Source organism: Schistocerca gregaria, chromosome 5, assembly GCF_023897955.1.
Source record: "Schistocerca gregaria isolate iqSchGreg1 chromosome 5, iqSchGreg1.2, whole genome shotgun sequence".
NCBI lineage: Eukaryota > Metazoa > Arthropoda > Insecta > Orthoptera > Acrididae > Schistocerca > Schistocerca gregaria.
The window spans coordinates 261860684-262004862 of record NC_064924.1 but is presented as its reverse complement, the minus strand read 5'-3'; positions in this window follow the sequence as shown (position 1 = coordinate 262004862).

Genomic DNA, 144179 nt, shown 5'->3' with positions numbered 1-144179 from the left:
AAAATTCAATAAGTAGCACAGAATACTCTGTTCAAGAATCACGAGAGGAAGAGGTATTCTTGCAAAAGTCCGGGAGATACAGGAGGATTTCAGTAAAATTACGTCATGGTCAAAACGTACATTCTGAAATCAGATACTGGTGTGCCCAGGAGCTGATATAGACTTAGATCACTATTTAGTAGTGATAAAGAGTCGGCTCTGGTGTAAGAGATTAGTCAGGAAGTGTCAGTGCATAAATAAGTTGGACACGGAAGCACAAAGGATAAAAAGAAAAGCTTGAAGCTGTCGGAGGCCGTAAATACTGCAATAATCAATAGATAAGTAGGTAGTTCGGTTGAAGACGAATAATCTTTAAGCAGGGCAGCCACAGAAGTTTAAATGCAAAACAAAGGTTCAAAGAAGGTAACTGCGAAGAAACCAGGGGTAACAAAAGAAACGCTTCAGTTTATCGATGAAAGAAGGAAGTAGAAGAATATCTAGGGATATTCAGGAATACAGAAATACAAATCACTTAAGAATGAAAAATGTGAAGAAACGGAAAAAGAAATGAATATCGGAAGGGCGGACTCAGCATATAGAAAAATCAAAACATACTATGGTAAAATTAAAAACAAGGGGGGTAACATTAGAGTGCAGTGGGAATTCAATTGTTAAATACCGAGGAGAGAGAGGATAAGTGGAATGAGAACAATGAGGCCCTATATTATAGGAGGAACTTGTTTGTTGACATGGTAGAAGAAAATAACAGACGTCGATAGGGAAGAGATATTGGATCTAGTATTATAAATGGAATTTGGATGACTGAAAATCAAATAAGGCATAAGGTTTCCATCGAAAGTGGCAACAAAATGATTATTCACGTTGCTGTGTAAAATGTATGACACTGGCGATATACCATCTGACTTTTGGAAAAATTCATCCACACCATTCCCAAGATAGGAAGAAGCGATGGGTGCGAGAATTATCCCACCATCAGATAAACATCTCATGCATCCTAGCTGCTGACAAGAATAATATATAGAAGAAATTACAAGAAAACTGAGGATCTGTTAGATGACGATCAGTTTGGCTTTAGGAAAGATAAAGGCACCAGAGAGGTATTTGTTATGTTGCAGTTACTGATGCAAAGCTGAAGCAAAAATCAAGACTCATTGACAGGATCTGTCGACCTGGAAAAACGTTCGACAGTATAAAATAATAGAAGATGTTAGGAATTCTGAGAAATATAGGGGTCAGCTATAGGGAAAGTAATATAGAATCTGTACAAGACCCAAGAGGGAACAATAAGACTGTGAGATCGAGAACGCCGTGCTCGGGTGTGCTGTTCAGACTATACAGGAAAGAAACAGCAGCGGAAACAAAAGGTTCGAGAGTGGGATTAAAATTCAACGTGGAAGTATATCAATGATAAGATTCGCTGGTGACATTGCTATCCTAAGTCAAGTTGAAGAAGAATTACAGAACTGTTGAATAGAATGAATATGCTATGAGTACAGAACACCTACTGAGAGCAAATTGAACAAAGACGGAAGTAATCAGTAGAAAAAATGAGAACAGCGAGAAACCTAACATCTTCATTGGGGCTCACAAAGTAGATGAAGTTAAGAAATTCTGCTGTGTAAACAGAGAAATAACCAAAGATGGTGCGGCCAAGAGGGACATTAAAAGCAGACTAGCACTGGGGAAAAGTGCATTCCGGACCAAATTGTATAGTAGTGAAACATGGACTATGGGGGAACCGGAAAAAAAGAGAATCCAAGCATTTGAGGTATGTTGCTGCAGAAGAATGTTGACTATTAGGTGAACTGGTAAGCTAAGGAACGTTTCCTTGTCTCAAGTATCTGCTTACGCGGGTAATCATTAATAACGGTAACCATACTTCTTTTTATGTTAGTTTTCTTTGACCATACAATTTGAGCCTCTCTGAAATAACACCTCGAATGTTTGATAAATTATAAACATACATTACGACTGAACATACGACATCAGCATATTAACTGTAGTGTTTTTGTTGACACTCCAAAAGCAGGAGCATTACATGTTTCGAGACATTCGACAAAAGTTCTCTAAAAGAGATGTATTCGTATAACATTTTAATGTACTAAAGTAACCAAATTTTAAGCGCAATAGTTCCAATATCAATTTCAGTCAGGCGTTATATGAAGGATCTGATTCCTGTAGCAGTATCGAAATTATTAACTTCCAGTGAAAAGCATGTGCAGCAACTCACTAGAATTCTGCTATTTACGAGAGACAATTACACGTTATTCAGCCCATAAAGATGCTAGGAAGCAATTATCTTGTCTCCGGAACCCTCTACCCTAATGATTAACGCTTCCAATAACACACAAAATTGCAGAACTTTCCTCCATTTTTTACCTCTACTGCGCTTCAGCAATTTTTGGAGGAAAACTTGTACCGGACGCATTAAAAGTATGATGAAGTGTGAAGGAAATAAAGCTTACCGTACTTTTTACAAATTAGGGAACAAAAATATTTTATTGCTGCTTTTCTTTAAGGGGCACGCTATGGCAATTAAGGGCCTTTCTTTGCTTACACCTCGTATCTTGTAGGACATTACTGTTTCGCGGAATATTAATGTAAAATGCTGTTTCGCTGCATCTAACGCCATTTAACATCAGCTTTCGATCACTGACCAGACTTCATAGATATACCGTAAAAAGTCGGGATAGAGTCATAAACATTTACATCTTCCAGCTTTGTTCTTTACGGATATACGAGTTTTGTTATATTAACTGTGTAGCGTATAACGCTTTTATGAAGAGCGGAGCCGAGCTACCTTCCTATCACATAAACTAAGTTTTGGTTGAACGAGTCAATCCTAAAACACAGCTACGTGAGTAGTTCTTTCGTCGGGAAAGATTATTTCTCCCACTCACAGTCCCTAATGAAACAATGAGCGAACACGTGACTGCACATGACTGCAACTACGTTTATTTCATTAAGTAAGGCAAACTGTTAATTTGTTAATATTTTTTTTTAAATATAAAAGCATGCCAGGTGGTGCTAAAGAGATATATCACTGTTCTTTTCAACTCTCATTTGTTATCGGTAAAACAATGGCGGCTCTGAAGTTGGCAGAGTAGTTTTTTTCCATTGAGTGTACAAAGAAATAATGCTGTTAAAAATGGAAATTTCACGACGACTTTTTCGTTATATTTTCTTATGATTTTCGGAAATCGTGAATTTAATAACAATAGCTCGAAAGCTACTTTCAACTTCTGGTAACTAACCACCTTCAGAAAAACTGTTCCCAATTGGTCTGCAGTATATTGTTATGGTCGAGCTTCCGACAGCTATTATTTCTTGAAGAATGACCGAAATCTTGTTTTCTTTTTTTGTTTCCGATAAGACACAGATTCTGTGTGCACAGATCAGCACGTGACTTACCGCGTTACAGCGGCTTCCTTGAGACAAGTTTCCCCAAACTGTGTTCCCTGGGACGCGAATAGGTGCCCCGCGAAAAGTATTAACAACATGGTATTTTTTCGGCATTTTGACGATGCTAATTATTTTAATTTTTAAATTTTGTTTTGATTTATGCGTTATTACTTATGCTTTACGATTGAAGCAGTTACTAAATAAAACAAGTTTCTCCCATATTTTAACATTTTGTTACCTTTGGAAATAGAACATACGTCCGAGTACTACGATTCTCAAAATGTTTCGTCAGAGGAAAATCTTGGGGACCGCTGACTTAGGCATATCGAAGACTGCAGTAAATTATATTTTGCATTAGTTTTCAAAAAGATCTGCTCTTCGCGGGTTCCTCATGAATAACCGAAGCTCAAAAGCATGCTGCTGAAGTCACGAGCACTCGTTTGGAGAACGTATACAGAGATATGTCTCATAAACGCGAGAGACGGGGGACTGTCTCGGATTGGACATGTATCTTCTCTGCATGACAGTGGCAGAGCCGGGCCTTGGAGAAAACAAAAACTGAAGACATTGTGCAGGGGTTGCGCACGGTTCGGTAGGGAACTGCGTTTGAAACAACAGGCTTCTTCCTATTATTCGTGTTATTTGGCGTTACCTCCGAGGCATTTTCAACCTCTACAGGCCTCTTCCGTTCCAGTTATCTGATCACAGATTAACATCTTCCACAGCTTATATTACGGAGTGCAGTATCTCCACAGCAACAATATTACTGAATTAGCGTCTGAGCTCACAGTGAAATTCCAAAGTAACTCTGTAAACTACGTAACAGCAACTTCTTACTTTTATAACGATGAATCTCTCAGAAACAAAACAATGAGCGCAGCCAAAGAGTATTAAAAAGAGAACAGTACAATTTCTCCAATAACTAACTTGACAAACAGCCCTACATACTTTATAAACCAGAAAGTGACAGACCCGATTTTCCAAGTTCGTTGCTTTTGAAAATAAGTACACCATACAAAACACATATGAACACGTAGCATCTACACTCCTGGAAATTGAAATAAGAACACTGTGAATTCATTGTCTCAGGAAGGGGAAACTTTATTGACACATTCCTGGGGTCAGATACATCACATGATCACACTGACAGAACCACAGGCACATAGACACAGGCAACAGAACATGCACAACGTCGGCACTAGTACAGTGTATATCCACTTTTCGCAGCAATGCAGGCTGCTATTCTCCCATGCAGACGATCGTAGAGATGCTGGATGTAGTCCTGTGGAACGGCTTGCCATGCAATTTCCACCTGGCGCCTCAGTTGGACCAGTGTTCGTGCTGGACGTGCAGACCGCGTGAGACGACGCTTCATCCAGTCCCAAACATGCTCAATGGGGGACAGATCCGGAGATCTTGCTGGCCAGGGTAGAGCACGTTGGGTGGCACGGGATACATGTGGACGTGCATTGTCCTGTTGGAACAGCAAGTTCCCTTGCCGGTCAGGAATGGTAGAACGATGGGTTCCATGACGGTTTGGATGTACCGTGCACTATTCAGTGTCCCCTCGACGATCACCAGAGGTGTACAGCCAGTGTAGGAGATCGCTCCCCACACCATGATGCCGGGTGTTGGCCCTGTGTGCCACGGTCGTATGCAGTCCTGATTGTGGCGCTCACCTGCACGGCGCCAAACACGCATACGACCATCATTGGCACCAAGGCAGAAGCGACTCTCATCACTGAAGACGACACGTCTCCATTCGTCCCTCCATTCACGCCTGTCGCGACGCCACTGGAGGTGGGCTGCACGATGTTGGGGCTTGAGCGGAAGACGGCGTAACGGTGTGCGGGACCGTAGCCCAGCGTCATGGAGACGGTTGCGAATGGTCCTCGCCGATACCACAGGAGCAACAGTGTCCCTAATTTTCTGGGAAGTGGCGGTGCGGTCCCCTACGGCACTGCGTAGGATCCTACGGTCTTGGCGTGCATCCGTGCGTCGCTGCGGTCCGGTCCCAGGTCGACGGGCACGTGCACCTTCCGCCGACCACTGGCGACAACATCGATGTACTGTGGAGACCTCACGCCCCACGTGTTGAGCAATTCGGCGGTACGTCCACCCGGCCTCCCGCATGCTCACTATACGCCCTCGCTCAAAGTCCGTCAACTGCACATACGGTTCACGCCCACGCTGTCGCGGCATGCTACCAGTGTTAGAGACTGCGATGGAGCTCCGTATGCCACGGCAAACTGGCTGACACTGACGGCGGCGGTGCACAAATGCTGCGCAGCTAGTGCCATTCGACGGCCAACACCGTGGTTCCTGGTGTGTCCGCTGTGCCGTGCGTGTGATCATATCTTGTACAGCCCTCTCGCAGTGTCCGGAGTAAGTATGGTGGGTCTGACACACCGGTGTCAATGCGTTCTTTTTTCCATTTCCAGGAGTGTATTTAAGATTCCGCATTCCACCCACAGCTAAACTTGCGTCACTGGCCGTAGTCAACCTATGTACAAACACTTCTATTAAAGGGACTCTCAGTATTATAAGACCCAATCTGCCTACGTACGAGAAAATTAGTATTGCAGAGACCTGTATGCTCACAGAAATACTCACACTTATACTGCAGCACAATTCTTTTAACTTCAACAACAAGTTTTACTAACAACATTTGACAGGAGGCAGTAGCCTGGCTGTGATATCAGCTGACATTTACATTAAACATATAGAACAAAATTGCTTTTCAGCTAATCAAAAAACTACAAAAAACTAATATACTACAAAAGGTATGTTGATATAAAATCTTGCTTTTTTATGGTACAAACAATGAAATTGATGCAATGGCAGCAAACGACAGCAAAATGCATGAAAATATTAAACCCTGGACGACGGTTCAAACCTGCGGCCGGTCAACTTATTCCCTAAATTGCTTCTGCCAAATGCCGCATTGGTTCCTCTGGAATAGCGCGGCCGACTTCCTTCTCCATCCTTCCTCACTTCAATGAGACCGATGACCTCGCTGTTTGGTCCGCTTCCCCAAATCAGTCAACCAACCGAAGTATTAAACTCACAGTTGAGCATGAAACAAATAACAGAAAAAGTTTTCTTGATCTTAAAATTTGTAATAGTATCCATAAACATCATACATGATACCTAATACCATAGATTTCAGTACTGATAACTCATCATGCCTTCCGAGCCAACATAAAATTGCATATATCAGAATCGCGGCACACCGAATGCAAAAAACACCCACGAGTCGCACAAAGCAAAAAAGGAAATAAATTTAATTAAAATAGTTGCTCTTAATAATGGCTATGATCCTATAATAATAGATAAAGTCCATAACAAAGTAAAAAGAAATTCTACAGCTCTATAGAACAGCAATTTACACAACATTAAATCCAAAACAAATGAGCTTCCCACGGAAGCCAACCCTAGATTTTCTGTTGTCCCATGTGTAGTCTATCATACCATAGCAAATATATTGAAAGAGAAAACTATTTAAATCAGCTTCTCTACTAACAATAAGCAGCAAATATTGATCCATGGTATACAGCTTTCCAAGGATCCCTACAGTAAATCAGGAATATACAAGCTCCAGTGCGACCTGCGCCCTAATTTCTACTTTGCTCACATAGTCAGAAGTTTTATGGTTAGGTTCAAAAGAACACTTCGATGGTTTAAGGCTTGGCAACTCTGACAAATCTACGTTTGCAGTCTATATTGCTGAAGAAAAGCATTCAGTGAGAAACATTGACAGGACATGAAAATATTACATTTAGCAGAAATAGGAGCCACTGCGAATTGTTGGAAGAGACAGAAATACACACACACACACACACACACACACACACACACACACACACACAAACAGTTCCCCCGTTAATATCTTCAATAAGCAGACCGAGTGCCTAACACTCCTTTCCTGAAAATCTTCCATAAAGTAATTTCCACGATCCAATGTAAATAATGAAATAATGTTTCTACACCTATCTGCAGATGAAGTATAAAATCTTACAACAGTGTATGTTTCTATAATAGTCAGTACTATTTATGGCACTAAATATAAAAAATTTTAATGTACTATAAACATCACTGTTGAAATAGCACATAAGCATTTTTCATACGTTCTTATCCACACTTGTTTCTCTGTAGTTTATTAAAATACGTTTGCAACACTGTAATTAGCTATATGAGTTTATGCCCCACAGCTAACGTAAAACAACTTTTCAATTCAACTCAACACTAAAACACGCTTCGTTTTCGAAAACGCTGCGAGTCAAAGTACAAGGTGCGCATTGAAAATTCGTTTTGTCATCAAAAGAAAGTGTCTCATAATGCATATCGGCGTATGTGGTGGAGAAAATGTAAACATTGTAAATGTGATTTCTTCGAATAAAACAGTGAAAAGAAATGTTGCAGAAGGACATTCCACCTAAACTGCATTTCAACACACGCAACCATCTTTATTAGATGTTTGTAACTTTGAATTATTGTTTATTCTAGAGAAACTCACCTTTCAACTAATGCATCATATGTTTAGACGAAAGCATGAAAGCCGTCTGATGATGAACTGTATAAATTCGAAACCTGTAATGGTACATTTTTGTAAAGTAACCTAAAATCAGTTTCTGACTGGTCGTTGTATTCCATCAACAATTTATATAACAGAAAGGTTTCAAAGTAGTATTAAAATTCAGGTTGAAAGGATATCAGTGATGAGATTCGTTCATGACATTGCTGTCCTCAATGAAACTGAAGAAAAATTGCAAGACCTGTTGAACTGAAGACGCAGTCTAATGAGTACAGAAGATTGTTTGAGAATAAACCGGTAAAAAGTAATGAGCAGGTGCCGTAATGAGAATAGGGAGAAACCTGACATCAAAACTAGAGACCACAAAGTAGACGTAGTTAAGAAATTGTAATACATTGGAAGCAGAATAACATATGACGGTCGAAGCAAGCTCACTAGCACAAACAAAGAAGTCACTCCTGACCAAGAGAGATTTGAGAAAGAAATTCCTGATAAAGTACGTTTCGTGCACATACTTGTGTGTTAGTGAACCATGGACAGTGGGAAAGCCGTAGCAGTGGAAAATCGAAGCGACTGAGATGTGATGCCACAGAAGAATGACGAAAATTGGGTGCACTGATAAGATAAGGAATGGCAGGTTCTCCGAGGAAACGGCGAAGAAAGGGTATTTTGGAAAATACTGACAAGAAGTAGGGTCAGGATAATTTAACATTTGTTAATACAGCAGGGAATAATCTCCATGGTACTAGAGGGAGTTGCAGGGGGTAAAAAACTGTAGGGTGAGACAGAGATTGGAATACACAACAAATAATTGAGGAAGTAGGATGAAGACGTCGACGCAGGAGAGGAATTCGTGGTGGGCCGCATAAAATCAGCCAGAAGACATGACTCATAGAAACAAGGAAGTGAAAGGAAGGAAGGAACTTCAGATGTGACGTCCCGTCAAGAGCCTTGTCGTCAGAGGCGGAATAAAAACTCGGATTGTCTTGTGTTTAGGGAAGGAGGGAAGATAATCCACCATGCTCATTCAGAGGAACCATCCCAGTATTTGCCTGGAGCATTTTAGAGAAGTGAAGGAAAATCTAAATCAGAATGGTCACACGCAGATTTGAACTGCCGTCCTCCCGAATGCGAGTCCAGTTTGCTAACCAATCCGCCAACTGGCTCGGTGGTACTTAAGTGGAAATGCCAAGGCTAGATTTACCTCATGCGCTGATGGAATGGACCGTCGAGCATTGAGGAGGATGGTTCTAAAAAATCACATGAACTCATCTTCACTCGTGAGTTACAATGGGCTACCAGCGCGCCAGACAGGACAATGAGTTAAACAGAAAGGGGTAAAAGAGTAGAGCTGTTCTTCATAAGCAGTACGTTTCCGTAGTGAGAACTAAGCGACGTTTGAAGTGGTGTCAAGAGAGACATCAGTGGACATTGAATGACTGGAAACAAGTGATTTGGAGGGATGACTCACCCTGTACCACGTGGAAATTCGATGGAATGGTTTGGATTTGGCTAATTGCTGGTGAATCTTACGTATCACCATGTATAGTGTCAACAGTGAAACGTGGAGGAGGCAGTGCCACAGTATAGGTGTAGTTTTCATGAATTTCTGGATCGCTAACCATATTCCAATTGGCGTGCAAAGTATATGAGAGGTGAAACGCCGCGTGTGGTAGCAGCGCGGTCAGGGACGCCTTGTCACGGTCCGTGCGGCTCCCTCCGTCGGAGGTTCGAAAGGATACAATACAAGTATTTCTGGCTAGCTGAGTAGAGGGTAATATCAACAGCAGCAGAAAAAGGTATAACGGGAGAATGATTCGTTATGAATAGGAATGTAGGGCAGAGAGTGTGTTACTGTGAACATTTCAGTCTTACAGTTGTTATAAGAATTAACATCAAACCAACACCTACAACGATAGTTCAAGTATGCATGTCGATGTCACAAGCTGAAGATGAAAAGATAAAGAAAATCACATGGTACAGGTACGAGGGTCGGTCAAAAAGTAATGCCTCCCATTTTTTTTCTACTTAAAAAATTAAGTTAAGTGAAAAATTTGAATTTGGCGCCATTCCTCAAACCTTCTTCTGCAATCCACTGCAGTAGTAACTTTCTGTGTCAACAGGTGGCAGCACAGCAGAAGTTTGTAAGATGGCCGACATCGATGTTCGTTTGAGACAGCGTTGTGTGATTGAATTCTTGAATGCAGAAGGTGAAACGCCCATACGCATTCATGAAAGCCTGAAGAAGGTGTATGGTGTTGTGACAGTGGATGTCAGCACTGTTAGACGATGGGTTCGTCGTTGTAAGGAAGCTGAAGGGCAAACACCGTTGACTGACGAAAAGCGGAGCGGCAGGCCGGTGAGTGCAGTGACTCCACACAACATTCAGCAAGTTGATGATATCATTCGTGGTGACCGTCGGGTGACTGCAGATGAAGTGTGTCGCATTATTTCTCTTAGTAAAGGCAGTGTGATCACGATTATTAAACAATTGGGGTACTCAAAAGTTTGTGCACGGTGGGTTCCAAGAATGTTAACCGATCAGAATAAAGAGGCAAGGAAAACAATAGCCTCCCAACACTTGCAGCGCTTCCGTTTTTGGAGGGAGATGAGTTTCTGAAAAAAAATTGTGATCGGGGACGAAACATGGGTGCATTTTTTTGAACCCGAATCAAAGAGGCTGTCAATGGAGTGGCGTCACACAAGCTCGCCGAGGAAGAAAAAATTCAAAACTGTGCGATCGGCAGGGAAAGTTATGGCAACAGTTTTCTGGGATACAGAGGGTGTGATTCTGGTTGATTTTTTGGAGCAGGGATGCACAACAAATTCTGTTAAATACGTCACAACCCTCAAAAAACTTAAAGCACGTCTTCAGCGAGTTCGCCCAACAAAATCAATGGCACATGTTCTTCTTTTGCATGACAATGCAAGACCACACACCAGTCGTCACACCTCTGACGAGATTGTCAAAATTGGATGGGAAGTTTTGCCTCATCCCCCATACAGCCCTGACCTGGCACCATCAGACTTCCATCTGTTCGGGCCACTAAAAGAAGCTCATCGTGGGATTCATTTTGAAGATGAGGAGGCCGTCAAAACATCCGTGCGTCAATGGCTTAGGAAGCAGAGCTGTGATTTTTACCGTGCTGGGATACATGCCCTTGTTCAAAGATGGACCAAAACTGTAGAGATGGGCGGAGATTACATTGAAAAATGACAAAATGATCCTCAATGTTGTGGTTTTCAACCTGTGTAATTGCATTTAAATTTCCTGACAATTAAAGGTAGAAAAAAAAATAGGAGGCATTACTTTTTGACTGACCCTCGTAATTCTGTACATAAAGGGAGTTGAAAATCAAAACTGCTATGGGGTACTGGAGTTATGTTAATAACTCGTGGTTGCAGAACACTAATACTAATTCTTTACACAAGAATGGATAGCTTGACATTTGTAGAAGCTAATCTTGGAAAAGATCATTTTGGGTTCGGAGAGATGTAGAAACATGTGAGACAATGAAGACTCAATGATTTCTCTTAGGAGATAGGTTAAGGAAAGGGAAATCTATGTTTATAGAATCTGTAGATTTGGAGAAAGCTTCTGAATAACTTGGCTGGAATACTCTCTTTTAAATTCTAATGGTAGTAGAGGCAAAATATAGGGTGCGAAACGCTATTTACAACTTGTATAGAAACCACATGGCTCTTGTAAGAGTCAAGGGGCATGAAAGGGAAGGAATGGTTGAGAAGAGAGTAAGGCAGTATTGTAGCCTATCCTCGATGCTATTCAGTCTTTACACTGAGCACGTAGTAAAATAAACCAACAAAAAATTTTAAGTAGAAATTAAATTTCATAGAGAAGAAATATAAATCTTGAGTTTTGTCGATGACATGGTAATTCTGCGACAGACAGCAAAGGACTTGGATAAGTAGTTGAAGGGGATGGACAACTTCTAGACAGGAGGATGTAAGGTGAACATCAACAAAAGGAAAACACGGATAATAAAATGCAGTCAAATTATATCAAGCGATACTGATAGGGAAAAATGGCTCTAAGCACTATTGGACGTAACATCTGAGGTCATCAGTTCCCTAGGCTTAGAACTACTTAAACCTAACTAAGGACATGACACACACCCATGCCCGAGGCAGGATTCCAATCTGCGACCGTAGCAGCAGCGCGGTTCCGGAGTGTAGAGCCTAGAACCGCTCGGGCACAGCGGCCGGCATACTGAGAGAGTTAAATCACGAAACGAGATGGTAAAAGTAGTAGATGAGTTTTGCTGTTTGAGCAGTAAAATACTGATGATGGGTGAAGTAGAGACGATGTAAAATGTAGACTGACAATGGCAAGAACAGAAGGTTGCTGACATCAGATACAGATTTAATTGTTGGCAAGCCTTTCAAAATTATTATCTGGAATTCAGCAATTAGTGAAAGTGAAACATAGACTGTAAATCCTTTCAGACTAGAAGAAAATAGAGACATTTTTAAAGTGATGCTACAGAAGAATGCTGAAGATTAGGTGGACAGATCGCTTAACTAATGAGCAGGTACTGAATAAAATTAAGGAGACAAGAAATTTGTGGCGCAGCTTGGATAATAGCTCGGTTGATAAAACACATTCAGAGACATCAACGGATCATCTGTCTAGTCTTGGAGTGAAGTTGGTGGGCGGAGGGAGAGGGTAGGATAAAGATGAATGCTTAAGCAGATTCAGAAGGACATAGGTCGCAATAGTTAGCCGGTGATGAAAAGGCTTGCGCAGGATACACTAAAGAGAAGAGCTGCGTTAAACCAGCCTTCAGACTGAGGACGACAGCAACAACAATAACCAGAATTATTTGCCGTGCAGCGCTAGTGCAGCCGCCAGGAGTATACATCCCAATTTATTTTACTCATTTTATTTATGAGGGCCGTTTTTATGAGGAAGCAATATGGAATGTCTGTGGCAAATAAACCGCGGGCTTTGCAGAATGTAACGTTTTCCTCACCTAAACAAAATTATGTGTGGCACAAAAGATTAGTGTAACGCAAAGAGGATTATTGCAAGTGACGAAGGTAAGTATTTGTCTGTGGTGTTACTGAGTCAAAGAGTATTATTACGTATTTATGCTTTTATTGCACGTTCGCTGGCGACATATGTGTTAACAGATAAAATGGACGACAAAATATGTGAAGCAGTAACGAGTGCCTTCCCCGACGCGCGTTATTATTATTGATGAATGGTGAAATCATCACGAATCCGGTCACGAGGCGACAAGCAGTCACACAGTAAGTGGGAAGCAACGAACTCTTACAGGCGTCAACAGGATGTAGAAGCAGATATTTTGTAGATAACGGATAAATGTGTCCATTTCTTATTTTGACAACCTGCAGACAGCAACATATACTTTTCATTTGAGATAGATCTAAACTTCGCCTGTAAACGTTACGTAAAACTTTTTTGTTGTAAAATCGCAGTGCTGTCCGGTCCAGTGCTACTGTTATTAAAAACGAGCTCCTCGTCGAAGCTCTGCAGGTCCAAAGAACGTCTATCGGCGGCCGTGTCATCCTCCGCCTTATGGTGTTATGTGGATGTGATATGGAGGGGCGTTTAAGCGACTTCCATTTCCGTGAAGCCGCTGGTTCTCCTTCTAGTAGATCCGCGATTGACACCACGAGGCTGAGTGCACACCATACCGGTCCTCCTTGGCTGTACCGGGAAACGAACCCGGATGCTCCACACGGCAGCCATTTACACGGACGATTCAACTACGGAAGCGGACTATACTACTAATAGCCTATATAAATACTTATAAAAATCATTATATGAACTCCTGGAAGTTACACATCTCTTTCTAATGCAATATTTTCAACCATACTTGGTTGGGAGAAGGGGGGGGGGGGGGGGGACTCAATAGTTAATGCAACATTTTTTTCTCAAATCAGGTTGATTTATTCAAGATCCCAATACACCATATTATCCCCCACCGTCCGCCCATGGTAGATGGGTGGTCCCAGCACAGTAGCTTAGCGTGTTCGGTCAGAGGGTTTGCTGCTCTCTGTAATAAAAAAAAGAGTTACTTGGTGACTGATGAACTTGAACAATCATCATGGGACGTACGCCACGAACAAACAGAACGAATAGTACCGAACAAAATGAGACCAACCAAAAACAAATAGTGGTTAGCGCGATAGAAAGTCAATCCTAAAGGCCCGGGTTCGATTAACGTCTGGGTCGGAGATTTTCTCCACTCAGGAACTGGGTGTTGTGTTGTCCTAATCATCACCATTTCATCCCCGTCGACGTGCAAGTCGCTCAATTAGCGTCAAATCGAAAGACTTCCACCAGGTGAACGGTCAACCCGACGGGAGGCCCTAGTCACACGACATTTACATTTATTCCCCACCACTCGTATTTTGGTTACAAAATACTATTTTTAAACATAATTTCGCCGGCCTGAGTGGCCGAGCTGTTCTATGCGCTACGGTTCGAATCCTGCCTCGGGCATGGGTGTGTGTGATGTCCTTAGGTTAGTTAGGTTTACGTAGTTCTAAGTTCTAGGGGAGTGATGACCCCAGAAGCTAAGTCCCATAGTGCTCAGAGCTTAGACCATGGCGACGGTCTAAGGCCACCTTACTGGTAGGGTCTGTATGCCAGCATGGTACCACTCTAATGGACGACTTTTGAGGCAACATCTTGCTGCGTCCGTAATCCCGTAGAGTGCATCCTCCATGGGGCCAACAGGGCGGAAGTCGGAAGTGTGAGATACGGGATTTGAGATGGATGAGGAATAACAGTCGAATAAGTTTTGTGAGCTGCTCTCTAGTGCACAGACCTGGGTGAAGCCTTGAGTTTTCATGGAGAAGGAGAAATTCGTTTGGACTTTTGTGGCTACGAATAAGCCGATATCGCATCTTCGGTTTCCAGAGGGTACTCAATCAACTTCCAAGTTGATGGTTGCTTCATGTGGGAGGACATCAAACAGAATAACCCCTTCAGAGCCCAAGGAGATCGACGCCATGACTTTATCGGCTGAGGGTGCGGCTCTGAACTTCCTCTTTACGGGGAAAGGTGTTTCATCACCTGACAGTGTTCGACAACAAATTGTCACGATCAGGCTCCTAACGCACAAGAAACTCCACACAGATGGTCCGTTGCTCCTAATGGTTTTGTGTTAGAAGACAAGGAACCCAGCGAGCGTCTACCTTTGAGTACCCCAACTGGTGGACGAGTGTGGCAGCACTGCCAACGGAGACGTCCAGTTGAGCAGCTAGATGCTTAATTGTGATACGTCGATCACAGCGAATGAAATGTTCGTACGTTGCAACACCGCACATGTCACAGCTGTGTGCTACCGGCCGGCACGAGGGAGATCGGACAGCTTTGCGCAACGTCGTTGCGATATTGTTGACAGGAGCCTAGCGCAACGACTCATCGTGCTTTTTTCAATGTCAGGTCTCCGCAGACATTCTACAAGCGCCTATGAACATCTGCGACGCTCTGGTTTGCCACCGAAAGAAAGTCAGTGACAGCTCTCTGCTCGGAACACACCTCCGTTACAGACACCATTTTGAAGGCTACGTATGGCGCCCCACCTATCGGAAATCTAGGGCATGAAGCGATTATATTCCACGTTGTTTGACAAAACATTACTTATTTAACGCGGCCTAGTACATACGTCACTCAGTTGCTGCGTACCACCTACCTCCCACAAGGGTGGGGGTCAGAACGGGGTGGCACAGAAGCACAACTCAGAACGATCTAGAGAATTTTCAACAAAATTTCCTATATGAATTACTCATTACTTTGCTGGTAAGATATTCCTACCGCCTCCAAGGGTGGCGTGAGAAGATAAACACACAAAAACATTCCATAACAAGCGTTGTTAGTATCGAACCCATACTTTTTGGTATCACTAGCCACATTGGTGACAAAATTTTAGAATGCTTTCTGTAACTACAGCACAGCGATCGGTATAAAATGCTAAAAATCAACGATTTCAGTCCTTTCCTCAGTCTTCAGGCTTTTCACGGCTAATGTGGCTGCTGGTGGCGACAGCCGCAGCAACATCCTTAGAAGTAAGGTTGTCACAACTTTTCTTCTAAGCATTTCGTTCTACCTACCGCAACCGACAGCTACAATGGCAGTGAAAAGTTTGAAGATGGTTTGAGGAATGGTCCGAAGCCGGTTGCTAAGAAATAAAATACCTGAAAAACGAGATCGAGACTGCTTTTATTTGAATTTTAACGTTCGTGACAGTGAAGGCCGTGATATATCACCAAATCTCTGTAGCGCCGAAAACAATTTCTACGAAACTTGCCATATATATCAATCATTACCAGTAAAAGATTATTGCAACAGTAAGGCACCCCTAAAGCAACTACAGCCGTGGGAGCCGATAAAACGGGTGACATAACATCATAACTAAGGAACACGTGGAACAATTTTAGCCAAATTTGGTATATACACTGATAATTCTTTGTATAAAAATACTCAGAGGGTAAAATATTTCTACTACACTAATGGCCATTAAAATTGCTACACCAAGAAGAAATGCAGATGATAAACGGATATTCATTGGACAAATATATTATACTAGAACTGACATGTGATTACATTTTCGCGCAATTTTGGTGCATACATTCTGAGAAATCAGTACCCAGAACCACCACCTCAGCCATAATAACGGCCTTGATATGCCTGGGCATTGAGTCAAACAGAGCTTGGATAGCGTGTACAGGTACAGCTGCCCATGCAGCTTCAACACGATACCAAAGTTCGTCAAGAGTAGTGACTGGCGTATTGTGATGAACCAGTTACTCGGCCACCATTGACCGGACGTTTTCAGTTGGTGAGAGATACGGAGAATGTGCATGGCTAGGGCAGCAGTCGAACATTTTCTGTATCCAGAAAGGCCCATACAGGACCTGCAATATGAAGTCGTGCATTATCCTGCTGAAATTTAGGGTTTCGCAGGGATCGAATGAAGGGCAGAGACACGGGCCGTAACACATCTGAAATGTAACGTCTACTGTTAAAAGTGCAGTCAATGCGAACAAGAGGTGACCGAGACGTGTAACCGATGGCACCCCATGCCATTACGCCGGGTGATACGCCAGTATGACGATGACGAATACTCGCTTCCAATGTGCGTTCACCGCGATGTCGCCAAATACGGATGCGACCATCATGATGCTGTAAACAGAACCTGGGTCCATTCGAAAAAATGACATTTTGTCATTCGTGCACCCAGGTTCGTCGATGAGTACACCATCGCAGGCGCTCCTGTCTGTGATGCAGCTTCAAGGGTAACCGCAGCCATGGTCTCCGAGCTGATAGTCCATGCTGTTGCAAACGTCGTCTTCCATTAGAGCCATGCGGATAAGATGCCTGTCATCTCGACAGCTAGTGATACGAGGCCGTTTGGATCCAGCACAGCGTTCCGTATTACCCTCCTGAACCCGCCGATTCCATATTCTGCTAACAGTCATTGGATCTCGACCAAGGCGAGCAGCAATGTCGCGATACGATAAACCGCAATCGTGATAGGCTACAATTCGACCTTCATAAAAGTCGGTAACGTGATGGTGCACATTTCTCTGCTTACACGGGGCGTCATAACAACGTTTCACCAGGCAACGCCGGTCAACTGCTGTTTGTGTATGAGAAATCGGTTGGAAACTTTCCTCATGTCAGCAGATTGTAGGTGTCGCCACCGGCGCCAACCATGTGTGAATGCTCTGAAAAGCAATTTTAATGGCTAGTAGTGTACCTCTAGGGTTTTTGGTGGAGATGAGAAGGGGTGACAAATAAAATGTGATCAAAAGACCTGTTGGTATTTCTTTTCAATATTTAGTTGTTTTGCAATGCTTTCAAGACTTGAAGCGGAATCTGACTTGTATTTGTGTTGTTTTACGTATCACGAGAATGACTCGTGTGGAATGCTGTGCAACAAGCCGATAATTTTGTGAGCCAGTTTCCTGGTCAAATATCGTGTCACACATACATTTAACGTACTGTATGGAGTCGCTTCGTGAAAAACAGTGAGGAATCACACTGTTGTCAGCGGCAGTCCTTTCTCTCGAACCGAAAATCAGTTACTGTTGTCAATATGCCTCAGATGAAAAGTAAGTCGGTCAGATTCAATGCACAGGGAAAGAGCCCAAGATGTGGAAGAGACTATTAACGCCACCGTCGATTTCCGGCTACGGAAAACGTGCAACACAATGTGGTTGTTCAATCTGAAGACCAATTTGAACGTCGCGTACAAGCAAATACGTTATATACATATACGTGAGAAACATATGTGTAAACTATATGTGTAATGCATACGCGAGCAAGAAGCTAGTTATTACTAAATGGCAAGCTTGTCTTCAAATCCTGGGTTCACATGGCTGCCGCAACGCTGTACAGAAGTTCCCTGTTTGATGTGTCAGTATCTACCTGTACGTTGCTGAAGAATCGTCCAATGTATTTGACAGACTGCACTATATGTCAATTAAGAAACCCAATACGGGAGATGTGTAAAATCAGACTGTCAGTGCCAATCATCATACGTCTCACGGTGGTTTAATATTTTACTTGTGCTGTGAAGTTTCTTTTGGTACCACATCTTCGCATTTTTTACATAATTGTATGATCTTCTGAGGATGGCAGATTAATTTTTCGAAACTAGTCAAGAAGTTAATAACAATTTGCGCAGCTGACGGCTGATTATTTCTATTCTCAAAACGTGCTTCACAGCTGCTGATTGACAGCCATGAATAAAATTTTAAATTTAGTGTACTGCTTAACTTGACCGAGCAGCGACGCCATAGTAAGCCATTCATGTTCATCATCCTTATCTATCCTTTGAACACCAATATTTCATAAATATATGCGACAGCAAGGGCACATAAGTGCGAGAACTGTCGTGTAACTTTCTTATAGCTCATTAATAGAAGATGCTCACAAGAATAATATACAAAAAATCGAAAGGAAAATTAAGATTAGTCTGGCTTTCTGAAAGGTAAAGGTGCTAATGAGACAGTACTTATGTTGTGCTTAATAATGGAAGCAAGACTGAAGAAAAATCAGGACACGTTCATAGAATTTTTCGACCTAGAAGAAGAGTTCTACAGTGTAAAACGGTGCAAGACGTTAGAAATTCTGAGGAAAATAAGAGCTATAGAAAAGGACATATTTAACGAACCAAGATGGAACCGTAAGACTGGAAGATCAAGAGCGAAGTGCTAGTATTAGAAAAGGGTCTAAGACAGGGATAAAATATTTCGCCTCTAATGTTAAATCAATACATCGAAGAAGCAATGAAGAAAAGAGTAAAGATTCAGGAGTGGGGTTAATATTCAGGGTGAAAGGATATGAATGATTTGATTCACTGTAGACATTTTTGTTATAAGGGATTGTTTCTTTGGGGTCCAGACTGAACAGTAGGAAGAAAAGACTGCATACCTTTCTAACGCCTTTTTTAATCTGAGCTCTCCACTTGGTCTTCCATTCTTATTGTTCCCTCTTGGTTCATATGTTATAAGTTATCCGCGTTTTCTATGGATTATTCCTATTTCCTTCAGAATTTTAAAAATGTTGCACTATTTTGCACTCTCGCGTCATCAGATGCTTCCTCTCTCTCTTATAGGTCTTCATTTTAACATTTCCAACTATCCGCTCTTTCTTCGACGTTTAGCAGTCGAATTTGTTTTCTATTCTTAATTTTTAAGACATTGAGTTTAATTTCACTGAATGTTGTTTTGATGTTTCTATTCGCTGAACCAGCTCCTCCAACGATCACTTCTTTACGGGTTTCTTCATGTTTTTATCTCTATCCATTTCGCCTTCCTTTCCTGCATTTCCTTTTCAAGTGACTTGCACAGTGTATTCCTATTCCTGAACATTTTTGTACTTACTTTTTTCATCTACCAATTGATACAGTTCTTCAGTTACCTAAGATTTCTTCGCAGTTACCGTCCTTGTACCTATTTTTGTCTGACCACTTTATATCTTCACCTTTTTACAGGTGTCTATTCGTCTTCAACTTTAAACGCTCCTCATAATTTCTCAGTACTTCAGTATCTCACTTTCTCCCACATTCATTCTCCCAGACGATGCTCTTAAACATCAGACTACTCTTTCTTCACAGTTCTCTTCCTTTTTCCTATATTTGTCTGTTCAACTTTTTATAGATGTTCATTTTTCTCAAACTTCTAATGCACCTTATTATTCTTCAGTATTTCAGCAGTCTGCTTCTTTCATCATTAATTCTTTCGAACGATACCTTTAACCTTCAGTCTACCCTTCATCAATATTGAGTTGCAGACTGCGTATATATCTGCTCCTGGATATGTCTTGCAATGCATTGTCTGATTTCGGGGTCTTTCTTTCACCCTGAAGTAATGCAGCCCGATCTCCAGGCTTTTTCCAAGTGTACTTTCTCCTCTTGTGGTCCTTCAACAATGTTTTTGGTAGACGAAAATTATTAAGGAACTCAAGTAGCCTTTCTTTTCTCTCATTCCTGCTACTGAGCTCATATTCTTCCACAACTCTGACTTCTATTCCTTGCCTAGCTTTCCAGTTACCCACGATTATAAGATTTTCATCTCCGTTTAGGTGATTAGGTACCAGCTATTGGCTGATGTACTCCGTCTGAGTGACATCGGAATGCGGCACTAATTCCTTGTTGTTGGTGTTGATTTGCTGTCAGCATTGATGTCTTATCTTCAGATTTATAGCGAACCCTACTGGTGTCGTCATTCTCTACTTGTGTTGATACTACTCTATATTCATCTGAGCAGAAATCCGTATCTACTTGCAGTTTCCCTTCACTGATCTCGACCATATCTAGATTTAGCGCTTGTAATTTCCTTTTCAGATTTCCTAGATTTCTTACATCGTTACATCATTCAGACCTGTAATATCCCAGTCATGGAATGTTATCCTCTCGTTGGTTATTCAATCTTTTCTGATGGTCATATCCCCGTTGGTAGCCGACTCCTAGGTATTCTAATGGAGGACCAAGCCGAATATTTTGTCAGCTTGGAGATCATCGCCACATATTTCCAATGACAGGTCGTATTCCTGGTGGATTCTTCTCATGTGCCTTTAACTTTGTGGTTTCCATTACTTTCCGCATCCTCATGCCGATGACCATTGTTGATTCTTCCTTCTTATATTGGCAGGTTTCCAACTCAATGGCAAGAGGATGCCCTGAATCTCTGTCCTACACTTCGCCCTGTTTCAAGAGGTCTTTATCAGAGCGTACGTTATCGGTACGCATGCAATAGCATGCGCCTTGCGTACCTAATATGTTTCGAAAAGCTGTGCTTAAAAGCGGCGTTCGTTGGTGTCCATACCTTGGATTCTGTTGACGATAAAAAGAGTAGGGTTCAAATGTTTTAGATAGCCCTTTGGCTATCCAACAGAACGATCGTCATAGTGTCACTATTATATTGCACAGGGTCACAATATGAATATTGCACACTTACTCCTGTATAGGCAAATGGAACAAATCGGTTGATTCTTTTCGCATTTGATGCTGTCGACGGTGTGCTTGCTGAGACTTACGTAGGCACCGTTAGTTCATGAGCAGTTCCCCGAGAAACTCCAAAACGGTTCGCATGGCTCTGAGCACTATGGGACTTAACAGCTGTGGTCATCAGTCCCCTAGAACTTAGAACTACTTAAACCTAACTAACCTAAGGACATCACACACATCCATGCCCGATGCAGGATTCGAACCTGCGACCGTAGCAGTCGCGCGGTTCCGGACTGAGCGCCTTAACCGCGAGACCACCGCGGCCGGCCCGAGAAACTCCATAAAATTTTCGCCCAGCAGCGGAACAGAATCCAGTCGAGGATTCGCCCATAAAATGGCTAAAGTTTTTACGATATACGCCTAAGATCTCAATTTCGACCATCGTTGAAAATTTCCTCGATATTTGTGTCAATTTCCTAGATACAGAGGTACAAACTTACCCTACTTTAGTAGATATCAACAAAGACATGATATTTTCTTTCAACTGCAGGATTGTTATTTTCTCCAAAAGCACTGAAGGCTGAGATTAATGTTACATGGCTCGCGTTGTGCTCTAATCACAACGATACAAAGAATTCCTCCACAACGTAGATCTCACAAAAAAGTATACACTACGAAACCTTTTGCTGACTGAGGTACCTGCTTGCTGAACACGATCACGAATCAGAAACATGTAAAGCGACTGTCACCCTGCTACTCATTCTATAACATTACCTGAGCAACAAAATTATCCCAGTATATCTCGCCAGGTCGTAAAATAAAGAAACACATTACCTTGTGTTACACAATAGGCACATAGAAAGGAGCGGTATGAGGCGAAATATAAATAATAAATGACCGCAACAAATTTTTCAGATTTTAACGGTATATTGTCAAGGTGTTTATCTGGAAGATAAAACATCTTGTTCAGAAATCTTTATCCGTTATCGGGAAACACTATAAAAGCTAATTCTTTGGTTACCGAAACCCAGCGGCCGTTTTCGAGAAGGCTACGCACAGCAAATGGCTGTAATTTTTACTACGTATTTCTACGATCCCAATCTCGAACAACCTTGAAACTTTCTTTCATATCTTTATATGTTTCCGAGATACAGAGATCATTGGTAACCTATTTCTACACGTACAATACGCATGTAAAATCCGCTGTGGGGCGAAAACGTAATTTATAAAGTGAAATAGCACGGAGAAATATGCTATAAACTTTCCCAGTTATGATCTGAAAACCCCATATTTTAGTACTGAAGCATATGCAGAATTTGTTGAACAAAAAAATCCTGTCTGAGGCGTAAAATGGGTTTTGCGTTATTTGAGTTTCACGGAAGTAAACTATTTAAATCTTCCCAAAATGTCTCCGCAGTATCCTTTCTTTCAGGATACTGGCAGAAGTAAAGCTGTGAGGAGCGGCCGTGGGTCGTGCTTCGGTAAGCTCAGATGGATGCCGGCACGGTAATTCAGCGTGTTCGGTCAGGGGGTTCGTTGCCCTCTGTAATAAAAAACTGAGTAAATGGATTAGCGACGAACTGAAACGGGTGTCTTCCGACGTCCGCCCCGAGCAGATACAACGAAAATTAAAAAAAAAAAGGAAGATGGTAGAGAACTTGCACGCGAGAGGCATAGGTCCCGAGTTCGAGTCTCGGTAGGGGACACAGTTTTTATCTGCCAGGAAGTTTCTTATTTAAATCTTACTGTCCAATGCATTTGTTTTCATATGAGTTACACGCCCTACAGTAGCAGGAAAAAAAAGGGAACAGCGGAAAAATGCTTCTATCGTGGCACAAAAATTGCGGATATGTTTCTCTTTATTTAATTTTGTTTTGTGTTTTTGTATTTGTGTGTGTGTGTGTGTGTGTGTGTGTGTGTGTGTGTAAGGGGTAGAGCCCCTCCACACTCATACACGCATTATGGCCAACACAAAAGGTCTCCAGCCATCTCTGCATAAGGGTTAGTGTTCACTAAATAAGGTCTCGCAGAATGTGGGTAAGATTAATCATTAATACGCGCTCATCTGATCTGGAGACAGATTGGTAATTGAACGATGGGTTGCGGTTTGGACGGCAGAGAAAAAAGGCAAGAGCTAAGGGTAAAACCTCTGCGATATTAGGGTCGGATAGTAAGAGCAGTAGCTGATTTCTTGCTGCCTACGACAGTTGATGCAAGGCTAGGGTCTGTTAGTAGTGGGCACTGTGCCTCGATAGGGCAGTGCACTGCCTTGAACCCTCTGCTGCGCCGGTCGTTGGTGACCTGGCACAGCATCATCAGGCTGAAGGGCGGCAGCTGGTAGTTGGACGCCGTCTCCTGTACACTACATAGCGCGGATATCCCGTAGCTGCTCATCGAGCAGCACTGCTTGCTTTGCGAACTGCGCTGCTGATTAGTCGGAGAACTGTAGGCCGTTCTCTCGCACTTGGTCCATGAATGCTGCCTTCTTATACTCTTCTGCCGCCGCGCTGGTCACCCCCGTGGATTTCGGCGTCGCTGCCGTTGCTGTTTGGCGACGGATATCTTCCTGGCGCCCTTCTCCTGCGGCGCTGCTGGAGGGGTCACAGGTCACAGAGGCAGGCACACTTGCGCTCTTTTGCGTGGGTGCAGGAGCATTCGGTGGGGTTTGTACCTTTCCCCTGCAAGCAATTGCCTCAAGCCCTCCTCCTCCTCTGCAGCCAGGGCGGCTGCGAAGGCTGCCTCGCTGCCGCCATGACGCCTTTGAGAGCGGCTGCGGCTTCCTCAGGACGGTGCAAAGTCGAGGCAGCTGTACTTCTCATGGGCGCGAGCTGCATCCCGTTCGTCCGCCTCTGGGTGGTCGTCTCCGCGGCTGGCGAGGGAGCTGTCCCTCGGCTGAGCCGTCATGGTCTGTGCCCGTCGTCGTCGTCCTCGTCTTCTTTTCCGCTGCGTCGGTGCGGCAGCGGTCACCACACCGCGTTTGGCAATCCTGTAGCTTCAAACAGCGGAGCAGCTGCGGCAACTGCCGAAGTGCGGTCCGCCACAACGGGCGCAATCCGGAGGTTGCCGCCAGAGCGCTTGACGTATCGCGCTGCGTTGCGGCAATACTTGGCGATTTGGCCCTCGCTCTGGCACTTGAAGCACTGGTGCTGAGAGTCCATGCCGGACGGGGAGCTCCTGCCGTAACAGGAAAACCCAGCAGCTTCCGCAACGCCAAGGTGTCGCCAACGACACAACGGCCGTTTGCACGATAACGGCATACCGAAACTGGCTCGCAGTAGTGCTTCTCGGACCGCTATTCAGTCGCAGCACCGAGGCAGCCCCCGAAGGAGCGCCTTGGTCGTCTTTATTCTTCCGTGGAAAGAAGTCCTTTCACGCACCGGTGGCGCGTCGACGGTATGAGTGGCTTTTCACGCACCGGTGGCGCGTCGACGGTATGAGTGGCCACACCGCTCTTCATCGTTCTCTGGTCCGACATGTTCGCTGCCAGAACGTAGATCAGCGTGTCCGAATGCACAGACTCATAGACCAACTCGTTCTTGTCGCAGCTCCTCATTAACTGGAACAGGACTGTCCACCCCACTCTGCATTTGATGTACAAAGGGGAGACAGACTACGACTCCTCTGCTCAATTGTTCTCAGTGAGTCGTGCGATTGATGGCCCCCTAGTGGCAGCAGGCTTCTTCTAAGCAGTCTTCTCTCCCATGCTGTGGTTCGGAGAACAGGACAATCAGCTTGCGTTGTGAGAACAACTCACAACACTTTGCTCCACATCGCGGCCACAGCACAGAACTGCAATAAAGCGTCAAGGAACTGGTATAGGCATGCGTATTCTAATGTGGAGATATGTAAAAAGCAGAATACGGTGCTGCGGTCGGCAACGGATATATAAGACAAGTGTCTGGCGCAGTTGTTAGATCGGCTACTGAGGCTACAATGGGAGGTTATCAAGATTGAAGTGAGTTTGAACGTGGTCTTACAGTCGGCGACCGGGCGATGGGACACAACATCGCAGAGGTAGCAATTCAGTCGGGATTTTCCCATGCGACCATTTCACGAATGTACCAGGAATATTAGGAATCCGGCGAGACATCAAATTTTCAACATGACCGCAAAACATTCTGCAAGAACGGCTCCAACGAGGACTGAAGAGATTCGTTCAGCGTGGCAGAAGTGCCACCCTTCCGCAAACTGCTGGAGATTTCAATGCTGGACCATCAACTAGTGTCAGCGTGCGAACCATTCAGCGAAGCAAAACTGCACCACAAAAAGTTTTACACATCTCCTGGGCCCATCAACACCGACATAGGACTGTTGATGACTGGAAATATGTTGCCTGGTCGGACGAGTCTCGTTTCAAATCGTATCGACCAGATGCACGTGTACAGGTTTGGAGATAACCTCATGATTCCACGGACCCTGCATGTCAGCAGGGGACTGTTCAAGCCGGTCGAGAATCTGTAATGGTGTAAGGCATCTACAATTGGAGTGATATGGGACCCCTGATACATCTAGATACGACTCTGACTGGTGACACGTGCGTAAATATCCTGCCTGATCAACTGCATCCATTCATGTCCATAAGGCATTCCGAGGGACTTGGGCAATTCCAGCAGGAAAATGCGACATACCACATGTTCAGAATTGGTACAGAGTAGCTCCAGGAACACTCTTCCGACTTTAAAAACTTCAATTAGCCACCAAACTTCCCAGACATTAACATTATTCAGCATATCTTGGATGTCTTGCAACGTGCTGTTCGGAAGAGATCTCCTCCTCCTCGTACTCTTACGGGTTTATGGACAGCCCTGCAGGAGTTATGGTGTCAATTCCTTCCAGCTCTACAGTTCTACTCCAGACATTATTTATTACCCGTGGTCTAGCGGTGCGAAAAGGCTGCCCTCTTTCGGCGATATTGTACGCCGTCGTCTTGGAACCACTCCTCTGCGGCCTCCGACAACGCCTGACCGGGATGTCCCTTGGTGGACACACTTTCTGCTGCACTGCCTATGCAGATGATCTGGTACTCCTTCTTCGCAATAATGACGATGTTCGTGCAGCACTGGCATGGGTGGCGACCTACGGCGCGGCATCGGGGAGCCATCTCAATCTCCACAAATCACACGTTCTGTCTATAGGCAGAGGCCTACCCGGCGAGAGCGTCGCACCGCTGCGAATCAGTGACACAATCCGCTGTCTTGGCATTGATTTCACATCTGACATGAAACGTTCAACAGCCCTTAACTACAGGCGTTTATTGAATCAGATGAGAGCAGGAATAAGTGACCACCGTTTGAGACATCTAGACCTCCTGCAACGGACACGATATGCTAACGTCTATTTGGCGTCACGTATCCCCCATTTTGCACAGATACTCCCCACACCACCTACCCTGGCTCACCGCATGTTGGCTGTTTTGGGAGCCTTTGTTAATACGGGCATGTTATTTAAGATTCGTTAGGAGTCCCTAACCCTCCCGAGGAGCAGAGGAGGTTTAGGCCTTTGTCATGTCCAGAACAGAGCAAAGGCCTTGTTCGTTAGCTGTCACCTGCAACTGTGGCGACGAAGTCCGGCGTGCCTCACAAGTCTCTTACTGGAAGCCTTACGACCAATCTCACTCGCACCCGCTGTGATGATATCGGACATCCGTGCACCTTTCTTCTACATTAGCCAATTCTTCCTTGAATTAAGCTACATCCGCACTGCACTACTACCCACACGCTTGATGATGACGAGGGCGATATATGCTGCCATCCACATGAACATGACGCCGAATGTGATTGAAAGCAAACACCTCAATACAAAGTGGCGCGCTGTGTGGCAGGCAGTGAATGCCACCACCCTTGATACTGAGGTACAATCTGCATGGTACGTAACTGTTAATGGGAAACAGTTGTACCAGTCCCGCCTACATCGCATTCACCTCGCTGATTCCCCCTTGTGTGCCACATGCCACGTGATTGACACAGATGAACATCGTTTCGAATGCGGGTCGGCAAAGGACGTATGGTATTTGGTGCGTCAGATATTGGCTTTTCTCACACGCACGACTCCTGACAGGATAACTACCCGATCACTTCTTTCCCCCGATAAGATTTATTTCCCAAGAGCAAAAATGAACTCTGTGACGTGTATCAGCGGCCACGCTGTTCACTACCTCTTCGGTAATGGCGAAAAGACAATACCCGATTTTTGGTATTACCTCAACGAACGACATTGTGCGATCGTCAAGAACCCTAAATATAGGCAATATTTTTCTAATTACCTTTGGAGCGCATTCCATAATCCGCCTCGCAGCTGGATTATCGATGACATGAGATGATAACCATAGCACCTCTTCCCAGTTCCTTTTTTTTATGAGATATGAACAAACAGCGGAAACAACACAGCAACGAGAAGACAGTCATCGAAAAATTCGCAGCGGGCTATAGTGTGGAGCATCCTTTATCGTAACGGGACGACTTTCTATTATTCTGTTTATGTAGCCGAAGAGGAACGGCCTTCCTTTTATACATTTGTATAAAAATAAAATGAAATAAAAGTAAAACAAGCAGAAAAACAAACCTTCCAAAATCCTTTTTTTCTCATTTTTGTTAAAAAAGTGGCTAGGATAGCTGGCTATTAAAAAAATGCCTTAAAAAAAGGTTTTAGAGCACTTGCCCGCGAACGGCAAAGGTCCCGAGTTCGAGTCTCGGTCTGGCACATTTTCCAGGATGTTTCATATCAGAGTACAGTCCGCTGCAGGGTGAAAATCTCATTCTTGTCATATGTTGATACAAAAAACCTTTTAGTATCTGTATACAAATCATACAGCTAATTAAATACATAAATATAAACAAATCGTTAAAAAAAGGGGGTAGCGTCTTTGATTCATAATGAAAAATGTCTTCGGTCCCGGGTTCGATCCCCTCCACTGCCTAAATTTTGATAAATTATCAGCATTGGCAGCCGAAGACTTCCGTCATAAGAAGTCGGCCTCATTCTGCCAACGGCCTTGTCAAAGAGGGCGGAGGAGCGGATAGAGGTTCAGGACACTCTCCTGTCCTAGGGGTGGGCAATTGCCCCTAAAGGCGGAAGAATCAGCAATGATCAACGACATGAGGATGCAAAAGGCAATGGAAACCACTGCATTAAAGACACGTAACGTGTATCCACAGGACATGTGGCCTGTAGTTGAAGAAGTGTTATGATGATCTCTCCATTGGCAAAAGATTCCGAAATAGTCCCCCATTCGGATCTCCGGGAGGGGACTGCCAAGGGGAAGGTTACCATGAGAAAAAGATTGACTAATCAACGAAAGGATAATGTTCTACGAGTCGGGGCGTGTAATGTCAAGGCTCAATCTAGATATAGTAGGGGTCAGTGAAGTGAAATGGAAGGAAGACAAGGATTTCTGGTCAGATGAGTGTTGGGTAATATCAGCAGCAGCAGAAAATGATATAACAGGTGTAGGATTCCTTATGAATAGGAAGGTAGGACAGAGGGTGTGTTACTGTGAACAGTTCAGTGACCGGGTTGTTCTAATCAGAATCGACAGCAGACCAACACCGAAAACGATAGTTAAGGTATACATGCCGACGTCGCAAGCTGAAGATGAACAGACAGAGAAAGTGTATGAGGGTATTGAAAGGGTAATGCAGTATGTAAAGGGGGACGAAAATCTAATAGTCATGGGCGACTGGAATGCAGTTGTAGGGAAAGGAGTAGAAGAAAAGGTTACAGGAGAATATGGGCTTGGGACAAGGAATGAAAGAGGAAAAAGACTAATTGAGTTCTGTAACAAGTTTCAGCTAGTAATAGCGAATACCCAGTTCAAGAATCACAAGAGGAGGAGGTATACTTCTAAAAGGCCGGGAGATACGGGAAGATTTCAATTAGATTACATCTTGGTCAGACAGAGCTTACGAAATAAGATACTGGATTGTAAGGCGTACCCAGGAACAGATATAGACTCAGGTCACAATATAGTAGTGATGAAGAGTAGGCTGAAGTTCTAGACATTAGTCAGAAAGAATCAATACGCAAAGAAGTGGGATACGGAAGTTCTAAGGAATGACGAGATACGTTTGAAGTTCTCTAACGCTATAGATACAGTAATAAGGAATAGCGCAGTAGGCAGTACAGTTGTAGCGGAATGGACATCTCTAAAAAGGGCCATCACAGAAGTTGGGAAGGAAAACATAGGTACAAAGAAGGTAGCTGCGAAGGAACCATTGGTAACAGAAGAAATACTTCAGTTGATTGATGAAAGGAGGAAGTACATACATGTTCCGAGAAAATCAGGAATACAGAAATATAAGTCGCTGAGGAATGAAATAAATAGGAAGTACAGGGAAGCTAAGACGAAATGGCTGCAGGAAAAATGTGAAGACATCGAAAAAGATATGATTGTCGGAAGGACAGACTCAGCATACAGGAAAGTCAAAACAACGTTTGATGACATTAAAAGCAACGGTGGTAACATTAAGAGTGCAACTGGAATTTCACTGTTAAATGCAGAGGAGAGAGCAGATAGGTGGAAAGAATACATTGAAAGCCCCTATGAGGGTGAAGATTTGTCTGATGTAATAGAAGAAGAAACAGGAGTCGATTTACAAGAGATAGGGGATCCAGTATTAGAATCGGAATTTAAAAGAGCTTTGGAGGACTTACGGTCAAATAACGCAGAAGGGGTAGATAACATTCCATCAGAATTTCTAAAATTATTAGGAGAAGTGGCAACAAAACGACTATTCACGTTGGTGTGTAGAATATATGAGTCTGGCGACATACCATCTGACTTTCGGAAAAGTATCATCCACACAATACAGAACCGGCAAGAGCTGACAAGTGCGAGAAATATCACACAATCAGCTTGACAGCTCATGCATCGAAGCTGCTTACAAGAATAATATACAGAAGAATGGAAAAGAAAATTGAGAATGCGCTAGGAGACGATCAGTTTGGCCTTAGGAAAAGTAAAGGCACGAGAGAGGCAATTCTGACGTTACGGCTAATAATGGAAGCAAGGCTACAGAAAAATCAAGACACGTTCATAGGATCTGTCGACCTGGAAAAAGCGTTCGACAATATAAAATGGTGCAAGCTGTTCGAGATACTGAAAAATGTAGGGGTAAGCTATAGGGAGAGACGGGTCATATACAATATGTACAACAACCAAGAGGGAATAATAAGAGTGGACGATCAAGAACGAAGTGGCCGTATTAAGAAGGGAGTAAGACAAGGCTGTAGCCTTTCGCCCCAACTCTTCAATCTGTACATCGAGGAAGCAATGATGGAAATAAAAGAAAGGTTCAGGAGTGGAATTAAAATACAAGGTGATAGGATATCAATGATACGATTCCCTGATGGCATTGCTATCCTGAGTGAAAGTGAAGAAGAATTAAATGATCTGCTGAACGGACTGAACAGTCTAATGAGTAAATAGTATGGTTTGAGAGTAAATCGGAGAAAGACGAAGGTAATGAGAAGTAGTAGAAATGAGAACAGCGGGAAACTTAACATCAGGATTGATGGTCACGAAGTCAATGAAGTTAAGGAATTCTGCCACCTGGGCAGTAAAATAACCAATGACGGACGGAGCAAGGAGGACATCAAAAGCAGACTCGCTATGGCACAAAAGGCATTTCTGGCCAAGAGAAGTCTACTAATATCAAATACCGGCCTTAATTTGAGGAAGAAATTTCTGAGGATGTACGTCTGGAGTATAGCATTGTATGGTAGTGAAACATGGACTGTGGGAAAACCGGAACAGAAGAGAATCGAGGCATTTGAGATGTGGTGCTATAGACGAATGTTGAAAATTAGGTGGACTGATAAGGTAAGGAACGAGGAGGTTCTACGCAGAATCGGAGAGGAAAGGAATATGTGGAAAACACTGATAAGGAGAAGGGACAGGATGATAGGACATCTGCTAAGACATGAGGGACTGACTTCCATGGTAGTAGAGGGAGCTGTAGAGGGCAAAAACTGTAGAGGACGACAAAGATTGGAATACGTCAAGCAAATAATTGAGGACGTAGGTTGCAAGTGCTACTCTGAGATGAAGAGGTTAGCACAGGAAAGAAATTTGTGGCGGGCCGCATCAAACCAGTCAGTAGGCTGATGACCAAAGAAAAAAAAAAAAGAAAGTCGAGACCATGTCATGTTGTGTTGCGGCACTTCTGCGTGCTCGCGGGGGCTCTGCAAGATATTAGGCAATGTACCAGTTTCTTTGACTCTTCAGTGTACTTCCCATGCTCTCTTCGGCCCAGCAAGCGTACCGCGTAGCGGCAGCCATGCACACGCCTCTCTGGCTCGAACGGATCTCTCTTTATTTAAAGGACACTGAAATGTAAGGTACCAGCTCCACATACTGCCTTTCTAAGCGTCTTTAAAAATTTAGACATGGGAACACATTCGTGCTTTTTTATGCCGAGAGTGAAGAACACAGTGGCAGTAGTAGATAGATGGAAAATTAATGAGTAGTGGAAGATAGTAGGCATTGGTTGTTTTTAGAAAGAGTGAAGGAGACAATGGTAGGATGAGAGAAATTGGGAGTACAGTTGCAGTGCAACATGTTTGACAGTGACAGAACATTAGTAGAAGAAGGGTGAATGGGACAGTGCCAGGGCAGGGCTATGAGGAATAATTAGAAATAGGAGGTGGAAGTGGGTAATTTAGTATTAATCAAAGAGTATATTGTTGTGGCGTAAAGTAAGGCGCAGGCACGCCAGTCGGGAACGAGAGAGCAGAGTCCTTTGCTTGCGACACTTCTGTGGTATTGTCAGAATTAAGTATTGTCGTTGTTTATTTCGTAATAAAACTCACTAATACGATTTGTTTGAATGTCGTCTAGCGATTGAAGAAGGCAGGGTTCCTAGGCCCCACATATTTAATGACAAACTGATTTCTCCATATATTGCAATGTCAACGAAGAAGAGGGAGATAGTGATAGTGAGAAAAAACTGCAGCAGTAGGAATGAAAGAACGAGATATTAGCAGTAAGAGAGAAAAAGAGGGAGGCAATGACAGCGAGAGGAGCCTGCAGTAGTAATAGCAGTAGTCGCAAAGGCAGAAGGAAGCGGACTGTGATTGTGACACAGGAGACAATGACAGAGAGACACAAAGAGATAATGGCTATGAGTTGGGCTAAATTAGCTTGAAAGAGCAGTTGGGAGTGGACAGGTATGAGCGACTTACGGCGCTGGACTAGTGGGTGTGAGTGAGTTACAGTTAGGGGAGCTTGTGGGCGTTTAAGGTGAGTTGCACTTTAAGAAAATCGCGAAAATGCCCGCATAGCAAAACTGTTAGGAAAAATTTGAAAGATGCTGAGGGAGGTAGGGTGAAGCGGCTGGTATCCCACTTTCCAGTCAAAGTCTCTAAAATGAAGAGGGACAGATTCACATTTTGTTGTGCTCCCACAGTAGCATTTTTCCGCTTGTTCCTTATACCGGAAATCCTCTGGAGCCATTGCTAATGATTTCAAGCCGGGACCCAAGGCATTTTGTTAGTAGTCAAATCCTACTAATACTAAAGGATGTGAATGCTCTGGCGTAATTCGCACTTGCACCGCAATGAAATTCTATACTGGTTTATCGGCAGTGGCAGACAGACCGACTTCACGATAAAATCGTTGCCACAAAAAGATGAAGACGGATACCATAGGTATTGCCTCTATCCTTCCCTTACAATAACCTCGCGACTGACTTTTCCCCGAGTCGCGTGGTAGGCGGCAGCGACTAACTAATCGTAGTTCGTTCTCGAACGCACCGTGTGAAACAGGTCCACAATCGTCCATCTTCCAACACCCTGCTTTCATATATCTTCGTCTCGCAAACTATCTGTGTTATTTATACTCTGATCAGCCAGAACATTATGACCACCGACCTACTATCGATATAAACCTATCGAGGCAATAGCAACGTCACCTGGTGAGGAATGACTGATACAGTATCAGTGAGTACTCTCCGTGCGAAGAATGGGAAAGGCGCGATCTGACTGAGTTAGACCGAGGGCAGATTGTGATGGTCTGGAGGCTCAGCACGAGCATATCGGAAACTGCACGACGTATCGCGTTTTCGGGGAGTACCTTAGTGACTGTCTTCAACAAGTGGCGAAACCAAGTTGAAACCACGTCATGGAGTTGGAAGGCCACCCCTCACTACAGACTGGTGAAACAGGACAGGCGGAAAATTGTGGAGGAACTAATATCAAACCCTTATACTGGACAGGGCACGAGTACACCGAACATTCCTAAAGATGCGCCTCCGCACCCGACGACCCATGCATGTTACGACTGAAATGGGCACGTAACCATCGGAACAGAATGTTGGCGCAGTGACAGAGCGTTGCATGATCGGGTGAATCCCGATACCTTCTTCATCTCGCTGATGGCAGAGCGTGAAATCGTCTTCTTCCACGGGAACAGTTTCTTAACACCTGTATTTCAGGTCGGAGACAAGCTGGTGGTGGCTCCTTTACGCTCTGGGAAATATTCTAGTGGGCATCGATGGGCCCAGTAGCGCTCGTACAAGGCACCATGACGGCCAAGGTTATTGTACACTGGATGCAGGCTATGTACACAATTTAGTTTCTATCATGTTTCCCGACGACAGTGGCATTTTGCAACAATACAGTGCGCCGTATCACAAGGTCTGGAGTGTTATGGAGTGGTTCGAGGAGCACAGTGGCGAGTTCCAGTTGATGTGTTGACCCCAACACGCCAGATCTGAAGCACATCTAACACACCTCGGATGTAACTGAAAGTGGCGTCAGAGATCATCTCCCCCCTCCCTGGAATTTGCGGGAATTAGGTGACTTCTGTTCGCAGATGTGGTGCCAATTCCCTCCAGCGACCCATCGAGGGCTCGTTACTTGCATGCCACGGCGGTAGTCGCTGTCATACAGGGTGTTACAAAAAGGTACGGCCAAACTTCCAGCAAACATTGCTCACACACAAAGAAAGAAAATATGTTATGTGGACATGGGTCCGGAAACGCTTACTTTCCATGTTAGAGCTCATTTCATTACTTCTCTTCAAATCACATTAATCATGGAATGGAAACACACAGCAACAGAACGTACCAGCGAGTCTTAAAACACTTTGTTACAGGAAATGTTCAAAATGTCCTCCTTTAGCGAGGATACATGCAACCACGCTCCGTCGCATGGAATCCCTGATGCGCTCATGCAGCCCTGGAGAATGGCCTATTGTATCACAGCCGTCCACAATATGAGCACGAAGAGTCTCTACATTTGGTACCGCGGTTGCTAGACAAGAGCTTTCAAATGCCCCCTACAATGAAAGTCAAGCGGCTTGAGGTCAGGAGAGAGTGGATGCCATGGAATTGGTCCGCTTCTACCAAACCATCGGTCACTGAATCTGTTGTTGAGAAGCCTACGAACACTTCGACTGAAATGTGCAGGAGCTCCACCGTACATGAACCACATGTTGTGTCGTACTTGTAAAGGGACGTGTTCTAGCAACACAGGTAGAGTATCCCGTCTGATTTCATGGTAACGTGCTCCATCGAGCGTAGGTGGAAGACATCACCAACAATGCTTGCCCAAACGTTCGCAGAAAGTCGGTGTTGATGACGTGATTGCACAATTGCGTGCGGATTGTTGTCAGCCCACACATGTTGATTGTGAAAATTTACAATTTGACCATGTTGGAATGAAACCTCATCCGTAAAGAGAACATTTGCATTGAAATGAGCATTGACACATTGTTGGTGAACTATTCGCAGAAGTGTACCCGTGGAGGCCGATCAGCTGCTGATAGTGCCTGCACACGCTGTACATGGTACGGAAACAACTTCCCGTAGCACTCTCCATACAGTGACGTGGTCAACGTTACCTTGTACAGCAGCAACCTCTCTGGCGCTGACATTAGGGTTATCGTCAACTGCACGAAGAATTGCCTCGTCCATTGCAGGTGTCCTCGTCGTTCTAGGTCTTCCCCAGTCGCGAGTTACAGGCTGGAATGCTCCGTGCTCCCTAAGACGCCGATCAATTGCTTCGAACGTCTTCCTGTCGGGGCACTTCGTTCTGGAAATCTGTCTCGATACAAACGTACCGCGCGACGGCTATTGCCCCGTGATAATCCATACATAAAATGGGCATCTGCCAACTCCGCATTTGTAAACATTGCACTGACTGCAAAACCACGTTAGTGATGAACACTAACCTGTTGATGCTAGTACTGTTGAGCAATGAGTCGCATGTCAACACAAGCATCGAAGTCAACATTACTTTCCTTGACTTGGGCCAACAGGCGGTGAATCGAGGAAGTACAGTACATACTGACGAAACTAGAATGAGCTGTAACATGGAAATTAAGCGTTTCGGGACACATGTCCACATAACATCTTTTCTTTATTTGTATGTGGGGAATGTTTCCTGAAAGTTTGGCCGTACCTTTTTGTAACACCCTGCAGAAGCCATCGGTGGACATACCGGCTATTAGGTGGGTGGTCATAATGTTCTGGCTGTGTATCTGTCGCACATTATTAGACTCCCACATATTTTCAGCTACTCCCGCTCCTCGTGTTTCTCTGCCTGTGGTCCTTGAGGCTAGTGTGGCTTTCGCAACACCCCGTGAGGGTGTGTTTGTCACACATAGCTTGCCGGTTTGGAGGAAAAATAAAGCATTCTTCCTCCGTCTATTCCGTTGGGTAGCTCTGGAGTGAATGTGTGTGACATGGTGTGCTAACGAGCGTGGACGCATTAATATACGGAGTATACTGAGAGAAAGAGAGGAAGATGTGCATGTCTATGAGCTATGGCACCAGACGAGCGATGCGAGTGCCTTTGCTAAGCCCACGACATCACCTGCAATGCCTCGCCTGGGCTCTTGGACATATCGGTTGAAATTTATATGACTGGACCCCGAGCAGAGGCGCTCTGCATCGCGATGTAGCTTGCTGTCGAGGTTTCGAGAGGGTGCGTTTCTGGATGAGGTATCGAATATATTGCTTCCCCCTACTTATACCTCCCGAGGAAATCACGAATGTAAAATTACAGAGAGGCTTTCCGGCAGTCGTTCTTCCCCCGAACAATACGAGACTGGAACAAGAAAGGCGGCTAATGACAGTGGCACGTAACGTGCCCTCCGGCACACCCCGTTGGGTGGCTTGCGCAGATGTAGATGTAGATGTAGAAAGCAGCAGAAGAGATGTACTGAAGTGACTATAACGAACGAATACAGCTCATTTCTAGGTGCAATTCAGTAACACAAGGTAATTACTACCTGGCGAGATATTTGGAACAGCGTGTTTGCTTAGGCAAGTTTATCGAATGAGAATTAGAGCGATAGCCGCAGTTACGGTAAATGTGAGGTATGTCCCATGTTTAGCAAGAAAACATTCAACAAAAGAATGTACGTTCTTTTATCCAGTATGTCTTTGTATGGCTGTGCTGAGAGCACAATGTGAGCCATGTAACATTTTATCTGATTGTTCTGCGCTTTTGGGCATCCTGAAGTTAAGAAGAAATCTCTTGTCTTTGTTGTTATCTAGTTCTTTCGTCTTTTTAATTAAATGTAGCATTAGTTTTGCGACGTAGTAACACTGAATAGTCACCAGACTTTGCATTAATGCCTTATGTAGAGTTAATTACGGAAGCTGTCACGCGTTTTGATTGGATCGATAGTGCTTTTTGGGGCTACTTCTGTTATGAGAAATTTATTCAAATATCAAGTATTTCTTAGCAGCAATAAATTATCAGATCATGGAAGGTCAGTTTTCCTCGAGAGTTTCAAGGCAACAGTTGTTTCGTCGTATTGTTGTTATGTCTGTGACAATGTTGCATCGCGAGGTCACCATAAACGACAGTGGACTAAAATGAGGTGGTAACGTGATGGAATAGTGAAATGCACATATACAAATGGCGGTAGTATCGCGTACACACGGTATAAATGGGCAGTGCATTGGCGGCGCTGTCATTTGTACTCAGGTGATTCAATTGAAACCGTTTCTGACATAATTTTGACCGTAAGACGGGAATTAACGGACTTTGAACGCCGAATGGTGGGAGAGATAGAATCATGGTACATTCCATTCCGGAAATCTAGGGAATTCAGGGTCAACAGTGTGCATTATCTCTCACCACTGACACAGTAGTGGCCGACAGTCTTCACTTGACGACCGAGCGCAGAGGCATTTGCGTAAAGTTGTCACACTGATTTCTGAATCAATGCTAAGCGTACGACGAACGTGTTCAGTGCATCTAAATTTCGTTTTAGTGGGGCTATAACAGCAGACGACCGATGCGAGTGCCTTTGCTAACAGCACGACATCTCCTGCAGCGCCTCTCCTCGGCTCGTGAACGCATTGGTTGGACCCTATATGACTGGACCCCGCGCAGACCCCGCGAATCCATGTACCCAGGCTGTCAACAAGGTAATATGCAACCTCTTGGTGTGCTGTGTTTGTATGGCATTGACTGGGTCCTCTGGTCCAACTGAACCGATCATTGACTGAAAATAGGTTATGTTCGGCTACTTGGAGCCCATTTGCAGCCATTTATTGGCTTCACGTTCCAAAACAAAGATGGAATTTTTATAGATGACAATGCGCCATTTCACTGGGCCACAATCAAAAATGGTTCAAATGGCTCAGAGCACTATGGGACTTAACATCTGTGGTCATCAGTCCCCTAGGACTTAGAACTCCTTAAACCTAACCTAAGGACATCACACACATCCATGCCCGAGGCAGGATTCGAACCTGCGACCGTAGTGGTCACACGGTTACAGACTGAAGCGCCTAGAACCGCACGGCCACAACGGCCGGCGTGGGCCACAATCCATCGCGATTGATTTGAAGAACGTTCTGAACAATTAGGGCGAATGATTTGGCCACCGAGATCTCCCAATATGAATCCCATTGAACATTTATGGGACTTAATCCAAAGGTCAGCTGGTGCACAAAATCCTGCACCGCCAACATTTTAGTAATTACGGGTGGCAGAATGGAGGCTCCCAACCACTGGTTGAATGCATGCCACGTCGAGTTGGTGCTCTATGCCGAGAAAGAGAGGGCAGGCACTATATTAGGAGGTATGTCACGACTTTTATCAACGCAGTGTATTCCAGTCAAGTGGCAAGAGACTTTTCCATTGAGATACGTATGCGTGTCTGTGATGAATTATTCTTTACGAGATTCGTACAGCGCATCAGTATTATTTTCTGTGGGTTCTATTCATTTGTAAAAAAGGTATTGCTAGTCAGAGCAATTTCAAGTTGAACTTTAATGTCCTCTGGTACTAACGAAGTCACATCGAGTTTAACAGACACCATACAGGTGGTCTCTACGTTGCCTTTCTACAGGGACATGCAGAACCCTGTCACGAGTGCGTTATTAGACGCCGATAAAACTGCCCCTCGTCACCGCAATCCATTAATCAAGGAGTTTCCAAGGTCTACAGGAGAGCTTCTGTTAAGTTTGGAAGGTAGGAGACAAGGTACTTGCAGAAGTAAAGCTGTGAGGACGGGGCGTGAGTCGTGCTTGGGTAGCTCAGTTGGTGGAGCACTTGCCCGCGAAAGGCAAAGGTCCTGTGTTCGAGTCTCGGTCCAGTACACAGTTTAAATGTGCCAGGAAGTTTCAATCAAGGAGTTCATTGATCCGAACTGTAACTTACGTTGGCTACTGTTTGCTGGAGTCTTCCACACACGAGTACCATGGTGATCTTCAGTACATGTCTTATTTTTATGAGACAGTTACAGGTTTGTATCGTGATTAATAATCGTCTAGCAGCATATATGGCGCCACCTAAACGGGATGACGTACTTCAGAACGTGCGCGAGAGACTCTCAATGGTGTCGCAGCTTGAGCAAAGCGCGGACAGAGTTAACACTTAAGCCTGTCTAGTAAACCTTGCGGACAACACATGGCGCACACGAGCGAGCAGGCGTAGATGGCAGTTTGCGCGACGCTGTTGTCACGGTACACAGGCGCCGCAGCCAATGGCGCGCCGGACCCGGTGTCCACACGGCGGCGCTTTGACGCTGGCAGGTGTCGCTGTTTGGTCAGCCGCGGCTTTGCCGCCAAACACACGCCCGCCAGCTCTGGGGTGGGGCGCGGGTCGTCAGTCAATGCTGCCGCTGGCGCGTCTCTGGCCGGTCTCGCGTGCTCCATAACGTGATCTCTCTGCAGTTAATTTTCTAACAGGACCTGCGTACACGAAGAAACCATTTCCGAGAGTTGCTAAAATTCGTGTACACTGTGGTATATTTAAATTTTTAGCCTGGTGCTTAAGTTCCTACCGCTTTTGATTTGAAAGTTGGTATACCGGTTGCTATGGTTGTGTGATGACGATCTTTAAATGCATTACTCCACAATGATTCACATCAGTGCAGTCGAGAACTGGCAAATGAGATGAATTGTGATCATCCTACCATCGTACGATATCTGCTTGCAATGGCGAATGTTCAAAAATCACCGATATTGGTACTGCATGCTTCTCACTCAGAACTCTCATTTGAGTGTTGGATCGTTTTGTGAAGATGATGTTATGCCTCGTGTAAGAAGAACAAACATTTACTATAACTTATCGGAAACGACAGGAGCAGGGCCTACCAAGGCTGTGCTTTATCGTTGGCAATGGCTTGGAGGATGGCAAGATTGATTGGTTTAGAATGGGACTGCGGCCACCAAACTAGCAGCAAAGAATGAAAGATAAATTAATCACATAAAAAAGTATAGCTGTGGAACGCCTATTTACAAAACAGATGTTAATGTTGAACCGATGAATTTAGGGCCGCTACACTCAATGTTATGCAGAATCTGAACGGCCCCCACGAAACTAGTGCCGGAGAGGGTATTGTTTCCCCGGTCATGAAGGAATTCACAGACATGTCATTCTGTACCGGCAATATTTTCGCAATTATGGACTGCTACAGAGGCAGCATGGATCAGTATTTCTGCAGGGGTCTCACGACTTGTTTAGTCGATGAGCTGTCGAGCAACTCTACTGCGGTGGGCAAAAGGAGGTCCGACACGTTATTAGGAGGTATCTCACGACTTTTGTCATTCCAGTCTATGTAAGATGTCTCGAATGAATAACAGTCCACAGTTGCACTAAGTTATGTTCATTTTAATCCTTGACCATGGTTTCAGTTATAATAATATAGCCTGCTTCAGAAGTCCTAAATATGATCAAAATAACATCTAGACCAGTGATACAATCTACACATAAACTTCAAAATTAGGTATTACTTACATACGCAAACTAATAAATGAAAAATGTCTAAGCACAGTGGCTGCGTCAAGACCAAGAAAAGAACTTCACCAGACATAAGCCTGTTTCGAACACGTACACGTGGCACGGTACGTCCTCCACCACTACCTGGGCGCACGATTGTCACATGTACTGCACCCCGCGCACCATAGGTGGCGTTCTACACAGTGAGCTACGTCGCACCGTTTATCAGACAATTAGTGTGTGTTCGACAATAAATTGATAACAAGCGTACATGTGCAAATGAAGGACTATATACTATTAATAAGAATGCCCAACAGATGAAATACTGTAGCATAATATCATAAGAATGGTAGAACATTAACAATTTCATATAACAAAGTTTCTCGTATCACTATTTGACACATGATTCAGAAATGAGTCTATCATATGCAAATATAATTTCAGCTTACATTATACTCTCTAATAGCTTATAGGCCTAATTCTACCAGCCGACCGTAGTCGTTGTACATAGCCACACTATCAATGACTGACATTATTTCTACTACTAGCACCCTAGTGCATGTGTGCGGCAACATGGTACATGATGACAAAGGGCACATTAACATATCTGTCTCAACCTAAACCACCGTTTACATAAAAGCAACTTATGACTATGAGAAATTCCTACTGGAACTTTGTACTAAAACATTGGTTTATCTGCCGGCCGCGGTGGCCGAGTGGTTGTAGGCGCTACAGTCTGGAACCGCGCGACCACTACGATCGCAGGTTCGAATCCTGCTTCGGGCATGGATGTGTGTGATGTCCTTAGGTTAGTTAGGTTTAAGTAGTTCTAAGTTCTAGGGGACTGATGACCTCAGATGTTAAGTCCCATAGTGTTCAGAGCCATTTGAACCATGAGTTTATCTCAAAAGATAATCATACAATCATATGGCACAATCGAGTAAGAACTAGCGCCTATTTTCTACTCCTAATACGGGCTGAAAACCTTCAAGGACGCTGTAACTTTTCAAGCGACACTGATTACTCAGTAAATTCCTACTGTCAAACTTTTTGTGCTTATATATCTGCACCTCCTCCAATGAATCTAATTTCATACCCTTTGCTTCTTAACACAATAGTTTATGTGTACATTGTATCACTGGCCTAGATGTTATTTTGATCGTTTTGGGACTTCTGAAGAAGGTTATATTATTGTAGCAGACACCATGGTCATGGTTTAAAATAAACATAATTTACTGTTTTTCATTCGAGACATATCACATCCACTCGAATGAAAGAAGTCGTGGGATACTTCCTAGTAACGTGTTGGACCTCCTCTTGCCCGCCGCAGCAGTGTTGCTCGATGGGGCATGGACGCATCAAGTCGTGAGTCCCCTGCAGAAATACTGATCCATACTGCCTCTGTAGCAGTCCATAATTGCGAAAATATTGTCGGTGCAGGATTTTTTGCACGAACTGACCTGCCGATTATGTCCCATAAATGTTCCATGGGTTTTCTTGTCTGGCGATCTGGGTGGCCAAACCATTCGCTCAAATTGTCCAGAATGTCGTTCAAACCTAAAGCGAACAATTGTGGCCCAGTGACGTCGAGCATAGTCGTCCATAAAAATTCCATCTTTGTTTGGGAACATGAAGTCCGTAAATGACTGCAAATGGACTCCAAGTAGCCGAACATAACCCATTTCAAGTCAACGATTGGTTCAGTTGGACCAGAGGACCCAGCCCATTCCATGTAAACACAGCTAACCACCAGACTGTACAGTGTTTTGTTGATTGACAGAGACCGCCAACATTTGCAGAGGGTCGTAATGTGTAATAGGCAGACATCTATCCTGACCATCACACAGGAATTCTAAACTGCATCAGGATCCACTGCAAGTACTATGACAGTTAGCCGAAAGGTGAGAAACCTTGGATTTCATGCTTGAGCGGCTGCTCATAAGCCACACATCACGCCGGTAAATGCCAAACGACGCCTCGCTTGGTGTAAGGAGCGTAAACATTGGACAATTGAACAGTGGAAAAACGTCATGTGGAGTGACGAAAGACGGTACACAATGTGTCGATCCGATGGCAGGTTGTGCGTATGGCGAATGCGTGGTGAACGTTATCTGCCAGCGTGTGTAGTGCCAACAGTAAGATTCGGAGGCGATGGTGTTTTGGTGTTGTCGTGTTTCTCATGGAGCGGCTTGCACCCCTTGTTGTTTCGCGTAGCATTATCATAGCACAGGCCTACAGTGATTTTCTAAGCACCTTCTTGCTTCCCACTGTTAAAGAGCAATTCGGGGATGCCGATTGCATCTTTCAACATGATCGAACACCTGTTCCTAATGCACTGCCTGTGGATGGGTGGTCACATGACAATAACAGACCCGAATCCTGTAGAACACCTTTGGGATGTTTTGGAACGCCGACTTCGTGCCAGGCCTCACCGACCGACATCGATACCTCTCCTCTGTGCAGCACTCCGTGAAGAATGGGCTGCCATTCCCGAAGAAATCTTCCAGCACCTGATTGAACGCATGCTTGCGAGAGTGGAAGCTGTCATCAAGACTAAGGTGGGCCAACACCATATTGTATTCCAGCGTTACCGAAGGCGGGAGCCATGAACTTTGTGGACTTTCAAATTAATAAAATGGCCCTCAACTACGTACCCTCATGCTCAGAGTTGAAATATTACAAGTTTTGTCTGGTTTCGTTGTCTAGGTGCTGGGATATGTAGTTACCGCATTATAACCCAAATACTGCTGAGTCTACAGTATACAATATTAATACACACAAGGATCGAATGGTCAAAGGTTCCTATCCATCGGCAATTGAGAATGCAATGAAAGAAAGACTGCTATTAAATAAAATCTTCAAGTACTATCCTAACGACTTTACATTATGAGTACGATAGTAGAAGTACTTTTGAGAATGTGGTATACATCGGTAAAACACTTATTCGTGTCGATGATCTAGCATTTAAATAAAATATAAGTTGAATAACAGGGAAACAATAGATTCCTACGGCACGTAATAAGTTATGAGCAACAACATAACTCGCAAGATTCGCACTTCTAAACACACACTACGTCTTCACTGTAGAAGCCATGCAAATCTCACAAGTGCACAAGTCAGCACTATGAAATATTTTGATCTGCCGCCACCACGCGCAAACCGCTCCACACAGTCCAAGTCCCTCTCCCGCGACTGTGCGTCCGTCGCACCGTCGCGTCCAGCACTTCTCCTGTCCTGTGCCGTACCCTCCAGAACTACCTCGTGTCCCATCCGGAAACGATTCTCCTCCCTAGCCTCCATTCACGAACGCTGTGACTGGCTAGAGCGCTCTCGCCACGTCTTCAAGCCAATGCACACTTTCGAAATGTTGGATCTACATTTAAATAACTCGAAATTTAATAAATATTCCTACAGATGGACTATAAACACGCTCTAACATACATTATTAAACACATAAACAAAGTAAATAAACATATATCAAAGGAATAGCAAGCAAAAGCAGGCCAGAAGCCTAATGTCTCTGTGCCTTCTACAACACAGTAAACAATTGACCAATTCATTCATGAGAAATATATAGCGAATGTCATAAAATACATAGACGAATAAATATATTTATACGCATGCTGCTACCGTTTTTTCCTGTAACTGTGGCGTATTTATGGCCTGACGCGATCGATAGTATTCGCTCACTTTGACCTCCAATAACTCATGTACTGTTCAAGTTACATGCCTGCAATTTATACCAATTTAGGTTTACATTAATAGCTTTTTAAAGACACATCGATTGGCGCAATTGGATGAATCGTTTCGATTTTGGAAATTCTTTGCTTGGTGTTACTTGTACAATTCACAGTCATATCTTAAACTTTAAACTAATAACCACGTTGAAAATCTGATTACACCATTAAAATAGTTTTGCAAATATTGGTAATGTGCATATTTCTTTGTGAGGTATCATGATTCATCTGGCTACTATTAATTTCTATACGAACTGTCAAATGTCTCCTATTATGGTTTCAAAAAGTCAGCCATCTTTGGCGCTCCCGGCAGAGACATCTCCTTCACCGACGCAAAGCACCGTCCTCGTCACAACGTCACCATGGAATTCCCATCCACGCGACCTCTGGGCCCTCTTGCTTCGGCCAACGCCCGGCACCACGTGGTCGGCCTGCCGAGTGGCCCGTGGGCCACGCCAACTCCGAACTCAGAATATTTTCAGGGCGCCACATTTCACCCATTACCTCACAACTTGTAAGTCATTTTCAGCCACGTTTTCGTATACTTTTGATCACACAGTGTAGGATCTTCGATCGTTGTCAGCTTATATCATTATATCAATGATTCACTTCAGTGACCAAATGAGACTAACTTCATTAAGACCATGGACAATATGCAGGGTGTAAATTTCAAGTTCACAAACCAGAATAACTCGAAAAATAATCTTCACACGAAAAAATGTGCAGAATCCACAGTTGATTATTTTCAAGGGGGACATCTGCTGGTGCTAAAATTAGCCTGCCACCCCAGCCCCCTGGGGTTGGGGTGGGAGGCAACTGAAACATTTCAAATGGTAATCCCCATTTTTTTTATTGCACAATCGGATTCTACATAAAAACTACGTACATTATGTCTTAAACGTTTGTATTGATTTCTGGTAGTTGTCGCTGGAACTCAAGTAAATCCTTGTTCTCATTTTTGCGTGGAAAATGGTTGCAAATAAATAAAAAATACTTCTTTACTTCGTAAATTTTGATTCACTGAAACTAAACATTCCCTCTCTCCCCATAGGGTGGGGTTTGAGAGACAGGAATTTTAGTTTTACATTCCCTCTCTCCCCATAGGGTGGGGTTTGAGAGACAGGAATTTTAGTTTTACAAATGTTAACCCAAATATTAATTTGTTCCTCTGATTCGGATAAGTTTTTTTTGTTTCGTGGTCATGAGTCCACACAGCTTTTAATTATCAAATAAATCATCTGACTAGCAAACTAACTAACCAAACATCCTACTTACTAACGAGCGAACTCATTAACTGAAATACTGACTCCGTAAACATTTTCGACGCAAAAATGAGAACATGGATTTCCTTGAATTACAGCACCATCTATCAAGAACCAAAAGAAATGTTTCTGACAAAATGTACATAGTTTTTTATATAGAATCTGATTCTGCAATAAAAAATTGGAGTTCCCGTTTGAAATATGAAATTTGCCTCCCGCCCCACCCCCAGGGGGTGGCGAGCTAATTTTAGCACCAGCAGATGACCCCCTCGAAAATAATCAACTTTGGATTCAACATATTTTGTTCGTATGAAGCTTTTCGAGTTAGTCTGGAACTGAAGAGAATCAAAGCTTTTGAAAAGTGGTGGTACAGAAGAATGCTAAAAAATTAGATGGACTGATAGATAAGGAGTGAGGAGGTTCTCCGCAGAATCGACGAAGAAAGGATCATATAAAAATCACTGACAAGAAGGGACAGGATGATAGAACATGTATTAAGACATCAGGGAGTAACTTCCATTGTACTTGAGGAGGATGTAGAGGGTAATAACTATAAAATAACATCCAACAAATAGGCTGAAATTGCTACTCTGAGGTGAGGAGGTTGGTGCAGGTGAGGAATTCATGGCGGATCACATCAAACCAGTCAGGGAAGCAGACTGGAGAGGTGATACAATTCTTTTTGAAACAAATTAAATTTTAACAATGGGAGATGTTCTGCACTGACAAGATTTGGCAGAGGTAGTAATCAATGAATGAAGGAACCAGTTTTCATAAGATAATTATCAGACCTCAAATGACCCGTGGATTCTAAAGTGCTGGCCAAAGCTGTGCTACCATATTACAGATGAATCTATGACGTAGTGACGGAGGTGACAAAAAAGACTAAGTGTGATGATTTCTTGCACATAGTGAAGAGTGTCGCCTCAATGGAACAGCGTGTCGTAGAAACTGTGAATGTTGAATGTTCTTACCGGCAAGCCGTCTACGGTCAGTAGCATGTAAATATCAAGATCATGCAATAATAGTTAGTGGTGACTTCATCCTACCGAGTATAGACTGGGACGACTATGGCTTCATTGCGGGGGGTACAGATAGACAATCTCGCGCAAGTGCTTATGAGCAGGTTTTCTGAAAACTGTCTTGAGCAGCTAGCTCAGCAACCCAAGTCCATAGGAATTATTTCAGACCTTCTAGCTGTAAATAGGCCAGATCTTACCGACAGCGTCAGTATAGAGACGGGGACTAGTGATCATGATGTCACTGTAGCAAGTGTGGCTACGAAAGTTAATAAATCAATCAAGAAGCCTAAGAGCAGATAACCAGTTTTCTAATCTCAGTTTGACAGTGAACTAACGTCACTTAATTCCTGTAAGATGGACAAAGAGGAATTATGGGCAGAGTAAAAGCAGATTGTAAATTGTGGTTTGGAGAACTATGTGCCCTGTAATTGAATTAAGGATAGAAAAGACCCACCACAGTTTATCAAGGAAATTAGGAAAATTCCGAGGAAGCAAAGACTGTTGCACACTCGTTTGAAAACAGGACTCGCAAATTACGACAGGCAAAAGTTAGTAGAGATTCGTACATCTGTAGAAATATTATGCACGAAGCCTATAAGTACCACTGTCATACTTTAGCTAAAGATCTGGCCGAGAACCAGTGATATTTCTCATCCTGTGTAAAATGGCTAAGCGGGTCTACGGCTGCAATTCAGTAACTCGGTGACTATTCTGGTGTGGGAGTTGAACGTAAGAAAGCAAACCCGGAAGTTTGAAATTTGACATTTAAGAAATCAATCACGCAGGAGAATCGTGCAAACATACTGTCTTTTGACCCTCGAACAGATTCCCATTTGGACGGCTTAGTAATAATCTAAATGTTCTTTACTTCACGTGTATGGTCCCAAATTTTTCGTCATCTGACTACCGGTTTCGGTCTATAATGACAATCTTCTGATTTGTTTCATAAAAACGTGTCCTAATATAAAACAGGTCTGAAGATGGTCATTATATACCGAAACACGTAGTCTGATGACAAAAAATTTGTGACCGTAGACGTGAAGTAAAGGAAATTGAAGCTATATTCGGGTCATTATTCATTTCGCGACCATGTCGCAGCTTGTGAAGATAGTAATAAGCGTCGCTGGCATAGAGATACTACTTAAAGAGTCGGAAAATAAGTCGCCATGTCCGGATGGAAACCCAGTTCGGTTTTACAAAGAATACTCAAAGGCACTGGTCACTTATTTAGTTTGGATTTATCGCCAACCTCTCACACAGCGCAAAGTCCTAAGCGCCTGGAAGAAAGTACAGCTTAGTCCTATATAGAAGAAGGGTAGAAGAACGAAGCTCTAAAATTGCAAAGCCCCCTAATATTTGTTTGCTTCAGAATCTTTATACATATTTTCAGTTCACATGTAACAAATTTTTTTCAGAACGAGAAACTTGTGTCTATGAAGCAGCACGGTTTTAGAAAGTATCGCTCTTGCGAAACTCAGCATGCCCCGTTCTAACATCATATACTACAAATTATGGATGAAGGGCAACAGGCATATTCCAGATTTGGACAAAATTTCTAGTTGGTGTAATGAATGGCAGCAAGGTCTGAATGTAGAAAAATATAGTTAATGCAAATGAGTAGAAAAAAACCTTTAATGTTCGGATACAGCATTATGTCATTTGTAACACTGTGTAGTCGTTTAAATATGTGGGCGTAGTGTTACAAAGCGAAACGAAAGGGATCGAAGAAGTGAGGATTGTGGTAGCTGAAGGCGATCGGTCGACTTCGGTGTAGTGGGAGAATTTTAGGAAAGTGTTGTTCATCTCTAAAGAAGACTGTTTCCAGGATGCTACCGCCACCTATTCTTGAGTACTATTCGAGTGTTTAGTATCCCCACCAGATCGTATTAAAGGAAAGCATCGAATCACTTCATAAGCAGGCTACTACGTTTGTTACCGGAGGCTGCGAACAACATGTGAGTGTTACGGAGATGCCTCGTGATTCTAAACTGGAATCCCTCGAGGGAAGGCGACTTTGCTTTCGGTGAACGTTACCGCGATAATTTAAAGGACCGGTATTTGAAACACTTTCCTGTAAGGACTAATAAGATATGAGAATTTAGAGCTTGTATGGAAGCATGCAGACAGTCGTTTTCCCCTCGCCCTGATTGCGAGTGGAACAGGAAAGGAAACGACATGTAGTGGCATGGGGTACCCTCCACCACGCACTGTATGGTGGTTTTGATGGTATGTATGTATATGTAGATATAGATGAATGGTTGCGCCTATGTACGATAGACATTTCTATCTTCTGCTTAAGGCAATGAGCAGCATCTGACACAAGGTGGCATGTCGCGCGTCGGGTCGCATTGCAGCAACCTTTGGTATGGGGCGCTCTCGGCCTCGTCATGCCAATTTAGGAGCTACTCGACCGAATAGTAGCGGTTTCAGACAAAGAAAACCACCATAACGACCACACGCCCCTCCTATCTGCATCCCCAACGGAGGATGACGCGGCGGTCGGATGGTCCCAATGGGCCACTTGTGGCCTGAAGACGGAGTGCTTTTGGTCTGAACAGAAGTTTGGAAAGAACGGGACTTTTAAGATGTAAGCTTGAATGAATGTTAATTTCACAACTTACGTGAGCTTTTATACATCGTAACAAGTAGATAGATATGTCACTTGACATACGTCTGTGATAGTGAGAAGATTTGCCTACCGAAATGTACAGTTTGTTGTTGTTGTGGTCGTCAGTCCTGAGACTGGTTTGATGCAGCTCTCCATGCTACTCTATCCTGTGCAAGCTTCTTCATTTCCCAGTAATTATTGCAACCTACATCCTTCTGAATCTGCTTAGTGTATTCATCTCTTGGTCTCCCGCTACGATTTTTACCCTCCACGCTGCCCTCCAATACTAAATTGGTGATCCCGCGATGTCTCAGAACATGTCCTACCAACCGATCCCTTCTTCTAGTCAAGTTGTGCCACAAGCTCCTCTTCTCCCCAATTTTATTCAATACCTCCTCATTAGTTATGTGATCTACCCATCTAATCTTCAGCATTCTTCTGTAGCACCACATTTCGGAAGCTTCTATTCTCTTCTTGTCTAAACTACTTATCGTCCATGTTTCACTTCCATACATGGCTACACTCCATACAAATACTTTCAGAAACGACTTCCTGACATTTAAATCTATACTCGATGTCAACAAATTTTTCTTTTTCAGAAACGCTTTCCTTGCCATTGCCAGTCTACATTTTATATCCTCTGTACTTCGACCATCGTCAGTTGTTTTGCTCCCCAAATAGCAAAACTCCTTTACTACTTTAAATGTCTCATTTCCTAGTCTAATTCCCTCAGCATCATCCGACTTAATTCTACTACAGTCCATTATCCTGGTTTTGCTTTTGTTGATGTTCATCTTATATCCTTCTTTTAAGACACTGTCCATTCCGTTCAACTGCTCTTCCAAGTCCTTTGCTGTCTCCGACAGAATTACAATGTCATCGGCGAACCTTAAAGTTTTTATTTCTTCTCCATGGATTTTAATGCCTACTCCGAACTTTTCTTTTGTTTCCTTTATTGCTTGCTCAATATACAGATTGAACAACATCGGGGATAGGCTACAACCCTGTCTCACTCCCTTCCCGACCACTGCTTCCCTTTCACACCCCTCGACTCTTATAACTGCCATCTGGTTTCTGTACAAATTGTAAATAGCATTTCGCTCCCTGTATTTTAACCCTGCCACCTTCAGAATTTGAAAGAGTATTCCAATCAACATTGTCAAACGCTTTCTCTAAGTCTACAAATGCTAGAAACGTAGGTTTGCCTTTCCTTAATCTTTCATGTAATGCAAAAACTAGAAACATAGGGCGTTTTCAGCTGATAAAATCAGTAGAGATTTTGATTTGCTTTTTATAGGATTTTCACAGGGCGAGAGCAGCCTTGCACCTGACAACACGACGCAACTAAAAGTAAATGCAGCTGACAGAAGCGTAAAGCTTACGTCCACTGAGACCATGAGCAACCTTGAGCAATCTTTTGCATATCTTGTCACAAAAACTAACAATCCTCCGTAGACTTGATTGTCATCCTAAATAGTACCGAACTAACTGATTTGATGTAACATTGGCCAACAATAGAAGGTTGTGGATAACCTTCTATTTAAATTTGACATTGTTGTGTTCAGTGTTATTTCTGCTAATCAGGACGTAATACGTTATGTTGACAATTGACCTAAAATTGTCATGTCACAATCTATGTAAGCTAGTGTGCTTCATTCATGTCACAATCTATCTAAACCAGTGTGCTTCATTGACAACAATACAAAAATGAAACAAATTTTTTTACACCTAAACACCGATGTGCTCTGTTGTAGAATAAGGGTCCGCTCCTAACCCCAGTAATTTACTCTAGTGACGCTGACGCACTCACAGGATGTTTTTGCTGATGTCTGACCAAGGTGAAAATGGGTGGAGTGTCAGGCAGCTGCTCTCTGAAGTTTTATGGCTTCTGAACTTCCACACACAAGTGAGTTTTCGATCTCAAAAACAGGGTTAACAGGAACTACTGAGAGTGGCAGCGTTCAAAGGCTGCCTGTTGTAGCTCAGAGAACAGACGATGTCTTCCGTCCGATAGAAGTGCCCCATTCTGCCTTGACTCCAACCATCGAAACAGTCGTTTTTGTTGCACTCCGCTCGCTCTGTGCAGGACAGCGACTTGAAATTTTGTCTCAGTTTAAAGGTGTCCGCCATGTTTAACAAACAATCAGATCCTCGCAAAATGATCGCATCCTAATTTAAATCCGGCATATTGTTTCTCATCATCAGTAATCCATCTATTACGATTTGTCTTCTCCCTGAATTTTTAATAAGGATCCAGTTTGCATTTAATGTTTCAAGACCTTGAAAAAATTGATAACGTGATAACAAGTTCACTGGAGACAGTCATTAATAATGATTCTAGAATCTCACAACGTACATACTGATTTTTTAACTGTCTCAGATTTCATTCATTGTTAGTTGCCCCTGGCGAACGCCCAGGTGCGCAGCCCGATGCGTGATGAGCCTTGCTAGGGTTGTGGCGTTACAAACCGGCTCAAAGACAACTTCCGTTTTCGTTAAAGTTTATTCAAAGCTTTTATATTTTCGTTCATGAAGAAGACCAGTCTTATGAAACTGGATGAATCTGTTTCATTTATTAATATTCAAGACGAGCAGGAATAATCAAATACATTTCAAAAATTTCCTTTATTGCTACTTAGCATTGCGAGGATTATTTTTAAAGTACGACCAGTTTAGGATTTCAATGAATACATTTGATTATAAAAGCTAGATCTGTTATCAATTTTCATAAAAATACAACTTATAAAGTTGTAAACGTTTATATACTTTAGAATACAACTTGTTGGTTTGTGACATCAGTACCCTGCAGTTTTCAAAGGAACGAATTGTAGCACAGGAGTCCCGAGGCTATGACGCAGAGTTACCGTTATATGAGTGCAGAAAAATAGGAGACAGAAGGTTGAATACTACGTTGCAACCACGCGACGGTACAGAGACATCGATACTAGCAGAAAGAATATGAACGTTTGATAGTTTCGGTACTAATGTCTGATGGGTGATTTCTCTGTGACCTGATATCTGACTCCACGTAAAAATTGTAATGAAAATTGTTTTACACGGCGATTTATGTAAACATTCCCTCGTCCCTCGCATCCCTTCTTCTTCCCTCTTCTATTTTTGTACGACCAGTAGTTAACGTTCGCCAGTCACATCCCAGTAAGTCATTGTACAAGTCCTGATCTCATGAACTACCATGAGTTTCACATGCACAAATTGTGTGATTTCTAAGCTGACGAGTTACATGGATAGGCGTGTTTCATTTTGTAAGTCGTGTATAAAAGGAAACTGGTAGGGTTGCGTATTTAAATTCCCCTTTCTCCTTCTTTTTAAATAGACCTGAAAGTGGATTGTTTGCAAATTGGATATCGGTGAAATTTGCAACAGACTGATAAAAGAAAGCTATTTTCGTGCGTTGGTTCTTACGACGTAAATCCAACTTTGGACTTTCCCTCTCCTATGCTTCGCTACGCTCAATCAACCACTTTTCCGCGTCATAAATATGACGTTTCATCAAACATGTAGTTGTTCTGCAGTTAGTTAGTTAAAGGTATCGAAAGGGGATTGCATCAAATGAAAGTAAGGAATGGCACAGATTTTCTGCCTTCGGAATTTATTTTTACTAATGGCACAATATGCTTGAGAGTCATTTGATGGGTGATTTCCCTAGATCACTTCAGGCAAATGCCGGGATGGTTCCTTCGAAAGGGCACGGCCGATTTCCTTCCCCATCCTTCCCTAAACCGAGCTTGTGCTCCGTCTCTAATGACCTCGTTGTCGACGGGACGTTAAACACTAATCTCCTCCTCCTCCTCCTCATTTGAAAATACAAACATCTATAGCCAGTTACAGTACACCCGTCAAGAGCCTGAATAATCAGCTTTTGCAATGCAGGCATGCTGGACGAGAATCAATGAGGTTCTGGAACGCACCGACAGAGGTGCGGAGCCATGTCGACTCCATTGCCTTGCTAGGTTCTTCGGTTCAGCTCCCTTGGCGCGAACTGGTGGTGCTACAGACTCTCGAAGGATTTTAGATCCGAGGTCTGGTGGTCAGGGGAGTTCGATGAACTCATTCTGGCGCTCTTCCAATCATGCACGTACACTCTGAGCTATGTGGAACGTTACACTGTCCTGGTGATAGATTCCATTTTACCGAGGAAAAATAGGTTGGGTGTAATGATGTACTTCGTCCCCATGGATAAATGCATGATTGTGTTGATCCACTGTGCCTTCGAGAATGACGAGATCACCCATAGAATGCTACAAACCACAAAACTCCCTCCTCCGGTCTGGACCCTTCCGACGTGTGATGCAGGACCGTACACGCCAAGGGACATCTGGACAGTGGAGCAACGAAAGGACCGAGGAACGAATTCCAAGGAACGAACGGTTCGTAGTTCAATTCGGTCGCGGCGGCCACTAATAGTTCGCGGGAACGATGAACGATCGGTTCATAGTTCACTTCGGTCGCGGCGGTCTACTTATAGTTCCCGGAAACGAGGAACGATCGGTTCATAGTTCTCTAGTTCACTTCGGTCGCGGCGGTCACTTCGGCAGTTCTCGTTCCAGCCTCGGTCGCATACTCGTCTTACTCTCGGTCTCCCTCGGCCGCACTCGTCGTTCTTCGCATGACCACCTGTCTCAGTTCCACTGCCGATTGCTCCTAGTTAGTTCAGTATCCTGTTGTTCGTTTCGTTCACTGCGCTCGCCCATTTTACATTTGTTCCAAACTGTTCTTGCACCTGGGTGTGGCTATTCAGCGTTCACGACTGGTAATCAAAAAGTATTTTATAGTTACGTAAATTACATAAAAATTACGTTGTATATAATAGGTACGTCTTTTCAGGTAACAAAAGGGCATAGCTCACTTCATTATATCGATGAGCAGCAGAAGACATATTTATAACAAGGCAAGTTTTTTCTGTTATTAAAATATTTTTTGCTTTCATCGACTTTATTTGGCAACTAACTTTCAATAATTTGCTTAATTTTTAGTGTAAGAAAATTCATATAATACGATTTTCGTGGATCTTTCATATACAAAATGTTACATTTAGGAAGGCCCTATTTATTTTCAAGGTTGGTTCTTTCCAATTTGCATTATCTGCTAGTTTGGGTTCTCTGAAAAAAAAAAAAAAAACAGCAGAAGTGGGTTGCAGGTCATTTTGGCTCAGTAAGAAAAGCGGTGCCTCTCCATTTGAAAAGACATAGAGTGCCATAAAATAGTATTTACTTATTATCTCAAAAACATTTGTTCAGAAGGAGCTTTCAAACCAAAAACTTTGCTACTGCAAACTTAATTATTATTATTATTGGTGCATTAACTTTAATAATGCAACATGAAAACCTAATTTTTACTAAGCGTGTGACGCAAGAATGATGAGAAAAAGACATTTTATTTTATGCTTCCATAAAGTCTACTTCGCCTACGAACTCAGAGACAACGTAAAGTATATATAGGGTGTAAACGATTATTGTTTACAACGTAGCATAGCTATGCAGTGGAAGTCGAAACGAAGAATTTTATACAAGACACTTGTGGGCTATTAAGTTTGGAAACATTTCCCTTCTCCAGCTCTCTACACATCGTCATCGATTGTTTCGCCATTGTTGCTTGCATTAGCTTGTTATTTCTTCACTGCCTAATTATTAGTTCCCAAGGACGAACGAGTTTGCCCATCTCTACTGCCCATATGCAGCAAATTTCACTGGACGGGTGTTGAGGAGACACTGTCGGTAGCCCCTTGTTTCACCTGGACGGTCAGTTACTCAACAGTTGCACGCCTATTAGCCTGTACACAGCCGTCATTCATCCCTACCAGCTATGACACGCAGTGCACCGCAGCTGCCGGTTTGAGATAGCGCCGTCTTGCCTTTCGTAGTTTATTTTAATCATGGCAGCTTGTAAACAGTTTACAGACTTATCCGTTTTGGGAATGCTTCCATTCTTGTCCCGAAAGCCATGGATATGCTCTTTTGGATGTCGGATAAACTGTTCCGTTTCCGCAAGAAAACAATGACTGCACTATTTTTCACAACTCCACGACACGTTTTATATACCCTCCACTTGCTAGTGCTGAGACCTGATGTGTGTGAGTGGTCATTGGACACTGACGCCGAACGTATGCTGTGCTCACAATGTACGTAGCTGTTTAGGTTTTTATGTTGGTAACGCCACGTAGCGCTCTGTATGAAAGTCACTGACTGTGCTGTGTGCAGTCTGTGGCTGGTTTGCATCGTTGGAATATTCACCATTGTAGTGTTGGGCAGTTGGATGTGAACAGAGCGTAGTGTTGTGCAGCTGGAGGTGAGCCGCCAGCAGTGGTGGATGTGGGGACAGAAATGGAGGAGTTTTAAGAGCGGACGTGTGTCCGCCAGAAAAAGGAAATATTGAACACTATTAAGGTAAATACATTGTTTGTTCTCATCAAAATCTTTCATTTGCTATGAACTATGCCTATCAGTAGTTAGTGCCTTCATTAGTTAGAATCTTTTATTTAACTGTCAGTATTGACGCTCGCTGTATTGCAGTAGTTCGGGTAACTAAGATTTTTGTGAGGTAAGTGATTCGTGAAAGGTATACGTTATTGTTAGTCAGGGCCATTCTTTTGTAGGGATTATTGGAAGTCAGACTGGGTTGCGCTAAAAATATTGTGCGTCAGTTTAGTGACGATCAGAATAAGTAAAGAGGTAAATGTCTGAGTAATTTGAGTTTTGCTCGGCTGTTTGAAAATCAAATAACGTAGAGGTTTACCAGCACTGTCATTTATAATTTTTTCTAATGGGACGTTTCAACAATAATGTGCTGGATCTTGTATTACACTTTCTACAAAGGGCTTCGGTAGATAATTTTTATTTCTATTAGTGAGGCATAAGCTATTTAAAACGAACGATCCTTTGCTTGCTACCTGCGGCTCGGTGTTTTTTTTTTCCCCACACTTAAAGGCGTCCTGAACAGAGAAGAAGAACATCCCAACGTTCACAGTGCAAGAATACCCAAGGTATTTGTTACATGATCTGCTTCAATCCTCTTGGGCAACCGTTACAGAGCGTAACTGTGCTTTGATGACACGTTTCGGATTCACACTTGCATATATATCGTCTGTTCCTGCAGGACATGTCAATGAGAATTTGTTTAAAATGTCGCTACCCTATGAAATAATCCACGTTAAGTGGATATGATACCTAAATTTCAAAATATATCTCTTTTTTTAAATTATAATAGTAGGAGATTCGGCTTCTAATAGATGACCAGAACTACCACCAACCTTTCGAAAACTACACTAACAACCTTAAGCGCATAGTGACTTTATGTTACCAGCACAGCTTAGAGTGGATATGAATCCAAAGTGTGCCACATGGCTGGACGCTATTGATCCCACGTAGCTGTCTACAAACATCTGTGGACGCATTAATGGAACATCGACTCCCTCGACCTATCGGAGGCGACGGTTGACTGCGCATCACAGATGATCGACTGCGATATCGGCAGCGTATAGAGCGGAAGGGTGAAAATTCCAAACGTGTGATAGGAAGCGGAAAACACCAAGCCGGTTATCAGACGGCGTTGCTAGCCTTAACTGAAAATCTCGAGTATTTTTGCCAAATTCCTTTGACGCAATACAACAAAAAAGAATCTGCATGCACTGCTAAGATATTAATAAACGAATCCTTTGCTGGTACGCAACCACAACGAAGAATTTGATGTTCATGTAGCCACTGCTTGTTAAGTAACCTAGCACCATTTTATCACAATATCATTTCTGACTAAAAGTCCCCAACGTGTCATTTTAACACTGCAGTGAATTTAATTGGATGTTTCAAAGGAAAGAGCTGTTACACAGTTTTTATGTCATTATTATCGGCACTGCTCTTGCATTTTCGGAACTTCAAACTAATTTTGTGAAAATTCTTCGATTGTTGGAAACATTTTTTGTAGGAGAAGACACTCCTTCTTCTAGCGTTGGTTTACTTTGTAACTGTACTCTATCCTTTCGACCAAAACCAAAAGAGTGACGTGCTTGTAGGCTTCGACTTAAATCTCTATTTCCTATTATACCAGTAGCAGATATTACCGTGAAAACAGAGGGAAAAGCTGCTCCAGATGTGTGTCACATAGCCGAATTACTTCAACCATCGAGATATTTTAAATATAAAGAAGAATTTTCTGAAAAATCTGACGATGTTGCTAATGATTCATCTTTATCGGCAGTAGCAGCTGACATTTTACTCAAAAGAAATTAAGTAATGAGCCACAAAAACCAAGTTGCCTTCGCTATGTGAATGAACCATTCGCTATATGAGGCACCCAGTAAATAAGAGGTCCATAGATTCCACATTTTTTTAGATGACATTCATCACGAAATAAACAGCCCTTTGGAAGAAGGGCTATAGGTCTCCCATCCTTAGATGTGTGAGACCATAGAAAATATGACAGTACCCTGGCACACATCACTGCCCCTTCGTGTGCCTTCTCTATCACTGACAATAACTGCTTGGAATCGGAGTTTAATTTGTTAAAGTACACGATTAAAGACAACGACAGTGATTGTTTGATAGGGCTTTCATACAAATAATAAGTGGCAGGGAACATGGATCTGCAAGTAGTAATGTGCTGAGTATACACAGTGCTAACATTTAACCTCTTCCTTTCGCATCAACGGTATTAAATTACGTAAACAGCAATAAACGATTAAGTTGCAGAAAATTGTAACAGTTCACATGATTCACATCTACTTAGTCACAATTCAGTTTTTGACCGGTTCTTAAATTTCACAAAGATTTTAAAGTTTTCCCCAGAGGTATTCAGATAACTTTTGAATGCAAATGAAGCGTTAGAATAATCACAATTCGTATGAAACTTCGAATATTTAAGGGAAATTATAGGATTCCAAAAAATTTTGATTTAGACAGTCTTTTACTTTCAGAAGGAAATGGATGTTACGGACGTTCAAAGGTTTCACAGCAATAAATCCCAACAGGGTGGAAACCAGATGCATTTTATTCACAGATTCAAAGCAGCAGTCAGCGGGTTAAAAGTGAATTCATTAGCCAAAAAAATATTACCGACTTTTACTCAGCCCACGCTTCACACAGTTGCTTTATTCAGCCCATACAGTAAAACATGCATTGAGTGCACATTAAAATCATAGAACCAAAATAAAATACAGATAGCACCCGAGTCCTTGACCTTAGTAAAGTGAACTTCAAGAAAGAGAAACTGTATGACCGTCAAGCTCACGAGTGCTTAGAAGGTAACAGACAACTTCAGGAAATAGAAGTGTTTTACAACAGTTTTAACACGTAATAATCAATATTTATGCTTAATTATGTGGAAATGTAACTATAACTGGGTACAATATGTGCCATTTTACAGCTGTCTTAGAAATAACTAGGGCATATCCCGATTACTAGTGGTCCTGATCTACAATAAGGATACAGGCCAAAGTTGTGGCCACTAGCGAATGCTACCCGAAGCTGTGGGCGACAACCACAAACTCCAGGACAAGCGCACAGTGAAACAAGAGAGGTTTTCGTGAATCGCATCCAGCACTTAGACACGCGCAAAGCTAGGTGCAAGCCGTTTATGCCTAAGCTGGACTTTTCTGAAATAAGGAATGCTGGTAGGACCACATCCATCAATCAAGACAGCAAGAGTTGAAACTGTGCTGACTCAGAAGACGCAAACTCCGATCAGAGAGGCAGAGGGAAACAGTGACTCAAAATGATGTAGGCACCATCTTCAAGGTAAACGATCGCCGATCACAGCACCACGATCAGATCACTGTCCTCAGTGAAGCGACCACTGTTCGCATCTGTAACTGCCAGCGAGATTTGACGTCGCAGGGATCCAAACGTTTTAAAAGGTATAATGGAACCACTTTTCCTGGGATTGAGCGTGAAAAATAATAAGCGGCGATTTCAAATTACGACTGAGTCGCTTAACAAATGATGGGAGTTGGTAATAAGGTGTCACTCCATACGAGCAGCTAGGAAGACAAACCTCGCAGAGAAGCGCGCTTGCAATTAAATCCCTTCTAAGAGCCACAAGGCTGTTCTCTCGCGGAATGGCAGGCCTGGGATGGCAGGGAAGCTGTCGCAAAGAAATGAGGAACTATTTAGGGAAAACGTGATATTGGTTTTTGCATACTAAAGAAGAAAACTAAAATTATAACTCGTCATAGGGAGTGATTATTACATTGACAAGGATGCAGGAAACGAGGTTAAAACTATCGGTTAATTAATAAACAGCTAATTAATAAACAAAGCATTCAAAAAAATAAGGAAGAGAACATAATTAAAATTTTGTAAAGTGAGAGCTACACATGTAATACCATGTAGATGTGAGTCGTGACTCCTAAACAACATATAAAAGTAAACTACAAACAGTAAAAATGAGATTTTTCAGGAAAGTTTGAGGAGTTACCAGGTAATACCACGTTATACATGAGGATATTAGGAATCACCTAGATATTTATGAAATTGATGAGAAGAGTGAAGGGAATAAAACATTACAGCAACATCACCTACAAACAAGAGAGAAATCCACATCAGAACGCGCTTTATCAACCAAGTGGCAGAAGAGACGCAGAGACCCGCACAGAGGCTCCATCACGGCGGCGTTGCAAACTGTAATAAGTTAAGTCAAGTAATAATTATTTAAAATAGTATCTAACAGTACCACTGAGTGAGGTCCACGTTGGGTACAGGATACGCCAAAGAACTGACTGAAGTAAATGCCAAATCAGAATCTAGTAACAGCAGACTGGAAGAAAAATTTACTGCAGAGAACTGTTCATCTGTATGAGGTCTAACCATAGAGAACTACACATAACGTGAGGAAATAAAGTTTTATAAAAAATAAATTAAGAAACCGGAGTGGTCGTCAATGTGGTGGTTCCTTTATTATATGAATGACTAAATTTGTTTCAAAGTCGTCAGTACCCTAGCATGTCGTAAAAAATTAAGGTATATATCCAATTAGAAAGCATCATAAGAGATCGTGTCTACTGATTTTCGTCCCGTTCACATTATTCCTTCGTGGTGCGTCTTTTTTCCGTGTATATCGTGATAAGAGTATTACAGGGCATAGGGCCTCATATTTGAAAAAATCCAACCTGACTTTAAACCATTTAATTTATTTGCAAATGTATGACGGAATGATAACTGGTGAGACGAGAATGAATACAAAACAATGACTTCCTCTATAAAATCAACGTTTAGTCTTCATTTTACAAAAAACAATGGCTGGCAGTGGACGTCCTGTCTCTTATTCCGTGACCATAGTTACGCGCCACGACTGCGCCGGCAACTAATTAACAAAGTCTGGTTCGTTTAATTGAAGTTCCACAAAAGTCTGAGTTGAAAAGTTACATGGAAGACCAGCCCGTTACCAAGGTCACTACCTAAGCACAGGTGTAGTATATTGACCAACTAAATAGCGAGCAGGACAGACCCAGAACTATGCACCTAGCTAGTAGCTACGTCATGTGGAGCAACAACTGGCTGCTCTAAAGATTATACTGCCTCTTCTGCAGTACGGATTTTGAATCAGGTTCTGAGCACACACATCTGTGAAGTGACTGTTTTCACTGTATGGAATAAAGAACGCGGTAGACGCTTTTTAAACAAAAATTGTAACATAGCACTGTAAATTATTTGGTGTAGAACAAGGACCATAAGATTGACAATTTGCGAAGTATTTACACGTCAACTTGAGTATAGAATACAACTCTTGTCCTTCTAAACGAACGAAAGTAATCGGCTCGTAAGCGAATGTCGTATTCAGTAGGATATACTTCATACAATGCAACCATTCCAAAGCGTTTGAGGCTGCTCCACATGAAACAAAGGTCAGCTCACGTGTCATAGAGATTGATTTCCTTTGATTAGATTTTTCCCCATATACCTTGAGACTTCGAAAGAAATTTGAGTACCATGTACCAAGACTAGTACGATAGCGTTTTACGCAGTATATTTCTTAGAATCAGGTAGCTAGAAATCCGTTCAGAAATATCCTTTATCTCGCATCTGGTTCTTTATCTCGAAGGTCTAAACGACGTTTTAGGTGTCATAATCAGGAAAGGTATTACATATTTGAAACAGATTATATTGGCCAATAACGTAATAAACTCGAAGTTACTGCTGATTTTGAGCAAGCTGTAGTAAATACTGTTATTCTTGTTTTCAGTCTGAAGAATGGCTTGTTGCAGCTCATCAAACTTGAATATCGTAAGCAAGTCTCCTGACCTCCGCGTAACTACCGCAAATTCCAACGATTTTAGGATGCTTGCTGTAGCAAAATCTTGGTCTCCCTACCTACAGTTTTTCCACGACTTAACTCCCGCCACTGCCAAACTGACAATTCTTTAGTGTCTGAGGATTTGTACAATTAGCCGGCCTTATTTCAGTGATTCATTGTCTCTTCAAAAATTACCTTCCCTACGCATTACAACATTTGAAAACTTTCTGTTTCCTCCTTGTCAAGTTTGTTCATTGTCTTCGTTTAACTTATGAACAAGACTTCGCTTAAGAAATACCTTTAAAACAGGCGTCCTCACACTTAAATTTAAGGTAAATGTTATCAGATCTCCCTTTTTTAGAAACGCTTTTGTTGCTGTTGCCAGTCGTCTCCATTTTGGCCATCTTAAGTTATCAAACACCATAATAGATCTGCTATTTTAGTGTTTCATTGCCCTATCTAACTACCTCAGTACCGTCTGGTATAGCTAACGTGCATTATACCTGTTTTACTTTTGTTGGAATACATCTTTTCAAGACACTATCCATTTCGTTTAGCTGATCTTCCAAGTCCTATGCAGTTCCTAAAAATATTACTGCGCCATCGGTCAACGTAATTTTTTATTTTATTCTCTCTGACCTTTAATTCTATTTTCAAATTCATCTTCGGTTTCCCTTGCTGTTTGCTCAATTTACGGAATGAATAACACGGAGGATAGGCTACAAACTTGTTGCACACACTTCTCAATTACTGCCTCTTTTTCATGTCCTTCGACTCCTACAAAAACAGTCTGTCTTTCCCTAATAAAACACTACTTACGAAAATAGAGCTGACGCTAGTAACTAATACAGATAACGTTAATTTAATTTTCTGCCCATGCTTGAAAGAATATGACTATAATTGAGAGGTGAAACACTTTCGTGATGATCTGCTAAATATTATTTGCTGTCTGAAAAAAATCCACTTCCCATGGTCTTGCTTGGTGTTCATTTTTATTTCTTTTCGGAGAATATTGCAGATCACTTGAGAACATCATAAAAATGAAAGTTCATAAATGGAATAAATTTTAGTGATTCAAAATACTCTTTCTATCTCTTACTGATTCATTTGTAGATCACCGAGAACATTCCAGAACATTCCAGAACAGCAGAGAATATTCCAAAACATCCAAAAATATTCTAGAACGCTAAAGAAAACTCTGGAAGTTTCTAGAACATACTAGAAAATTCTAAATTATGCCAGAACATTCCAAAACGTTAAAGAATACTCCGGGATACTCTACGTTCAAGAATATTGGTAAAACCTCAAGAAAAGTATAGATAAATCTTTATTGCTTTCTCCTGACATATTCGTTGATGTGAAAAAAACGGAGGTTGACCTGGTGACCACCATGATGTCATAGCGTGCGCATATAACACTTATATTTCCACAGCTTCAACAGCTACCACCAGTTTCTAGATAACGTGAATAACTCTGTTTCTCGTTGTTGTTCAGTGTAATGATTTCTTCTGAACATAAGAGCATTAACACTTATATTGCAAATGTTCTGTATTCCATTATTTTATAAAGGTTTGTATCTGTTTCAGTAATAGCTGTGGATGTCACGTATAATTATATCTGTGATTTTATATGTGATCGCTGTTTTCTGCTGTCAGCTGACGATGGTATGGTAAGCAAAAAGCCGGTTCAGAATCAAATAAGTAATATATTGCAGAACATCACAAAAGTATTTTCTGCTTAATACTAAAACAAATTAATCGGTACACAAAACGGGTTAGAACACTGTTGCAGAAACGACGAAACAAACATGCCAAATTCAAACAGACGCAAAATCCCCAAGACTGGAGAAGCTCGAAATTTAGCGCGGACTTCAATGCGAGATGCTTATAACAGTTTCCACAACGAAACTTTGTGTCGAAACCTGGCAGAAAATCCAAAGAGATTCTGGTCGTATGTGAAGTATGTTAGCGGCAAGGAACAATCAATGCCTTCTCTGCGCGATAGCAATGGAGATACTATCTAAGACAGTGCTACCAAATCAGTGTTACTAAACATAGCCTCCCGAAATGCCTTCACAAAAGAAGACGAAGTAAATATTACAGAATTCGAATTGAGAACAGCTGCCAACATGAGTAACGTAGAAGTAAATATCCTAGGAGTAGTGAAGCAACTTAAATCACTTAATAAAAGCAAGTGCTCTGGTCCAGACTTTATACCAATTAGGTTCCTTTTGGAGTATGCTGCTGCATTAGCTCCATACTTAACAATCATATACAACCGTTCGCTCGACGAAATATCAGAACCCAAAGACTGCAAAGTTGCACGGGTCACAACAATATTCAAGAAAGGTAGTAGGATTAACCCACTAAATTACAGGCCCATATAGTTAACATCGAAATGCAGCAGGATTTTGGAAGATATATTGTGTTCAAACATTATGAATTACCTCGAAAAAACTATCTATTGACACACAGTCAACATGGGTTTAGAAAACATCGTTCATGTGAAACCAACTAGCTCTTCATTCACTTGAAATGTAGAGTGCTATTGACAAGGGATTTCAGATCGATTCCGTATTGCTGGATTTCCGGAAGGCTTTTGACACTGTACCACACAAGCGGCTTGTAGTGAAATTGTGTGCTTATAGAATATCGTCTCATTTATGTGACTGGATTTTTATTTCCTGTCAGAGAGGTCACCGCTCGTAGTAATCGACGGAAAGTCATCGAGTGAAACAGAAGTGATTTCTGGCGTTCCCCAATGTAGTGTTATAGGCCCTTTGCTGTTCCTTATCTCTATAAACTATTCGGGAGACAATCTGAGCAGCCGTTTAGGTTGTTTTGCAGATGACGCTGTCGATTATCGTCTAATAAAGTCATCAGAAGATCAAAACAAACTGCGAAAAGATTTAGAAAAGATATCTGCATGGTGTGAGAATTGGTAGTTGACCCTAAATAACGAAAAGTTTGGGACCATCCACATGAGTGCTAAAAGGAACTCGTTAAACTTCTGTTACACTATAAATCAGTCCAATCTAAGAGCCGTAAATTCAACTAAATACCTAGGTATTACAATTACGGACAACTTAGATTGGAAGAAACACATAGAAAATGTTGTGGGGAAGGACACTTAGAAAATGTAACAGATCTACTAAGGAGACTGCCTACGCTAAGCTTTTCCGTCCTCTTTTAGAATACTGCTGAGCGGAGTGGGATCCTGCCAGACATGACTGACGGAGTACATCGAAAAAGTTCAAAGAAGGGCAGCACGTTTTGTATCATCGCGAAATATGGGAGAGCGCGTCACAGAAATGATACTGAATTTGGGCTGGAAATCATTGAAAGAAAGGCGTTTTACGACGCGACGGAATCTTCTCACGAAATTCCAATCACCAACTTTGTCCTCAGAATGCGAAAATATTTTGTTGACACCGACCTACAGAGGGAAAAACGATCATCCCGATAAAATAAGGGAAATCAGAGCTCGTACGGAAATATATAGGTGTTCGTTCTTTCCGCCCGCTATACGAGATTTGAGTAATAGAGAATTGTGAAGGTGGTTCGATGAACCCTCTGCCAGGCACTTAAAAGTGATTTGCAGAGTATCCATGTAGATGTAGTTGTAGAACACAAAAATCTATGTACATCACAGAACACTGCACCACACTGCAATCGCAGCGTTCTACTGGGAAAAGCGAATCCCTCCACCACAGCTGACAGAGAAAGGACGTGAACCTGGACATTTATAGGGCGGGAGGGATCCGATCTCGGAGGTTCAGCTAGCCATTTGGCGTCTCCTGAGCGAGAGCTGCCCACTGCCGCGAGTTTAACATCTCGTAGAACTGCGAGCGAACTGCCGTTAGGCAGGATTAGCCATGTTTAAAAAGTTGAGCACTCCGGCGAGAGCCCTCTGAACAAGACCCCGTCGAGCACCTCTCCTCTCCAACTGGGCTGCCTCCCCCCCCCCCCCCCCCCCCCCCCGCCCCTGCGACCTCTCGCAGGCAACTTGGGAACGGTGGCGGCTGCCGAGTGATAGCCCCCTCCCACCCAAATCCAGCCGGCTGCATTAACTGAGCCAGTACGGCCTCCGAGGAAGCGGACCGGCCTTAATAATTCACGGCTGCAAATCGAACAGATATAAGAGGGGAGGCCGCCCCCCTCCCCTCCGCTGCTGGCGAGCGCCCAGGGGACGCCGGCGCAGACAGCTTACGTCCGACCGCCTTTTCTGTTTTGCTCCCCCGAAGACGACACGCACTTCCATTTTATGGCACTGTCGGAGGCTTTCTCGAGCCAGATGTCGGATATTATATTCGGCGTACCTCAGTGACGTAAGTTTCTTGTCTGTGCTGCGGTTCAATAGCCGCCGGTCGAGGGCTGCGCTGTCAGAATATACAACATATTACCTATAACCTTCCTTTACAGGAATCGCAGGTCACGGCTCTGGAGAATTCCTTCCGAGCTCCATTTCCAGAGACGGAACAAAAAAGTGCAACAGACAACACATTTCCTTCAGTGGCAGCTGTCTCCTGCACCGACGTTTAAGAACAAATTATGGTCCTCGTTACAGTATGTCGCGTTGCAATGCGTTTGGAACAGTTTTTGAAGAGAAGCATGCGGGCTCAAGTTCCTATGCCTCCAGTTTCGACCTATTAAAATACGTAGCTTTCTTCAATTCGAATGTTAGTATAAACACCGCAGTTTTCACTAGATGTGTAATAAGCCTTCGCCATCTGCCGACGTACTCACTGAATTAGGCAACCAATTTTAGGAGCTCTTACGGTTTAATGATAAGTCTAAACACTGATGCAATGTGTCATTTTTCGCATTCGCTTATGATCACGAGATGTGAAAGAAGTAACTTAACCAGATATTGAATCTGAAATCTTCACTGATATCATCTTCTACCAAAACGTGAATACTATTTCACTTTCACAACTCCTGATTATTCAGACCTTAAGATAATTTTTAAGAGATAGACATTACTAATCATTTGTGACCATTAGTAGCTGAGATTGTTAGAAGACATATGTTTAATTGGGTAACATCCACATTTTATTTTCACACCGTGAGTGTCCTTAACAAGTTAACGTAACTGTGCTATTGCAGTTTCTGCAACTCACCATTTGCTATGTTTGGAGTCAATCACGTATAGCTTATAAATAGCCACATTGAAACAATATGAGACAACACAATGGTTATTATGAGACAGTGACAACAATATTGACTGTCCGGTGCTTTGGTCTGCTCGTTTTACATTCAACATTCTGTAAATATTGTGACGCGTCTCACCTACCGTTTTATCACAGTGAAATGGCACAGGAACTCGAAACAGCGGAGGAAGAAATGTAGTATCTCTGACAATGTGGCTACGTCATCTTCTAGTGTATTCAAACTGTTAGTTTTCTTGAACATTAGATGTATTATTTAACGAAAATTCGTTCCAGGGTAACTGAAATTTTCGTTTTTTTATTTGTATTTATTTAAGACACCAGGGACATACTTATCGTTTATGTATTTTTCTTAGTCCTACTTATCGCTCTCCGAAGATCAACAAATTTCGATATACTGTCTTATCAGCGACTACATAGGGTGTTGCAGGGGCAATGGTAATTATTCGAGGATATGAAAGGAACGATCATTCCAAGTAAAGAAAAGTAGTAACATGGGCTCTAAAACACATACATCAAGAGCTGTGGGCACATGTTCAGTAGAAGCAGAGATGAGGCAGAACCCCTGTTTCTTAAGGTATGCACTTTAGAGTACGTGTGTACTAGAATTTCATGCTTCGAATGCCAGTTCCCGTCATGTCACTGAATACTGCCGATTCCTCTTGGGATTCACTGTAGAACAAAGAATGGTATAACTTAAAAGTGTTTTGTAATCTACAGCATCTAAAAATTTCTTTTTATTAAATAGAACATATATCTATACTGCTTGGGAAAAAAACATGAGCATTAAGTGTTTGCGCTGTTGTAGTTAAGTTAGCTTTATTGTGCTACGCAGCTGTTCTTACAAATGATTCTTAAAATTGGAGGAGGGTGAAAGGGGGATGGGGGAACGCAGTGTCGTGAGGACAGCTGAGCCCTTTCCATGAAGAGAACACGACAACAGCAGAAGGAGACTGCACAATGCTAGAAGGAAACTAGATATATCAAGTGGTCGGACGTCATAAAAAAACATGGAAATGATATCGCAAAATAGGGGCTACAGATAGAGATCAGTATCTGATAGTCTTTTGATATGAAAGAATAATAGTTTCACGCTCTTAAAGTTACGTTTGAAAGAGTCTGCTATTATTTTGGCCGCTATGTATGATTCTACTTGATGAGCTGAGTGAGTTGTATCAACTTGGAGTTTGTTCCTGTTTAGAGAATTTCTATTCGGTCCCAAAAGCTGAGTCAGTTGAATCAATATTGAGTTCAATCAGTTGCTTTTGTCACTTAGAGGATCAACAATGGGGTTGGTTCCTGTTGGCGCATTTGACAAATGCGGTTTTAAGAGTCATAACCTTCACCTCGATAGGAAACGGATGAGAAAACCTGTTGGTTTCTTTCCAGAACCATTCAGCAAGGAAACTGTCATTCATTGCGTTCACTGATAAAGTCAGACTGTCGGTATTAAAACACGTACGTCAATGTGAAAATTCCAAGTCTTAAGTATTTGAAGACAAAACTGATTAAAATATACATATTGCTCCAAAATTTTAAACAATTAAGAAATAAAATCTATGAAATTCTAATTTTCTTAATGAAATGCAACCTGCACACCGTATATGTATGATACGTATTTACAAACATCATTTGGGTGGTGAAATAGGAAGACGAATATGAATGGATTTAGCAAGAATACAAGTATGAAAAAAGAAGGTGTCGCTCACATTAAGAAGGGAAGCAAATGTAAAAGTTTTTAAATCCCTAGTTTTTCCAGTGATTAGCATTTTGAAGCTAGTGTTACACACGTAGAGAGTCGCGTTAAGTAGACAACAGTAATAACATTGCACTGTGTTCACTGTGCTCGCCGCTGAATGAATCATCCTCCATATGGGTCTTCTACAGTGGCGGGTGATCCTAGTGAGAGAAACGACAAACATTCACTACTGGAACCCTATGGCACTAACACAGCATTAAATACTAGAAATATAAAATATCAGTACTCCAGTCTTGCTCTTGAAGGCGTATGAATTTTATTTTCCATTGGCTTAGGTGAGTGGTGAAAGACAACGGTGTGTTCCATCAACCGCGACTGCTCTGCTGTCATTTCAAAGTTTTGCGAGAGTAGATCTCGTGTGGGTAGTGGGAGGCGGAGTCCATGACGTCACTAATGCATAATGGCCACTAGACCCTAACATAGGGACAGGTGGAAAGAGGAGGTGTCGAAAGGGTGAGCGGCTGCACAGGGACTCCGCGCATTCTCAGTCACAGCAGAGAGGCAAGGAGGAGGGAACCCTACAGTAACTTGCTAATGTGTTCGCAACACGATCTCAGGGAGAGGTCAGATGCCGCTGTTCTGTAATGCACGATGTTCCTTCCATCCTTTCAGCTATATGTAGTATTCTCTTCCAGTACAGAGTTCAAAAGACCGCTCGTCCAGATACCAAATATGCAATGTTAGCTCAGTGTTTGGCTGCTCCTACTCTGACGCTTGTTCTTGAGTCCTGCACGACCGAGTAAGCGAGCACAAAACACAAGATGGGGCGATCACACCCTAACTGGTTAGGCTGCCTGCACGAGAGCTTGAGGCCGAGCATAGATGCCGTGACCGCATACGTAGCACGTAACTTCAAACACATTACATGTGCCATTATTCGTGTCAGACTGCAGCCAGTACGGGCTTCTCAGTTTTGGTGTCTCTCTCTCTGCAATCATGCAGCGTGAGGAAGCCAGTGCAATGTTTAAACTTTGAAGAAACTGGGAGGTTTAAAAAGCCAAGTATGGAGTAGATTTCTGTTGGTTATAGGCGAAAACAGTGCGTCTACTGGGTACATATCGTACATAAACTGCTTCACATTATTGTGTTTCCAGTCGGGAAGCGCTCATGTAAAGAAACATGATTGCAAGAAACCTCACAAAGATGCAGCTCCTTCAGGGAAACCGACAATAATAATAATAAAAAAAAATATTACAGCAAAGTGTGGTGCAATGTGTCATAAAGATATGAGTCCTTTTGATGCTGTTTCAGAGAAATAGGCCAAGAATTAATACATCTAGGTGCGCATTACGGAGAAGTTAACGTGGCAGATGTCATGCCACATCCCTCTACTATAAGCAGACATGTCAGAGAACAAGTTGATGCAATACGAAACTGCATAACGCCTTCTGTTATTGCGGAAGTTATTAATAAAATATGTTCATAATGAGCTGCGCTATTTGACGCTTACAACACATTACATTAAAACAGATTGGTCTCATGTGAACAGTGTTTTATCTACAACAAAATTCCCGGACTTTAACAAGACTGGAGTAAATATAGTGAAAGAAATTGAAGAGAGGATGGCTGATTGGGACATTTCGCCGGATATGTTGTACAGTTTTGTTTTTGTCTCCGACCAGGGTGCCAATGTAATAAAGGCTTTGGAAAATCACGAAAGGATTCCTTGTGCTGCTAATTGTGTAAACACATCACTTAGCCACACTTTTGATGAAGATAACTTATTGTTAAATCATGCCCGAACATCGCATCAACAATAAATACTGCAAAATGCATTGTAAGGTACATTAAGAAAAGTGGCCTCTGCCCGTCTTTGAAATCATCGTTGAAACAAGAGGTCTGTACACGCTGGAACAGCTTGAACACTGTGCTGGAATCCTTACACACTCAGTATAACCAAGTTGCTGCTTTGCTGACGGTAAAGGACTCCACTTACAGATTGCGATGATATGATAATGAGCTTGCACGAAAAATTGCGCATTTTCTGAGACCATCTAAAGAGTCCACAGATAAATTAGAAGGCGAAAAAGAACCAACAATCCAGTTAGTTATTCTTTGGTTTCACAAACTGCAACAAATTTGCAATGTCAATGACACTGACTGTCAGGTGAGTAATTACTGCAGTTAAAAGCACTGTTTCATTATGATATGCGACAGACTTATAATTAACTAGCGTAATTTATGTGTACTAACAGAGATGTATTTTGTAACAGGAGGTACAAAGGATTAAAAATCGAGCCTTCACTTTCGTTTGTGAGAAGATTGTGATCTCTTTCAGACATAAAATTGCTACGTTTCAGCCGCGGTGGTCTCGCGGTTCTATGCGCGCAGTCCGGAACCGTGCGACTGCTACGGTCGCAGGTTCGAATCCTGCCTCGGGCATGGATGTGTGTGATGTCCTTAGTTAGTTAGGTTTAATTAGTTCTAAGTTCTAGGGGACTAATGACCACAGCAGTTGAGTCCCATAGTGCTCAGAGCCATTTTTTTGCTACGTTTCATTGGCCATCTTTCATGATCTTAATATGCTTGAAATAAATGAATAGCAGGAAATTCTTAGCAATGTGCGACAAATGTGTGCTACGTACGAAGGTACAACATGCAATCATTAACATAATCGTTTTTTGCATAGTTAGTGGATAGTGTATTATAGGGAAACGGTAATGTTATAATTCGTATAATATTTCATTAACGTAAAACACACCGTTTTACGGAAACGTTTGGATGATTTGCAAATCAGTTCTATATTACTTGTCTCTTTTGTTTATTATCATAGACCCTTCAAGTAGTGTGTCATCACCACCGAGAAAGAGAGATCGTTTCAAGGATGGAGGAACAACAGAGCATCCGCAGCAGATGAAGTAGATCTCTACATTTTAATGCACCCCAGATATGATGATCACATCTTAAAGTGGTGGAGCAGACGTGAAACAGATCTGCCAGGCCTGGCTGCAGTTGCGAGACGTATTTTATGCATCCCAGCAACAAGCGCACCTAGTGAAAGATGCTTTAGTAAAGCCGTCCTGTTACTAACAAATCGCCACACCCAATTAAATCCAGAACGCGTTAATGATTTACTGCTGATCAACAATAACTATTTTTGTTTCTGTTGCAAACAAGTGAAAAGTATGGCAAGTTACGTCTGTAAATGTTTAATGTTCTTTGTATGCTTTCTTTATGAAGATGGTTGTCTTCTAGGTTACAGGGACAGGAAAAATATATTTTCTGTTTGGAAATGAGAGTCCTCTTCCATCCGCGATTGTATTGAAATATCATTATACTTTCCAAGTGCTTTATGAATTCAGCTGTGTCACGTACCAGTTCTTGGAAACTTTACTTTTGTATTAAAAGCGAGAGAGAGAGAGAGAGAGAGAGAGAGAGAGAGATAAATATATTGTGTGTGTGTGTGTGTGTGTGTGTGAGAGAGAGAGAGAGAGAGAGAGAGAGAGAGAGAGAGAGAGAGAGAGAGCTTTGGATTTGTACAGTAGAGTGCAGCGAGCTGCGGCGAGGCGAGGCGAGGTGAGACGTGAGCGGTGACCGGTCATGCTCGGTTATCCGCGTGTCCGGAATCCGGACAACAGGCATGTGGCGAGTACGTGACCGAGACGAGTCGTGTGGGGCCGGACACGAGCGACTCGGTCCCACCGTCAACTGGCGAGCCGTGACCGGTCAAACACGTTGCAGCACTCCAGCTTGTTCACCAATCGGTAGAACATAAAACTTTTCCCTCACTGATCCAACACAATGCGTGAAAATCTATACAACCCTCGCGGAAAAGAACTGATAGCACAGTGGAAGTGTGTTTTCTAGGGTACAAAATAAAAGTACACTACGGAAGGATCTTTTAGGAAAGGGTTATGAGGAAGGGATCACCAGTTCATCTCACAGCGATTTTCTGGGAACGTTGTCGATCTGTTTCAGGTTTCCCTGTCTCCTGACAGTCGAGATCAGGAGTTTGTTGAGAATATATATGGAGAATGGGATTCAGAGGTTATTATTGGTAATCAGTAGTTCTGCATTCAGACTGACTGGGTCGCAAAGCGAACAAAAGTCAGACATCAGGCAAAGAATGACTTTATTTAATTCTTCAGGCTTTCCCGGCGAAATCTTGACATGTGGAAGAATCGGGTCTACTGCCGGATGTTTGTGTCGCACCTGAAGAAGGCAACGAGTTACGGGGCTGAAATATTGTGCCAATGCGACACAAACATCCGGCAGTAGACGCGATTCTTCCACATGCCAATGACTTTATTGCTATATGATGCGCTTCGGAATTTATCCATCATCAGGTAGTTATCTAAAATCAAAGACAAAAATATTTTATAAAACAAAGTAATGGATAAATATAGTACTCCACTTGACTGAAATCATCAGACACAAATTGTACTGCACATACACAGGAGCTATTGCTACATATAGGTACGGCTTTTCAATTTGTATGGGAAAAAAACATTCGCAGACTACGACACAGCTCTGCACAGTACGGAACAAGAAGATATTTTTGCCATTAGGTGGCAGTACAAGATCCATAGTGGCGCTAGTGGGCATCAAGTAAACTACATTTATTATACCATGTGTCTGATGGCTGTGAACCCACTTTCAATATTAGACGTAAAAGAAATATTTTCTTTGTACAGATGGTAGTGATGAAATTACAGTGATAAAAGGCTATACAAAACATTTGTTTAAATTCGGGAATGCTACGTGGCGCCACACCTCGTCAAAATCTAGAATCACAACAACTGTGTGATATAACACGAGACGTAAAATCAAAATTTAAAATTATAGTAATACAAAGAAAAAACTCCTAAAAGTTGAATACACGCAGTAAAATAGGAGAGCATGTATACAATATCTACGTTCAAACTAGGACAAAATGTATGTCAAATCCAAATCCGGTACCAGAAAGTACTCAATATGCGCCACAGCGCTTACATCAAAGCGAAGAACCGTTTCCTGCTAATGAGTACAACCGCTTTTTACAAAATGCAGGAAATATTTACGTATAAACAAAAGTCTATCATTACACGTCATGTCTATAAAAGAAAGTAAGACATATTACATTGAGCCGTACATCGTCAAACGTTAAAATGGTGGCGTCTTGTAACGCATGACGCTTTACAAATGATAAAACTCGAAGTATGAAATAAGCAGTAATCGTACATCTCAAACTATAAAATATAAAACGCAGATGGCCAACGCTAGTGGGTGGCGGAGGTACCCGAGGAAGGAGGGGAAAGGGGAGATGCATTACATAAAAATTAAACTGTAACAGAAGCGTTTATCAGAATCATACATTGGTACTACACAATACCGGAAGCGCGAAGCCGCGCTCATAGCAAAATCTGTAACATATCGAAAAACCGTTTCCTATGAGAGCGGATCTTTTCGTCCAAGAGTCCATGTTAGTTAGCATTAAAACGCTTATAAATCTCAATTGCTTCCAAAATATCTAAATCTAAGCCTTTGGACTCTATAAGAAAAATCGTTAGAGATTTTTCAATTGTATCTAAACTATGCTTCTTCATAGTAGGATGACAAACCATGGCAGTAGTGTTTTTATTACAGTGTTCTCTGAATGTGTTTAAAAAGTCACGCCCCGTTTGCGCAATGTAAAAACTATCACGGGATCCACAAGTGATTTTATAGACTTCAGACTATGTTAATTTATGCTGCTTATCTTCAACAGATGTACGCAGAACTGTCATAGTCTTGTATTTTTATATATTGTATTTTTTTAAATACATTGGTAATTCGTTCATAGAAATGTCCTGTACTGTATGTAGATGCATATGTAGATGGATTCTCGGGGGCAATCGGGAATAATTTTTTTCCTCTATTGAAGACCGAGTTGCAAATGTTCCGTAGCTGTGCACTTCGGGTCCTGTGTGATACCAATGTCTGATTCTGGTAATTGCTTCTGTTTCCGTTTAATTTTTATGTAAGGCATCTGCCCTGTCCCGCCTCCCCTTCCCCTTCTACCTCCCCCCTCCCTAGTTTCTACTGTTTGTGTTTTATATTTCGTGATTTGAGATGTGCGATTACAATATGTATTTCATACTTTGAGTTTATATCTTTTTCAAAGCGTCACAAATGCTACGATTTTCATGTTTAAATGTGATGGCGCCAAGCAATATTTCTTATTTTTATATGTACTGTAAGTTGGCTATTTAGCCTTTTATGTTGGTAACGGCACGTAGCGTTCTGTATGAAAATCACTGAGTGTGCTGTGTGCTGTCTGTGGCTGGTTGGACTCATTGTTGGAATATTCGCTTATGTAGTGTTGGGCAGTTGATGAGAACAACGCGTAGCGTTAGGCAGTTGGATGTGAACAACCAGCAGTGGTGGATGTGGGGAGAGAGATGACAGTTTCGAGAGCGGACGATCTGGACGGGTGTTCGTCAGAAAAAGGAAATTTGTAAGACTGGATATCATGAACTTATATTATGACTTTTGAACATTGTTAAGGTAAATACATTGTTTGTTCTCTATCAAAATCTTTCATTTGCTAACTATGCCTATCAGTAGTTAGTGCCTTCCGTAGTTAGAACCTTTTATTTAGCTGACAGTATTGGCGCTCGCTGTATTGCAGTAGTTCGAGTAACGAAAATTTTTGTGAGGTATGTGATTCATGAAAGGTATAGGTTATTGTTAGTCAGGGCCATTCTTCTGTAGGGATTATGGAAAGCCAGACATCGTTGCGCTAAAAAATATTGTGTGCCAGTTTAGTAACGATCAGAATAAGTAAAGAGAGAAATGTCTGAGTACGTTCAGTTGTGCTAGGCTGTTTGAAAATCAGATAACGTAAGAGGTTTACCAGCATAGTAATTTATAATTTTTCTAAGGGAACGTTACGGTACATTACGTGTAAAATCCCATGACCGATTTTTGTTTACATTAAAATACTTCCTATGTTTTAATAAAGACTGGTGGTATTCGTTAGCAGAAAATGGTTCTTTGATATGCTGTAAGCGCAGTGGCGTATGTTTAATACTTTCTGGTACCGGATTTGGGTTTGATAAACGTCCTGTCCTAGTTTCAACGAAGATATAGTATTCCTCTTCCCCTGTTTTATTGCCTGTGTTTAACTTCGAGGAATATCTTTGTATTGCTATTTTATATTTCAGTTTTATGTCTCTTGTCATCCCGCACAATTGTTATGATTGTAGGCTTTTACTTGTGTGATGCCACGTACCATTCCCGAAGGAAAAAAATATTTTCTGTAACCGTTTATAACTGTAATCTCGTCATTACCATACTATACAGAAACTATATCTTTTACGTCTATTACGATAACTTGGCTCACAACCATCACACACACGTTATAATAGATGTAAATTAGTTGATACACCCTGGCGCCACTATACATTTTGTAATGCCACCTGGTGGTCTGCACCACATGGTGGTCTGCATTTTCTATAAACTGTACAGTATTGGTCCACATGACACTACAATGTCTCTTGATCAAAACTTATCTAAACATATTACCATGGGCATTTTGCCATGGAAGTTCTCAGGGCCAAAGCTTCATTCTGGCCGTGCAGGCCAATGATAAAGAAGGTTTCAGTAGGTTCTTCGATTTCAGGTGCCACACAGACAAATAGACAAATCTTCCTGATCCACCACAAATGTTTTCAGGTGATCTATCTTTTAACACTAAGATACCTTCTTCCATGGAAACTTAGGAAATAGCACCTTTTCCTCAAGTTCCTTGCAATTGTTCAGCGTTATTACCACTAAATTGGTAGACAGAATCACAGAACAGGACAGGCTATGATAGGAAATACACTATTCCCTGAAAGTGGTGCAGGAAATCGTTCTCCAGAAGAACATAAAAATCCTGTTCCCTTCTTCTGATCACCCCCATATCGAATCTATACAATCCATGTATAATATCCGAATGGACACAGCATGTCCCGAATGAACCAATGCTTTCAGTCCCTAAACCGTTAATAATATGCCGACTTTAACGTCTACTAGTCATAAGGTATTCAATATGCTACTTTCAGCTGGGTGCCCATGTCTCAACAGGAGGTTTTCACCAAATTTGCCTTCAACAATTACGTTTATCGTCTGTTTTAACTTGTGAAAATTAATACATTGGATTATACAGCGGGCTGACAGCCGGTCCCCGATTTCAAGTCTGTTATTATGTTGCCGGCTGAAGGAAGGACCGAACAGCGATAGCTTCTTAGTGTTTCTCCTTGTCTTAAAAGATGGCATGACAGGTATAGACCATTGGAAAGCTGAGAATCGATATGTTTAGTGAAGCATAACATACTCAATTTTCTTCAATATCTTGCGAGATAAAAGCAATAATTTTCACGTTTTGTTAGGTTTATCCCCCCCCCCCCCCCAGTCCCATCAAGTAAACACCCTCTAGAAATTGTGTAGTGTGCAGAGCAGCGAAGAAGAAAAGTGATACAGTCTGTGAGTAAGAGAAATATCTAGTGGCTTATTTTTTATGGCATACCGCACCAAGAAAATCTTCTGAAACAGTATTAGCTTTACTCCTCCTCCTGTTCTGTTTCCATGACTTGACATTGCCTTGCATCTAAAATTATGAAAACCTTCCCGCTACTTGTCGAAATTAGCACTTACATGGTCAGTTTCACACAATAGGAGCAACAAACAGTGTGAGACTTACCAGCCGTGTTCCCTGAGTGTTCCCAGCGCCTACACTTTGATTTGCATCTCTTCTATGCAGAGGAAATGACACAAACCGATTAGCTTCCTTCCACAACAGGGCGAAGTGTGGCCTCTTGTAATGATACTTAACTTCCCCTGCAATCTGGGGATTAATTCCTTTGTAAAATACGTTCACTACTCATTCCCATGCCTTCTCGAGTAGGATGTGATTCATTCCTTTTTCAAGACCCAGAGTATAGGTATGGCATGAAACCACGAAGACAGAGTTGGCATAAGTTTACGAATCTTCTCGTGACCTCTGCTGAAGAATGTACACACTTTTACTATAATAACTCACGAAGTTTTTATCTAAGTACCGGTCTGTTAATCTTTTACCCATCACCTTGAGTCTGCCAGCATTTTCTAACATCTCCTGTAACTCGACATATGTTTGAGCATCTCCCGATGACTTCAAATATGAAATATATAACTGAAAGCCATCAGGACATAAATATATTCAGCCAACATTGCAAACATCCTGTAAAAGGTGGCTAAATCCTCAAAGCACCTGCACCAACGGTAGAAGAGCTACTTACCATATAAGGTTGTAAAACTTCCCGATTGGATGATGGCTCTTACTTTACACTCAGTTATACCATTAAAACAAAGTTTTTAACAACTAGGGCAACTATCTGATACAGCAACGGCTTTGAAAAGTTTTTATCATAATTAGTCAAGTCAGCTGGCCGTGGTGGCCGAGCGGTTCTAGGCAGTTAAGTCTGGAACCGGGCGGCCGCTGCAGTAGCAGGTTCGAGTCCTGCCTCGCGCATGGATGTGTGTGATGCCCTTAGGTTAGTTAGGTTTAAGTAGTTCTAAGTTCTAGGGGACTGATGACCTCAGTAGTTAAGTCCCATAGTTCTCAGAGCCATTTTAGCCATTAGTCAAGTCATTAACTAAAGAAAAACACGTCAGTTGCATGTTTACGAGTCTACAGAATGAGTTTGAATTGTTAGTGAGGAAGCTCGAGTAAAGTGGTACATCTGTAAAAGAACAACAATAAAGTCCCAAATGAATCTAAAGGTAAAATGATCACCGTTGACAAGGAAGGCAGGATGTTGATGCTGTGGGGTCTCAGCAGACATGATGAATAATTACACTACGTTTTAAGAGGTCTGTCTACAGTCTGGAAGTAACAAAGCGGCATTACAACAAATAAAATCATATGTCGAAAGGAAACACAACAGAAAATAGGATGGATCTTAGCGCAAAAGCGAAACTGAAAAAATACAGTGATTCGCTAGGACACTCTATGGACTACACTATGACCCATACAACATTTCACATACAAAGAAACAAAGAGCTACAACATATCCTAAATATTTGACTGTAACATGTTGCTTTAGCCTCAGAAAAGAACTCCGGACCCTCAAGGCTGGGAATGAGCAGCGAGCTGGGGCAGCACGGAAGTGAGATGATTCTACCCTGACAGAAGCCTGCGTGAACGGCAGGTCTGTGCTGCTAGCAAGCGGATGACTGACGCAGTTGACTGGCAGCAGGGCCCCAGGCGACAACCTGTGGTAAGTGGGCAGCGCGAACAGGCGGAAAGGCCATGGTGGATGCGCAGACCCACTGTCTTCGTAGTCGGGTTGCCGAACAGGCCCTATTCATACCGTGTGCACGTGGCTGCTCTGTGGCTCCAGATAGGGCTGACTGGCTGGTCGTGGCAGTGCTACAGACTGCGCTTCGTCCCACTGATCATAGCGGAAAGTCCTAACACAGTGCTCTTCTGCCCACTGGAGCCACAACAGATCTACACCCATGCATGAGTCAAAGTTCGAAATGCCCCCGCTAGCAATGACATCCGATGGCGAGCATTGCCATGATAAATAGCGCCCTCCCTTATGGACTGAACAGTGGACGATCCTTAGTCTGACACCAGATTATGCCGGTGCCAGTGGGGATGTTGGCGTCCGAAATGTATAGAAATAAAATATGGGGCTCAGAATACAATTGGGAATGCCCTAGAGTTTCTAACCGTTCCATCAGCCTATTGGTCACGGTAATCAGTTCAGTGACAGAACCAAGTTCGGAAAGTCATCAGGGGAAAGGAGGGAAGGAAAAGACGTCTTGCCAAGCCACAAGCCAAGACCATAGAGAGCGATGTGTCTTCACCAACAGTTCTGGCTGGGTCTTGTGGCCAGAGCGTTATTCTTTTCCCACTTATCCCATTAGTCGCTCAGATGTGGCACAGGGGAAACTAACTTTCAGTAGATTAGCCAACAGACAGCTTTTATGCTGAAGCGCTCGTTCGATCCGGCAGAGAGGGTGTGACAGTTAACATCAAAGTATCGGCGGAGAAAAATGAAGTGTGAAATTTTTTGAAGTAACAGTACAATAATCCGAGTACCCTCTAGACCGGCGGTGGCTTGCACGTACTATGTATTTCAGAAAAATATACGTTAATTTTGTTTCTACAACAACCGAAGGCAGTCAGTGTAAACTCTATAATTTTTGGTACAAGTTGAAGGGTTTCGCCTCAAGAAACGTTTTATATTGCCTGTTGTAATTATCAAAGCATATTAAACTGCAGGTTATGAGGTTTACTAAATCAGCTACTACATAGAACCCGAGATTGGTGCAGCTAACTTCACTTGGGTCCTGAATGGATTTCTAGTTCTTGTACGAGTTGAATTACAGGAAATTTCTAACAAAAATCAGTGAGACAATTGTTTTGGTGTACCCAATTTACCACAAAAAAGTAAAAAGCGTTTTTTAGGACCCGAATGAGAAATGTGAAACTGTAATAACTTGGAGGCGTAAGCGTTATTTGTGACCTGAATCAGAGGTGTGGAACTCTAATAACTCGGAGGCGTAAAAAGTCGTCTCTCATTAGCTAATTTTATTAGCTCTATTTTCAGTGATATGACATAACACAATACGAGTGATGCACAATGTTTAACAAAATTATGTAAAGCTACTACATAGTGTATTGCTGGACTGATATGTTTCATGTTTCATTTTATATTTTATTCAAATTCATTTGCTTTGAGTTTGGTCGATGTCAGATGAATGAAAGCTCACATTTATAGGAAAGAACCTCGGTGATTGTGGAGATTAAGATTATATTAATATCTTAGTTTTCTCTGTGTATACTGGTGGAAGTTACACGTATGCCTTTCTGTAATTTTTCTGGAATCGGTAAACCCCAGATGGGAACTTCGCCTGTGGAAAGTTAAGCCTAAATCCCCTAAGCTCTGCGAGGACGAGAACACTTTCAACTTCAGAACAAGGAGGTGGGGTGACCTAGCGCGGCCAATCTCTAAACAGGGCAAGCTGTGGCAGTGTCAGGGCCTTGCTACCGTTCTGGAGCTGGTAACACAGCAGCTCACAAGCACACTTCAAGTTATGTGTGATCTGGCTGTCTTCCTAAGAAATTCACGTAACACTGCAGGCGAACACTTGTGTCTGGGTCAACTCGCAGATTTAGCAAGCTGCGACGCCCGGCCGTAACTGCTGACTAAAGAACTTTGTATTCATGATGACAAGTCCTTACCAGAAGAGAGAGGAATTAAACAGTAGTTGTCTTGCGATTCAGTGGGAAACGAAGAAGCCTTGCTCCTCTCTCGGGGGCAGCCAGGCCAATAATTGATAATTTGCAATGGAACCCCTTATTGGTTAACAGTAATCAGTTACCACACTGCAGGACCTGAAGGCTAGTTTCCATAACATCCAAACTTATAACCCTGCACATTGGCTGATAAGAAAACTCAGGTACAGAGAAGGCAAATCAGAACTACGCCACTCTATAGTTTATACTGCGACACTGTTGCTGACACTAAGTTGTTGGGCTATTTACTATATCATTTTTCAGAATCTTCTAATTCCACCTCAATGGCGCGCTGAAAGACGTACAGGCTCAGCAGCGAGATCTGATGAGAAGATTTAGCGGGAATCCATTCTTCTTCGGTAGTCGGCGAGCGAGGACTTCTTCATTGGCGATGGGCAGCCAATAGAGGCTTCTTCATCTGTGGATAACGATTAAAGCGTTCTGCTTCTCCCACGGTCAACGCAGAAGGACTTCTTCCCCACCAGTAGCAATCATGACACAAGCAGTTTTCTGCTCGATGACTTGCAGAATTTGGTGAGATTATACAAGCTTAGGCAAATGGTGACCAAATCTACATGCTATTTATATGCGTGATGATAGGAACGAGTAACTGTTGAGAACCTTGTAATTTATGGATAGTTCGAGGGCCCATTCACAGTACGCATGTTTTTAGTTAACCAGTCTTTCGGCTTAATCACGCAATCACTGACACACAAACCTCCAGGTGTCAGCCACTCAGATCGGTACCAAACGTTTTATGTCGATAGAGCATCAACCAAAACATCGATTTAGTTCGTGCTCTATGCTGTCGTGCAGAAAAGAACATGTATAAACTGTAATTAAAAGTACCATCGTATCAAAGTTTCCGCTTTCAGACACAGTGATGACAATTTTTGTAACTGTTTACGCGTGAAACTGTTATGTGGTAGAACATTTTCCTGACATTCAAAAGGCTTTTTCAGAGTTTATAGCAATGTTCTCATGGCAGGCTGCTTTCGCTTCGCTGATAGAAAGTAGCAAACCTGCGGAGAACATTTATATAGATAGGTGTGGTGTTCAGTGGACATGTGCTACAGAACGGAGACCACTCGTGATGAAGCAGCTAGTGCATTTGTACTTTCACAGTATAAACATAAACAGTCGTAACAGTATAATATAGAAACTACTGCGTCACACTTTCGGAATTAATAATAATAATAATAACAATCTATTGTTCTTCATGACCTGCAAGATCAAAATAACCTACCAGAATACAAAATCACAATTCATGTAATTCTAGCAAACACCTCCGTTTGTCAACCGCTGTTATTATTATTATTATTTTTACTATCGTTATTATCATATTACTTACGCACGTGCCATGCAGTTGTCTATTTTTCTGTTCCGTCTATAAAGGGTGTTACAAAAAGGTACGGCCAAACATCAAACATTCACGAAACGTTCCTCAAACACAAAGAAAGAAAATATGTTATGTCGACAAGTGTACGGAAACGCTTACTTTCCTTGTTAGAGCTCATTTTATTACTTCTCTTCAAATCACATTAATCATGGAATGGAAACACACGGCAACAGAACGTACCAGCGTGACTTCAAACACTTTTTTACAGGAAATGTTCAAAATGTCCTCCGTTAGCGAGGATACATGCATCCACGCGCCGTCGCATGGAACCCCTGATGCGCTCATGCAGCCCTGGAGAATGGCGTATTGTATCACAGCCGTCCACAATACGAGCACGAAGAGTCTCTACATTTGATACCGGGGTTGCGTAGACAAGAGCTTTCAAGTGCCCCTATAAATGAAAGTCAAGAGGGTTGATGTCAGGTGAGTTTGGAGGCCATGGAATTGGTCTGCCTCTACCAATCCATCGGTCACCGAATCTGTTGTTGAGAAGCGTACGAACACTTCGACTGAAATGTGCAGGAGCTCCATCGTGCACGAACCACATCTTGTGTCGTACTTGTAAAGGCACATTTTCTAGCAGCACAGGTAGAGTATCATGTATGAAATCATGATAACGTGCTCCATTAAGCGTAGGTGGAAGAACATGGGGTCCAATCAAGACATTACCAACAATGCCTGCCCAAACGTTCACAGAAAATCTTTGTTGATGACGTGATTGCACAATTGCTTGTGGATTCTCGTCAGCCCACACATGTTGATTGTGAAAATTTACAATTTGATCACGTTGGAATGAAACCTCATCCGTAAAGAGAACATTTGTAATGAAATGAGTATTGACACATTGTTGGATGAACCATTCGCAGAAGTGTACCCGTAGATGCCAATCTGCTGCTGATAGTGCCTGCACACGCTGGTACGGAAGCAACTGGTTCTCCCGTAGCACTCTCCATACAGTGACGTGGTCAACGTTACCTTGTACAGCAGCAACCTCTCTGGCGCTGACATTAGGGTTATCGTCAACTGCGTGAAGAATTGCCTCGTCCATTGCAGGTGTCCTCGTCGTTTTAGGTCTTCCCCAGTAGCGAATCATAGGCTGGAATGGTCTGTGCTCCCTAAGACGCTTATCAATTGCTTCGAACGTCTTCCTGTCGGGCCTTCTTCGTTCTGGAAATCTATCTCGATACAAACCTACCGCGCCACGGCTATTGCCCCGTGATAACCCATACATCAAATGGGCATCTGCCAACTTCGCATTTGTAAACATCGCACTGACTGCAAAACCATGTTCGTGATGAACACTAACCTGTTGATGCTACGTACTGATGTGCTTGATGCTAGTACTGTAGAGCAATGAGTCGCATGTCAACACAAGCACCGAAGTCAACATTACCTTCCTTGAATTGGGCCATTGGCGGTGAATCGAGGAAGTACAGTACATACTGACGAAAATAAAATGAGCTGTAACATGGAAATTAAGTGTTTCCGGACACATGTCCACAAAACACCTTTTCGTTATTTGTGTGTGAGGAATGTTTCCTGAAAGTTTGACTGTAGCTTTTTGTAACACCCTGTATATTCTGTGAAACTAGAAATGCACTCTATAGGGTTACTACCTTCAAAGAAACGAAGCGAAAGCAAAAATCCAAGCGAACATTACTGTAAACTCCAAACTGCGCTTTTACATGCCATAAACATCTTGTCCCACATTCACGCATGGTACAGAAAAAAAATTTTCAACTTTGGGGTATGAACCGAGGACCCTTGATGCGACGATCTACTTACTACCTGCTTCCCCACGGAAGCCAAATACATATTAGTTACTCACAGTTATGCTTTTCCTCTGCTCCGTAGTTCTGGTGTTACTCTTAATTAACATTTACGCCCATTCTACTAGACGACAGCACATCGTGCGATCTAAATGGGAGTTTTGGTTGATACTCAATCCATATAGAACCCTTGGTACCGATCTGAGTGTCTTACATCTGGAGGTTTGGATTTGAACACCCACCGGGAGTTTGTACCTACAGAGCTGATTTATTAGATGACAACCTCATGTACTTCCATAAATTTCAGATTTTTTAGAAGACTTTGCAATCTATCCTATAAAGCAAGTATTCACTTTCTTTTCTCAGCATTTCCGAACTTTAGTTATATCTTACGTCGAGACTTACGTTCATGTATTTAAACGGCAGAACTATTGAATAAATTGGCACAATTTTGAGTCCTCCTCCTCAAGGACTACCACCTTAACGTTGGTGGGGAGGTTTGTGTCCACTGAGTTATCGTCACCCATGCCAGACAGGTCAGTTGGTGAGATTCCAGACAAAGAGTAGTCCCCCCAGGAGACTCCTGTCTTGGGAGTATGTGGGTGGCACCCACACGGGCCCTTAGCTAAGTCTCACATTACTTCCACTTACTTGTGTCAGGCTTTTTCTGTTTTCTTTCCTATCGGCCTCCCTTGACCAACTCCTACTCTTTCGACGCCAATGGTATTAATTTTAGAGGCCTGGGGTGTCTTTCATTTCTCTATCTATTCTCCAATAATCAAAGGTTAGCAAAGGACCCTGGAGTCTGCTCAGGCTGTCGATGCCTGTTTGCAGAAACAAAACTGATTTTGAGAAATCAGTCAGACCTAGGGATTTCAATGCAGCTGTACCAACAAACCCTGCTCCCACATTCTACAAGGCATGAGTCGTGAGACCCTTAATGTATGACACACAGTGGATACAGGCTACACAGCCAATGGTGGAGGATGAGAGGCGAACTTATTTGCGGCGCCTTTAAATAACCAGAACATATCGGCTAAGGGAGATAACCCCGAAAGAAAATCTTGGTGCTTCTAGAAGGGGGCTGAGCAGATGGCTGGTAACCAACTCTCAGAAAACACAAACTGCTCCCAGTACGCAAATGAGTCTCAGAAACAAGATGGTCTCAAACGTGAATGACAAGGCTATGGGAAAGGACAAACGAAAATGGATAAATGGACACATCAAATTAGCAACCTGGAATGTGAGAGGAATCTCCCAAAAGGAGGTAGAATTAGTAAATATACTAATCGATATGAATATCAATGCTATAACAGTCACAGAAACTAAAAAGAAATTATGAGGAAATACATATGTTTGGGATTACATTATATTTTATAGTGCAACATAAAAGAGCAAGCAAAGGTGTAACATTACTCCTGCATAAAATGGGAAAAAGACATTCAAGCTTGTACATACACAAGTGAAAGAATACTTAAGCTCAAATTGATAAGGAGTAACGCCACCTTTATAAATGTATATACACCAAAAGAAGGGGAAAAAAGATAAGTCTGAAAGCTTCTATGAAGAACTACAGAAAACTCTGAGTAAATACAGTGCTAATGATCAGATTATTATGATGGGTGATTTCAGTGCCAGAATAGGAAATAGCCCAGAAACAAACGTTATAGGTCCGTTTGGAGAACCAATATTTAATGAAAATGCAAAATTAATAAGAGATTTTGCCACTTACAACAATTTAAAATTCATATATTCACTTTTTAAGAAAAAGGACATACACAAGTATACTTGGGCCAGCAGAGATCTTAGATCAATAATTGACTACATCTTAGTAAATGATAAGCTAGCGGACCAAGTAAGGGATACAAGAGTTTACAGAGAACAAGATATAGAATCAGATCATTTCTTACTAATCTCCAGAATAGATCTTTTTACAAAATGGAAGAAAATAACTAAACAAATAATAAACCAACAAGATAAAAGCGTTTATAAGGTATACTTACTTGAAGAGGACAGTGTCAGACACCTGTACCAAAGGAGATTAAATGAAGAACTAGCAAACTTACAAAATAAAGACAATATACAAGAAGAATTGCAAACTGTGAACAATACTGTATGCAGAGTAGCAGGAGAAGTTCTTGGTAAAAAGAAACGAAAATGGAAAAGAAAAAGCCTAAAAATTTGGTATGAGGATATAATGAAAGCCATAAAAAAACAGGATGCATATATTCATCATTTAAGCAACCCCACAATTGAGAACAAACAATACTTTAAGGAGAAAAGAAATAACGACAAATGTGTAGTAAGGAAAGCACATCAAGAACACTGGGATATGTTTATTTCTAACATTGAACATGATATCCACGGAAGACAACAAATTGCATATAAGTTTTAAAAACCTTAAACACAGCAGAAAGACAGAAGATACAAATAAATAGTACTGAAGAAGAACAGTGAATAAATCACTACAGCGAATTGTGGTATGATCATACAGTACAAGAAACTGAAATTGAACAACTAGACGAGAAAGGATAAGATGAAATACAGTCTGACGAATTAACATCTGCACTAACATCACTTAAGAACATAAAAGCAACAGGAAAAGACGGCATTAATGCTAAATTATTGAAATATGGAGGAATGATGCTACACCAACGACTGCTACCTCTCTTCAATGAATAATTTAAGAAGAAGAGTATTCCCAAAGACTGGAAAACAGCTAGAGTCATATACATTAAAAAAAAAAAAGAGATAACTGCCTAAGCAGTAATTACAGAGGAACAACATTACTGGACTCAGTATACAAGGTGTATGCTAAGATTTTAAATACTTGACTTAAAAACATAGCAGAAGCAGTACTATATGAGGAACAAATGGGTTTTAGGAAAGGACGCAGCTTTTATTCTACAGCAAATAAGAAAAAACGGAGAGAGTATAATAAAGAAACACACATTGCTTTTAATGAAATCAAAAAAGCTTTTGACAATGTCAGTAGACAGAAACTTTGGGAAATAATGACGAATCGCGACAAAAAGTTCATATCAAGACACAAATATCACTCTAGATCTCAATGGTAAAACAACTAATGAGTTACCAAATTACAAAGGGTACGACAAGGTTGCTGGATCTCTCCAACTTTGTTCAACATTTACATTAATGAAATAATACATACATGGAAATCAGAATTTCAGAAAGGCATCTACGTACATAGGAACAATCTTTTAAATAGTTTATGCTGATGATGCTGTGATCCTAGTAGATAATGAAGATGACCTTCAGAAAGGCATCTACTTGCTAAAACACATAAGTGCAAAATTTAACATGGAAATTTCCCTTCTTGGGGAAAGAACCAATCAGAACGGAAATAGTGATAGATCAGAAGATTTTAGAGCAAGTAACCCATTTCAGTTACCTCGGATGTGAAATGACACAGCAGAGATATTAAAATTAAGCTTAGTAAATTCAGTCGTGTATGTGTAACGGTCAACAGGAACCTAAAAAAAAGTAAATAAATAAATAAAAAACAGGAAAGACACTCAAATTTAATTTTACAAAACTGTTTCAGTTCCCACACTGCTCTATGGAAGTGAGACATGGGTAATTACTAAGAAGCAAGGAAGCCGGATTCAGGCAAAAGAAATGAAACTCCTTAGAGGTGTTAAAGGTTGCACAAGAGAAGACAGGGTAAGAAATCAAGATATTAGAGAACTGAAAATCTTTAGCCCCAATGATAAAATTCGAGACTACATAAGAAAATGGAATGAACATCTACAAAGAATAGAGAGTGAGAGACTTCCCTTAAAGGCAAGAAATTATAAGTGGAGTGGGAGAAGGAACAGAGGAAAACCGTGACAGAGATAGATACCGTTAACAGGCAATTCCTGCCTAATACCTGAAGAGAAGATGAAGATGATGATTTTGAGTCCTATTTCATTTCGTTCTCAGATGATGTCCTTGTTTTATATTGCTATATCCTTGATCATTGTGTTTCATAAGGGCCACTCTTTTCTATTGAAGTTAATCCGTTGTGCACAGTTTAATTAACGTATATCAGCCTATGGACGAATATAAAATACCAACGACCATTAGTAGTATGAACGCCATATTTTTAAATGAAATTACGCTTTGCACAAAACTACAATTAGGTTAACAACACAAACATAGAAGCATACACAAGACTACATGAAACACAGACATGGGCGCCTTCTCTTGCATGTCAATAGTAACTCTACCATGATATCTTTTCCACTGGTATTCGGGGGATAAGGCAGTGCTCCACAGAACTCTCCTGTTCCTAACGTTTCGTCCAGATCTTATGCCCCGAAATGTTTACCAGCAGCAGTATTACTCGCTCGTGAAAGCCTTCGTTCTATCACCTTGATACCTCCGTTATATTATTGATATGTACTGATGGAACCAAGCACCATGCGCACCATTCACTGTGTAACGTTCCTTGGCAGCACACACACACACTATTAATAAAATGAAATGACATTTAATTGTACTATGTACGCCGCTATGAAGCAATTCGTATGTACCGTAATTGCTTAACAAAATATGTTATTTAATTTTGTGTAAAGGACGTTGGTTATTATTGTAATATTTTCTGTAATAATATTCTTGATGTATTTACGATTATAATATTTCTATACTCATAATGTAATTACGAAATATGTTAATATCTGCGATGAAAAAAGGTAAAACATAGCCACAGATGAAAATAATGTAGTAAGTTTACAAAGAGATATTCAAAATCAGCAGTAGTATAAAAAGTGCTACATAATGTGTATTCTTTGTCGTCTTCCTCTAGAGCTGAGAGAGAGAGGAGCCTCTGACGCAGCATTATATGAATGTGTAGACTTCGTTTGTCTGTATCTATCTTTAGCCGCCATTAGAGGAGACATTATCGAGGTGTGTAATTTTGATTATTGTTATGGTCTAAACACATTATGATTTATCAAAATTGTGTATTGGTAATGTAAACTAGCTTGCCCATGTCATCTATAATATTTCTTTAAAGAATTTTCAGCACTTTTAGTGATTATCGTTGCTGTTGCTGGGCTGTGCCGCGACCGAACGATTTGCAGCGGCGGCACATTTAAAAAATTGTTCCGCTAAAAAATTAACCAAACCCGTAAATCGGGAGCACGTAAAATTAGCAGTGAATTACGAAATATTTTTCTTTTACAGCGGTCCGGGGACGCCTGAATTTATTACTGGTTTTACATTTGTGCATTCATAGGCGGATAATTAACATTGAAGTTATTAATCTGTTGGTTCTTTCCATTTCTAAAGCAATTAACTTAAACGGATAGTGAAGTGTGTTTTGTCAATGATAATTAAACGTTCAGGTCGGCTTGGCGATATTTAACGATTTTATGCTAACAAAGACAGTCTTGCGTTCCATAGCTAACGCCGGGAAAGAATTCAGTAAATATTTAAAAACCCACTGCCACTAGAAAATGTGTGCCAAGGCCGAAATACGTAAAAAAATAATTTAATTCACATAAGCTTCAAATAAATGTTAATCAGTTAGTTTGAATTTATCAGCATGAGAGGGTTGCTAAGGTTCACGTAATTTTAAATGTGCTTAATTCTGTCTAAATGAATTTTTATTACCACACGTAAATAAGGGGTTCTACAACAAAGTTCGTATTGAAAGAGTAAATAACATAAATATTTAAAGCCATTTCTCCCCCATTTTCATTTTCATCCATTTCAATTTTTTTACATAATAAAAATATTTCGTTTATTTTTTTCTCATTGAACTGGCGGCCAATAACGAGGGGTCCGAACAAGCAGTGGCCACAAAATACCCATGAGATAATTAGGGAATTCTTGTAGTCGAACTTTGTTGGAGAGCAATTAATAATTTTTTCATGTATTGTATGTATTGCCAAACCAATATTGTGTGGTAATATCTGTATATGATTTTTTGCATGAGAACACTATATACCCAGAGGCAAGCTGAAGAAGAGAGCTCATTATATCAAAAAATTTATTACCTACTACAATACCAGGGGGCAGCTGCACCCAAGATATATCACCAAAAGGTAAAGCTACAGTGTAGTTGTCCTGTGGGTAGTAAAGTAGCCTCAGTGCGGTGTTCTCGGATCATTAGTGGTGTGCTTGTTGTTAGTTTTTTTTAAGTAACAGGACATTTGAGTAGTTAGTCATCGTAGTATATAGCAAGTGTGTTTCAACAAATGACCATTTCTTGTGTGATTATGACAGCGAAACCTGAGTTTTAGGATATTTAGTTCAGATATTGTTTCTTTTGTTGACTATGGTTAGATTGCGTAGTCAGAAAAATATAAATATGGATAATGAACAACAGTTAGCAAGCAGTGATACCGAGTTAGAAAATAGGGCACAAGGTAATGTTAGTGGCGTAGTTCAGGAAGTACAATGTGAGAATCTGGGGGCAGAAGGGCAAGAAATGTTGCCACTGGCAGCCAGTGATTCAGTTGAAAGTAGAAACACTGTGCCACCCACACATACTAGACACGGACCAGAGAGTGGTGAGGTGTCTGAAGTGCAATCATTAAGAGTTATGTTCGAGCGCATGCTCAATTTCCAAGCTACGTTTATGCATGAACAAGCAGAGCGTGATCGACACCAGCATGAGAGAGACTTGCAGTTAATGCAATCTTTGGAAACTATGCAAAGTGAGATTGTTAGTTTGAGACAAAACTATGAAACAATACCCAAAGCGGTGCAAGAACTGAGCGAAAGAGTAGATAATATCCAGGTGGCTAACGCAAGTATCGTAGATGAAATTAGTGTACTGGCTAACAGGATGGGAAAATTAGAAATTGACACAAGTCAAGCAGTAGAGCAGAAAATATCCGAACAGCCGAACAAAAAGGAATTTACGAACTGGTTAGAGGCAAAATACACCGACCTCAATCAAGCATTAGACGAGAAGGTGCACGCCGCGATTGAGGCCAAAGACTTGGGCTCGAGTGCGGATGTGCAGGACTTAAAAAGGGCGGTGCACTCTGACATTCCACGGTGGCAGCGGAATGTCAACCGTCGTCTTGTGGAGCTGGACAACAGTTTGCTGCACGGCGACGCACAGGCGAGTGTGACACTAGCCAGGTCTAACAATGATAGGCATATAAATATAGCAGTGAAAAACTGCGACTGCGAGACAGAACAGGCAACCAATGTTAGCGAAACAAACAAATGTCACTCCAAAATAGTAATTGAAGAAATCCTGATTAGAAACCGACAGTTTCAGATCTTTACAACGGAGAAGAAATCTGTTCACCCTGTAGTATTTATCAAGGGATTTAGAAACATTTTGCCTAGTGTTTGGAGTCATACACAGAAAATACAGTTCGTTCTGTCTTACATACAAGGAGATGCTGCATTATGGGCAACCGAAGCAGCTGACAGTTGCGACACATATGAGCAATTTGAAAAGGCATTCTTGGCCAAATATTGGTCAACATGTATTCAGGAGAGATTACGGAAAGAGGTATATAATCCAAAGCCGTATTCTCCAGGATTAGGCAATTTGCGAAAATATTTTGAGAAATACATTAATAAGACCCGTTACAGGGACGAGCAGATTTCATCCTGGGATTTGATCAGACTTTTGAAATAACACTTGCCGATACACGTAAAGGAAAAACTTATACACGTACCGGAGAACGACATGGAACATTTATTGTCTGTTCTGGACTCAATTCACCTGATTCAGGAGGATGTTAAGGCAGCCTCTGAACAGGCTAGAAGTAACGGAAACGGTTACAGAAATGGTCGAAATAACACGCCTCCACCAAATAATGGAAACGGCGGAGGAACAATAGGAGACAAGATTATGTACAAAACGGAATAGAGGTAGAGACCGGGACGGCAATAGTCCGCCGGTGAACGATGAACGGAAAAGGAGGTTCGATGACCGATATGAAACAGGCCCACCAAGCAATAGTAGATGGAAAAATGCCAGGGGGCTGTGGAACCACAATACCTATAACGATGCAAACCGAACTTCGCTACAGAACCAGAGGCCCAGTCCGGACCGGCAAAACAGTGAAAGATATGGCAATAACCGACGGCCACCACAAAATGCGCCAATTGTGCAACCGTGGCGGCCGACGCAACACAACTTACACATAGTGGAGGTCATCGACACAAAGCAGCCACACCCATCCACCAATAATAAGCCAACAAACTAGATTCACTCGAGATACGCTCTCCATCGTCGGCTGAGGTTAGGAGTGAGAGCAGCCCGACACAGAACAAAACATCGGAAATCTGTATCCTCAGGTATAATAACGGGGCACATATGGGACATGAATTAATAATTGAACCACCCACGTGCATAAAAGAGCACAAAGACAAAGTACAAGCGATAATAGAGATCAAAATTAACGATACTGATGTGCAAGCAATAGTAGATAGAGGTGCTACTGTCAGCGTCATGAGTATGGACTTATTCAGAGTACTGGGGAAAGAAAAGCGTATGCTGACTTTCCCTGTGAACAATTGCAAAGTCACTGGAGCCATCAGTGCACAGCGACAAATAATTAAACTCCAAGTGCGGCTAGAAATGTATATAGGGGGAGAAGCCATAGCGTGCTTGTTCCTGGTAGTAAAGGGTTTAAAGGTAGCCTGCATTTTGGGGGTAGACTTTTTGAGAGAAAGGGACGCAGTAATCAACCTTTCTCGGGGAAAATTAAGTTTGATGAACACAGGTAGGAGGATAGAATTGTCCATGCTCAGATCTGAAGAGGTACCTGTGCCTAATTGCATTGCTATTAACATAAAATGTAGGAATCAGTGGATACTACATTTAGACAATCCTTCTCTAGGACAAAATCTCTAGTATCCAGACGTACAAGGTGATCAATTAAAAGCAAATGTGGACGCACTTGTGAACAAAGTATCACAGTCCGAAAATTTGAACTCAGTGCAACAGCAGGATTTGGTACAGTTATTATCTGGCTATGCAGATGTATTTTCAGAACGACCAGGAGTTGTTAAGGGATATGAATACAATACCGAGGTGAAGCCTCACAAACCCTACTGTCGAGCCTCATACTCCACTCCTTGGTGCAAGAAGGAAATAGTAGCCATCTCTTAGCAGATCCCCAGTCAGGGAGAGTACGGGGACTGTATCCGCGTAAGGATGTGAAAATATTCCTACAGTAAATGACTAATAGTCCTATGTGTTGTGTCAAAAGGTACACCATTCTTTTGGAAATGAATGAACATTAATGATGTGATCTGTAGAGATAATGTACTAGTGAAGAAGTATTTAGTTGTAAGAATATGATTGACTTTCTCTTTTGTTTATGATTATTTGTGTTATGTCTTCTTTTTAATTAGTGTTACCTTAAACATGCTCTAAATGTCTGCATAGATAACCTGATTAGTGCAATTATTTGTAGTGTTAAACTGTGACAGAGATCAGTCAGGAGGAACATTTTAGTAGTGATTAGTTTGCGTACTGCATAATATTCTATATGCGTGTCAAACTCGAAATATTTCTTGGTACAGTCTTTTCTATTACATGTATATATACATATATATGTGTGTAGGTGTCAGATTGACAGGTCCGAACCCGGAATAATATTAATAATATGAGACCCTGAGAACTTTATTTTCAAACCAGTATTATCAAAGAGAGTAATGCACCCAATAGTGACCCGAGGGCACCATGGGAGGCAAACTTATTGCAAAATTAAGTAACGCGAAGTTACGCACAAAGAAGCTTCAATTGAAGCATGTGCAGATCGAATCAGTAAAAAGAGCTAGCCTGATACAGTCCAAGTCAATTTTAGCCTACAGAGACTACACAGTAGTTACGTAGGACCTTGCAAGTAAAGTGAGACATAATTTCAAAGGAGTTATTGAACAATATGCCTGAATCCGGCTGGAATGCACAAATAAAATCTACTCGAACATAAATATAGATGATTTTTGGGCAAACTAATACGAAATTTTAATATTTGTTACCATGTACGCAATTATCACACACCTCGGTAAAGAGCGAACAAAGTTACGAATGTGCTGTTACAAAAAATTGCACAACGGACATTGTAACTGAAAAAACTTAAACAAAAGTACAGTATTATGTGGCAGAGACAAACAGTGATTGTTCAAACTGCATCAATACGTCACGAGGTTGTTTCGAACAAGCAATAATAAACTGTATCATCGCCGTGTGTGCAAACGGACAAGGAACTAACTCGACACGAACAGTGAGCCGATAATAGACGGTGGACCAAGCTAGTGTCAAAATATAACTTGTACTGTGCGTGTGTAAAAAAAAAAATATTCTTTGTGTGTCAAGGGACGCCAGGAAAGCGCATTGACTACAGAGATACATTTTGTTCTAAGGTGAAAACTTGCGTGTGACTAATGAAAAGTCATGACATGGTGAAAAATATTGTGTGCCCATAAAACGCTTTACTGTGACAACGAAACATTGTGCAAACCAGACTAATGAAGGCCTACTGAATAATAACTGCCAATAACTGTGTGCGTTCTTTCCCACAGCAGGAAAAATGCCCATAAGGATAGTACAGGGTGTTTCAGAAATGACCGGTATATTTGAAACGGCAATAAAAACTAAACGAGCAGCGATAGAAATACACCGTTTGTTGCAATACGCTTGGGACAACAGTACATTTTCAGGCAGACAAACTTTCGAAATTACAGTACTTACAATTGTCAACAACAGATGGCGCTGCGGTCTGGGAAACTCTATAGTACGATATTTTCCACATATCCACCATGCGTAGCAATAATATGGCGTAGTCTCTGAATGAAATTACCCGAAACCTTTGACAACGTGTCTGGCGGAATGGCTTCACATGTAGATGAGATGTACTGCTTCAGCTGTTCAATTGTTTCTGGATTCTGGCGGTACACCTGGTCTTTCAAGTGTCCCCACAGAAAGAAGTCACAAGGGTTCATGTCTGGCGAATAGGGAGGCCAATCCACGCCGCCTCCTGTATGTTTCGGATAGCCCAAAGCAATCACACGATCATCGAAATATTCATTCAGGAAATTAAAGACGTCGGCCGTGTGATGTTGCGGAGCACCATCTTGCATAAACCACGAGGTGTTCGCAGTGTAGTCTAAGGCAGTCTGTACCGCCACAAATTCACGAAGAATGTCCAGATAGCGGGACGCAGTAATCGTTTCGGATCTGAAAAATGGGCCAATGATTCCTTTGGAAGAAATGGCGGCCCAGACCAGTACTTTTTGATGATGCAGGGACGATGGGACTGCAACATGGGGCTTTTCGGTTCCCCATATGCGCCAGTTCTGTTTATTGACGAAGCCGTCCAGGTAAAAATAAGCTTCGTCAGTAAACCAAATGCTGCCCACATGCATATCGCCGTCATCAATCCTGTGCACTATATCGTTAGCGAATGTCGCTCGTGGAGCAATGGTAGCGGCGCTGAGGGGTTGCCGCGTTTGAATTTTGTATGGACAGAGGTGTAAACTCTGGAGCATGAGACGACACGTGGACGTTGGCGTCATTTGGACCGCAGCTGCAACACGGCGAACGGAAACCCGAGGCCGCTGTTGGATCACCTCCTGCACTAGCTGCGCGTTGCCCTCTGTGGTTGCCATACGCGGTCGCCCTACCTTTCCAGCACGTTCATCCGTCACGTTCCCAGTCCGTTGAAATTTTTCAAACAGATCCTTTATTGTATCGCTTTTCGGTCCTTTGGTCATATTAAACCTCCGTTGAAAACTTCGTCTTGTTGCAACAACACTGTGTTCTAGGCGGTGGAATTCCAACACCAGAAAAATCCTCTGTTCTAAGGAATAAACCATGTTGTCCACAGCACACTTGCACGTTGTGAACAGCACAACGCTTACAGCAGAAAGACGACGTACAGAATGACGCACCCACAGACTGCGTTGTCTTCTATATCTTTCACATCACTTGCAGCGCCATCTATTGTTGAAAATTGTAACTACTGTAATTTCTAAAGTTTGTCCGCCTGAAAATGTACTGTTGTCCCAAGCATATTGCAACAAACGGTGTATTTCTATCGCTGCTCGTTTAGTTTTTATTGCCGTTTCAAATATACCGGTCATTTTTGAAACACTCTGTATATTGTTTGCGAACTTGTTGCATGTTTGCTGGAGCACTGCAAGAAGATGTCATACGGGCGAGCTGATTTACAACGCGTATCCGGCTACTTCAGCCATGCAGCGACCGCAGCAAGCCGTAGCAGACCAGACGGCCACACGCCTCTCCGCGCCGTAGCTGTCAACACCGGGGGCGGTGACCTACACGGAGCAGACGCGCCACGCCGAGCACCGCTCAACAATCACTCCGCACCGCTCACCAACTACAGCATTATTGACATATTCCAAAATATTTACACAAACTGCATAACATGTCAATGAACTCGATTTTTGACGAAGATTGAACACTTATTATGTATACCCGTAAATTGAGAAAATAATCAGTAACAAGTGTAGGAGACGGACTTGTAACACGTAGGTAGTGAAAACATTATGAAAGTGACGTTGTACTAAATGATTTCTAAAAACTAAGTGATATATCCTAGGACAAGTGACCTTGCAGAATATCGCAAAATGATAATTACGAGTTGTTAAACTCGCACAACAAACTTTCGTTGAACTGCATGTGACTGTGATATTATGCAACCGATGATGACAAACTGCTAAATCATGTCAAAAGAACTACTGTTAAAGAGACAAGATTAATCATAAACCAACTTGGATGGCTGGGCTCCGGCACAGTTTTGCCCAGGTTTCCTGTCTGCCTTCGCCCAAATGGGGGAGCCATGAACATATATAGCCCTGGGACTCATTAAAAGAGCCATTCCATAAAAAAAAAGAATTTTAAAGATCGTTACTGGCACCATTGTGTCAAAGTATAGAAACTCTTTGCCAAATGCTGCCAGGGGGCAATGTAACGTTCCCTGGCAGCACACACACACACACACACACTATTAATAAAATGAAATGACATTTAATTGTACTATGTACGCCGCTATGAAGCAATTCGTATATACTGTAATTCTTTAATAAAAAATGTTATTTAATTTTGTGTAAAGGACGTTGGTTATTATTGTAATATTTTCTGTAATAATATTCTTGATGTATTTACGATTATAATATTTCTATACTCATAATGTAATTACGAAATATGTTAATATCTGCGATGAAAAATGGTAAAATATAGCCACAGATGAAAATAATGTTGTAAGATTACAAAGCGATATTCAAAATCAGCAGTAGTATAAAAAGCGCTACATATTGTGTATTCTTTGTCGTCTTCCTCTAGAGCTGAGAGAGAGAGGAACCTCTGACGCAGCATTATATGAATGTGTAGACTTCGTTTGTCTGTATCTATCTTTAGCCGCCATTAGAGGAGAAATTATCAAGGTGTGTAATTTTCATTATTGTTATGGTCTAAATACATTATGATTTATCAAAATTGTGTATTGGTAATGTAAATTAGCTTGCCCATGTCATCTATAATATTTATTTAAAGAATTTTCAGCACTTTTAGTGATTATCGTTGCTGTTGCTGGGCTGTGCCGCGACCGAACGATTTGCAGCGGCGGCACATTTAAAAAATTGTTCCGCTAAAAAATTAACCAAACCCGTAAATCGGGAGCACGTAAAATTAACAGTGAATTACGAAATATTTTTCTTTTACAGCGATCCTGAGGATGCCTGAATTTATTACTGGTTTTACATTTGTGCATTCATAAGTAGATAATTAACATTGAAGTTATTAATTTGTTGGTTCTTTCCATTTCTAAAGCAAATAACTTAAACGTATAGTGAAGTGTGTTTTGTCAATGATAATTAAACGTTCAGGTCGGCTTAGCAATATTTAACCATTTTATGCTAACAAAGACAGTCTTGTGTTCCATAGCTAACGCCAGGAAAGAATTCAGTAAATATTTAAAAACCCACTGCCACTAGAAAATGTGTGCCAAGGCCGAAATACGTGAAAAAATACTTTAATTTACATAAGTTTCAAATAAATGTTGTTAATTAGTTAGTTTGAATTTATCAGCACGAGAGGGTTGCTAAGGTTCACGTAATTTTAAATGTGCTTAATTCTGTCTAAATGAATTTTTATTAGCACACGTAAATAAGGGGTTCTACAACAAAGATCGTACTGAAACAGTAAATAACATAAATATTTAAAGCCATTTCTCCCCCATATTCATTTTCATCCATTTTCTTTTTTTATATAATAAAAATAATTCTTTTATTTTTCTCTCATTAAAACTGCATGGCAGCTTTCTGGCAAAAAATCTGAATGTGAGTGGAAGAAGTGTGTTTTGAATGACATGTTACAGTCGAAGCAATGACACTTGTCCAGCAGGCTGTTCACCAGTTCAACATAACTTGCAACTTTTTGTTACCTAATGCACAACAAGCAGTTAGCCTTTCCAATCTCATTTCTAATTGATCTGGATAACTAATCAAAGAATTGATTCACAAGAATGTTACAAATTTCAGTACCAATGAAGATTCTTTCCTTCAGTTTCGCTTCACTCAGTCGTGAAAATTTGTCTCTCAGCCATTTGAAACAAACTTCATCCTTGTCAATTCCCTTCACAATACTTTTCATGAGGCGAAGTTTGGTATATAAATATGGCAGAACATTTTTATTTCTATATTCCAGCGAACTGTTCTGGACTTTCTTATACCGAGGTCGCAGAGTTTCCCTTGGAGATCAGTGTTTTCTGCTGTATGGTGCGCATATATTCCGACTGTCTCACTCACATAGGAATCAGCAGCATTCTGTGTATTTCAACTGCATACTCAATTATACGAGTGCTTTAATCACGTTGAGATCTCCACTGATGTAACAGTTGTGCTCTTTGCATTTAATTGCATCCAGAACTGATATCATATTGGCATATAAAATTCTTGATTCACGAGAATGTTACAAATTTCAGTACCATGAATATTCCTTCCTTCAGATTCGCTACATTCAACTGTGAAATTTGTCTGTCAAAAAAAATTTCTATGGCTGAGCGAAGCGAAACTAAAGGAAGGAATCTTAATTGGTGCTGAAATTTGTAACATTCTTGTGAATCAAGAATTTTATAATGTTGAGTGGGAAGAGCTTCACATAAACGCATCGTATTGTATTTTTGCATCTTATAGCGAGCATGACCCACAAAATCAGATAATTAGATAGAGATTTTATTTCAATAATAAACGCAAATGACACTTTTTTTTCCTTCTTTCTTTCTCTTTTGAATGTAAATGCCGCTATTTCACTATAGTATTTTTATTTCACACTGTCGTTTCTATAGATATTATCAAGTGCAGAGGCGAAAATTCCGACATGTCTGAGTGAATGATGAATAATATAAGGAAAATCTTAGAGTCAAACGGTGTCAGTTACATTCAAAAAGTACGTTATGACTGTGCTCCACAACGAAGGAAAAATCATTAAACGTGAAAATTGTTGTTCTGCAGTCAATTTAAGATAACTCATACTCACATATGAGAAAATGCACTGATGCCGAGAAAGTACAAGATCATGATTATGTTATTTCGTTCATTTTTACAGACGTTTTCAAGAATTCTGTAACGTTGAGTGGGAAGAGCTTTGTATAAACACACCATATTGTATTTGTATTTATCCCCCCCCCCCCCCCCCCATGAACCATGGACCTTGCGTGCCTCAGCGATACAAATAGCCGTACCGTAGGTGCAACCACAACAGAGGGGTATCTATTGAGAGGCCAGACAAACGTGTGGTTCCTGAAGAGGGGCAGCAGCCTTTTCAGTAGTTGCAGGGGCAACAGTCTGGATGATTGACTGATCTGGCCTTGTAACACCCACCGAAACGGCCTTGCTGTGCTGGTACTGCGAACGGCTGAAAGCAAGGGGAAACTACACCCGTAATTTTTCCCGAGGGCATGCAGCTTTACTGTATGGTTAACTGATGATGGCGTCCTCTTGGGTAAAATATTTTGGAGGTAAAATAGTCCTCCATTCGGATCTCCGGGCGGGGACTACTCAAGAGGATGTCCTTAACAGGAGAAAGAAAACTGGCGTTCTACGGATCGGAGCGTGGAATGTCAGCTCCCTTAATCGGGCAGGTAAGTTAGAAAATTTAAAAAGGGAGATGGATAGGTTAAAGTTAAATATAGTGGGAATTAGTGAAGTTCGGTGGCAGGAGGAACAAGACTTTTGGTCAGGTGAATACAGGGTTATAAATACAAAATCAAATAGGGGTAATGCAGGAGTAGGTTGGACCTTGATAAACTGAGTAAACCAGAGGTCGTACAGAGTTTCAGGGAGAGCATAAGGGAACAATTGAAAGGAATGGGGGAAAGAAATACAGTAGAAGAAGAATGGGTGGCTTTGAGGGGTCAAGTAGTGAAGGCAGCAGAGGATCATGTGGGTATAAAGACGAGGGCTAGTAGAAATCCTTGGGTAACAGAAGAAATAGTGAATTTAATTGATGGAAGGAGAAAATATAAAAATTCAGTGAATGAAGCACGCAAAAAGGAATACAAACGTCTCAAAAATGAGATCGACAGGAAGTGCAAAATGGCTAAGCAGCGATGGCTAGAGGACAAATGTGTGGATATAGAGGCTTATCTCAGCGATACAAGATAGATACTGAATACAGGAAAATTAAACAAACCTTTGGAGAAAAGAGAGCCTCTTGTATGAATATCAAGAGCTCAGATGGAAACCCAGTTCTAAGCAAAGAAGGAAAATCAGAAAGGTGGAAGGAGTATATAGACGGTCTATACAAGGGCGATGTACTAGAGGACAATATTATGGAAATGAAGAGGATGTAGATGAGAAGAAATGGAATATCCGATACTGCGTGAAGAGTTTGACAGAGCACTGAAAGACCTGAGTCGAAACAAGGCCCCGGGAGTAGACAACCTTCCATTAGAACTACTGACAGCCTTGGGAGAGCCAGTCCTGACAAAACTCTACTATCTGGTGAGCAAGATGTATGAGTCAGGTGAAATTCCCTCATACTTCAAGAAGAATATAGTAATTCCAATCCCAAAGAAAGCAGGTGCTGACAGATGTGAAAATTACCGAACTATCAGTTTAATAAGTCACGGCTTCAAAACACTAACGCGAATTCTTTACAGAAGAATGTAAAAACTAGTAGAAGCCAACCTCGGGGAAGATCTTTTGGATTCCGTAGAAACGTTGGAACACGTGAGGCAATACTCACCCAACGACTTATCTTAGAAGTTAGATTAAGGAAAGGCAAACCTCCGTTTCTAGCATTTGTAGACTTAGAGAAAGCTTTTGACAATGTTGATTGGAATACTCTCTTTCAAATTCTAAAGGTCGCAGGGGTGAAATACAGGGAGCAAAAAGCTATTTACTATTTGTAGAGAAACCAGATGGCAGTTATAAGAGTCGAGGGACATCAGAGGGAAGCAGTGGTTGGGAAGGGCGTGAGACAGGGTTGTAGCCTCTCCCAGATGTTATTCCATCTGTATATTGAGCAAGCAGTGAAGGAAATAAAAGAAAAATTCGGAGTAGGTATTAAATTCTATGGAGCAAAAATAAAAACTTTGAGGTTTGCCGATGATTTTGTAATTCTGTCAGAGGCAGCAAAGGACTTGGAAGAGCAGTTGAATGGAATGGACAGTGTCTTGAAAGGAGGATATAAGATGTACATCAACAAAAGCAAAACGAGGATAATGGAATGTGGTCGAATTAAGTTGGGTAATGCTGAGGGAATTAGATTAGGAAATGAAACACTTAAAGTAGTAAAGGAGTTTTGCTATTTGGGGGCCAAAATAACTGATGATGGCCCAAGTAGAGAGGATATAAAATCTAGACTGGCAATGGCAAGGAAAGCGTTTCTGAAGAATATAAATTTGTTAACATCGAGTATAGATTTAAGTGTCAGGAAGTCATTTCTGAAAGTATTTGTATGGAGTGTAGCCATGTATGAAAGTGAAACATGGACGATAAATAGTTTGGACAAGAAGAAAATAGAAGCTTTTGAAATGTGATGCTACAGAAGAATGCTGAAGATTAGATGGGTAGATCACATAACTAATGAGGAGGTATTGAATAGGATTGGGGAGCAGAGAAGTTTGTGGCACAACTTGACCAGAACAAGGGATCGGTTGGTAGGACATGTTCTGAGGCATCAAGGGATCACCAATTTAGTACTGGAGGGCAGCGTGGAGGGTAAAAATCGTAGAGGGAGACCAGGAGATGAATACACTAAGCAGATTCAGAAGGATGTAGGTTGCAGTAGGTACTGGGAGATGAAGAAGCTTGCACAGGATAGAGTAGCATGGAGAGCTTCATCAAACCTGTCTCAGGACTGAAGACCATAACAACAACATTGTATTTATAGTTAATGTTCCGAGATTTTTAAACTACTAAGTGTATGTTCGAAGACTTTTTCTCTGTACACCCCTGTGTATTCTACAAAGAAGAGATAAAGTTAATTCCTCTACTCATCTTGCAATGAAAGGCTATAGTTTCCCTTTATGAACTATGATAAAATTCAACACATTTGATGATGATCAGCCTATAGCTCAAAACGTTGTCAGCCATATTCCAGACGAGACAGCCGTGTATTTTCTTTATTACGCTCAAGATATATAATTTCTGATGTCACATTTAGATCTTCTTACATGAAAGTACATTAAGATCTACTTTTATTAATGTTTCATTTACAGGAAATAACCTCAATTTGAAAATGTGATTGCGTTCAAAAATACTTCAAAGTCAGTATTACATATGTCGGAAAATTTTTGGACACGTGAAGATATGAAAAGTCATGGCTCTAACACTCGTCTTGATGCTGGAACCAAAAGAATAAATTCGCAAAAGCCTCGCACAAACGTGTGGACAAAGAACTTGGTTCTATCTTATGCTAATACCTTTGAAAGTTTCGAGGTACAAAATGAGTAATTTACTGGGGAGTGGACCGAACATGAAAAGTAAAAGCCGTCAGAGTGAGCGGCGGCACAATGCAGACGCGCTGCTTTAGTCTTTTGTTCGTGCGCTTCCCTCCAGGATATAAAAGCCCTTCTGTCGGCCGCAGGGACATCCTTTGGAGCGAGCGAGCGACAAAAGCTTGTAATTTGTACCAACGAGCCGCTCTGAGAGCAAAAATACTCTGGGGCGAGCCAACAACAAGACGCTACGGGCGCTTAACTTGCATCGGACCTGCCCAGTCCGTATTTAAATAGCTAGGGACAGGTCGCCCAAGACAGCGGACAGTCGTGCTGTCACGAGCACTTTAGCTCTTAACACCGAAAATTCTATATACGCCTCATATTTTTGCCGTTAGTTATATTTCCTAACTTACCTCTTTTTTTCTTAACCACTACTATGTTTCAAACGGTCAACGCACAACCCACTGGACTGCCGTCATGACAAACTTGAGCGGGAAACATGAAGTCACTTACTTTAGGAAGGAAGGTCGATTAGGTTTAACGCCCTGTCGACATCCCGGTCTCTAGAGACGGAGCGCAAGCGCGGGTAGGGTCAAGGTTCGGGAAGGAAATAGGCCGTGCCCTTTCAAAGGAACCAGAATTGCCTTGGGCGGTTTAGAGAAATCACGGAAAATCAAATCTGGATGGCTGGGCACGGATTTGAACCGTCGTCCTCCCGAATGCGAGTCCATTGTGCTGACCACTGTGCCACCTCGCTCGACACTCATCATACGCTGACTGAGAATAGCAGCGTTTAGCCGCCCTCCACAGACACCCGGAAACGCACGTGGACGAGGGACTGGGAACGCCACGGCGTGGAATGCCACGTTCCACCAAACTGCAGAGCGTGAAATGAAGAATCTGGCATGTCAGATTTTTGCCTCGTGGAGAGGAACATGGCCAGTGTGAGGTGGCTTTCTTTTTGCGTCACAGGCAGAATTAACAGCCGCTATATTGTACTGAGTTAAGCAAAGTACTTTTCGGGTTTTCCTTATTGTGTAATAGGTGGTATGAACATAAGCTGTTTCAAAACATTAGCAAAACGTGAGTCTCTCTAAAGCGCGTCGTTTTGGCTACGATTTGTTTTCATAAAATGATAGGAAACTACATATTGGCAAATAAATGCTTCCGGTTTTTGATATTTTAATGTTACGATTTGTCTGCTTCTGAATATACCGTTTCAATGCTAAAGCAAAATGATGTTCTATCACAAGCGTGTCGTTTTTATACAATTTCTCATAGTCAAGTACGAAATAATGTCATTTGTAATACAGACTTCAGGCTGTCTGTACCGTATATGGCGACATGGTTGCAATACTGAAGTCGGAACTAAGCTGACAGAATCGCATTTAATTTTCTAAAAGATTCTGGATCTGTCTTGTTAATTTAACAGAAGTATTACCTGTAATCTTCGATATTATTTCTTATAAATACCGTACGTGCTGCAATTCATATTGCAAATGCCAACGACTTCAGTGTTTCCCCAGTGACCAGAAATTGTAACGTAACTGCCACTCTGCCAGAAAGTAAACACGAGACACACACTGGAAGTTTTTTCTACTATCGAACTTTATGCAATATATATATATATATATATATATATATATATATATATATATATATATATATATATATATATATATATATATATGTACTGTGTGATAAAAAGTATCCGGACACACCCAAAACATTTTTCATATTAGGCGCATTGTGCTGCACATACTACCAGGTACTCTATATCAGCGACCTCATTAGTAATTAGACATCGTGAGAGAGCAGAATGGGGCGCTCCGCTGAACCCACGGACTTCGAACGTCGTCAGGTGACAGGGTGTTACTTGTGTCATACGTCTGTTCAAAATGGCTCTGAGCACTATGGGACTTAACATCTGAGGTCACCAGTCCCCTAGAACTTAGAACTACTTAAACCTAACTAACCTAAGGACATCACACACATCCATGCCCGAGGCAGGATTCGAGCCTGCGACCGTAGTGGACGCGCGATTCCGAACTGAAGCGACTAGAACCGCTAGGCCATAACGGCCGGCCATACGTCTGTACGCGAGATTTCCACACTTCTAAACATCCCTACGTCCACTGTTTCCGATGTGATTGCGTAGTGGAAACGTCAAGGGACACGTACAGCACAAATGCAACCAGGCCGACCACGTCTGTTGACTGACAGAGACCGCCGACAGTTGAATATGGTCGTAATGTGTAATAGGCAGACATCTATCCAGACCATCACACAGGAATTCCAAACTGAATCAGAATACACTGCAAGTTCTATGACAGTTAGGCAGGAGCTGAGGAAACTTGGATTTCATGGTCGAGTGGCTGCTCATAAGCCACATACCACGCCGGTAAATGTCAAACGACGCCTCGCTTGATGTAAGGAGCGGAATCATTGGAGGATTGAACAGTGGAAAAACGTATGTGGAGTGACGAATCACAGTACACAGTGTCGCCATCCGATGGGAAGCTGTGGGTGTGGTGAATGCCCAGTGAACGTCATCTGCCAGCGTGCACAATGCCAACAGCAAAATACGGAGGCGGTGGTGTTATGGTGTGGTACAGTTTTTCATGGAGGGGGCTTGTACCCCTTATTGCTTTCCACATTTGCATCTACATTTATACTTCGCAAGCCACCCAACGGTGAGTGGCGGAGGGCACTTTACATGCCACTGTCATTACCTCCCTTTCCTGTTCCAGTCGCGTATGGTTCGCGGGAAGAACGACTGCCTGAAAGCCTCTGTGCGCGCTCTAATCTCTCTAATTTTACACTCTTGATCTCCTCGGGAGGAATAAGTAGGGGGAAGCAACATATTCGATACCTCATCCAGAAACGCACCCTCTCGAAACCTGGCGAGCAAGCTACACCGCGATGCAGAGCGCCTCTCTTGCAGAGTCTGCCACTTGACTTTGTTAAACATCTCCGTAACGCTATCACGGTTTCCAAATAACCCTGTGACGAAACGCGCCGTTTTTCTTTGGATCTTCTCCGTCAACCCGACCTGGTACGGATCCCACACTGATGAGCAATATTCAAGTATAGGTCGAACGAGTGTTTTGTAAGCCACCTCCTGTGTTGATGGACTACATTTTCTAAGGACTCTCCCAATGAATCTCAACCTGGTACGCGCCTTAACAACAATTAATTTTATATGATAATTCCACTTCAAATCGTTCCGCACGCGTACTCCTAGATATTTTACAGAAGTAACTGCTACCAGTGTTTGTTCCGCTATCATTTAGTCATACAATAAGGGATCCTTCTTTCTATGTATTCGCAATACATTACATTTGTCTATGTTAAGGGTCAGTTGCCACTCCCTGCACCAAGTGCCTATCCGCTGCAGACTTCCTGCATTTCGCTACAATTTACTAATGCTGCAACTTCTCTGTATACTACAGCATCATCCGCGAAAAGCCGCATGGAACTTCCCACACTATCTACTAGGTCATTTATATATATATTGTGAAAAGCAATGGTTCCGTAACACTCCCCTGTGGCACGCCAGAGGTTACTTTAACGTCTGTAGACGTCTCTCCATTGATAACAACATGCTGCGTTCTGTTTGCTAAAAACTCTTCAATCCAGCCACACAGGCATTACCACAGCACAGGCGTACATTGATGTTTTAAGCACCTTTTGCTTTCTGCTGTTTTAGAGCGATTCGGGGATGCCGATTGCATGTTTCAACACGATCGAGCACCTGCTCACAATTCACGGCCTGTCGTGGAGTGGTTCCACAACAATAACATCCCTTCAATGGACTGGCCTGCACAGAGTCCTGATCTGAATCCTTCAGAAGACCTTTGGGATGTTTTGGAACGCAGGCTTCGTGCCAGGCATCACCGACCGGTATCGATACCTCTCCTCAGTGCAGCATTCCGTGAAGAATGGGCTGCCATTCCCCAAGAAAACTTCCAGCACATGATTGAACGTATGCCTGCGAGAGTGGAAGCTGTCATCAAGGCTAAGGGTGGCCCAACACAATATTGAATTCCAGCATTACCGATGGAGGTCGCCATGAACTTGTAAGTCATTTTCAGCCAAGTGTCCGAATGCTTTTGATCACATAGTATACCTGCCTCTTGGTTTTATGAAGTGCCACTTCCTTTTATCTTGCCGGTAAACACGTTTTTTCAGTGATGCTGAGTAGATTCGGATATCTCGCGCTATGTCCCCTGGAACACGATCTTTGGCGTGAAAGCGTATGGCACGTGTTCCGCGAGTGAAGCTGTATGTGAAGCGGCACGGAGAGTGCAGGTCTGCGGGGCAACGACCTGGCTGGTTGTTCTGCCGCCCGTGCGGCTTCCAAGTTTGACTCTCATGAGCAGCTTTCGGACACGAGGGCCGTGCACCGGAAATGGGAGTGGACATATTATTCCTTTGGCAGACCAGATTTGGAGGCGGGAAGTGCGTCTTCATCATTACCCATCTTCTGGCAGCTCCAAATTTCTCCACTGTTTGTCACCGCACAGTGTCTTTGATTGGCTGGTGAGCTACTTTTAGTTCGTCACTTCTGTGAAGAAACCATGCTGCATTCGTAAGGTTGACCTTGATCCCCGCTATGAGCATAATAGTTGTGACTAGTTCGGCTCCTACGCGTGTTTGTGTCTTGCTGTTTCTCTATCGTTCTCGGTTCAGCCTCCTGTTGTTGGTGTTGTTGTCGTTGTTCTCTGTTCCTGTGTTTGTCCAGGCGATGTGAGGAGCGTTTCGCTCGTGTGAAAATATAATAGCTTCAGTTTGGTAATTGTCGAAGAGCTATGATTTGACTGTGTGTTTTAAATGATTGGATTTTTGTAATGTTTTTATGTATTCAATATGTCATTTTAAGGTTCTTGCATCCATCAAGCTTATGCATGTTAGTGGGTAAAATCCTGTTGCATGTGTTTTGGTGGGCTACACTTCCAAGCCAAGCTAGTGTTTACGTAGGTGAGGTTCTTCAGCCAACTGTTCCCTTCCTTCCTTTTCGTCCCGCGCGACGGTTAAGTATTTACCCTTTCCGCCTCATGGCGCGGTTTGAAGCTGAAGCTCAGGCGTAACTGGAGGTGGTTGCCTTATTATCTTTTAGCGATTTATGACAACTGGTTTGCCTACGCTGCCAGCGCGTAACCTATGATTAAGTTTTTAATCGTTTTACTTAAAAGTTACTTCTGTGTTCATCAGGTTATCACTGTATGCACGTGCCTCGGAGTGTGTACTCACTGACTGCTTACAAGAGGAGGAATGTGGCGAGCAACGTGTTGGGCCTGCCTCAAGTAATTTCGAGGGCCATTCGTCCGGGTCACAATGCCCCATGCGTGCTGGTGTATACCAAGCACCTCTAATTGTTCTTCTTTCCTTTTATTGATCTACTTTTAGGTAAACCTGAATTATTTGTTGTATTTTAGTCAAACACATTCTGTAGATGTTTACTGCCCACATGTTTGGCTCAAATGGCTCTGAGTACTAACATCTGAGTTAACATCTGTGGTCATCAGTCCCATAGAACTTAGAACTACTTAAACCTAACTAACCTAAGGACAGCACACACATCCATGCCCGAGGCAGGATTCGAACCTGTGACAGTAGCAGTCGCGCGGTTCCGGACTGAGCGCCTGAACCGCTAGACCACCGCGGCCGGCGCCCGCATGTTTCGAAGACTGTTTTCCTATAGTGTTACACCTGTTATTCTTCTTGAGATTTGTACTTGAAGATATTGTTTTACCGATATCAGTAACTCTTTTTAATTTTTTTACTTTCATTCGTTGGTTTTGTCTTAAAATGTCAAGGTCCTGTTGAGCCAGTTGGTAAATGCGAATGTTGTTCAGTCCTTATTTTGCGATGTCTTGCTGTCTGAAGGATCAAGCAACCTTACGGCAGTAGTGCGTGGCAATATCCTTCCATTCAAAAGAAATTACGAAAAGATTCCCGATTTTGAAATCTATTCGATAAAACACGTCACTTCAGAGCGGTGGTCATCAATACAACAGCCGCGTGGGATTAGCCGAGCGGTCTAAGGCGCTGCAGTCATGGACTGTGCGGCTGGTCCCGGCGGAGGTTCGAGACCTCCCTCGGGCATTGGTGTGTGTGTTTGTCCTTAGGATAATTTAGGTTAAGTAGTGTGTAAGCTTAGGGACTGATGACCTTGACAGTTAAGTCCCATAAGATTTCACACACATTTGAACATTTTTGATCAATACAACATCGAGAATCTGGATATTATGCATGTGGAAACTGACATTACACACTACACTTCCACTATATTCAATTTAAAACCAAAAGTGAGATGAATAATCAGTTGAGTTAACAACTTCTACTAGTACGTATCTCAGATCATTGCGTGACATTATTCGCTGTTCACGCAGCTATTTTACGAGCATCCATTGTCATGCAGAAACTGTGTAGTTTACACGCCATATGCCGTAGACTGCCGCCGGAGAGCACTGAGGTTGCCAATCACAGTGAACAGCATGTTCTGTGAGACGTAGCAGGTCGTTTGGGAGTGTGTAGTTACACCACGTCTGGCGTGAAACATATTCTGTGTGGGGCCAGCCTTAGTGGTGGTCAAAACCGCAGTTACTAGAGATACCAGCACTGACCACTAAGGCTTTATATGGAATAGGTGCGCTGTTTAAGACAAGAGGGTTTTCAACGTGGATGCTGTGGCCCCTTGGTAACACTTTCACACCTCAAGAGTGCGGTCGAACAAAAGGAGCGACAGGGAGTCAGTATGAACGAAACTTTCGTGTGGGGGGGGGGGGGGGGGGGGGATGGGGAAGCAGCCGATCAGCGTTTAGTTTAATGACGGTGTGTTTAATTTGATAAATATTGGTACGACAGTACATGACATGAAGACTAAGCTGAAGAAAATACAGGAAAGTTAATGCGAAATGGCTATCGCTAAACTGGAAATATCGAAAAATAAATGGTCCTCGGGACGACCGATTCACTGAAGTGAAAAACAAGGACGACAGGATTAAGAGTGGAAAGTAAATGCCACTGAGTAACGCAGAGGACCAAGAACGGATAGGATGAAAGAGTAGATAGACCCCTACAAGGGAGAGGAATTTCTTATTTATGTTTTCCTTTACCCCGCATCGATACGGCAACGAAATGTTAAGTTTCGGATTTGGCAAATGAAGCCAAGTATTCCGACTTGGAAAACGGTATAAAAACAACCATCCAAGATGGCCGGCACACAGGTCCCGGTCATCAATACGGTGACTGGATCCGTGCTGGGGCTGGCGCTCCTTCCCGTATCCGGCAAGCGGCGTGCTGACGCCCATGGCTACCCGGGTACAGTCTTCTTGAAGAAAAAAAAAAAGGTCGTAGTTTTAAGTTGCCTAGTCCGCAACTGCAGCCGAGTGGTCAGCTAGGATGGCTGCCATGCGGAAGGCATGGGTTCGATTCCCAGTACTGCTACGGCTTTTTCCTTGATGGAAGAACTGGTATGAGGTTCACTCAGACTCGTGATGCCAATTGAGGAATTACGTGAGTCGTAAGTAGTTACTCCGCGGTCCTGAAATCCGGCAAAAGGACCGGGAGAGCCGTGTGCTGACCACTTGACTATTCATACTGCATCTGCATGACGCTGCAAGTCAGAGATGACACGGCGGCCGACCGACATGGCGCGTGCCTTCTACCCGAAGCGAGGAGCTCGTTTTTTATGTTGTCTAACGAGTACTGGTTTCCGTATCAAGTACCATCAATAGGTCATCCTGCAGAGTGCAGTCGCAAGCGTGGACGAATAGCATTATAGGAAATAGAAGTGCGAATGTACACTATAGCAAACAATTTTTCTGGTTACAGGGACCAATAACCTTCGAGTATCGATTGTTAAAATTATTATCGTCTTTTGCATTCAAGTTTACAGAAAAAGGATGGAAAATACTCACCAGAGAAGGAGTACAGGCTACGATAGGAGACGAATGTGGATCAAAGTTGGCTGTGTCCTTGTCATAGGAACTACTACAACGTTCGCCACCGCCGATTTAGGGGACAAACGATAAATGCAAACGAGCAAGGCCAAACACAGATTCGAACCCTGCTTCTGTTGATTTCATGTCTGCTGGTTTCATGCACTGCCCCGCGTGGACTCTGGTATATCCTCGTACCATCGTGATAATCATCCTTATCCTTGCTAGAAGAGCACTATGTACGTGATCACAGCAATCTTGTGAGCAGCGTGCTGCAGTAAGCTCGACTGTTATTCAAAAGAAAGTGTTAATGGTATGGGGGAAAGAATATACCAATATTCAAGATAATGAGAAGTCAGACCAACTATGAAATCGAGCGGCAGTCGGTGGACTTATACGGTTTATACATGCGTGGTCACTCTTCTCAAGTTTTGCCCGCATCTCGTGGTCGTGCGGTAGCGTTCTCGCTTCCTGGGCCCGGGTTTCCGGGTTCGATTCCCGGCGGGTCAGGGATTTTCTCTGCCTCGTGATGGCTGGGTGTTGTGTGTTGTCCTTAGGTTAGTTAGGTTTAAGTAGTTCTAAGTTCTACGGGACTGATGATCATAGATGTTAAGTCCCATAGTGCTCAGAGCCATTTGAACCATCTTCTCAAGTTTGTTCTGTTCTTCGATTAAAAAAAATAAGAATTATTTCTTCATCGGTAGCTTATAATGTTGCTGGTGTTATACAGAATATAGACAGTCATTCATAAATTGCACTTAATTAGATACTCACTGTCTTTCTATGAATTAATTTAGTATGTAATGACATTAGAATACACTCAGTGTGGAGGATAATGTTGGATAACGAATTTTTTATGACTAAGTTATTGAACAATTTTTAATTTTGTTATGTGATGCCTAGTTTCTTTTCGCATATTTTTTATTCATGACAAACATATAAAATAATGTTTATAATAAATGCTTGTAGAGTTCACAGATTTAAAACTAGAAAATTATGGTAATAAAGCATCTTTGTTTCAAGGTTCTTTGTTCAACTGATGTGGATACAAACATGTAAAGTCTCTGAATTATTATTACCAAGTACAAGTGTTGACGTGCTGTCCTGTCGTTATCCAGGCGCCTGATAGCAACACGTTCCAACGCTTTACAACCATGCAGAGATTGGATGACTTTTATATTATTAACTACACTGTATCTTCTCAGTTAAGTTTAGATTTTATTTATCAAAGTGTAATTTGAAATTTGAAATTTTGACATTACTTGAAACTTCCTGGCAGATTAAAACTGCGTGCCTTTCGCGGGTAAGTGCTCTACCAACTGAGCTACCCAAGCACGACTCACGCCCTCTCCTCACAGCTTTAATTCCGCCAGCTCCTCGCCTCCTACCTTCCAAACTTCACAGAAGCTCTCCTGCGAACCTTGCAGAACTAGCGGAGATATGGGTTACCCCCAGCCTGGGGGATTTTTCTAGAATGAAATTTTCACTCTACAGCGGAGTGTGCGCTGATATGAAGCTTCCTGGAAGATTAAAACTGTATGCCGAACCGAGACTAGAACTCGGGACCATTGCCTTTCGCGAAAAAGTGCTCTGCCAACTGAGTTCGAGTCGAGTCTCGGTCGGGCACACAGTTTTAATCTGCCAGGAAGTTTCATATCATCGCACACTCCGCTGTAGAGTGAAAATTTCATTCTTTGACCAAACGCTCCCTGTGTGTATTTGCAGATATATTTTTAATAAAAAATTTCCTGTTAGTATATTATTCGATGCTGTAGAGTTTTACAAAGGTTTGACTACTAATATATCCAGGTGCCTAAAAATGACTTGAGGTAATGTAAAAAGACAGTAATAACAAAAGTTTTTTTTAAAGTACAGATGGATGTAAAACATGGTTTTCAATAAACAAACCCCTGACTACAAAAATAGCCGTTTTTATCAAGGTGTTCAAACATACATGCCGCCGACAGCCCGCCACAGCACCTGGGAAGCTAAACGTCGCCTGGTTGTGCCACCATGGTGCTGCCTGGACAGCCGTCGGCTAGAATCTTACGCACAGCTGATAATCACACCGCTTGTTGGTGTTTAATACACCATTCACATATATAGGAAGGATGTCCAAGTGATTAAACAGTACTTTGCGTAGAAACTACTTGTTAACAGTAAATGCACGATCTTTTAAAAATAAGTCATCCTCTTTCTTTAAAAATGAAATCATTAGTGCTTTTATAAGCAGAGGACTCAGTGGCTGTGCTTCATATATGAGAAAATGTGAATGGTTTACTTCGATTCTTGTAATTACTAGGGAAAAATATTTTACAATACTTGTTTTAGATGCGCTATATCAGTTTCTGAGGACTCTTCGCTAATCAGTCAATGATTCCTTAAGGGAGAGACATGAATGAGCGACAGTGGAACCTTATGCGTCTGCTACGCCATGAAGTATCAGCGTTCATTTCCTAATTCTTGATAAGCTACCTGTCTATGTACATGTAACACTACGTAAAAAGTATAGGTTTATGGATCTGTCATACGAAGTCTTACGTGGTGGTCAATTTTGCATTGAGTTTAATGCATTATTCTTCTTGTTGTGGTAGCTATGTACACATATAGTGACAGGTTGACGACGAGATAATTTTGTAGTCGAATGGTACAGTGGAATATTGATGGAAATTGAGTGGCATGCTTCCTATCTGTTTGGCCGTGCTAACTTACAGATAAAATCACACTGTAAACTAGAATGGTTTGATCTTAGTGCCAAAGTAGAAAAATGTTATTCCTGCGCCTTAAATGTTTGTATTAATTGTGAAAAACTCATCTTCATTTTACTGAAAATTATACCGAAGTCAGCTATCTCAAATATTCCACTCTAGAACGGCATATAGCAGAAAGTGAACAATGCATGTATTAGACACCTAAACCCTTCCATACTCTTAAAGTAGCTCTACATTGTGCTGTCAACTAAAGGGAAGATGTATGAAGTAATGTTGGCCTTTGGGTGTGTGACTAATTCTAGGCAATGTATAATTATTACTAAATTAAAGGGAAAAGTTCCGTGAAGTGGTAGGGCGCTGCTTGGGAAGTGGAAAGTTACGGGGACCACAAAATAAACAATACTTGAACAGCAATTTACTGTCAGAAAAATTCTTGATAATAACATACAAGATAAAATGCAGTATTTGAAATGCATGGGAGTGACATTATCATTGAGAAGACAACGAGATCACCCAACGTAGGCGGGCCAAACTGATATCAGATTATTTAAAATACTAATCTGTTGCAACCAGTTATTAATTATTGTACGGCATTACAATTCAAGCACATCAATTGATCAAGCTTATGACTACACTTAGCAACTGCACAAACAGGTCCAATGATGAATGTCTTCCTCAGCTAATGCAAATTAATTTATAGTATTCAGCAGTCGCAGTAACAGTGTTAACAGTCAAATACAGGTGAAGAATATCAATAGACCAAGCAAATAATTATATTTAGCAACTGCACAGCCGGCTTAAGGCCCAATGATAAATATCTACCAAGGGGAAGCTATTTCAAGTTATACATTTTAAATACAAAAAAAAAGGTTCAATTGGCTCTGAGCCCTATGGAACTTTACTTCTAAGTTGGTCAGTCCCCTAGAACTACTTAAAACTAACTAACCTAAGGACATCACGCACATCCATGCCCGAGGCAGGATTCGAACCTGCGACCGTAGCGGTCGCGCGGTTCCAGACTGTAGCGCCTAGAACAGCTCGGCCACTCCGGCCGGCCATTAAAGACAAATTTCATTAAGGAACATCATGCCTCGGTCATAAATACCAGTTTAAGGCAACACTGACCAATCTTAAGTAAATAGAAATTCACTGTAAGGAACGTTAACAGACACGCAGAATGTTGTGGTGGTGTACAAACAACGGCATGTAAATGTGGATGATCGGTCCATCACCTCATCATTCGCAGATTGGTGGTGCGATGCTTTTCAGACGCATATACTATATATTCAGCTGATGGCCGATAAAAACGCTTTTCTACAAATATCTTACAGCTGTGACTAGTAACCCACATATATTTTTAAGAAAATTTATTTTTTAGGAGCTGTTCCCAGCCAAGAAACACACGTAATATTCGATGTCTCTGAGCTGTGTTGATCCAGATTTCGCACGATGTTCCTTTCACATACGGAAGCAAAAAAATTGGGCCGCTGAAATCCACAGCCAGGAGGCGTCCGTGGCGAATAGTGCCTCCAGCCGTTTGACGTGTGGTGCGGCCACATTGGGCCGTGAACAGCGAACACATCACGCGCGTAAGACGCACCAGGGAGCAGCAGGTAAGGTACTTGTTCCCGAGCAGTACGGTGCAACTACATAAAATATGTAATTGCAAGAACTTCTGCGAACTGCTGTGTATTTGAGACATCCTGATAATTAGATACCGCTGCGCATGTGGGCTGAAGTAATGTGATTTGTTACAAACCTCCTTAAATGTCTAAATAAATACATTATGCAATAGGTACATGTCAAACACGCTGTCTTATCACTGTTACAAAGGTTTTACCATTTGACTTACGTTTTGGTGGCTAGCTTATATGACAATTCACGGAGGTAGCCGACTTGGGCGACCATCTTGGATTGTGATGTTATTGGGTAGTCATCTTCTCCTTGAGGGAACCAATAATGTAAGTGCGCTTGAATAGGGCAGAGGGGCAACTAAGGAGGCAAGGGGGCATACATAACTGACTGGGAAAAATCTGGCAACAATGAAAGCTGTGCAACCTATTAGATACCTTGCCTTCAAATGGGGTACAGTTGTGGGGACTATTATTAACTGATATGGTGGCAGGGAGGAGAGATAAAGACACGTGAATAAGATTTAAAGGTGGGGGAGGGAAAGGTAGGAGTGAGAGGGGGCCATAAATCATTGATAATGTTGGGGAGGATCTGGCTATAATGGGCTGAAATGGCCATATCCACTATGCCTTCATGGAACCAATTTCAGACCATTTCTCAATGGTTCGCCCTGGAATAGTACGTCGGCGAAAAGAACACCTTCCCGTGCGAGCTCCGGCTTCTTTTATTTATTACAATGGTCACTTTCTCTAAAGTAGGAGTGAGTCAAAAAAGTAACTTGGCACACATGGGAAAACTTGGGAATGTAGTTTAGTGAAAAGGCTCGCCGCAACGAAAAACATTTTTGTTTTAGTAACCGCGACCCTTAGTCGTGAAGTACTCGTACATCCGGAACATACTGTCTCCTATTTCGCGATAAAACGAGCTTTCTTTAATTTTTCGATGCTCTCCATCAATCGACTTGGGAAGGATTCTACAAGGCGCAGCAATATTCTAGGCGAAGAAGGACAAGCATAGTGCTGCCAATTTCTTCAGCAGATTTTTTGCACCTGCCGCTTGTTCTCTCGGTAGAACACATTTTATTGCCTTCCCCGCATCATTATGAGTTGTCCCCAATTTTAGTTATTTGTAATTGCAGTCCCTGGATATTTAGTGATATTGACAAGCTTAAAAATTGTGTAATTTGTCGGGCAATCAAAATGTAACGGATTTTTTAAAGTAATAATGTGGAAGACTTCACACTTTTTATTGTTTGGGGTTTAGTTGCCACATTTCACTTCGTATAAACATCTTTCCTAAATATTTCTACAATCTATGATCTTCTGATGACTTTGCTAGACGGCAAACGACAGTATTGTCTGAAAACTATCCAAGAAGCGTGCTTGGATAGTCTTTTAAATTAGTTATATAGGTTAAAAACAGAAGAAGGCCTATTACAATTCCTGGGGAATTAGATGACTGCCTGTCAATTACTACGAGCTTTGGTATTTCTGATTCCATATCCATAAAAGAGGCGATACTTCACAGGCACGCAGTATGGTTAGAAGCCACTTGTGAAGAATGTTATCAAAAGCCTTCTAAAAATCTAGATATGTAAAATTATCTGAAATCCTGTTGGTTATGTGTCAGTTGGTTGAGTACTTCTACGTACTCTCGTCAGTACAGTCCTGAGGAATAAATGGAAACCTGGGAACAATCTCTGAAGTTGGAATCCATACGTGAAACATATATTGAGAAGAAAGGAAACAACTTGGAAATCAGGTGTTTTGCTTTTGACAATGACCTAGAAAAATTTGGAAGTAAAATACTGGAACGTTAAAAGGACATACAAAGTCAAGTACTTAGACTACTGTGTCCAAACCAATAACTGGATACAGAGGCATTCAGTGGAAGAGCCAAAAAAATTAGACCTAGCTTACAAACTGACCAAAACAGGTACTACTAAAGAGCTGTTTTCCAAAGGCAAAAATCAGACATCATAATTCAGTAAGAAAACCAGAAGGATTTTGCTTTGGAAGGACATTTGGAATAATGTGAAAAGAAGGCATTCTGGCATTCCAGAAGACTACTGATGGGACATGTATGAAGAATAGAAACGATGAGATCTACAAGTATACCGAAAAGATCACTGACATAGAGCGGAAACGCTGGTTGAAATTTTGCTGACACCTAGTAAGAATCGACGAAAACCGACTGAGCAGAAAGACTTTCTGTTACATAGCATCATTAAAATACACATCCAACCGAAGAGAAGATATCAAAAGAGTTGCAAAGAAACAGGCATTACACTAGGAATGACCCAAAATAGGGTCAGTTAATCTTCGGGACTATGTTATTCCATTACCAAGTGCTGTAAAACAAGGAAACACCAATCATTACATCCCGTTACTACACATACTGGTATCAGAACTACTTATATCTTCCTGTGGTATTACATACACTAAATTTATTATGCCACTAGGTACCATCAAAAGTAAAAAAGCTAACAGTAAATGTTCCAAAAGTTTTTTACTTTGACGTACCTAATAGCATAGTAACTTTTGGGTATGTAATACTGAAAGAAATTTATAGATAGATTTAAGGCGTTGTCAATGAGCATAGCATTGCGACGTGGTGCTTTGTGCTTCCTTGTCCTACTGCACTTGTTAATAGGATAACGTAGTCCCGAAACAGGCCGTGATGAAAATGCTGACGTAAACTAATGTTGGTAGGCGTGTTTCTACATCTGAAAGAAGATGTCTAGACTGGCACTAGTCATGCCACTAAAATGGATGCAAATGAGGTTCATTTTAAATACACGCTGTAAGGTCGTCAGCGTTAATTACCTTTGATATTGTACACGGTGAGTCGATGTTAGTCAAGAATGCCTTAAAGGCGATAAGGACGCCATTTTCAGTATCTCACTGAGTTTGAACGAGGTTGTGTGATAGGGCTACGAGAAGCTGGATATTCCATCTGCAATATTGCAGAAAGACTAGAAAGTAATGTAAACACTGTGCATGATTACTGGCAGCGGTGGTCTGGATGATGTACTGTTGCATAAAAAACGGGCTTCAGCTAGTCGCGTGGTGTTACCGACAGGAAGGTTATCGTGAGTAGCGAAACAAGGCGGTCTTCACCCCAAGTACCGTTATCCAAGATGGCGGCCGTGACTTCAGCAGATGAGGCGATTGACTTCATTCAGAATGGCGGGAAGTTTGAACTTTGAAGGGAAAATAGCTCAATTGGGCTACACTACTAACCTAAAACCTAACAAAGTGTCACCCCCCCCGCGGCTAGTTTGTATTTTGGAAGAAAGATAGCCCAACTGGGCTACCTGCACTAATCTAAGAAAATGGCGGGAAAGAAAGGGAGTTTGGGCTACCTTCTTTAATCTACGTCAGCCGACCGCTACGTGGAACTGGTGGGAAGTTTGAATTTCGGCGGGGAAAGAAATTGCACTTAGGCACCGCCAGTAACCTAAGAAAATTGCGGGAAAGAAAGGGTACTTGGGCTACCGCCACTAACCTAAGTCACCTCTTCCTAGGAACTGGACATAGGTCTTATTTAAACAACTATAAGCAGTACCGCCATCAAGTGTGTTCGCCATACACTTGGAAAATGGGCGTGAATTTTGCTTTAAGAGCTTACTCCTGCAGCTGAGGTGAGCTAGGATGGTGTCGCCCACACTAGAGGCTGCTCGTTCAATTAGTATATAATTTTTATAAATTTGTTTAAATTTGCTTAAATTTCTTGAAATTTCTATAAATTTGTTTAAATTTGATTAAATTTGTTTAAATTTATTATCTACCTACAACATTAGTATTGTGTTACCATCACACGAATGTGAGATACATGTGGTCTGAGTTTTAATAGCTGTATTAAATGCACTCATTCAGCTCTACACATAAGTCTTTATTTAAACAATTAGAGGCAGTACCACCATTAAGTGTGTTCGCCATCCTCTTGGAAAATGGATCCTAATTTTGATCTAAGAGCTTACTTCTTCAGCTGACGAGAGTTAGTATTGTCTTGCCCCCACTAGAGGCTGCTCATTCAGTTAGAATATAATTTGTTTAAATTTGTTTAACTTTTTTAAATTTATTATCTACCTACACCAGTAGTGACTTAGTTCGATGTTACCACAAGATGCTGAGATATAAGTGCTTATTGAGCTGTCAGTGATTATGTAGGAAAGAAAAGGGATTCGCTACACTTTCAAATTCCTAGTTTCAACTTGTTGTCAAGGTCATCCTACCACATTTCCTACGTACAACGAGGGACGGACGTCACCCAGTTTATTTATTATGCTGATACAAAACACTCACCCTGCCAGCGGTCTGGAGGAGGAAAATTGGTGTGAAAAAAGGAATCAGCCTGTCCTGGGCTACTTGAGTGAGGAAGGAGTGTACTTTATTAATTTTTTGAACAATGTTTTTTCCCATGGATTTCACCTAATTATTTTTATCACGCTGATGCAAAACACACACCCTGACATGCTTGGAGTCACAACATACAGTTTACAAACCTGGAAACTACTCCTAAATAATGCATTAGACTGATTTGAAGAGACATAAATTTCTCAAATAATCCAGTACACACCATGCAGACTCTTCAAACTACTAGATCACCGAAATAATGCATTCAAACACGCTCACAACGCGTAAACACCCTAAAATAATTCAATCCACAACCACTCAGTACAAGTAAAGAACGCAACTTATCAGCAACTTGAACCCTGATTCTACTGGATGGAAAGCCCAAGTCCACCCCCTAAAACATGGAAACTGTTCACATGCGGCAGAGGAAGGTTATGTTGGTGTACTTTATTTATTTTGCTCGGGAAACTGGCTTAATAATCCATCCTATTTACTTAATTAATCACAAATATTGGTCCTCATTTCACACTTACATGCATAGCACTATATATATATATATATATATATATATATATATATATATATATATATATATATATATATATATAGTTGATTTCGTAGGATGATTCTGTGTATGCGTGGCATGTGGTGGCGGGAATGATTGGAACGATTCACGTTTCCCGCTTACGGCGAAGACCATGCCAATGGAATGGGCTGTTACACTGTCAGTACTAAGTCGGAAGCTGTGATGGTAGCTTGATGGAAGCTCGACATGGTGCGCAAGGGTGCCGACTTAGTTGGCGCTGCCAGAGCGAGACCTGTCTGTCTGCAGCAGGCTAGAGACGCGGCCACGTGCGTCGTGGCACAAGCAGCTTAGCTACGGCCAGCCCAGCCTCCCCGCCCCTAACCTTTCCTGCCTGCCTCTGGGGTCAGACAGCCCAGCGCCGGCGCGCTAAGAGGATTGCGTGCCACAGGCGCCTGCCGCTCTAGGCTGCTTTTCCTGTCTCTACCGCTCTACCTGTAGCTGTAGCAGCAGCCACTGTCCCATGACAAAGCTTACACCAGCGGGGGGGGTGCCTGTCTTCTTACCTATAGGCCACGCGCTGCTAATCTTCACACGGTACAGGTGATGACAATCATCTGAAAGGCTTGGAGGAAACGACAACCGACGCTGTCACATAATAAGTTGTTTGCAAGCTACTTATTTGCACACTGCAGCTGCGACGGTTTTGTTTTACATCAGTTTTCTGACTGGTTTGATGCAGTCCCACTATCCTGCGAAATTCTACCCACCTCAGTGGAACACATCTACCATACATCTTCAGTTATTTGTTGGACATACAATGAGGTAACAAAAGTCCAGTTGTAAAGGCAGATATTGTCTGCTTAGAATTCTAAATGTTGTTCGTCGCTGTACCACATAATCTGTTAACAACCGAGATACGGCCTGTGACTAACGCCTATGTTCGACGTCGACGTGCAATATCCACCCACAGGCGGCCCACGGAAGCACTAACAGTGGAGGGTATATAAAGCGTGTCTGGAGACGTGGAAACAGTGCTGTTGTTGTACTGCGGAAACAGTTCGATTGAAACGTTTCATATCAGAGCACACTCCGCTGCAGAGTGAAAATCTCATTCTGGAAACAGTTCGATTTTCTGACGTCCAAAAGGGCGTGATCATTGGCTTTCAGGCAAAGGGCGGAAGCATTTCAGAAGCGGCTAATTTGTAAATGGCTCGTTTGGTGCCATGGTTAATGTATACTCTGCTAGGAAAAATTGTGCTATCCAAAACCGACGCACAGGCAAATTTCGTGCACAACGGGCCATAGATGACAAGGGTGAACTACCGTTGCGTAGATGTGTCCGGGCCAATACACATGCAGCTACTGAGCAACTGACCTCCCAGAGCAACCAAGGGGGTTACTAACAGTGTCTCGTCAACGACCGTTCAGCGAACGTTGCTGCGTGAGGGCCTCTGCAACAGGCACCTGTGCTGACTGCTGTTCGTCGGTGACGAGGGCTGGAATTTTCACTCCAATACCGCAACTGGACATCCACTGAGCTGGAATTTGCGTTTCAGTAGCGCAACTGGACATCCAATAACTGGCAGTAGGTGGCCACTTCAGATGAATCACGTTTTATGCTCCGTCGGCCGGATCAACGAAACTCCAAGAGTCCAAGCCGGAGGACAGGGCGTTATGGCCTACGGAATGTCTTAGCGGATTTCCCTGCGTGATTTGTGGAAACAAGGGTGACCCTGCCGTATGCAACTGGACGACAGCAATGGTACACAGTAGTAAAGTACGGGCACAATGGATCAAGTATGCATCTCTCCTTGGGGACGATGTCCACCCCTACATGCAATTTTTTTTCTGTTTTTCCTCGGCACAATGGGTTCTACGTGCTACACAGATCTCAGCGTACGTAGTTGGAAAAGTACCATGATATGTTTAGCATACTGCCCTGGCCACCGCACTCCTAGGATTTAAACCTATCGAGAAGCTGTGGGTCCATCTCGATCTGGTTGTTCGGGCCGTGATCTTCAGCCGAGAAACCTACCACAAATGGCCACGGCACTGGAGTGGAGATGGCCCCACATCCTCTTTGCTACCTTCCAGAAGCTCACTGAATCTCTTCCTGCACGTCTCGCAGCGGTCATGGCTGCACAAGTTGGCTATGGGAGCTTGTGACATGTGGTCACTTTACAGTGACTGCACAGTGTATAACTGGCTCGCTACCTTTTTGCCTGATATATCCCGTTACGTTACAGATAGCGCTGAATATTCTAGAGAAGAAGAGGTAACATAATATGATCGCGAAATAAGAGTATTTAACCTCTGTTATGGTATGTGCAGAGTGACAATTATTGAACTATATGAAATAAAATTGTCACAATTTCTGAACAGTTTGCATTAGGACTGCATGGTTGGCCGCTGGACATGATGGGAATTAGTACGCTTGGTTTAGCGAAGAAACCCACTTTCATATGAATGGGTTCGTCAATAAGTAAAATTGGCGCGTTTGGGAGATCGAGAAGTCTCTTTATCCTCAACGGGTGATTGTGTGGTGTGCAATGTCCAGTCACGGAATAATCGGTGTGATATTTCTTGATGGCATGGGGACTACGGAACGGTACATGAATGTTTTGGAAGATGATTTCATCCCCATTATCCAAAGTGATCCTGACTTCGACAAGGTGTAGTTGATGCAAGATCGAGCACGACCACATCGAATTACGAAGAGGACTCTGGGTACCGCATTCTGGCTGTGGGGTACACAGAGGCCACTGGCATGGTCCTCGAATTGGCCACCGTATTCCCCGGTTCTAAACACATGCTACTCCATTTTGTGGGGCTATATGAAAGACCAGGTGTACAATAATAGCCCCAAAACCATTGCTGAGCTGAAACAGCAATTCACGAGGTCATCGACGGCATCGATGTTCCGACACATCAGCGGGTGCTGCAGAATTCCGCTATTAGTCTCCGCCACATCATCGGCAATGGCGGCAGGCATATCGAACACGTTATAACACAAAACCGAATATCTATAGTGACGTTTACACGTTGAGTAAAGCCTGTGCACGCCGTTTTTTGTAACTAATTTATGTTTTTCTTATTTAGTTCAATAATTGCGAGCCAGTATATTTACTCGACGTATAAGATGTAGCTAATATTAAAGTTACACTGTTGGCTGATATTGCTGTTGTTTATAAGAAAGTGTCAACGCTCGATGATAGTAAGGAGATGCAAAACTACTTACTGTTAGTATTTTGCTCGTTCTGACCATCCAGGGTGTCGCGAGAGCTAACACGCTGCTTCCTGGACTCGGGTAGACGCGCCAGCGGATCAATGACGAGGGCTGGTGTGCCAGCCAGACTGGCTGTGGTTTTTAGGCGGTTTTCCTCATCTCGCTAGGTGAATACCAGGCTGGTCACCAGGTTCCGCCTCAGTTATACGGCTCGCACACACTCAAGGCTTTTGCACTATTCCCTTGAGAGGGGCAGCAGCCTTTTCAGTAGTTGCAAGGGCAACAGTCTGGATGATTGACTGATCTGGCCTTGCAACGCTAACCAAAACGGCCTTGCTGTGCTGGTACTGCGAACGGCTGAAAGCAAGGGGAAACTACGGACATAAATTTTTCCCGAGGGCATGCAGCTTTACTGTATGGTTAAATGATGATGGCGTCCTCTTGGGTAAAATATTCCGGAGGTAAAATAGTCCCCCATTCGGATCTCCAGGTGGGGACTACTCGAGAGGATGTCGTTATCAGGAGTAAGAAAACTGGCGTTCTACGGATCGGAGCGTGGAATCCCTTAATCGGGATCAAGTAGGTAAAAGGACGAGGGCTAGTAGAAATCCTTGGGTAACAGAAGATACACTGAATTTAATTGATGGAAGGAGAAAATATAAAAATGCAGTAAATGAAGCAGGCAAAAAGGAATACAAACGGCTAAAAAATGAGATCGACAGGAAGTGCAAAATGGCTAAACAGGGATGGCTAGAGGACAAATGTAAGGATGTAGAGACTTATCTCACTAGGGGTAAGATAGATACTGCCTACAGGAAGATTAAAGTGACCTTTGGAGATAACAGTACCACTTGCATGAACATCAAGAGCTCAGATGGTAACCCAGTTCTAAGCAAAGAAGGGAAGGCAGAAAGGTGGAAGGAGTATATAGAAGGTCTATACGAGAGCAATGTACTTGAGGACAATATTATGGAAATGGAAGAGGATGTAGATGAAGATGAAATGGGAGATCCGATACTGTATGAAGAGAGTGACAGAGCACTGAAAGACCTGAATCGAAACAAGGCCCCCGGAGTAGACAACATTCCATTAGAACTACTGACGGCCTTGGGAGAGCCAGTCCTGACAAAACTCTACCATCTGGTGAGCAAGATGTATGAAACAGGCGAAATACCCTCAGACTTGAAGAAGATTATACTAATTCCAATCCCAAAGGAAGCAGGTGTTGACAGATGTGAAAATTACCGAACTATCAGTTTAATAAGTCACAGCTGCAAAATACTAACGCGAATTCCTTACAGAAGAATGGAAAAACTAGTAGAGGCCGACCTCGGGGAAGATCAGTTTGGATTCCGTAGAAATGTTGGAACACGTGAGGCAATACTGACCCTACGACTCATCTTAGAAGACAGATTAAGGAACGGCAAACCTACGTTCCTAGCATTTGTAGACTTAGAGAAAGCTTTTGACAATGTTGACTGAAATACTCTCTTTCAAATTCTGAAGGTCGCAGGGGTAAAATACAGGGAGCGAAAGGCTATTTACAATTTGTACAGAAAGCAGATGGCAGTTATAAGAATCGAGGGGCATGAAAGGGAAGCCGTGGTTGGGAAGGCAGTGAGACAGGGCTGCAGCCTATCCCCTATGTTATTCAATCTGTATATTGAGCAAGCAGTGAAGGAAAGAAAAGAAAAATTCGGAGTAGGTATTAAAATCCATGGAGAAGAAATAAAAACTTTGAGGTTCGCCGATGACATTGTAATTCTGTCAGAGACGGCAAAGAACTTGGAAGAGCAGTTGAACGGAATGGATAGTGTTTCGAAAGGAGGATATATGATGAACATCAACAAGAGGAAAACGAGGATAATGGAATGTAGTCGAATTAAGTTGGGTGATGCTGAGGGAATTAGATTAGGAAATGAGACACTTAATGGTAAAGCAGTTTTGCTATTTAGGGAGCAAAATGACTGATGACGGTCGAAGTAGAGAGGATATAAAATCTAGACTGGCAATGGCAAGGAAAGCATTTCTGAAGAAGAGAAATTTGTTAACATCGAGTATAAATTTAAGTGTCAGGAAGTCATTTCTGAAAGTATTTGTATGGAATGTAGCCATGTATGTAAGTGAAACATGGACGATAAATAGTTTGGACTAAAAGAGAATAGAAGCTTTTGAAATGTGGTGCTACAGAAGATTGCTGAAGATTAGATGGGTAGATCACATAACTAATGAGGAAGTATTGAATAGGATTGGGGAGAAGAGCAGTTTGTGGCACAACTTGACTAGAAGAAGGGATCGGTTGGTATGACATGTTCTGAGGCATCGTAGGATCACCAATTTGGTATTGGAGGGCAGCTTGCAGGGTAAAAATCGTAGAGGGAGATCAAGAGCTGAATACACTAAGCAGATTCAGAAGGATGTAGGTTGCGGTAGATACTGGGAGATGAAGAGGCTTGCACAGGATAGAGTAGCATGGAGAGCTGCATCAAACCAGTCTCAGGACTGAATACCACAACAACAACAACCATTGGCTACACTAGATGCAAACAGTTGGGGTGCTCTAATTCCTTCCTAGGGGGTACGGGATGACGACAGGTAGGGCATCTGGCCACCCCTTAACATATGCGTGCCACATCCGATTAACCAGCAGACCCCCGCAAGTCGGGATAAATGCTTCGAAAGATAGAGAGAGAGAGAGAGAGAGAGTATTTTCCTTGTTGTATTTAACATACCTCACCTCCAGCGTGGATAAATGGAACTTAGTTCACATAAAGAGAACAGATCCGGCGATATCTTGTTACAAAGTTAATGTTAAGCTTTTGGAGCCTGCTCTGCTGTTGAAATATTTGCAAAGGAAACCGCACGTAAGAGGCTAGTGTGTCCAACTCTAGAGTACTCTTATAATGTTTATAATTTTTATCAGGTACGTATGACAGCAACATAGCAAGAATATTGAGGTAAAATAAATGTGAATATTTGGAAGAAAAGCGGCGCTTTACCCTCGAAGATTTGTTGAGTAAATTTATAAAACCGACAGTGGCCGAGATAAATTTTGTACTGACTGCTGACTTCAGAAATGTTTCGCATGTGTTTCAGGAGAATAAAGAAGCTCCAAACTACGAGCAGTCACCTTAACCGCTATTCCTACACAAAGCACTGACGTTAGCACTTTTCGTGGGGGAGGGGAGGGGGAGCAGCCACTTTGGCTGACCGTACATCCGTGCACGACTCGTGGTCAGACCCAAACTTCCGTACGGCGTCGTTCATGTGTCGCAACCTGGACTCGTACACGTTATCTAATTCCCGTACAGGGGGAGGGCATTTTAATTGAAAGTCGCTGCCTGGTATCGGCGGATAAATTTGATACTGCAGTGCCTGTGCGATGCTACGTTTCTTCGGACATGAATGCAGGTTGTGACACTTGAACTACGACATATGGGAGTTGGGTCTGGCAGTGAGTCGGACGGATAGCCAAAGCAGTACAGCTACACATTACGTCAATGCGTACTTTGTATCGCGACATCCCACGTGGCATAAACTCTACCCATCACGCACTCATCGGCTCACATATTAAGGCCGCTTAAGTTCTTTTATCACCACAAGGATGTTGTTTGAAATTAGATACTACTCCCTCACCTATCCAAGGACAGAAGGGGGCTCGGATTCGTCTTCTGTCGACCCTTCGATAATGTTAGACCTCGAGCTACCTTCAGTTACCTCCGGCGACTCTATCTGGACCACATTATATTATACAGGGTGGTCCATTGACAGTGACCGGGCCATATATCTCACGAAATAAGCATCAAACGAAAAAACTACAAAGAACGAAACTCTCTCTAGATTGAGGGAGAAACCAGATGGCGCTGTGGTTGATCCGCAAGATGCCGCTGCCATAGCTCAAACGGATATCAACGGCGTTTTTTTAAAATTAGAGCCCCCATTTTTTATTACATATTCGTGAGGTACGTAAAGAAATATGAATGTTTTAGTTGTACCACTTTTTTCGCTTTGTGATATATGGCGTTGTAATAGTCACAAACGTATAAGTACGTGCTATCAAGTAACATTTCGCTTGTGCGGGCGGTATTTGCTTCGTGATGCATTACCCGTGTTAAAATGGACCGTTTACCAATTGCGCAAAAGGTCGATATCATGTTGATGTATGGCTAAATGTGATCAAAATGCCCAAAGGGCGATTGCTATGTATGCTGCTCGGTATCCTGAACGACATCATCCAAGTGTCCGGACCGTTCGCCGGATAGTTACGTTATTTAAATAAACAGGAAGTGTTCAGCAACGTGTAAAACTTCAACCACGACCTGCAACAAATGATGAAGCCCAAGTAGGTGTTTTAGCTGTTGTCGCGGCTAATCCGCACATCAGTAGCACACAAACTGCGCAAGAATCGGGAATCTCTAAAACTTCGGTGTTGAGAATGCTACATTAACATCGATTGCACCCACACCATATTTCTATGCACCAGGAACTGCATGGCGACGACTTTGAACGTCGTGTACAGTTCTGCCACTGGGCACAACAGAAGTTACCTGACGATGACAGAATTTTGCACGCGTTCTATTTAGCGATGAAGCGTCATTCACCAACAGCAATAACGTAAACCGGCATAATATGCACTATTGGGCAACGGAAAATCCATTGTGGCTGCGACAAGTGGAACATCAGCGACCTTGGCGGGTTAATGTATGGTGCGGCATTATGGGAGGAAGGATAACTGGCCCCCATTTCATCGATGGCAATCTAAATGGCGCAATGTATGCTGATTTCCTACGTAATGTTCTACCGATGTTACTACAACATGTTTCACTGCATGACAGAATGGCGATGTACTTCCAACATGATGGATGTCCGGCACATAGCTCGCGTGCGGTTGAAGCGGTATTGAATAGCATATTTCATGACAGGTGGATTGGTCGTCGAGGCACCATACCATGGCCCGCACGTTCACCGGATCTGGCGTCCCCGGATTTCTTTCTGTGGGGAAAGTTGAAGGATATTTGATATCGTGATACACCGACAAGGCCTGACAACATGCGTCAGCGCATTGTCAATGCAAGTGCGAACGTTACGGAAGGCGAACTACTCGCTGTTGAGACGAATGTCTTTACACGTATTGCCAAATGCATTGAGGTTGACGGACATCATTTTCAGCATTTATTGCATTAATGAGGTATTTGCAGGTAATTACGCTGTAACAGCATGCGTTCTCAGAAATGATAAGTTCACAAAGGTACGTGTATCACATCGGAACAACCAAAATAAAATGTTCAGACGTACCCAAATTCTGCATTTTGATTTAAAAAACCTACCTGTTACCAACTGTTCGTCTAAAATTGTGAGCCATATGTTTGTGACTATTACAGTGCCATCTATCACAAAGCGAAGAAAGTGGCCCAACTAAAACATTCATATTTCTTTATGTACTACACGAATATGTAATAAAAAATTGGGGTTCCTACTTAAAAACACGCAGTTGATATCCGTTTGACTTATGGCAGCGCAATCTAGCGGGCCAACCATAGTGCCATCTGGTTTCCCCCTTCAAGCTAGATAAGTTTCCTTCTTTGTAGTTTTTTCGTTTGACGGTTATTTCTTGAGATATTTGGCTTGTCACGATCAATGGACCATCCTGTATAGCTGATTGTCACCCGTATTGGCAGCTGCGAACACATTTCATGTATTTCATGACGACTGTAGTCGCCACAGTACCTGTTCTTTCTAACACGTACGCATGTCTCTCAAAGGAACATTGAATCGTACTTTTTAACAACACAGCCATTGCAATATCGTAAATAAGATAATATTTAATACTAAAGTGCGAAGCGAGGAACAGCCAGGCATTTTCCGTTTTCCACAAGAGACTCTAACAGTAGGTAAAATCACTAATATTGGTCAGCTTTCGGAATAAACTAAGATATTTAGTAGTATATCCTGAAATCAATTTAAAGAAAATAACTTTACGTTTGTGGCCACTTTTTTGGCAATTTGTTTAAAATTGGACAGTTGCAAAAAGCGTATAGAAGCACATTCTACATTTCTGCCGAACGTTGAGGACACAAGTGTCAAGCACCCAGTGTAACTGCATCACCACCATTACCACACATTTCATATTTTAGTGGGGAAGACGGAAGTTTAACGACGGCGCTGCTAGGCGAATGACACAGGCAGATTTTATTATCTATACAGATAATTAATAGTCATAAATGGAGACATAGCAGGTCGTGTGCAGGAACACATTAGAAACTTGAGGCGTAACTCTGTACTGAAAGTGGCAAGTCAAGTGCACCAAACTAACGGTTTTATGGCGCAATAAAGTGAAGGTGACCTGCAACCATAATGTGAAATTAATGTACGGCTTCTCTTCGAAGCTCCAGGCAGCCTTGTAGCAATAAGATATGAAATTCGGTGCGGTTTACTGTTTTCTTCGGTTTCAAAATATTAAAAAACACGATTACGCAATGGTCAGAAACTCACACTAAAGACAGTCATTGCTCTTTCCAAAAATGTAATTACTACTTTGATGAAATTAACCAAGTCTTTCTCTTCGCTGAGCACATTCTGCCTATAACTGCAATCTCCATGACATGTAGCCTGTTGGCATTCGGCCGAGATGTTCGGAATACGATCGTGTACAGGTTTTTCCGACTTTTCGACGGCATTAGTCACTTTCACTGTCAAACGACGTCCCTCAATGCTGGTGTCTGGTGAATCATTGGCAATGCGAACCTTTTGTGCTGGCGAAACGTCAGGAAAACTGCTAAACGACCGTCGGCCGAAAATCCAGTTGCGAGTGCCAACTGGCAAGACGTCAAGAAGTGGCCGTGAAAGGTTCAACAGTGTTATATTAGCTTTCTGATTTAACACTCAGATACCGTCGAATCATACCACCAACATTGCAGAATGACCGTGAACTTTATTTGCCAAGCCACCGCTGCCGATACACTATTTTTACAGCAAAGTTGGCAGCATACAAATCTGTGCACTTACGCTAAAGTGATTACCTACAAAAGTCTGAACAGCCGATAATCGTATCCTGCTATTTTAGTTCTACGAAAATCTACTACCAACCCCACTGTTTCGCAAGTCCAGCAAACTGTCTGAATCTTCATCTACCCTACCTGATAAAAAGTGAAGGACTTGAAAGACGTGGTCAGATGTCAATGTGTGTCCGTGTATGTATTCATTGTCGGTGGCTGTGTAAATAATTAGAGCTGCAAGTCTCTCTCTCTAACTAGGAAAACGGCCACCTGAGTACGTTTGTTTGTCAGTATATAGCATTGTTACCAGGTCTAGTAGTGTATGTAAGAAACAATGTCAGATGTTGAGTGATCACTGTCAAGAACACGGAGACGCCCTGTACTCGTGTGAGACGGCGCTATCAGCACCTGACAGCATGTGGTATTGGTCATATGGTGAGCCTCCATTTGATCTGAAAGTGCAGTGTCCAGATTTGTCGGGCACCCAGCTGTGTTAGTGGCCTGACTTTGGGACTGCATGCGAACGTTAGGGCAGACATACTCGCTTTCAAATTCCCACCAAGGGAAGGATCGCCGTGTTGTGCACCAAGCACTTTGTAGCCCATTCATATCTGCTCCTGCCATCCGAAAACAACTAATGGGACCCTGCAACATTCGGTGTCATTCCGCATCATTGGTCGGACACTAACAGCCGAACTATGAGATTACTGTCCCACTTGCACGCTGTCGTTAACACCACAATATAAACTTATCTCACTCATTTTCTTTGTGTGGAGTATCTCAGCCATATATCTGTTCAAAGGCACTGTGAGATTTCTATCTCGAATGTTGTTTATTCACTATATTAAAGCACTCACTTTGGACAATCCCGGCTTTACAGGCCATTTTCAAGCGCAGAAGATGCCAACATGTTTTAACACTATCCGGTTATTTACTTCGTTTAATAATCGGACAATATTACATTTGGCGCCTGCTACACTTGAAAATGACGTTAGAGAACGAAACTGGCCTATTGTGCAAGTTTTCATAAAACGAATAAGCAACAGTTGAGTTGGAAACTTTTGAATGTCTTTCAACAAACGGATGCGCCTGGAGTGGTGCCAAGACGGGGAATCCTGGACCGCTGAAGAATAGTGTCGCATTGTGTTCAGAGATGAATCGCAAATCTGCACTACACCGGATGACCATCGTCGGCTGGTACGGTGGCTGTCTGGAAAGAGGTCTCACTCTTCCAGTGTTTCAAAGAGATACAGCCGTGTTTTCTTCTGGCGTCACGTCGTGGGGAGCACTCGGGCAGGCCTTTAGATGACGGCCGGTGCTGACTGAAGGAACTCTGCTGGCACAGTAGTTTACGTCACGCACATCCTACGTTTGGATGTGCTACCTCCCATGCGAAAGTATCAAATGGTTCAAATGGCTCTGAGCACTATGGGACTTAACAACTGTGGTCATCTGTCCCCTAGAACTTAGAACTACTTAAACCTAACTAACCTAAGGACATCACACACATCCATGCCCGAGGCAGGATTCGAACCTGTGACCGTAGCAGTCGCGCGGTTCCGGACTGAGCGCGAAAGTATAGTGCTAACATTTTTTAACAAGACAATGCCCGCCCTCACATGACACGTGACCTTATGAACTGTCTGCGTGATGTCAAGGTACTCCCCGATTCAATGTGTGCCCCACCAGCAAAATTCGACTGATCAAATTAAACGACAAAATAAGCATAAAGGGAATAGGAACAACATCTTTATGTAGTAGCACATAATATTCGCACCATCGGACTTGAAAATTATCAAGCCTGACTGGAACACAAATTTCAGAGCAACAAATGGTGCATACTCGGAATCAGGTGAAGCCCGGACACCCCATATTTCATAATCATTTAGTTATTCATCCGCATATTGGCGGAGTAGCTTTGCTAATCCATAATAGAAGGAAACATCTTACCACCATTTAAGACTAAGTGACCTAAGTGATCCTTGAATGGCAAGAAGAGTCTCCAAATCATGCTCTCAAAGTAGTAAATGAATCGTTTCTGCGTACGCACTTACTTCCACCTCAACCGAGGAAGAACTTCAACAGGTCTGCGAAGACCTGACAGCAGAAAAAAATAAATTCATAAAACATTCTATTCATAATACTTCACGGTTTTAATTCTATGATAGGAGAGAAGTCCTCAGAAGACCCTACTTTCACTGGAAATTTTGGACTTTACAAGAGACCAAAAACAATGACGAATTTTCTTGACAAAGAACGTTTATACTACATGGACACATTTCACAACGAAATCCGGAAAGGAACTGGATCTGGAGCATGCGTAATGCTACAGCTAAGAATGAAGTAGATTAGATCCTCACAGCGAATTACTGAATATTCCAACCATTGTGACTGCATAAAACGCTTCAATACGGATAACGACTATAGCTTAGAGACAGAATCTATATTAACATTCGACTCAACAGCAAAAATGTGCTGGAAATGAACACCCGACCTACAATAAATGAGCTGAAAGGAGAAGAAATAAGTAAACTCAGCATTAACAGGCCATGATGGCCCAACGGCACCGACCGACCGCTGTGTCATCCTCAGCCCACAGGCGTCAATGGGTGCGGATATGAACCCGCATATGGTCAGCACAACGCTCTCACGAACGTATGTCAGCTTACGAGGCCGGAACTTCGCTATTAAGCAGCTCCTCAGTTTGCGAAAGGAGAAGAAATGACTTCAACAAATGCAAAGACAAGAAGCCACCAACATAGAAGTTAAGAGGAATGGTACTAAACCGATTCACGACGGAAATTACCAACGGTATTTAAGTAGCAGCAAAGTCAGTCAGCCCACTCCAAAAACGGAAAAATCGGAAATTCAACCTCGAAACATGCCAGCTTATAGAAGGGAGGATAAAGAAAACGGAAGGTATATCCAAGAGACCATCAAAAGTAGTGTGATCATGAGAGTCGTTCGATCCAGCCAATTAAACGACAAGCTGACCATCCAAAATATTCGTAATGACCCAGAAGAAATGGTCACTGAAAGAGGCAAAATTATAGAAACTGTCGAAGGCTTTTATCGGAAGCTCTACTGCTAATCAGTGACAAGACGGATGCTACATGATGAATTTCAAAGAGCTGTGGGTTCGGAAGAATTGGAACCTATCTATAATAATTGAATGGAAACAGCTCCGATAGAACTCAGTAATTGCACGGTGCCACGAGATAATACCATGAACGAAGTGTTTATTCTATTGAGTAAATGTCTCTAGGAAGGAAATATTCCAGTGATGGAAAGATGCACAAGACATTCCTTTCATCAAAAAAGGTAACAACACGATCGAGTATAACGATCGAGCATTATACCTTTATATCCGCAAACAAAAGTCATTACGAACCACTTGAGTCATAAATTTTGACTTTCACCAGCCAATCGAACAGGCAGATCCAGAAATGTTTCAGTACAATTGATGCAAGAAGGATGCAAAATGGTAGAGAAATGCATGGAATATAATAGCCCACGTCACAAGGCATAGACTAAAAGAAGGCGTTCGACACGATTCCAAGTTGGGAACTAAAGAGTCTGAGGGACAGAGCCCTCATTGGCTACGATATACTTGCTTATTCCAGTATATTTACGAGAATGCCACTCTACGTATAAAAATAATGAATGACAGCATCACCGGAAACGTTATCATGAAAAGAGGGGTCAGACAAGTACACACAGTCTCATTTAAGGTCAAGGTTTTCATAAAAAAAACACCGTTCGAACAGGCCAACGGATTTACCGGCCGCCATGTCATCCTCAGCCCTTAGGCGTTACCGGATGCTGATACAGAGGGACATGTGGTCATCACGCCACTCTCCTGGCCGTTGTCAGTTTTCGTGACCGGTACCGTTACTTCTTAGTCAACCAGCTACTCGAATGGCCTCACGAGGGCTGGGCTTGCCAACAGCACTCGGCAGACTCGGACGGCGACCCATCCAAGTGCCAGCCATGCTCGACAGCGCTTAACTTCGGTGATCTGACGTGACTATTACTGCTGCAGAAAGGCCGTTGGTCTTTTGATGTGCATAGGTATTAGGTAAATGAACTCAGGTAGTGCACTTCAGTTCTCCAATCTATTGAACAGATAATTATAATGTGTACGATTACTATGTTTGGTTGTAATTCTTACAGTCCCATTCTGTAATTTGGTCACATTGCACGCTGCACCCAAGTAAAGATACCATAGATCAAATCTGAATGTGTATGTGTGTGGTGTGCAACTATGAACTAGTGGCTGTTCAACCGTGATGACAAGATTAAGGGCCTAACAAGGTGATTACATTCTATTTGCTTGTAGCTTTGAGTGTTCAAAAAATTGAACTGAGAATTAATAATCATGGTTACTAATTTTGTGTTTGTTTGCACATCCATACAGCTACAACCTTCCTCTAACAGCATCATTTTCCATGTTGAAATGAACTTGAACTCATTTATTACACTAGTGGCCATTAAAATTGCTACATCACGAAGATGACGTGCTACAGACGCGAAATTTAACCGACAGGAAGAAGATGCTGTGATGTGCAAATGATTAGCTTTCCAGAGTATTCACACAAGGTTGCCGCCGGTGGGACACCTACAAGGTCCTGACATGAGGAAAGTGTCCAACCGATTTCTCATACACAAGCAGCAGTTGACCAGCGTTTGCTGGTGAAACTTTGTTGTGATGCCTCTTGTAACGAGGAGAATTGCGTACTATCACGTTTCTGACTTTGATCTTGGTCGGATTGTAGCCTATCGCGATTGTCGTTTATCGTATCGCGACATTGCTGTTAGCGTTGGTCGAGATCCAATGACAGGTAGCAGAATATGAATCGGTGGGTTCAGGAGGGTAATACGGAACGCCGTGCTACATCCAAACGGTCTCGTATCGCTAGCAGTTGAGATGACAGGCATCTTATCCGCATGGTTGTAACGGATCCTGCAGCCACGTCTCGATCCCTGAGTCAACAGATGGGGACGTTTGCAAGACGTCAACCATCTGCACGAACAGTTCGATGACGTTTACAGGAGCACGGACTATCAGCTCGGAGACCATGGCTGCGGTTACCCTTGACGCTGCATCACACACAGGAGCGCCTGCGATGGTGTACTCAACGACTAACCTGAGTGCACGAATGGGAAAACGTCACTTTATGGGACGAATCCAAGTTCTGTTTACACCATCACGATGGTCTCATCCGTGTTTCGTGACATCGCGGTGGACGGACAAAATGGTTCAAATAGCTCTGAGCACTATGGAACTTAACTTCTGAGGCCATCCGTCAACTAGAATTTAGAACTACTTAAACCTAAGTAACCTAAGGACATCACACACATCCATGCCCGAAACATGATTCGAACCTGCGACCGTAGTGGTAGCGCGGTTCCAGATTGTAACGCCTAAAACCCCTCGGCCATCCCGGCCGGTTGTGAACGGACATTGGAAGCGGCTTGATGGTATGGATTGCCATTGGTTAGACTTCTCGGTCACCTACCGCATTGACGGCACTTTGAACAGTGGACGTTAAATTTCAGATGTGTTACGAGCCGTGGCTCCACCCTTCATTCGATCCCTGCGAAACCCTACATTTCAGCAGGATAATGCACGACCGCATGTTGCAGGTCCTGTACGAGCCTTTCTGGATACAGAAAATGTTCTACTGCTGTCCTGGCCAGCACATTCTCCAGATCTCTCACCAATTGAAAACGTCTGGTCGATGGTGGCCGAGCAACTGGCTCGTCACAATACGCCAGTCACGATTCTTGATGAACTGTGGTATCGTGTTGAAGCTGCATGGGCAGCTGTGCCTGTAGACGCCACCCAAGCTCTGTTTGACTCAATGACCAGGCGTATCAAGGCCGTTATTACGGCCAGAGGTGGTTGTTCTGGGTACTGATTTCTCAGGATCTATGCACCCAAACGCCTTGAGAATGTAGTCAGATGTCAGTTGTAGTATAATATATTTGCCCAATGAATAGCCGTTTATCATCTGCATTTCTTCTTGGTGTAGCAGTTTTACTGGCCAGTAGTGTATTTTATGTTGGGTATGCTGGCGAGAGATGATTCTCAGCGCCGAGCCACAGGACGTGCTTCGAAGCAGAACTAGGAGGGCGGGATGCTCTCAGCTTGCCGGGCTGCAGCGGCGACGGCGCCTGCGAGACCAGCCGCAGAGCCGCCCGCCCACGCCTGCCGCCCAGCCCTAGCTCTCTGGCCAGTGGGGACCGCCCTACCCCACTCCAACCCGGGAAGCTTTTCCGCCTAATGAGACACTAAATTAGCCGCGGATGAAATTAAATCCGGCAGACCCTTCAAGTTCGCGCTGCGTTGCTCCCCGTAATTTTAAGAGCAGTTCCGCCCAGAACAGAGGGACAAGTCGCCGTGAAGCTTTCTGTCCAGACAGTAGCCTGGAACATAGGAGACGCTTCATAGCTCGGGAGATACTAGTGAAAGTGGAGGCATGGCCACACATTTTCCCGAGTAACATTCTTCATTTCACTCAGGACCACAGCTCAAAAGATGTCATCTTTAGTTAACAACTTTTTGTGTTTCATTCACCAGTCTTCTGATTCTTTTAATGCCGTCTCCCGTCCATTCGTATCTTGGCAAAATATATTCATGAGCAAACATTTCTCAAGCTTAACATCCACCGTAATTTATTCTGCTTACTCTGATCTTTAACTACAACCTCAGCTTTATCCTTCTATTGCTTACTCGTGCGTAAAGTTAATTTCTCTTATTTCCCATAACAAACATCCCACTGAGCTATCAGTTCTTTTAAGGAATTAAAACATTTTTTCCCCTCCATACCTATTCTCAATCACAGCTCTCCATTGTAGTCTACCATCTCATTTAGTTTCATTTCTGCAGCAACAATTTCAAATACTTCCTGTTTATTTTTGAAAATATTTACTTTACGTTAAAATCACCTGTCATTTCAACAATAAATTAGCTTCATCCATTACAATACTTCCACAGTCTACATTTCACTTCCCCACATGCGTAAATTCCACGAACACATTTCTCTGTTCCACATCAATATTCGTTAAGAGTGACCCCATACTTTTTTTAATTCAATTCGTTTTTTATTGTGTTGTGGTCTAGTGTTTCGTTTCCAAAGTGTTTAACCATTATGTAGACGAATTCAAATATTGCTAGGTCTCTCATTCTCTTCCAGGTATACCGTCTCTTATGCTACCTATTACAACTAACTGAGATCTATGGCCCAAAATGCAGAAGCTTGTGATCTACGTAATAAAAATATATGTTTTGAAAAACGTGTCATTTATTGCTTTTAGAAGCTATATAAAATTTTATATTTATCGATATTGTAAGGTTCTTATATTTTTTCCGCTATTGTAAATAATTTACCATTACTCTAATGGGACAAACATGAATGAGCGCAAGGCATGAGTTGTGATTAAATTCTTGACTCTCTGTTTAGGTTTATCTGTTCAAAATGGCTCTGAGCACTATGGGACTTAACTGCTGATGTCATCAGTCCCCTAGAACTTAGAACTACTTAAACCTAACTAACTTAAGAACATCACACACATCCATGGCCGAAGCAGGATTCGAACCTGCGACCGTAGCGATCGCGCGGTTCCAGACTGTAGCGCCTAGAACTGCTCGGCCACTGCGGCCGGCCTTTATATGTTGTCGACTTCCTAGTCAGTCAGTTGTGTAGTGCTGGAGCAGTCTTATTTCAAGTATAGTAGCGAGCCGTTGAATTTTTCACAGAATGAGATGTTTTTACTGTGAATCCAGGAACATCTATCTGGAATAATTTATTATGGAGATGGAAACACATTTATAATAGTCTCTCGTTCTGTATATTGATGAAGATTGTCGAGGAATGTTAAAAGTAATCAAGGCCTGTGCAATAAATTAAATGTTAGAACTATTGAATGTAGGAGATCTTGGTCCCTAAGATCGCTCGTGATTGGTGTTAATTTGATCTCTTCGTCTTCCATTATGTCACAAATAACTCAGTTGGCTGAAATATTTGTAGGTTCTTTGTAATGAGAGATTTTTGTAATTGTTAGGGTCTTCTTATGTTGTGCAGTCTTTCTCTCAATAATCGGAGTTCGATATCTCAAGAACGATTTTCTTTGTAGTAAAACCCACTTCAGGAACAGCATACGTACACAACATTTTCTATTAATAAGCGAAACTAATAAAATAAAATAAAATTACTAATAGACAAGGTTACATCAGGAGGTATGAAATATGGAGAGTGATACACTGAGATACCCGTTTATCATCTGCATTTCTTCTTGATGTAGCAATTTTAATGGCCAGTAGTGTCTATGACTTACCGCAAAATTTGTTGTGTTCTTTGACTTGAAGTCTGTACTGAAAACTTTTGAAAGTACCTGTACTGTGAGTAAAAACAACTGAGTTTGACTGCAAAGGGTCAAAAGGATTCCTTCTTCTTGTTAACCATACGACATTATTACTATTACAGTGCAATGCTCTACTTACTCTACTTTCTTCTCTTGAATCAGACTGTGTGTGTGTGTATTTTCTGATCACCGCAGTAACAAGAAGTACGTACACGACGTCTGTCATCAAAAAAGTATTCAGGTGGACAATGTGTTGCTCGGTCCTACAGGAAACAGAGACAGTTCACTTTCTTATCTTAAATTGATATCCAGCCTTAACATTTCAGAGTAATTAACTTACCTTCAGCTCCTGTGATTATCTCAAGGTTACTGAAGTTTAACATTGCTTTGTGTTCATTTAAGAAGTCTACCCCCAATACCATTTGTCACCAAAAACGATACAATTGAGAAACACATTACAACTTTACGGCTTTGACATGTGAAATCCAAACAAGTCCATTAAAGAGATTAAACGTCAGTGCTTCTCAATTAACAGTTGTATTTTCATGAAAAACATTTTTATGATCTCTTTGGCGAAATTCTATGAAGACGTATGTACTCTTTTGTTCAGAAAATCATAGGACCCAATTGTATCCATGGCAGAAATGTACCTTAGAACAGTATGTAAATATTAATATCACAATTTTAAACTTACAACTAGAAATACACTCCTGGAAATGGAAAAAAGAACACATTGACACCGGTGTGTCAGACCCACCATACTTGCTCCGGACACTGCGAGAGGGCTGTACAAGCAATGATCACACGCACGGCACAGCGGACACAACAGCAACCGCGGTGTTGGCCGTCGAATGGCGCTAGCTGCCCAGCATTTGTGCACCGCCGCCGTCAGTGTCAGCCAGTTTGCCGTGGCATACGGAGCTCCATCGCAGTCTTTAACACTGGTAGCATGCCGCGACAGCGTGGACGTGAACTGTATGTGCAGTTGACGGACTTTGAGCGAGGGCGTATAGTGGGCATGCGGGAGGCCGGGTGGACGTACCGCCGAATTGCTGAACACGTGCGGCGTGAGGTCTCCACAGTACATCGATGTTGTCGCCAGTGGTCGGCGGAAGGTGCACGTGCCCGTCGACCTGGGACAGGACCGCAGCGACGCACGGATGCACGCCAAGACCGTAGGATCCTACGCAGTGCCGTAGGGGATCGCACCGCCACTTCCCAGCAAATTAGGGACACTGTTGCTCCTGGGGTATCGGCGAGGACCATTCGCAACCGTCTCCATGAAGCTGGGCTACGCTCCCGCACACCGTTAGGCCGTCTTCCGCTCACGCCCCAACATCGTGCAGCCCGCCTCCAGTGGTGTCGCTACAGGCGTGAATGGAGGGACGAATGGAGACGTGTCGTCTTCAGCGATGAGAGTCGCTTCTGCCTTGGTGCCAATGATAGTCGTATGCGTGTTTGGCGCCGTGCAGGTGAGCGCCACAATCAGGACTGCATACGACCGAGGCACACAGGGCCAACACCCGGCATCATGGTGTGGGGAGCGATCTCCTACACTGGCCGTACACCTCTGGTGATCGTCGAGGGGACACTGAATAGTGCACGGTACATCCAAACCGTTATCGAACCCATCGTTCTACCATTTCTAGACCGGCAAGGGAACTTGCTGTTCCAACAGGACAATGCACGTCCGCATGTATCCCGTGCCACCCAACGTGCTCTAGAACGTGTAAGTCAACTACCCTGGCCAGCAAAATCTCCGGATCTGTCCCCCATTGAGCATGTTTGGGACTGGATGAAGCGTCGTCTCACGCGGTCTGCACGTCCAGCACGAACCCTGGTCCAACTGAGGCGCCAGGTGGAAATGGCATGGCAAGCCGTTCCACAGGACTACATCCAGCATCTCTACGTTCGTCTCCTTGGGAGAATAGCAGCCTGCATTGCTGCGAAAGGTGGATATACACTGTACTAGTGCCGACATTGTGCATGCTCTGTTGCCTGTGTCTATGTGCCTGTGGTTCTGTCAGTGTGATCATGTGATGTATCTGACCCCAGGAATGTGTCAATAAAGTTTCCCCTTCCTGGGACAATGAATTCACGGTGTTCTTATTTCAATTTCCAGGAGTGTATTACGAAATATGACTCCGTTTTTAATAAATCAGTTTTATGATATTTAAAAAGAATCTATGTAATATTATACCGCTCTGCAGCTGATCATTCCATAATTACGTATATCTCCAGTGCCAAATAAAGTTAATATAAGACAGACAGACTGAATCTGGCATAGATGTATACTTGCAGTCGAGTCACAACTCGCATATCGATATGATGCCAAAGAACTCCACACCATCGTAGACTTTGAAACCATTGTGGTAGTACCACCTTAGCCCATAGAGAGCACACTGAGTATACATCGTCTTTACAGTTATTTTAAAGCTTTTAATTGATATTTTATACAATATTTAAGTAATTCTGTGGTTGTGAAGAGATATTTTATACATAACAATTTTTATGTTATTATTGTGCTTTTCTTTACGTTTTGACGATTATGTGAACCCATTTTATACTGGTTGGTTCACGTGAGGTGGAGGGAGAAGAGTAAGGCGGAGCATCTTCGTCCTTAAGCATATGTTCGTCACTTGCTGGCATCAGTTGACATCACAGCAGCTGAGAAGAGTGGTCCACCTACCATCTTCGAAGGATGCCATGGCTATAACACGTCCTATTGTATTTTATCCTTATAACCATTTTTTCATATTTTATTGTCAATCTAGTAAGGTTTCTAGTACTTTCTAAATTAAATTACTGGTCTGAAGATCATCATGTGATATGACCGAAACCGGTCACGTATGTTCTTGTAACATACATGGTGTGATCAAGACTGAATTTTAAAAAGAAAAAATCTTCTTTGATTGCTGGTTGTTGCATCCTTGGCTGTCCCTGCGTGCAGCAAAGTGATGGTGTGCTGAAGTTGGCGAAATTTTGCAGTCGTCTCCATGTGTGGTGTTTAACCTTTGAAATGATTATAATTTATTAGTGAAGAGCACCAGCGGCATTTTTTGCCTTGTGGCCGTTAACGTTCCGGTAACCTGCCCTGGTCGTTAGCGTAGTTTTGTGGAAGTGTGTTTCCTCGCCTTGTTGATGCTGTCTGGCATGGCGTGTAATTCGACAGCTTGGTGTTGTTCTCCTTTTCTCTTTGAGTGTTTATTGTGCCTTGATTATGTTTATACGCCAATTATTAAGACATAATCCTGCTGCGATCCTCGTCTTCGCTTGTACTTTTCGTTGTCGTGCTGTTGGTTGGAAGGGAATTGATTAGGCGGTTGGTTGATTCGTCAGCCGTTCATAGGTCTACTGCAACCAGAGTGTTTAATATTACGCTACGCTGTCTGTCTGACCTAAACTGTGGTTAGAGTTTCCTCCCCAGATCTACCCTTGGAACACTTCTGAACACCACTGTTCGTTGTATGTGATTGTCATTTCAGTTGGTGGCAGCTTCTGTGCCAGGTCTTCAGCTGTATATTAATATTGTCTGTTTTTTGTTTAGTATATGACCTTAAACCGAACTTCACAAAACTTTAAAATTAGGCCTTCAGCCGTGTTTCATTTAAAATTCCTGTTGCTTTGTATTTAGGCCTTCAGCCGCGTTTGTTTCAGTATCTGTGGCTTTAATATGTAAATCCTTGTCTGTAAGGTTTCTCTTTAATTATTCTGTATTCTTGAAACTGCCTTCAGCCGTGTTCTGTAAATGTTTATCTTAAGGTTGTCTTTAATTATTCTTGAGTAGTTGCTTGGGCCTTCAGCCGACAAGATACTTCAATTTTTCTTAAGATGTTTTTCTGTTGTACTGTGTAAAGGCTTATCTTTAAGGTCTCTGTTGTATTATGTAAAGAAATTTTTTTTTAATTAGGCTTTCAGCGGAAGAATCAACTTCAATTTTCCTTAATAGGGCCATTAGCCGGAATTTGTAAATATTTGACTTTTAAAGAATTTCCTTAGATGATCTGAAATATTATTTCGGCCTATAGCCGAGAAGATATTTTAATTTTACTTGAGTAAGGTCATCAGCCGTTATTGTAAATCCTGGTGTTTTAAAATCAGTCACTTAAACTTATTCTGGAGAAGTTACTTGAGCCCTCAGCCCTGAACTGAGCTTTGTTGTTTTAAAGAGAAGACTGTGCATTTGTTTGAGGAAGAAAATTGTGTGTGTTCTTGTATCACTAACAGTAATTGACCTTGGCCCCCTTTCCACAACCTGATCCGCTTTGTCCTGCGAATCCAGTTTTCAGACACTTGTTGAGTAAAATCTAGTGGGACAAGGCACTGGAATTTCGGCACAACGCGGCACTGTCTCTAAACCGTGCCACAGACCAGAAGACAATACACTGTTCATCGCCACGAACGCATCAGCACGAAGACAAAGTGGAGTTGCAGCGTATGTTCTACATCTACATCTACATCCATACTCCGCAAGCCACCTGACGGTGTGTGGCGGAGGGTACCCTGAGTACCTCTATCGGTTCTCCATTCTATTCCAGTCTCGTATTGTTCGTGGAAAGAAGGATTGTCGGTATGCTTCTGTGTGGGCTCTAATCTCTCTGATTTTATCCTCATGGTCTCTTCGCGAGATATACGTAGGAGGGAGCAATATACTGCTTGACTCTTCGGTGAAGGTATGTTCTCGAAACTTTAACAAAAGCCCGTACCGAGCTACTGAGCGTCTCTCCTGCAGAGTCTTTCACTGGAGTTTATCTATCATCTCCGTAACGCTTTCGCGATTAAGTAAATTACAGGAAGTGGATTCGAAATTTGTGTATAATTTGGGAATACAAATTTGGCCTTGTGAGTTCTCCGTTTAGCACGATAAATTCAATGTTTCGAAGATTTTATATTATATTCAGAGGAGTAGAAAATGTCATTAACAAACTTTTTGAGGGACTATAAACTCACTTTTAAGAAGTGGAGTGTAGTTTCTTTCGACGGAGTCTTTGGAAGAAAAGAAAATGCAGTGTGAAAAGCCCAATAGATAAGAAAATCAGCTCTGAAGAAGTTCGGTGAAACTGGATGATGTAAAGTTTGAGATAAAACAAAGGTCAGACGTTTAGTAAACTCTCAATTTAATAAAACTGAACTTCAGAAAGCGGCTGTATCCAGTCATATTGTCCATACAATCTGTAGTTCAACGGACTGTGTCCAAATCGTTTTGTGAAGACTAGTGATACTATTCTGTTTGTGCTGTCATGGGACGTTGCAACTCCGTCGCAATTTAAACGCCGCGCCAACGCGCGGTGTTTGGCAAGCATGCAGCCGAGTAATTTACAGCTCGTCTCTGGGAGTGTGATACGCGACGCGTATGGATCCGTGCCGAGTTCTGGAATGGATTGTCAGCTCCATCGTTACGAGAACGATGGTTCAAAGGGCACAAAGTGATGGCAACAGACTGTAGAAGGCTAATTTCATGGGCTATTTGATGAGTATGTTGGCTGGATATTGTACTTGATCGCCATTTCTCGAATAACTGTTGGTTAATAGATTTTTGTATGTAATTACTGTAGTGGAGTCTTATTTTAATCATTCCGATTTGTCACATTGGCAAGGTCTTAAGGTGTGCATTCAATGATATTCTAACTGATGTGTGAGAACTGTGGTTGGTGGAGCATTATTTGAGTAACTAGTAACGACTTTAGTGATTACATTGTGGTAGAGTTTTAATTAATCTTAAATAGCTACCGAGCCTCACAAGAGACTTCTAAGCAAA